Raw genomic sequence first — 143,437 nt, 5'->3', positions numbered from 1 at the left:
CCTGTGTCCCAGAATACTCCCAGTCTCTTTGCTCCACCCCATGTCCTGTCTGGCTTTCCCGCCTATACTGCCTGCCTGACCAATCAGCGTTTTATTAAAATGTGATTGACAGAATACAGACAATTCTCCCGCACCAAGTCCCCACAGATATTCTAAGCTGCAGGAACCAATATCAGTCTCCCTGGGACACCATCCAAACACAGCCCAGAAAAGAAGTAAAACCTAGCTTGTGCTGAGTGTTCGGGGGTGTGGGTGGCCATGGACATCTTCCTCTGGCTGCTGACTCCAGTATATGCTGCTTTTGAAAGCTCAGGAAACTGCGTGTGTGCCTAAGGCAGCTTATTTTTCAGTAGGAAAAAAAAATGCGAGCCAGGAGACAATGGGATGGCAGCTTTTAAGTACAGGAAGAAAAATATCTGCCACCTATAATGCTATATAAGCACTAAAAATATCCCCAGAAAAGAATGAGGCAAAATTTGATTTTAGGACAATCAGAGCGGAAGCATAAAATCGTGTCCCTTAAACAATAGGAAAGCAAACCTAGAAAGTACATGGAACTGTCTGGATGAAAGCACAGAGAAAAGGTGGGTAGACGTGAATGCTGACTGCATAAAATGATTATTAAAATGCTCTATGGAATGTGAGCTCTACCTGGAAGCAAAATACAAAAGGTAGAAGCCAAGTTGGCAAAACCAGTGCTAGTGGGACTGGGCATGGAGTCCTGTTGTGGAGTACGTGTCCAGCATATGTCAGGTCTTGGATTTTATCCCCCCACATTGTAAAAATTTTGGGTCACAGAGACACCTCCCCTTCCTTCACATGTTGACAGACAGCAGAGTCTTCTGCTGTTTCCTATTTCTGTGGGGCCTGCTGTCCAAAGCAGTAGGCCCAACAAGCTTTCCAGATTCAGGCTTGCTGGGCAGCAGGCTGCGTCAATATACTGCTCGGACACTTGAGCAGACAGCAAGTCACAGACAGGGAGGTTCTTCTCCAAGATGACACAGCGATTTCTGCGGTCACTTCATCAAAAAGATGTAATTAGGATGTGAGGTGGATGCCAGACTGATATGCTTGGGGTGGTAGATGCATGTTACACTTACCTGTGACTCTGTGATATGTCTTTGCATGTAGGAATGGGGTTGTCAGACATAAGATGTGCCCCTGCACTTTACCTGGGCAGTGCTTTTGTTCATTTACTGGAAAGGGAAACCAAGGTCCACGGATGTTCAGCAAGTTCCCTCAGATCACAAAGGCAGGATGGAGCAGATTGGAATCTGGACCAAGCAGGCTAGCTCACATCTCAGTACAAAGTCTCCCAAGGGCCAGATGCTAACCCTGCTCATAGCAATGTTCTGGAACATTCTTTCCCACGTCTCATTTCTCATCCGAAGAATGATGTGGCTGAAATAGATGCCTTCTAATTCTTGCCTAGCAATGAATCGAGGTAGGGTTCTATTTTCTGCCTGCTTTAAAAGGTGGCACTTTGTGTCAAGGTATTCTATGCCCCCACACCACAGGGAGACGGTAAAGCACAGCTGAAGGAAGAGAGATGGTAGGGAAAGACAACTGTCTGTTGGTATAAGAGTGAAAAATAGAGACAGTATGTCGCGCCCGCCTCGCCAACAAGGAAGAACGCAATGCCGGACCTCTTCTCACAAGCAGTTTTATTCAGGACATTTTTTACAGTTCTCTCTCTTCCTTCTCTTCCCCCGGCCAAGCCTCTCCCAGCCCTGATATAGCCAAGGGCTGCCAATCCAGGTTCACCACGTGGGCACTGCCCATAGGCCCACGCTAATACAAGCAGCTTACGATCATCGTACCATCGTAACATGAACAGGGTCGAAGCCAAAAAAAAGGAGTTGTTTGTCTCTGAGAACATCCGCTTTCGGGATCGCGGAAGCCGGATGCCAGAGCCATTTTCTAGGTGCGGCTCCTGTATACTCCCTATGGCTCTCCACAATAGTACCTTATGAATTCCTGAACGGAGACAGGAAAAGACTGCTCAGTGGTTAAGAGCAGTGGTTGCTCTTTCAAAGGACCTGGGTTTGGTTCCTAACACCCAAAAGGCAGCTAACAACTGTCTGTCACTCCAGTTTCAGGGAGTGAAATGCTTTCTTCTGGCCTTCACAGGCCCTACACACATGTGGTGCTGAGACACAATACCCATACATATAAGCCCAAGACCCAGTTGTGAACCTGGGTGTAGGCCAGTCAGATCAGATTGAGTCACTGAGGCCAGCAGCCTTGGGTGCGGTGGCAGAGTCAGCTCCCCTACATGCATGACCTCAGAGTAGGTTCATCCTCACCTGCGGTGAGGAGTGAGGGCCCTCTCTCCAAGTGCAGGGGTGAGTTCTCTTGTTGAAGTGGGCAACGAGAGGTAAGGGCAGCTTTCCCAGGGCAGTGAAGCGTGGGACTGGCTCAGGACAGTCCTCTGATTTCATCTCATATGATTCCTAAGTCCTCCTGAGGTGCCACTGGCCACAGACATCAACAGAGACCCCAGCTGCGGCTGGACCATGGACTGAGACACAGCCCTTGGCAGCGACTTAGACCCAGACAACATCCTGGCTCTGGGGGGAGGGAATGGCCACTCCAACCTACCCCATCTAGGTCCTGCTGGAGTTCTGGTACTGCAGAATGATACCCACAAGTTCTCCAAGACATAGGATACCCCAGAAGAGCTCACGCAAAGATACAGTGAGGATGGTGCGCCAAAAACCAGAGGCCTTGAACGAGACAAATGACTCATTGCAATGGGCAGTTGCCAGTCAAACTGTTTGACAAAGGGGTATGCTATATAACACACTGAAGCCTCCCATGCCATCAGTATGAGTATTGGGTTGTGCCTAGTGAGATCCAGGTGGTATTTGCACATCAATGCACGCTCGGGTAAGATGTGTTTCCCTGAACACACCTTGAATACCATAGCACATGCTGTATCAAAACAAGAACATCTGCCTCCAGGTGTCTTCCTACTTCAGGTCCTGTCCAGTCACCATCTGATTCTGATTTCCTAAGGTCTCATTGGACTTGCTTTAATGACACTGCTTGATAGAATGGCTCACAGGTTTACTGCCAAGAGAGGGTAGCCCGGCCACATTCCTGTACAAGCTCTGCCCACCAGTCAGAGACTTGTCTGCCTTAAGATTACACATGGAAGACTGTGCATCAGCCTTTGCTCACATGGAGCTGAGGGCACATCAGACCCTGCTGTCTTCTTCCTCTCCTTGGTTCATCTGCCCACCACACCGAGTGCCATCAGAGTAGGTAGATGTTCCTGTGCCCATGTTCATGGGCATGCTGTTAGAACAGCAGGTGACCTTCATCCAGAGGGTTGCACACCCTCTTCCCTGTCCTCTGTGGTGTGTGTCGGGGGAGGAGTTGGAGACGACAAACACCCCGTATCCCTTTTGAATTGGAGCCCACCTATTTGCCTTTTCTGCTGAGTTTTCAGTCTGAAAAAGGATGAGGACAAGGGTGTATTCATTAAAAATGTTCCTCAAGTGGCTAATTTGTTCGCTTGGGGCTTTGTAAGAGCTGTCATGATGAGGCCAGAAATTAGGGCAGGGCCATTCTCTATTCAACAGATCAGCCCCTGCCCTGACCACTTTAGACTCCACAGAGAGGCTAATGAAATTCCTGCTAGACTGACAAAAAACAGCCCTCACCCCTTATCCTCCTGGAGAGCAGTTCTGGCATACACTGGGCTTCCCGAGTCAAATCCAAATCCTGAGTAATTACCGAGTGCCTACATAGAGGTGCTCCTGTCTTCAACCCGCTGGCATTTATCTGTAAGATTAGCACATGTCAAGAGGTGGGCTCTGCTCTGGGGCTCTTCTGAGAGGTGCATTCATAGCCCAGCTCTCCAGAAACTTCAGAACAGAACAGACAAAAGCCATCGAAGAAAATGCAGAGATCCCCACCAGGGAAAGTGCACGGTGCTGGGTAGAGTCAGAGCTGAGGCATCTGGAAGGGGGTACAGCGTTTTCAGAGCAATCTCAGAGGAAATTCAGAAGCTCAGCAGGGGCAGGGGAGGAAAGGGAGCGTGCACAGATTGGCTACAATTCCTAGGGTTTGAGTTGGGGGTTATCTCCAAGCTGCGTGGTTGCCCTCCTGGCCTTGTACTCAGGAAGACTGTACTCCTTTTGCTGATAAAACACAAAGGCTCCTGACGTAAACTTGGTTACTCAAGAGTGACTGGCTCAAGGTCATTGATCCAGCCTGCAGCTGAATCTAGTTTTAAAGTGTGGACTTCCTGGCACAGGCAGAGTCATAGGGTAATGCAATCCAGAGCCAGGCCCAGTAGCCTCCTGCAAAAGGTTTGCACTTTGTATTGGGTTAAATTACAAACCAGCAGCCCATACGGGTCAGAAAACTAGAAACATGACCCCCCACTAGAAGGAGTCTGGTCTGCAGTCACCATGCCAATGCATGGCATCTGTGTGACACAAGGAAAGACCCCAGACCTCTCTGAGCCTCATTTTCTTTGTCTACAAAATAGAGATATTCATGAGGAGGAATCTTTCTGTCCCACGACTACAGGACGATTCAGGGCGTCACGTCCGTTGTCCCACATTGAACTGTGCCTGGAACCTAAGACATGCACAAAGCTAGGAGAGACACTTGGTACCTCCAGCAGCCTCTACTGGCCTTGAGGCTCATAGAAACTGCATAGTTTATCAACCATTTCCAAATCTCTTGAGTATGCAGTTAACCTATTTTACAGAAAGGCAAAAGAGGGACATCACTGTCATTTAATGTGCCACTTTGAAGAAGGAGGCATCCACTGAGAAGCTGAGTCTAAAGCCTTTTCTGATGGCTCCTACGTCAGATGTGCAGAGATGGGAAGCGCCGAAGCCCAAGGCTCATGAACTGGGACCCTCCGACTTTTCTTCCTCAGCAGTGCTGTCTGGACAGCATCCAGCTGCCCCTCGCAGAGCTCAGCTTGTCTTCAGCTCACCACCCCCTCACTGCTTCGCCTTTCCTGGCCGTTTCTTTGATCTCATTTAATAAACGGAAGAGAGACAGAAATTAATAGATGTGACTCCAAGTGGCAGGCAAAGGAGCTTCTGAACCCTGGGAACTCCGACTCACACCTGGAGGCGAAGAAGCCCCTACGGCCTGAAGAGGCGGGTATATGGAGGTACCTGCTCCTGGATATTTCTCTGCTCAATGAGACACACTGGAACCCTGTCTGTGACCACGTAGAGTGGCCTGGACTGACATCCTAAGGACAACTTTGAGTCCTTGGGGATTGATTTCCAGGAGGAACTCCCTGCCACCACCACCCTGCGGAATGCTGGGAGAGAACACCAAGAGATGGAATGACCAATGGTCAGTCCAGGGACAAGAACCCCTGCTTGCCCTCACTCCTCCTTTCCTGCACCCCTCCGGTCTCGCCCCACCCCCACTCCGTGCGCAATCAAATCCTCCATTTTCATCCTCCATGGGAAAGTAGAGCTTTGTAAAGGAAATTTGGAAAGATACAGCAGATCCCTATAAAAAGTCACCCCCACTCCGTTTTCCTTGTGATAGCTCAAGGGGAGCGGGGAAAGGAGGAGAGAGAAGGAGCCGTGGTGGAGAAGTGTTGTGTGAATTAAGTTACTGTAGTCAATTGTAAGGGGCTGCTTGACCTAATGGGCGTGGTCTTCTCTGGAGCTCTGGAGACACTTGAGCTGGGAGGGGGAGGGGATTGGCGCGCGCGCGTTCTTTCTCTTAAACTGTAGAGGGCTTGCTGAAGCCACGGTTTGGAGCTGGTGACCTTCTCCGACCTTCTTCGGACCTTCCTTGTCTCCTTTGGGAACGAAGACGAAGACGCGGTGACAGCTGGATCAACAAGCAGCACGGTCTCTGATTCGTTTCTGTGTCTTGAGTGCACTGGATTGAACAAACCTGACGTTACCCCAGACCTCTTTTCCCACATTAGAAAAGAGAAACAGAGAGGGTTCACATTGGACTTCCAGTTGCTGTCAAGGGAAAGTGAGGGGTGTCACAGAACGGAGACTGGGGTGGTAGCTTAGGCAGAGTCTAGAGTCATACAATCATGTCTGCCTCGTTTCGTTTCTATAGCTACACAGTCAGAATTGTTCAGGTTAGTTAACATTCTGCTTCTGTGAAAGTGTGGCTAGTGACATATTCATATCCCAGAGTTTCTGCATATGCTAATGTTGCTGAACCTGGTGGCACGGGCTTGCATCCAAACTACTGGGGCAGCTGAGACAGAAATGTCACGTGACTGAGTTGAAAGGCAGCCTAAGCAATTTAGTGAACCTCTAACTCAAAGTAAAATAAAGGGGTCAAGGTGGGAAGGTAGTTCAGTGGGAGGATGCTTGTCTAACACGTCTGAAGTCACTAGGTACAATTTCTAGTAACACACACAAGAAAATGGTAATATTTGTAAATATCATGAACCAGTACTGACAAGCGTTATCTAAGTATTAAGAAAATAAGTCAACAGAGGACTCTGTGAGACTGGATTTCCACTCGGGACTCTAAGAGGTAGGAAGTTTCCTGGGCCTTGGTCTCTTCTGCACTGAAATGAAAGGTTTATATGCGATGCCCAGCAGTGTGACTTCCAGTGCCATAGGTCCAATGTCAGCTTTTTGATACTGTGCCATGATATTGTCATTTACAAAGTTCACACTCCCAATCAAGTTACAGAAAATTGGAAAAAAAATTTCGTGTCCTGAGTCCATTTATGATTTTGTGTTGGGTCACATCTGTAGCTGTACCTGGCCCCATGCAGCCCACAGGTCACGAGTTAGATATGGAGGCATGCAGGCGAACCAGGTACAGACACAAACCCACACAGGCTCAGGAGTATAAAGAGAGTTACACAAACCATGTAGGGTGACTCTCCTCCATAGAAGAGAATTCCTTGGATGGTACTGATGATGAAAAAAAGGATGGAGAAGTCAGGATTACCTTTCTGTGGCCACAGAGTGAACGGAAGGGCAAATGCCTGACCTAGTGTCCCCTGGACCCTGCCTGAGTCTAGGGCCCAGGCGAAGTGAACCAGCACAGAGCCCAGTTTTGGTGCTGAAAACAGCTAGCAGGCTGTCTATATTGATAGTCCATTACTGTGATAAAATACCAAGACCAAGACAACTTAGAGGGGAAAGGGGTTATTTGTGCTTTATAGTTTCAGAGGGTTAGAGTCCATGACTCTCATGGCTAGGGGGATGACAGCAGGCAGGCAGGCATAGTGCCAGAGCAGTTGCTGAGAACTGACCTCTTGAGACACAACCACAAGGCACGAAGAAAGATACTGGTAATCCTTCCGGGCTTGTGAAGTTGCAAAGGCCACCCCAGTGACACACCTCCTCTAACAAGGCCACACCTCCTACCCCTTCCCACGCAGTTCCACAAACTGGGGATCGAGCCATTAAGCAGAGGAGCTTATGGAGGTCATACTGGTTCAACCCACTAGACAGGCTGGTCGACCTTTTTCAAGTTTTAGGTAATCAAAGGAGTACTTGATGGATCCTACCCAAAAGGTAACAGCTGCCCAAGGATCTGGAGAAAATGGAGACAAGACGGAGAAGTTCATGCTTCTGTACAGGGTAGGAGTGAGAACCCAACCAAGACTCTGTCAGGAATGCCAGGCAGAGTGAAAGGCACCGTGGTGTCTGCTTCTCTGCCTGCCACAGACAGTGCCAAGTCTGTCAAATGGCAGGTGGCCAGCACATGTGGCCACTGCAGATTTCCCGATGATTCTAGATGGATGAGTGCCTCGCAAGGTTTTTGTTCTTTTTGCAAGAAGCTGTCATGATTGTGGAACACTTCATATTTTATTAAAGAAATGAGCACACAAGACAAACATGTTTTTTGTCACCTTCAGAGATGAGCACTAATGGAGAGCATGGCACCTACACACTGCTTTGTCGATTAAGAGGGGACGAGGACCAGAGGTCACGGGTAACAGGACTTGAAGAACCTGGCACCTGCCACACTCTTTTCCGGCCACACATCACGTTTCGGCTAATGTCCTAGCATTTCCCTCAGTCCAAGCTAACGAAATTTGCTATGCTTTGTTTTGACACCAATGGTGCTGATGCTATCTCAATTCTCTGTTATAGGGCTGGACACTCCTGGAGGATGCTTACCCCAAATCATTTCATCTTGACCCTGAGTGCTGGCATTTTCCAAAAGCTGTGATTCCGCAGTTCAGTGGCACAGGCACCCCCTGAAAGACAAATGTGACAGTCTAGCTGACTACTTGGAATTAATCATGTTTGTATTGAAGCTCCCAGCAGGATTATAATCAGGGATCTATAAGTGCGTGTATGCAAGAATTGCTATTGTATCTAAATAGCGTTTAACTTAGGGTCTTCTTAATTTACTCATGTTGGCACTGGGGACTCATCACTAGAAAAGGAAGTAGTGTCCCCTCACTGATCAGAGATGCACACACTAAACCAGTACCCTACCCAGAAGCCAGCCTATCGGGGAAGGTTCGACAACCAGACACACTTGAAGAAAATCTTCCTTAGAGAGAGAGCATGGCTGGCAAAGGAAGTTAAAGAACTATTGAGAGGCACGGATTCTGGGTCAGGGGCCAGACTGACAGTGAGCACAAAATGATATGAAAAAATGGGTCTTGTAGTCAAAAAGAGGAAGCTGGGATCCACCTGAGGCCCAATTAACAACAAACAATATGGTTTCATTTATGTGCTGGAAAGTCGGGGACTTTATCCAGGGAAGAATGCAATTGAGCTGAGGCTGCAGAAGTTGGACATTGGGATGGGATGGAGAGGGAAGAAAGGACACAAAGGTTTACCAGTGTATGGAGCGTGGAGCGGTAGTGGGCACTGAGATGGTCTCTGGGGGATATGGGGTGAGACAGTGTATTAGTTACTCTTTCTGATGCTGTGATAAAGCATCCCGGCTAAAGGCAACTTCAGGAAGTTTGTTTTGACCTCTGGTTCCAAAGGGAGAAGAGTCCATGGTGGTAGGCTAGAGGCGTGGCAACAGGCAGCCGGCATGGCGACTGGAGCAGGAAGCTGAGGACTCACATCTTCAAATGCAAGCACAAAACTGGGAGAATAAACTGGAAGTAGGTCGGGCTTTTTATACTCCGATCCTGCCTCCAGCAAGGCTGCACCGCCTAAACCCCACCAAGCAGGGACCACGTGTTCAAACTCCCAAGATTATGGGGGGCATTTCTTATTTGAACTACCTTGAGGAGGAAGGATGAGTGACTGTCTGAGGGAGGGGACAAGTGCAGAACACAAGAGTCTGCAGACATCCCGCCCAGGAGCAGTTCCCAGACTCCACAGATGAGAGAACTTCCGTGAATGGCTACAGGACATAGGTGTCTTTGTTCTCCTCCTTCTCCTCACCTTCCTTCTCTTCTTCCTTTTTCCTCTCCCCCCCCCCCCCCGCTTCTCCACAGCTTCCTCTTTATCCTTTACATTTTTTTATTTTATATCGAGACTTGCTAACCATCCTTCAAATTCAAGAATCTTACGGGCATCCACTTCTGATATTTCCAGTCTGAAGTCCCTGTTGTTCATATGGTCCTGCGACCCAGAAAGACAGACATTCTCAGGCAAAGCAATCAGAGCCATAAGGGTGCATTAAGCCAGGATCTCTAATGTTAGCTTCAGTGTTTTGCCTGGAAGCCCTGAACCCTGTCCTGACTCAGAATAGGACAATAAGGCAGAGGGTGGGGTCAGAATTAGCATGTGAGAAAAACCAGTGGCAGACAGAAAGATAGGAATGCTTCTCACACAGACTGAACTATGTTACAGTTCAGCATGCTTAAGTGTGGGCTGTGGGAATGATTCCAGTGACCTGGATCATTGGAATGTTGAAGACCCAGTCCCTTCTTACAACTATTGCCTTTGAACCACTGACATTTCCCCCAGCTCTGGTACACTTCATTCTTGGGAAGGAATCTCTTTTTTCAGCCCCCACCTACAACGTCCCTGGTTGTGTGTATGTATGGAGGCCAGAGGTCAATCTTGGGTGTCATGCCTCAGGTACTATCTACCTTATTTTTAGATTATGATCTAACTCTTGCTGATTAGACTAGCCTAGGTAGCCAGTGATCCCCAGGAATCTTTCTCAGTCTCCCTGGTGCTGGGATTACAAATGAATATGGCCACCAAGCCCAGATGTTTTATTTTTGATATAGAAAAGATAATTACATCACTTACTTCTTCCCTTTACTCCCTCCAAGACCTCCTATATATCAAATTTGTGGCCTCTGTTTTCATTATTTTTTGTTATATATACATATAGATAGATAGATAGATAGATAGACAAACAGATAGATAGATAGGAAATACGACTGTTCCTGGGTATGGTAAAGGAGAAAGTTTATAAGAAATATGTGGGAGAGCATAGTCAGAAGCAGGGACTTCTGGGAGAGTCCAAACTGGACATGACCAGACTGAGTTGTGCCATGTGAGGAGAGAGAGAGGGGAAGGGAGAGGGGAGAGAGGGGAACCAGGTGTAGCATCCAGGAGGCCCAAAGGTACAAAGAGGGTGAGCAACCAGAATGGTTGGATTATATAGGGAAGAGCAGGTGGGGAAAGGCCATCCCAGTCCCAGCGCTGGAGTTTAGGGTATGTCAGCCAGGAGGGCCCTGTAACAAGAAGTGACTAAGGGATACAGAGAGAACCTGGCAGCTGGCATCTGCTTTGATATGTTAAATGGGAACCTCGGCCATTTATCCCAGGTTTGAAATCTAACATGTGTGTGTGTGTGTGTGTGTGTGTGTGTGTGTGTGTGTGTGTGTGTATTCCTAAATATACACACTGTCTATATGTTACAGGTGTGTATATGTTCTCAGGGCTGGCCATGTGATATTGGATAACTGGTTAGTGGGCTCTTCCCTGAAGAAGATTATTTCTCCCATTACCAGCATGCTGAAGTTGCCTGTCAATCTTTGTACAGGGCTGAGGTCTCATGAGTTTCCCCTGTCCACTCTGGCATGTCTATTATTGTTGTCCTTGTTCCGTTCATGGTTAGGCAGCCAACCAGAGCTAGGGAAGTCATGGATCTTGGAGGAGAGCCTACAACTACCACTTTCCTAATCCAGCAGAATCCCTAAGTACACTCTAAATATTTTTCCTTACGCCCACAGATAAGTATAGTCCACGCCTTTCATCCAGGAAACGTGTCTTTGCAACAGATGAAGACCATTACAGAAAATCACAATCAAAATGCACAGTCATGGAACCCAGTTCCAACTGATACATCTACAACATTGTGGAACATTGTGGAAGAGGGGGCAGAAAGATTGTAAGATCCAGAGGATTATGAAATTTTCTCTAAGAAGGTTTCTCCTAGTAATGTCAAAGCTTGCTACACATATAAGGTCTCACCAGCATTCCAAGCATTTTTACATGGGCTCTAGTCATTGCACTCAGGTCTTTGCACCTACAAGGCAGGAAATTGGCCTGCTGATCTATCTCCCCAGTCCACAGAAGAGCCCTCCTTTTTAATGAGCAGTCTCTCCTTCTACCACTATTCAGACTTTCCTGTCTAAATATTGTCCTATAATGCATGGTGCTGGGAATTCTAGTGGATGCTCATCAGACCCAGATCCTTGCTCATGACACTGGAGGGATCATCAGTTGTTACAGAAAGCAGACAGAGTCTAGCGACTGGGCATGGGCCCTGCTCTTGCTGTGGATACCAACTTGTACACTGCCTGCATCTTTAGAGCAAGAGATTCAGCAGAGAGAAAACTTCCACTCAATGAGGCCTTCTTCTTCAAAGAAAGGTGATGTTGAAAAATAAATTCTAGCAATTCACTTATGTACAGCAGGTGGGGCTGGGTCCATAACTGTCCTACAAACATCCCATGTATTTACTTGTTGACTTCTTACAAATGACTATAGAAGGATGCATTCACTTTCTTGTTTTCACAGATGGGGAAAGAGAGACTCAGAGAAGTAATAAACCCAGTGTCACGTAACTAGGAAGCATGGGTGATGGATCTAACCACACAGAGTTTGGCTTCTGGGTCAGACACTTAGACCCAGTGAAGGTCTATGCTAAAGGCACGAGACAGGAAGGCCTGGGATCTACAAAGAAAGAGGGAAAGTGCTTGCTCCCACTGAATACCAGGTGTGATGGGCCTCACTAGGACCAGTGCAAAAATGAAGGGGAAGTCTCCTGGCTACAAGCTCTCCAGCCAACTTGCAACAGAAAGTGTCATATCCCAAAACAGAATCAATACAACACTCCGCATTGAACTACCCTACTTATGAAAGAAAAAAAAATCCCAGAGCCTTCTTGCTTTGTACATTAATACATTAAGATAAAGGTGATTATATCAGTGCACATTTAAAACATACACTTTTGGCTGGGGAGATGACTTAGTTGATAATGTGGTTGTAAGCTTGAAGACCTGAGCTTGATTCCCAGAATTCACATAAAAGGTCATGCATGATGGTGCATGTGTGCAATTTCAATCTCAAGAGGTAGAGACAGGTCTCTTGCTGGTCAGCCAGTTTTGCCTACACGGTAAGCGCCAAGCCAGTGAAAGACCCTGTCTAAAACAATGAGAACAGTACTTAAGGAATGTCACCCATTGTTGACTTCTCAACTCTGACTACTGCATGTACACTCAAGCGTACACACACACACACACACACACACCAAATTATACATGCATTCACATAAATATATATACAAATATATTATCTATCTATGCAGCATCCATATATGAAAATATTTAACTTGATGGTTACAGGTGTATTAATGTGAAATTATTTGTTTTATTTTATGAATATGAACATTTTTTTCTTGCATTTATATAGGTATGCCATGTTCATGCTATGCACAAAGAGGCCAGAAAATGGTGTCAGAAGTGGTTGTGAGCCACTGTGTGTGCGCTGGAAGCTAAACCCTAGTCCTCCATAAGAGCAGAAAGTGATCTTAATTCCCAAGTTTTCCATCTTTCCAGTCCCTGAATTTTCAAAATTCAACTTTCTTTCGGTCTTTGAGTCCAACTCACAATTCCATGTCAACATAGATTAAATCTTAAGCATTCCTCTTAAGGCTTCCTCTTAAATGCTCACTTTCAGAGATAAGAAACTCATTAAATGTCCCCCCTGTGTTTAAACTGACAGGCCAAGCCAAAAGATTCCAGCCTAAAGCAAGAAAATAAGAAAACATACGAAGGGCTTCCAGTTTCTCTGAATTAATGAAATGTGCCAAGGTTGGTAACGTCTTATTTAAGTTCCCTTGGTGAAATGCTAGGTCCAAATTAAAGGACAACTTAGTCACATTTGAAATGGTTATTGACACGAATCTACCTTGAGCCCATCGAAAACTCCTTCAAGTGCCCCTCTCCCCACTCCAAAAGGGCTGGTTCTCGCCCACAGCCCTCCCTGTCATTTCCAAATCTCTCTACAGTTCTGAACTCTTCCAGTGTGGACAGAGCTTGAAGTTGGAATAAACAAATTGAGTTTCGTATCACAGACAAGTTCCATCCCGAACTTGGGGCTTAACAGCCAGAGGGTTCTGGCTGGAGTGCAAGGGCAGTTTCCTTCCTCTCTGCAGTTTGATTCAGACTATTTTCTAGTTACCATGGTAGCGAGAAACTACAAGCCCGCATTTTATAGATGGGTCTGGTTTTTGCACCCTTGGCCTTGATCTAAGTTTAGCGATTTAGCCTCTTGTGCCTTGCAGCGCAGACTCTCAACCGTTACCTGATGCCCACTGCCTTCAGCACCTGAATACCTGGCACGAAAACGTTTATTCAGCGCCCCTCAACACTACAGACTTGAAACGAGCCCAAGATAAACTTGTGGATGACTGGCATTTTATTAACTGCTGTGGACCAAGGTAGATGAAGCCGGAGGCTCCAAACAGTAAAATATATTTGAATATTTAGTCTCCAAATGGCGTCGCTGCTTTAGAAGGTTCGTTGAGACGTCCTAGCTTTATAAGATGAAGTCTTGAAGTGGGGTGCTGGATGACAGTTCTTGTGGTTTATCGTCCAGCCCTGCTTTCAGCTGCAATCTGTCTGCTTCCTGAGCCACTAGGATGTGAGCGAGCAGTCTCCGAGTTCTGCTGCCACAGCCCCGCTCTGGTGCTTTTCTACCATGACGGACTGGGCTCTTCAACTGTGAGCCAAGAGGAACCCTTTCTCCCTTATGTTGCTCCCTGCCAGGTATGCAGTCCCAACAGTGAGAAAACAAAGATGTGCACTAATATATCATGATGCTGACCCTTTCTGGCAGTCCTGGGTTCGAGGTCAGTAAGCTGGGTTCCAGACACCTAACCTATATGTATAAACCAGTTCCACTTGACAGGGCACAAAGTGACAGAGATGTCCCCACTTCTGTCTTCTGGGTACTGTTTCAACTACCAAGTTTGGTGGACTTGTCTCAAGGATAGTCAACCTATCCTACTAAGGTTCAAAAAACAAAATAAAACACCGAAGAATTTGCTCAAGAAGTTTTTATTTATTTTTCCAGGAACAGATATGGATACCATGAACAACCTTTTGGAGCATAGGAATCTTTTATTACGGATTTAAATATTTACACTTGGTTTTGATTGGAGGGAAAAATGCCACTTTTCTTGTCGGATAAAACAAACAAAGAACACAAAAGAAAAGGAGGAAAAGGGGGAACAGCAGTTTGGAAGCCACTACATAGACAGATGCTATATATATATATATATATGTATATATATATATATCTCCACACATACATATATATGATTGGAAAATTCTCTTCCCCAAAGAGAGGCAGCCAGCCTGGCAGAGACCTAGCATGTCTTGGCAACTCACAAACTGTGTACTTTTCCACTCTCACCTGCAAAACATTCACAGATATGTTGACAAGCATAATACAGACCAGAAAGGTACTTACATTAGTAATGGCCATTGATTATGGAGGGTCTCTGAGTATGTGGCACTGGGCTAGGCAATTCTATATGCCATCTTTCCCCTTAAAGCAGCTGAGATGCCAGTTCTGAGGAGGGACCCCGAAGACTCCAGTGTAAGAAGCACTGAAGATGCTTGCCTTCAGGCTTCCAGCTACTGTCCATGCACACTAATAACAGCAGGGATGGGCTCTCCCCAGCTGCAGCCTCAGACTCAGTTCCCCAGGTTCAGGTGCTGCCGCAATTGTCATCGGTACTGTGACACAGAGCATTCTCCAACCCTGAGGAGCCTTACCACTTCTTCTTAAGAACAGAGACATCAACCTCACTGTTTGGGGCAGCTTTCAAATCCAGTCATTTCCTCTGGCCTGTTTTGATTTCAGTCATGGAAAATACCATAGAACAAGAGGTTTTTATTGCAAAGACTTACACCTCATCTCAGCCAGTGTTTCTACCATGAGAACAGTTCACCCAAATGGTAGCACAAGGGGACATGCACACAAAACTGACTCGCTACCTCACCACCACCATCTTTTTGTCTCAGTCCACTGCTGTTGGGCTGGAGTGCCTCACAGCCTTCAAGGGCAAGTGCAGTGTCTGATCTGTGTTTCTCCAAATGCAGCTGAAGCCCTGGATACCACAAACTCTCCGTGACTGTGTGCTATCATAGGTTGACACCAATCCTGTATAGGACCGGACCCTTCAGTTTCACACAACATGGTTTGGAATTCTTGCCATCGTTTAACCTCCTCTCTCTGTTTAAACAAGAATTTAAAGTCTCCTGCTCAGTCCAGCCCCCACAGCCATTACAGCTGAAACCCATCTTTAAAAATGCCATGGATGAGTAGGGCCCAAAGGGTCAGAGCCTGACCCCAGGGAGGAGCCAGAGGCTTCATTCATTGAGTCCTTGCCTGCCTGGGCTAGCTAATAGAAACACTGTCTTGGGTGGTTACAGCACTTCCATGGTCCAGTGAATAACCTGCACTGGACATGGCCATTTCCCAAGGTGCCACCTGGGCCCTGTCCCACTCCTAATCTATCTCACTCTCACCTGGCTTTCTCTATCTCTCCCTGGCTGGACCATTCTGACACCCACATCCTCAGCATGCAACTGTCTGTGGACTTGCAAATCACAGCCACAAATTCTTTGCCACTTTGCCTGTCCCGGGGAACAGGGAGCAGAGCTAAAAGCTGTATTTGGAAATAATTTTAAAAATGTAAATCAGTATTAAACCTGCTTCTGTCGGTCCTCTAAATCATACAGTATAGGGACTTGTAACATCTACAAATGACTCATTAGAGTAGAACAAACATGGGCTGGAGAGATGACTCAAAGGTTAAGAGCACTGGCTGCTCTGGCCGAGGTCCTGAGTTCAATTCCCAACAACCACATGGTGGCTCAGAGCCATCTCATGAGATCCAATGCCCTCTTCTGGCCTGCAGGCATACATGAAGACAGAATGTTGTATACATGATAAATAAATAAATCTTAAAAAATAAACCCCAGCAAAAGACAGAACCACAACAGTGTGAGTCTGCTGGTGAGACAAGAGTAAGAGATGTAAGCTGAGGTGGTGTGACCACCAATGTCTTTCTGCTTGGTGGTGTAACAAGGATCCGCTCTCCCCTCCTCTCCTCTGCTCCTTCCATCCAGGGATGTGACAGTCATTACTGTTTCATCTCTCTGATCCAACACATGGCAGGAAGCAACCCAAGGAAGGGGTCACTTTGGGTCAGTGTCAAAGCAGAGTTCATCAAGGTGAGGAAACCATGATGATAGGCAAGATTCTCCACCCGTGGTGACAGAAATTCGAGGCAACTGGTCCTGTCCCATGTGCATTAAGGCAGCTCACTTTCTCCTTTTCATTGGTCCCGGAACCCCAGGCCTTGGGATGGTGCGACCCACATTCAGGATGGGTCTTTCCTCCTCAGCTAAATCTCTATGGAAACACCCTCACTCAGACACACCCAGAGGGGCGTTTCCTAAGTGATTCCAAATCCCAGCAAGTGGAAAATGAAGGCGAGACACCTCAGCTCCTTCACTACTTCTTTGGCTCGGTTACCTCTTTCTGGACCCTCGGATGAGCTCATTTTACCCTCAACACCGGGTCAGAGTCCTGCTCAGAGTGATGAACGGGCCAATTCTCAACCAGTGGTGAGCTGTCTAAAGAATGTCTGCTTTCAAATCCCCAGCACTTAGGACAACAGATGGCACACAGTACATATTTACTACACTTTTTTTTTTTTTTAATGAAGCACTGGACCTCTTCAGGTCTGTCCACTTATTAAGAATTAAACACATGGGCCAAGTAGCTACAAAGGTCCAAGGCAAAATCAGAGTCCCAAAAGTTAAGCTGAAGGGATAAGTGCATAGGGGACAAGAGTAAAAGGTAGGAATCACGGGCGGCCATCTTACCTTGCTTCCGGTGCACATCGGATGGGAAGGACTTAAGAGGTGGGAGCCTCCAGGGATCCATTGGTTCACATATACATCTTAGTGGTAGGTTTTCTAGGACTCAAGAGTGCTCTAAGGACACGTGTATATGGGTGTGGAGGACATTTTGTTTAAATGTTAATCAGGGGTATCTCCCAAATACTGACGTCTTAAATCTGATGTCAAGCCCTTCATACTCTTGACCTCAGGACTGCTGCCCAATAGGCACGAGGAAGTGGTTGAGGGTCTGGCTTCCTTGGAAACAAAAAGGAACCGAAAGAAAATAGAAAAAGAAAAAAAAGAGAGACTATGTCCAAGTTTGGGCATCAGCTACTGCTTTGACGAGAGGCTGATGGGAGATGAAGTATACTGGACAGAGTGGGTTGAATGTTGTCTCTCCCCAAATTCATGACCCACAGGAACCTTGGAATCTCACTTTATTTGAAAATAGGTTTTTGCAAATTCAATTATCTAAGTTTAAGTTTAATCCATTGTGGATTAGGGTTGATCCTAAATTAAAAGACTGGTAGGTTTAACACACACACACACACACACACACACACACACACACACACACACACACACAGCCTTCGGATGCTAGAAGTAGGGATTGATCCACCAGCCAAGAAATATCAAGGATGACCACTAGCTAAAGAGGCATGGGGCAGTTTCTGTCTCAATACCCTAAAATGGCCCTGTTCTGCCTATGTGTTAGATAAAACCCTAAGCTTCTTGAATTTCTTTTTTCAGCCATCCATGTCAACACAAATAAGTTCCCTCAACTGCAAGGGCTCAAGAATAAGGATGCTTCTAAACCACTGTCCCTGGGCATCTTACAGCCGTTGGGAAGGAAGGTTGCAAAGGCAGCAAGGCCTACCAAGAAGTCAGCCCTTGCACAAGCCCTCTAGACATTTGGGGGCTGGGGAACTCATGCCAGCAGACATTGAAGGGTTCAGCAGCCCAGCAAACCGTGTTGCTGTCAAGAACATAACGTTTAGTTTAACCAACACATGTGCTAACCTGGGATCTGAGAGTCAGGAGACAGCTGGGAGCACGTGGGACCACACTAGGAAGGTCTGTGACTTGACAGCTTTGGAAATTTAGACTTGATTTCTCCAGGTAATGGAGATCCATTACATTTTAAGAGTCTGGGGTTTGGGAGTGACCTGGGAGAAGGTGGGGAAGTGGTTCTGAAGAATAAACCTGGCTACAGTAACTCAATGCTCTGCTGACTACAAGTCACAGAATGTGACCTGCAGTAGCTTAAGCAAAATACCTTTATTCATTCATGCAAAAGAAAGTTTGGAGATAGGTTTTGATAGTGTGACAAGACCCAAATCTATTGATGTAGTATGTAACTGCCACACAATACCTGCCTGACATTGTTGGCTTAAAAAGCCACAATAGATTTGTTTGGCTCTAAGATCAGGTGGTACTACTGATTAGGCTGTCTGCTGAGAACAACTGACAGCAACACTTTGTATTGGAATCCCAGGAGGGAGCAGGCTTAGGTAGGTCTAAACAGAGCAGAGCGAATTAAGAGCATCCCACAGTCCTTTCAAGAACATCTTCCAATGACCTAAAGACCTCCTACAAGCCCCCCCCCCCCGCCCCAAGGTTCTTAAAGGTACAGAGCACTTCTATTTCCATACTGTGATCAAATCTTAACTTATGCTTCTAGGGGGTATAACTGAATGATGAATGGCACCCAGACAACAGTTGGTCTTCCATTGGCTTCTTCTTCCATGAGCACAAGAGAGCTAACAGAGAAAATGAATTAAAATGTTCCTGTTTGGGCTGGTGAGATGGCTCAGCTGGCAAAGGTACCTGCCACCAAGTCTTAGAGTTTTATCCTGGGGGCTGTTGTGGTAAAGATAATCAACTTCTGCAGGCTGTTCTCTTACCTCTACACGAGTAACCCCCAAATAAATTCGTTTTTTTGTTTGTTTGTTTGTTTTGTAAGTGGACAAGAACTTTCTGAGTCTACTCCAAAGTTTGCCCTTCCTTCCTTCCTCCCATTTCTTTTACATAGTATTATAAATTGAACCCAGACTTTCCACATGCTAGACAAGTGCTCTACCATGGAGTCAAATATCCCCCCAGAGTTTACTCTTCAGAAGTCAGGCACATTTCTCTCCCCTTCCTAGTGGCTCTAACTCGTATTAAAGCTCATCTTTAACACTCATCACACACACAAAGACTCAACAGCAAGCAGCCTCTCCTTCCAGCTTCTCACGATGCAGCACTTTGGACATTACTACACAAACCTCTTTTCCTAAGGTGACTTCAGAAATTCCTCATTGGATAGTCATGAATGACTGACACCGATCAGCATGCTTGGTGGGTCTGGGACTCTGAAACCAACTGGACACTGGGTCTGAGAATGAGGCTGATCACACAGGTCCCGCTGGCTCAGAAGCGTTTCAAAATTCCCAGGATCGGAAGGGGTTAACATGCCCTGTTCACTACATTCCCTCAAGTGCCAAATCTAAAGGGATTTTCTTCCCCGTGGTCCAATCGGTGATGGACACATGATGCTTGGCTGTCTATGCAGGCTGGGTTGGTGACCTCATTAACTCCTAAATGGACTTTTCAACTGGATTCCTCTCCCAAACAAAGTTAAATGTTGATGGGGTCATTATCGATGGAGGGACTAAAATAACTGTCCCAACTGTTACAGTGTATCAAAGGCTGGGGCAAACAAAACAAAGCAAAACAAAACAACAACATCAAACAAAACTCACAGAAAGCAGAGTATTAAGGGATATTTCAGAAGAGAGAAAACGTCTCTCTCACACACACACACAAAAGAGAGAGAGAGAAAGAGAGAGAGAGAGAGAGAGAGAGAGAGAGAGAGAGAGAGAGACAACGGAACAAGCAGTCTCTCCTTCCAGCTATCCCATCACTTTGGACATTTCTACATAAACCACTAAGAAGACTTCAGGAATTCCTTATAGACAAGAAACTACCACCCTCAAAACACAAAATATCATGTGCCGGAGCCCCTGCAAGCCTCCAGCAATCCCTATCACCCTGCTCTTTTCTGCACAACCGCCCAGTGGGATTGGAATCCATTAGTACTTTTCCACTCTGGTGTGCCAACCAAGGGGGAAGGGAAAAGAGAAAATCAATTTCCTCGGTCATCAGTACATAGCTTTGCTGTGCTCTGAACTCATGGGCAGGTGGCAGTGTGCACTAAATCCATGTCAGGGCTCCCCGGGAGACCTGCTGTGCAGACACTCCCAGTAATGACCACTTCCAGTGGTTCCTCAGCAGGGCCTGTTGGGAGATATGATCAGGGTGACAGACAAGAAGAAATGAAAACATCCACCCCTGGTATGCAGCCTGTTTCCCTTGCTTCCGGAAATGGTCCAGGGTGTCTGAAGTGCTGCTTGCATGGAATATCACAACCCCCCCCCCATCCAAAATAAAAGAGGAGAAGAGAAGGAAAGGAAGGAGATGGGAGGCCTATCCTGTTAGCTAGAAAGAAGTATGTTGTAACTGACAGGGAGCAGATGGATTTAAAAAAAGGGCCCACCTGCATTTCCTTCCCAGAAGTAGACGCATTTTATGTAGATAAGGCAATAGTTTATGCACATTCACCAGAGTTCACCAGAGTCATTTCTGAAATCATCTAGGGACCCCACTAAGAATCTGGAGTGGAAACAGGGCTGCTGTGGGCTTGCAACAGCAGAGTACAACAGCTGGATGGCCCGGGGCTATTAATTTGCCTAATCTAAACCTCCCTCCACAGAATCCATTAGAATTAATAGCGGCCTTCTATCCGCATAGTATGGTTCCATTCTCCTAAGTGATTCCCTGTGCACTCATGGTTCCTTGCAGGAACACTACAATCAATTCATCCAGCACTTCCTCACTGCCTTCTGAACCACAGGAAGAAGACTGCAGTCAGCAGGAAACAGTGTTCCTCAGCCACAGAAAGCCTCAAGTCACAGAGGCACAGGGCCAGCCGATACAGTCTTGTGAACCATGGGACTCTGCTCTTGGCCGTGAAGCCCAGCTAGGTGACCACTTCAGCTGCATTCTATTGAGGGTCGCCAGAATGTGTGTGCCTGCTCCAAACTGTGTCTCTGGGTACCAAGAATCTAAGTGGCCCACATTAGATGCAGCTGGGAGATGGTTTGCTAGGACAGACAGTAGCTGGCACGGCTGGAACTCTGCCCTGCTCGCCCATACACACAGAAGAGTGCCAGGTGCTGCAGTGTGACCAAAGTCTTGGAAATAACAAAGCTCGCAGAGATTCTTCCAAGGGACAAGAATCTCACTCCGTCAGGCATGGCAACCTAAAACAACCTAGGACAGCAGGGAAGAGGACTTAGCACAGGTCACAGAACACCTCGGAGACCCCTCCTCTCAAATTCCCAGAGAGAAGGGGCAATCAAGTAGCAAATAAGGCCCCAGGAAGGCTCAACTGAAGGAAGGAGTCCTTGTTCATAACGCCCCCACCCCCCGCGAAGTGGGACTTGTGGGTCTCTATTCCTTCCTATCTTCCCTTTTCTGGCAGTTTATTTTGTCTTTCTCCCTTCTAATCAATTCTACTGCCCCGGGTTTTACATAACGCCTCCACCCTCTGTAGGCAGGTCAGGAGCACTTTGAAAACCCACTCCTTCCTCCTTCAAGCTGCCGACTTGGACTGAGCTCTTAGAAGATGCCAAGGACAGTTTCGTGAGCTCTGCGTGCCTGTAGCCACTTGCTCAGCACAACAAACCCTAGCAAACAGACGCCGCCTTAACTAGGGCTATTTACTTGCAAGTGAGGACGTCAAGGCACCAGACCTAAGAAACAGGACATCCCCCAATGAACCCAAGATCACACAGTTGGGAAGAAGCGCCGCAAATTCTCCCCCACATTACAATCTCCTTTCGATGAATGAACAGTTAGGCAGCCCTAGCCTTCTCCACTGCAAAGGTTTGTCCCCAGAAGCAGGCTCAGATGAAAAACGGAAAGACCCCTGCGCGCCCTGCCTCTCCTCTTAACATTTCACGGAAAAGTTTCCAGAAGAGATAGTCCCAGTGAGAGGACACGAACTAATAACCTACATTTTAGAAATATTTTTTTAAACCTACTGTTTAGGATCTACGACCCGCACTCGGTAAATTCCGTCTCCACTAGCCTCACCTCTCTATTAAAACAAGGAGGGCCAGAAAAACCGCAAGGCTAATCACCAAACCAAATCCCCAGCCCCAAACTGCTTTGGGGACCGCTCTAACTCAGGTTCCCACTAAGCCCAGCTTGGGACCGCGCGGCTGCCTGTCCATCCACGCCGCGAGCAGGCAGGAAGGGCGGGGATGTGGATGCTACAGCGCCAGGCTCTGCGGCTCTGAGTCCTGGCCGCGCGGACCAAGGCTCCAGTGTCCGCGATCCCTATTCCGCCGTGCCCCTCCCCCCAGCCTCCCTAAATCCCACCTCAAGTCCCACGCCCTTAGAGGAAACGGAGGCTCAGCCCGATCACCCGCAGAGGGATCACCACCTCTCTCCACCGCGCACCGGACTGGGGCTCTTCTGGGCACCTCCACCCAAGTCCTCTCGGTGCACGCCCATCGCCTAGTCCCTGGAGTTGACCCCACGGGCTTTAGGCCTTCCAGGAGTTCGTCCCTAGCCTCGCCCGCTGTTCCTGCAGAGACCCTCTCTTGGGGCGGTGATTCAGTGCCCGCGTCGCCTCCTCCGGCGTCCCTCAGGCCGGTCCGGCCTCCACCCAGTCCGCTGCGGTCCACGTGGCTCGACAGTGCTATATTGGGCTCGCAGGAAGCCCCAAGCAAGGGGAAAGCCGAGCCGAGGCCGGCGGGAGGGGCGAAGGGGCGCCGGGGCTCGGAGGGGCGGGCGCTGGGCGGAGGAAGGGGAGGGCTGCGCGCCGCGGAGGCGGCCGCGGGGCTGGGCGCGCCCAAGTCGCCGCTTAGTCCCAACGGCGGGAGAAGGTGGCCCCTCCCCGGACGCCCCGCCTCCGACTCCCGTTACACCCGGGGGAAGGTGTTCCAGAGGCCGCTCCCATCCTCACCCCGCCTCCCGCTTCCCCGGCGCTAGCCTCCGCCGGCGGAGCCCACTATGCCAGACACTTTCGACACTTTGCAAAGACAAAGAGCCCTAGACCGGAGGGAGGAGAGAGGAGGAGGCAGAAGAGGAGGTAGAGGAGGACCCGGAGGTGTGAGCTGGCCGGGGTGAGTATCCCGGACACATCTCCTTAGATACCCCTCCGAACCTCCTAAGTGCCCCAAGCCGGGTAACTCCGGCGTGTCTCCGGCGTTGGGTGAGTGCGCACCCAGCTGGTCGCTGTCCGGGTGCCTCAGGGACGGCTCCCCCTCGCGAGTTGGGGCTCGGGAAATTTCGCATGTGTTCTCTAAGTGTAGAGGTGATCGTCCGGACCTCGGAATAGAAGGGGTGGGGAAGGGGCTAGGAAGGTATGACAGTGGGATTAAGACCTAAGACCCTAGGCGCCAAGAGGAGACACGAGGAGAGAGATCTCTGTCTCAGTCATGGCCACCACAGTGGTCTCAGGAAGAGTGTCAGGGAAGAGACTCCAGCTCTGGCGTTCCAGGCTCTTTGGCGCTTACTGAAGAAGCCTCCCGGAGCTCAGTGGGGGAGCCTACGGTGATTGAGACAGCGATTCCCGGAGCGGCCGCGGTGACATTGCACCCAGTACCGCAGTAGATCCCCAACCGGGCCGCGGGTAGGAGACTCCATCAGGCGCTGATTGCCCACACTCTCTAGAGAAACCGAGGTCTTGGGCTGGGACACTGTGGGGGACGCTTGGAGGCCCTTGGTTATTTAGACCAGAGGTAGTGGGACAGTATCCGGATGGAGTATCCCAATCCGCTGTGAGCAGGCGCAGAGCCGGGAGGAGGCTTTTGGCCCCCAGGACACCTCTAATCCCCCGTTGCCCCGGATCTCTGGGAGAAGTTGGCGCTTAGGACAGGACAACTGGATAAGGTGTATTGGAAAGTGGGTGGCTTAACGTGGGCAAAGGGAGCACGGAGAAGGCAACTTGAAACTTGGGAGTCTGCTCCAACCCCGTTGAACACCGCAACTGCCAAGAAATAATGTGACAAAAGTTAGCAACTTGTCTGCATCTCCATAGCGTGACCAGCGCAGGGCACGGTCCGCCCCTCTGATAAGTGCACCAGGGTGGGGAAACGACAAGGCGAGTACTGTTAGCTCCGAATGGGACCGTTGCGCAAGCAACTTTCAACCCTCGGAGTTTTTGTTTGTTTGTTTGTGGAGGTTTGAGCATGACCTTGCGGGAGGCAGCGCGTCCGAACTCGAAATGGGCATTGAGTAGACCGGTGCCCCCGTCGTGGTATAGGTAAGGCGTTTTCTCCTTGCCTCACGGCGAGGTTTTAGGAAAGGGTGCCCGGACCCATTCCCCCACCACCCCGTCTGTTGAAACCTGGAGTTTCTCCAGCCTCTTGAAGAAGGGTCCTAGCCAGCTCCTACCGCCAGTAGGAATTAGTGGCACTCCGAGAGGACGTGCGCACTCTGGAGTGCGCGAATGGGTGGGGGCTGGGCTGGCCACGGCATCTCGGAGGTTGATTCCCAGGAGACATCAGTGACCCCGAGGACAGGAACAAGCTCGCTCAGTTGCCACATCAGGCATTTTCCAGACTTTCACTGTGTTTATGGGGCACCCTCTCCTCTCCTAGTTTACCACTGTCGCGCGTCCCCACGCCCACATGGACTTGTAGTGAGCCGAAGCGCCCACCCTCTTTGCGGCAGGTGAGGGGCTCTCCGGAGCGGAAAAACTGCTAGTAGGGATGAGGCTATGCAATCTCTGTCGTCGCTCCTGGCACATAATAGGTGCTAATACTGTACTCAGTGATAAGGCCCCTAGGACAGAAGGCTCTGACCGGAGTCAGAACACCCCTCGTCCCTTACCATTACTACTAAATTTAAATTCATCCACTGGCTTCTAGGAGCGCGCTGAGCACCTACTACCTCCCTCGCTAAACCTGTGTGCGTGTTTCTGGAAACTGCGGGTGGTGTCCCCTGGTTTTCTTTCTTGGATAATGGCCCAGAGCGCCCCCACGTTTGAAAAAGAGAGATGCACTGCCCCCTGCCGGCTTCTTTGGAAACAACGGCTAGGCTAAGCTATGAAAAAGGGAGACCAAAGCCTCAGGGCTGGGCCCCTGAGCCTCGGTGTACTTCCCCTTCCTGCCCCAAACACCAAAGTCTTGTCATTTTCTGAACTTCCGTGATTGGCTGAAAAACAATAACTAAAATTCACCGTTCTGTGTTTCCTGCGTGTGCCTAAAATTGGATGTAGTAGGATGGAGCCTTTCGCTGTAAACGTGTGGTTTCGCCTCTCAGAGTCTCAGTTTCCTTTTCTGTAAAGTGGAGCCGTTACTACAGGCTCCATAATGAGTCCTGCAGAGTAGATATTACGCATGACTGTGTGTGGATGTGTACCGTGCTAACATAGGCTTACAGTATGCTTCTGCGTGTGCGTGGATGTGGGCAGGAGCTGACTAAAGAAATGAAAGAATTAACAGTGGACTTCTTCCCTGTCCTTTCTTTCATTTCCGTCTCCAGCCTTATTTGTTGAGATCATACTGACCATCACAGCCAGGGCCTGGGCTTAGCAGGAGCTTCCCTCCCCACACTGACTTTGCTTCAGGCGGCAACATTCGACCAGATCTGGAGCTAGAAAACAGGAAGTGTCGCAGGAAGTGACCAGGGAGGTTTCTTTAAGGGTGTGAGCGCCCCTCAGCTCGGTTCTGCAGCACCAAGCAGAAGCTGACTTTTTTCTGAGCTATTTGTGGGTGGTGCCGGTGCCGGTCAGATCTGCAGGCGCTGGCTGCCGCCACTCCCATACTCCTCAGGCTGGGACCTCTGAGCAGTTGACTCTCACCAATGTCAGGAGTCCTTGATCCCCCCAGGGAATCAAGTTATCCACGTGTGGGCCTGGAAGAAAAGGATGCCAAGGTGGGGGGGCTCCTAGATCCTCATTATGACCTTGTGACAAGTGAATCTCTATCTCTTCTTTCTCCAAGCGGCCTATCATGTCAGGACTCTGACCTAGAAACAAGTGTCAGGCAGGCCTCACCAGGAAGGACCCCACCCCCAGATGTGTGCCTTTGATACCCACCCAGCCCCTCACCCCCATCAATTTACCTGACTGGAGCTGATGGCTCAAGGGTTTATGTTTGGACAGGGCTTTTGCTTTGTGGAAGCTGAACCTTAGCTTTCATCCCAAGCCCTTCCCAGTCTCCAAAAAGCAAATAGAAAAGAAAAGAGTAAAGTCCATCAGTCAACTTGTCCTTGTACCATGGTCTCTTATCCAGGTATTGTCCAAGATCCCCATAGATATCCAAGACCTTGGCTCCCATGGGGCGCTATGACAAAGTCCAAAATTTAAACTAAGCACAGTAAAAGATTAACCGTAGCTAACAATGAGATAGAACAATTAGAGTGATATCCAGCGATATGCGTTGCTTCAAACCTATTGTTTTAAAACTTCTAGAATTCTCTATGTGATATTTCTTGAACTTCGGCTGATTGTAAATTACTGAAAATTGGAAAGTGAGACCAGTGACAAGAGAGACTTCTAGGGGACTTGGCGGTGACTGCTTTGTGCACGGAGAGCTGGCCTGGTCGGAATAAATCCAGAAACAGACTTTCAGGTCCGTTTGACCCACATGGAAACTGCATTCCCCGTCACTAGCTTGAGAACCTGAGAGCTCGTGTGTTCTAATTTGGTCAGAAGAACCCCAACGTGACCCCGGTGAGAGCCTGCCTTTGAGGCTCATTGCCAAGGCTCAGTTGCTTTGCAATGTGGCACCCAAACTGTCCTGGGTCCTGGGTCTCAGTTTCACTCGGCAGAACAAGAAGCAGCTGCAGTGCTCTGTTGACTGTCACTGGGGGCCTCTTTGTGAAGACAGTCTCCAACTTCCGTAGGTTTGTTCAGATTCTTCCTCAGAACTAGGTTGCTTGGGGAGACTGGAACATGTTACCCCCAGGTCACAAGCGCCTCCCTTCTCATTGACAGGGAGGCTTCCTGTCTTTCTGAACCCTCTCTCACTTGGTCAGGTATTTGCTACCAGTTTTCAGTACTGGGTTTTGAGAGATGGTTTCTGACACCCGACTGTGCCTTTATTGCGACGTCTTGGGGCTTCTGTGCGCAGATTGCAAGGAGACCAGGGTGACCTCCTTGTCCACGAACTGAAAGTGGCCTCGGACATTATTCTGTTCAATCCATTTGCTTTAATGCAAACCTGTGACCTCCGGGGAACAGCAGTAGAGTGGTATGTTAACCCTTTATGCTCCCTGATCTCCAAACCCACTCATTGCCATCGGCTCACTTCTTGATGTTCTTTTTGGAGACCCATCGTCACCTATCATTGAAAAGTCTGGAATTTGCTGCTTCTCAGCTTACGTTGGTGGGGACGGCTAGGTTGCTACGATAGCCAGTGTGTATGGAGACTTTGTTTTGTACCAGATACCTCAGAGGGTGCCGGAGATACCACGAGTGGAAAAACACATGGCCATTGACCTCTTGCTGTCCCGGAGATCTCAGTACTCTGTGGGGAGAGACATGGGATGACAAGGAATTATGGGGGTGTGGTATTTAACACAATAAAAGCCACTTGTGCTGGAAGGGCCACCAGACAGTGATTCCCCTCTTCTTGAGGGGTCCATAGAAGAAATCCTAGGGGTTACCAAGCCTCAGGAATTCAGGATTTCTGCTATTGGTCTGCAACAGCAGAGCCGATGCCTTTTCTTCAGTGGTGTCCTACAGATATCAAAAGTGTCACATCCTGTGTATGCAAGAAAATAGAGTCACTAAGATGACAGACTGCCTCTAGCTTCTGCAGGAAGAGGTGAGGCGACTGGAGGTGATAGGAACTAGGTGCTTTGGCCTCAGAGTCCTTCACTGTGTCCCTTTCTCTGGCTGGTTTTTATGCTAGGATGGTTAGAGCCTGCCGGGCCCTCGCTGAAATCCTCAAACGGTATGGCTACAGGCCTCACCATGGTTGTGCGTGAAGCTGAGGGGCTGTGCTGGATTTGCTTTGAAAATGTATCTTAATGCTCTATTTTGAATATTTGACATACACCTGTACACATACCTCCCATGTAGATTTGAACAACAGATTTGGGAGGCTGGAGTTTAAAGGACACCGCAGTCAGCGGTGGGAGAAAGTGCTAGCTTTCAGGGGGACACAGCCACAGGCTAGCTGGATGAACAGGGCAGGCCTTGGACCTCTGTGCGACGTGTTGAGTGAGTGCGTGGGACTCTCCACTTGGTTGTGGGGACAGAGAGGAGATGAATGTACAGGTTCACTCATGGAAGCTCCAGAGCCTTCAAGTTCCAGTCAAATGAAGTCTACTTATCAGAGGAAGTGATGGTGTCGGGGTATGAGTCTGTTCTAGATGGTGCGATGGAGTTCGAAAGTTCCCGAAAACTCACAGGGAAACCCTGCAAAATAGGCAGCTGATTTTAAGGTAAAACAGCTTATTAACCTCTCTGAACGTTCCCCATGCTGCCCTGGACGAGCCTGCATTTCTCGTTCCTTTGAGTTATATAAAACCTTTTAAAAAGCCCTTCTTCCCTGCGATAGAACAAAAGTGATAAATTACTAAGTGGTCAGACCAGGGACTGAGAAGTGTTCCCAAAGCACTGTTACCAGTACTAGCTAGTTACCAGGGACAGTAGCCTGTTCCAGAGCACTCTAGGCTGACTGGGAAGAGAAGGATAACTTAGATCGAGTTTAAGGTGACCAGAGTGAACTGAGTCTTAACCACCATGATCCTGGTGGCAAGGCATGGGATGAAGGTGAATTTTAAATGTCTCCGTGCCACAATCTAGAATTAACTGCAAAGAGAGCCTCAAATGAGGCACTGCCTAGATAAGACTGGCCTATGGCCATTCCTTTGGAGGCTTGCCTGTCTTTATTGCTAACTGGAATAAGAAGACCCAACCCATTGTGCGTGAAATCATCCCCTAGCCACGGAGATCCTGAGCTGTATGAGACAAGAGAAAGTTAGAGGGAAATTAGCTAGCAAGCAGCATCTGCGCATTCCGGTATATCCCCGGTTTTGTTTCTTGCCTCAGTGGCTGACTGAAGCCTGGAACTGTGGATGAAAAGCAACCCTTGAGTCTTCTCTGTTGCTTTTGGTCAAGGTATCTCTTATAGCAACAGGAATGAAAATACAACAGGAAGGCTCTGGTGTAGGGATGCCTCCCAAGTCAGGGGGCCTATCCAAGAAGGGAAAACTGGGTGACTGGGACTTAGAACTCTTGTCCTGGCTCATATGCTCGACCCTCCACGTCCTAAGTAGGAGACAGCAAAGTAAAAGGTCCTCCTGGCCTCTATCCCAGGAGTTAGGAAGAGCCTGGGAGCAGAAGTTTATGAAAGCATGTCTTATTTGCCCCTCTAAGAAGGATTTCAGTAGCATCTACTTTTTCTTAAGTGTTTAGTGTATGTTCCGAAGTATGAAGTGTTTTAAACATCTTGACATTTAGGGTTAGACAGGAAATTCACGTGCAGGGTTGTATAAAGGATTTTTTTCTCCCAGAGGCTGGGCAGCAACTGGGGGAAATTCATCAGGAAATGACGCAGTACCCTCTCTGCCTCTGGAAAGGATGCAGAGGAAGGGGCTGGGATCCCAGAGAGCCTGGCAGTACAAATTCCCAGAGGCCCTGGGGAGAGGCAACGGGGACTGGAGAAGAAATCAAGCCCTTTGCCCTAATCCAACCTCCCCTGTGATCACCTTCAAGCTTCTGGAAATACAGCCTCCCAGAAGCCAGGGATGCAAGCAAGGCATGGGGCATTGAAGGGGGTGAGTGTCTTTACTGTAGCTTCCTGAGAAGGGAACATGGTGGGGTCAAGTATAGAGGGCCAGCTGGATCAGCTGAGGAGATCCAGGCCTTACCTGTTGTCTCAGTTAACTCTGGTAGGTCAGTTCAAGGATTCTCCAACTGTCAGTGAGAAGCTAGAGGGTAAATCCCTTAGGTGGAGACCCTAGAATTCTTAAAAGTCCTGGTTTAACCCATTGTATCAGATTGCCCCCAAGTGTGTCAAAGATAAGATGGTAGCAAGGCCCTTTATTCCTCTTCTGTCGATAAAGCAAAATGCCTGGGGTTGAGAAATTGTAGAGGAAAGAGGTTTATTAGGTTTATGGGATTGGGAGTTGAGAATTCAAGCAGCTTGGCATATGCTCTGGTGAGGTTTCCTGGCTAAGGTCCCGGTTAATGGCATTAAGGATGATGGACACTAGGGAGAGCTAACAGGAATCAAAAAGCGGGATAGTGTGGGGCTGGGGATAGTGTCCCCACCCCTTAAAGGTCCTACCTTCCCTTAACACTGTTTACTGAGGGCCGGGTTTCCAGCACGGATCCCGAGAGGATCCATTGAAACCACATCCAAACCCTGCAGACCCTGCACAACCTCAGCTTGTCTCGCCTCCACTCACTCTCAATGGGAAGTGTTAAGGCTTGCCTGGGTTTCAGGACACCTCAACTAGAGACCTCCATTCAGCGACCAGGTCATTCACCTGCACCCTGGCCTCAGTTTCATCTTTTGTCATACAGATGGACATTGTATAACTGATGTAAAAAGCAAGTTTATTTATTAATAGTTTCACTGTACGTCTTGGGTTATAAGGATCGCCCAACAAGTGCTGGAGGTTTTGCGTATGTGTGTTTGTGTTTGTGTTTGTGGATGGTGCGTGCATCTGTGTGGGTGTCTACCTGTGAGAACACAAGCAGTGGTACATTCAGAAGTGAGAGTCAGACATGGGGTGTTTCCCCCCAACCTTCTCTACCCTAGTGCCCTGAGATGGGGTTCCTCACTGATCCAGAAACTAATTGTTTTGTCAAGGCTGTCTGGGCAGCAAACTCTTGGGGTCCACCTATCTCTGACCCCCAATGCTGAGGTTACAGGTATGTACAGTCTTGTTTAGCTTTTACTAGTGGTAATGGTGGTGGTAGAGGTGTTAGTGGTGGTGGTGGTTGTGGTAGGATAGTGGTGATGGTGGTGATAATGGTGGTGGCAGTGGTAGTGGTGGTGAGCTTGGCTTCTGGGAATTCAAACTCAAGTCCTCTGAAGCAAGCACATCTACACATTGAGCCACCTGGCTCACCTAATGTCAGTTTTTCACTCCTAAGGTTTAATTTCTGGACAAGTTGGTATGGGGACAAGCTGTGTCCCACAATGGCATTTGAAAAACCCATCCAAAGATCACATAATAAAACCAGAATATCTGCATCTTAAAAGTGCCTTTCAATTTGTCTGGGGTTATTTGGAACATTTTTTCTGATTCTTTCTAGGCATGTTTTTGTTTTGTTTTGTTTTTCTCTAAAATACTGAAGTTACTCAACTGTATAAGTCTGAAAGGATTTTTTAAAATTTATGTTTGTTATTTTTAACTATGTATATGTATGTCTCTCTGTGGGGATATGTGCACATGAGCACAGGTGACCACAAAGGTCAGAGGCATCAGATCCCCCTGGAGCCATATTTCCAAGTGACTGTGAGCCTTCTGATGCCGGTGCTGGGAATTGAACTCAGGTCCTCTGAAAGAGCATATGTGCTCTTAATTGCTGAGACACCCTCCCATCTATAGCTTGAAATTTTAAAAGAGAATGTAAAATAAGGGTTAAAAAAAATCAAAATCAGGGCTGGAGAGATGGCTCAGGGGTTAAAAAACATAAGCTGTTCTTCCAGACGACCCAGATTCAATTCCTAGCACCCATGTGGCAGCTTACAACTGCCTGGAACTCCAGTTCCAGGAGGTCCGACAACCTCACACAGACATACATGCAGGCAAAGCACCAGTCGATCAATGCTCATTAAAAAAAAAAATTCAATTTGATCCAATTTTGCATGCTTTTAATCCCAGTAGCTGGTAGGCAAAGGCAGGTAAATCTCTGGGTTCAAGGCCAACCATGACTATATAGTAAGACATTTTCTCCAAAATAAATAAATAATAGATAGATAGATAGACCATCAGAACAATTGAATATAACATTAGTTTCAAATGATGTGGTAGAATTAAAAAGTGACATGAGGAAGGGACAGCTGGCATATGCAGAGAACATACTTCCTTGGATTTCACTAGGCATAGTTAAGAAAACTCTAATCCAAATAGATTATATTGTGATAGATTTGGCTTCATTAAAACAAAACAACCAAACTCCTTTTGAATGCACAAGGCGCTAATGTGGCCAATTGGCTAAAAGTTCTCTCTGTGCATATGCACTTCGTAGAAAACTCTTCAGAAAAAACTATCAATAAAGTCAATAATTAAATTAAAAATAAATAAATAAAAATTAAAAAATAAAAACAAAGCAAACCTGTGGCCTTCCTAACTGAAGTAGAATGACTCCAACATACTGCTTCATGCTCAAGAGGCTCCCGTGAAAGATGGCAACTCGTCTAATTGGCCATTTACTTTTTCAGAAATAAAAGAGTCAGTGGGAAGAAAATAAAACCACAACTCTTTCTTTAGATCCTAAAAAGACTAGCTGGGAGCTTCAAGTAAATCTTCTGATTTCACTGGCCATGTAATGAAGGCCTTGGTCCTCTGCCCGGCTGTGGTGGACTGTGGCTATAGCAGGGCCTGAAGGAGCCTTCATCTTGGGAACAGCCAACCTCGGCTCCCATAGACTTAAATATCTGTGACTGGGTAACTTTCTGAGTTACCCAGAACAAACCTTTTGACAAAGGTTCTTCTCACTCTGCAATTACACATGTAGACCATGGGACTCTGAGATGTCAGCGTATAAAGGCATGTTTGTGATGGTCAAGGGACAACACTTGGATTTCTCTTCTCTCCCTCCACTGGGAGAGTCCTGGGGATTCAACTCAGGTAGCCAGACTTGGTAGCAAGGCCCTTACCTGCTGAGCCATTTGGTTTGTCTTAGAGCTGTGTCTTTTTCTACAAAGTAGGGAAGTAAGGTGTCTGGGCTCTCACCTGACCACAGAGAGCCATGATCATCACCCAGTTTGGCCTAGCCTGCAAGCAAGCTCCCTGGTAGGAGTTTCTGACCCTTCTGACACCGTACCCCTGAGCTTCACAGCAGCCTGAGTGGTCTCGGTACTTTTATTCTGACTTCATTCTCACTGATTCAGAAACTTGGGAGCTGAGAGTCAGAGAGGTTAAGACACTGATGTAGATAGAGTTCCGCAGCCAAAAGTGGTAGCATTGGAATTTTCTGGCACATTCAGAGCCCAGTGCATTTCAGAGCCCAAACCCAGACCACATGCCGTGTACTTAGAGCGTGGTCCTGTACCCTGCTGCTCTGCACTGAGGAGGTTTGGGGGCTGTGGGTGAGCAGAACCGAATCTGACATTACATCAGCTCCCAGCGCAGTCCCTAGATTTGCCCCATCTGAGCCATGCGCGTTAGTGACCATAGACTCAGGGCTTGGACTACCTAGTCAGATGGAGGTCCTGAGTCTCCCTCTTTATTTTCTCCTGAGTCTAAGACCACAGCCTCACCCTCTGGTAGACTGATACTTGCTGTCAGTGTACCCCAAGAGTCACATTCTAATCAGGCTTCGTGGGTTGGCTTGGTTGGTTCTGGCCTCGCTTGTATTTGCTCTCTTCACTTCCATCTCAAGTCTCTGATGGTAAGTGCTTTTTAAAAATTATTATTATTATTATTATTATTATTATTATTATTATTATTATTATTTGCTAGAATGTACTGAATCCAGATAACCTATGGCCCCTGGGGACCAAGTGATGCCCAAAGCCATGTCGAATCTCCAAGAACTGGAGCAAAGCTAAGCATCTAGTTTGAGAGCCAGACAGAGAATGCCTCCCAGCTTCCTAGATGGCTCCTTGGGAGGTCGACCTCTTCCATTTCAAGTGAACTGAAGAGCGAAAGCCTGCGACTTCGCAAACCCTCCTTTTTAATAACATCTTCACAAAAGACAGGAAGATGCGTCGTGCCTTTAGTGGAAGATCTTCTAATCCTACCACCTGGTGGAGGGTCAGAGGGGGAAAGCCGGTTGCTTGGGAAATATATTAGCTGCCACAGCCAAGAACTACACTGTGGGGGAGCAGACCTGGAAGTTTCAAAGGCTCATCTTCAATGTAAAGATGTGATCTTTTGGTCAAAAAGGAAATTAAAATGAAGTGAGAAGAGAGGATTGGCTGTTAGCTGTTCTTGCCACCCACTCAATAGGCACTTCGGATAGAAAATACTTTCCCCGAGCTGGCAAAGTAGACCAGCGGGTGAAAGTCTTTGCCAGGCAAGCCCAAAGACCTGTCTGTCTCCAGAACCCCAGGAGAAACAGAACCCAGGAGAAATGACTCCCAAAGAAAAGTTGCCCTCAGACTTCCACATATATGCCATGTCGTGTGAACGCTTGCGTCCATGCCCACCCCCCACATGCACGCACACTAAATAAAAAAGAAAGAAAAAGAACTGCCTTCTGTAGTGGAAGCATTGGCTCCCACATAACCCCACCACCACCACCACCACCACCACCACCACGCTGTTTTCTTGTCTGTACCTGTGACCTGGAGCTGACTGATAGAAGCAGCTGTGAGCCCAGAACTACGTACAGGATTTTACAGAGGAAACTGATCCCTATGCTGTGCCAAACCCACAAAGCGGAGGAAGCCCTGGAGGCTGTGGAGCGAGTTTGGAATATGGACAAGCAGCCTGGCTGGAAACCATCCTTGGGGTGCAGTCAGGGAGGTTTGGTCTTTGGCCCTGAACTACGGGATCGTAACTGTTGCTTGGATTGAGGATGCCATGAATTGATCCAGAGATAGCAAGTCGCAGAGGTTGCACGCCGAGATAGCGTGAAACGAGAGTTATGAAATCCTAGCGGGTGCCCTTGTTCAACCTTCTCCTCCCCAATAGTTCAATTATTCATCTGCTGAGTCACTCACTGATTCATCGGCTCATGTGTTAAAGTACTAGCTCTGCCTCTTCATAGCTGTGTGACCTGGAGCGAGGTGTTCAGCCGCGCTGTGCTTCCGTTTCCTCATGTGTGAAACAGAGGTCCTCATGGTGCCCATCTTCCAGGAGGTACTGAGTGAATGCAGGATGGAGCTCTCCTGGGTTTAAGACATCAGAGCGTGTTTGCTGGACGTGGGAAGCAGGCCAGAGTGCGAAATAGCCTCAGGGCCTGTACTTTATTCAGCTCAGGCCAGGCCCTCAGGTGCGCTTGCTCTGCCCCTTTTGTGGTAGTGTCCGTGTTCACATCTTGCTCTCCTCGCATATCAGAGTGGGCAAAGAAGCAGGCCTCCATGTGGCTGCCAGGCTGCCGCCCACTGACCTTTCTCAGGGGACAATCCCATAGCCCATGCTTGCCCTTGTGTATCCAGCCTGCCTTGTTCTGCCCCTCATCTATGCAAGTACCTTCCAGGAAATGCACGGGTTGTCTGTTCTGGTTCATTCATTTCTCGTTGTGGGTCGGGCTGGGGGGCACAATCGTTATAGGTGTTTTCACAGTGAGAGGCAGAGGCCTGGAAATCAGTCAAGATTCAAGTCTCCAGGGCAGGACAGGTAGCTGGGGCAATATATTATGTACTTTGTCTACCAGCTTGTCTCCTTCTAACACACTAGTCCGAATGGGGGAGGCGGGGGCATGACTTCATCTCTGCTGTATTGAGTCCCCTGCTCATCTCCCTGTACCCCTCTACTTCTTTGCACCTCGTTCTTTCAATCAGATGAGGGCCAGAGACAAATAGTCCTCCCCCTCCATACACTGAACCGTACTTTTGAGAATCAAAAATAGCGTGGTTGGTGGTGTCCCAGAGGCTAAGTCCAAGGTTTTCATGGCCATAGGCAAGGGTGTCTTCCCTTGGTCCCTCTGTCCCCCCTTCCTCCATCTGCCCCTCCCTCCCATTTTTCCACTTTCCTTATTCCATCTTCCTCCATTCACAAGACTGCCTTCACAAGCCTCCTCCTTTAAAGAAGGGGTTGGCTAGGAAACATTGCCCAATGTCTCACAGCTCCCCAGCGTCCTCAGGCGATGATGAGAACATACACTGAGATGCACCCGATGCCCAGAGAGGAACCACTCAGGCTGCCGCCACTTCCTCTGAAAGCCAACTCAGTTCACCTCCTAGGAACGGCCAGGAACATCCTACCTGGAGTCTGGGACGTCCTTCATCCCCATCCAAATCCCCAAAGGAGGAGTAGGCTGAGGCACCGAGTAACTAGACCATCTGCCTGCAGCCCCGTGTCAGCAGGGAAAAGCACACATCCTTCTTTCTCTGTGACCACTGTTCTCACCAGTGCTACCTTGCAGATAAGGAAAAAGCAGGCCTAAGAGACAGGAACAGTCAGAGGATGCTCAAAACAGGATTTAGAGACTCGGGTGCTGGAGCTGGGATCCTGCCCCACTGCTGGAGAAATAAAGTGTTCTCTTAGATGGGCTGCCTGGCCAAGCCGTCTCTACTCACTTTCCTGGTATGCCAAAGCCAATATTGGCAGAGTGATGGGTAAGGGAAGGCACCTAACTCAAGGTGGATGGAGGTCGTGAGCTGGGGGATGAGGCAAGTTCACTCCATAGCCATGTTTCTGTAGGTCTGTCTTTGCAGTTCGCATCAGGGTGATGCTCAGCTCAGAATACGCATGTTGGAGGATCCTATCCAGGGAAGCCCTGGCTTTGAATTTCACCTTCACCCATTTCTGTATGGCCCCGAGTAAATGATGGAACTCCGTCACATCCTTGGTTTCCCACATCTGTGAAATAGGGGTGGACTAAAAGTTTCAGAGTTGCATGGTGAAGGTGGAGAGAAATTATGCACATGAAGTACTTCACATGGCACCAGGCTCAACCGTAGCCGCTGTGGTTGGTGATAATATTTCTCTCTCAAAGTAGCCAGACCTCAGCATTTGACTTTCAGATTCAAAAATGCACTTCACTGTGAGGAGTCCAATGGGCGGAGCCTTTTTCAGATACGGAAGCTGGAAGCTTCAAGTTAGAAAGGAACACTCCCATGTTAACAAGTCCATGGCTCCCCACCTGACTTTTGTCCAGATTCATGTGAGTGTCACTCACACCCAGAGGAGAACCGTCACCCTGCTCTCCGAGCACCTTGCCTATACCCTTCGCATCAGCCTGTGGCACCTACACTGGCTTTTCTAGGTCTCCCCTCCAGCTCTTTCTAGTTTCTCTGTCTGTTCTTACTCCTCAGAAAGTTATCCCTTCTGTACTTAGATGCAGTCAGGCCCTTATGTTGATCCCATTGTTCAGGAACATCATGTTTGGGACAGGGCTCTAGTTAGGAAACGACAGACTTGCACGTTCATAATCTCCCACAGTGTAGAGAGTGACGTGGCTCTATGTGTCTGAGTCTATGTCCCCTCCCTCCACAGTGCACTCCTGGAAGGCAGTGCTCAAATTTCTGCTGTTGGCCTCACTTGGGCAATATAGCACATGACACAGCCCAGTTGAGCCTTTTAAGTGTTCACATGAAGTAAGTTGTGCTGGTTCTGGCCTTTACAAATGAGTTTAGCTATGCCTTGGTTTCTATTTCAGACTCCTGACTGTGCTAGTCAGATGACAAAGTTGCTTAATCCCAGTCCTCCATATATAGTCATTCACAAAATGACAAAAATGGACAGAGTGCCAGCACACGCGCGCGCGCGCGCGCGCGTGCGCGCACACACACACACACACACACACACACACACACAAAATGAAGGACAGTTTAGCAAAGTGCCAGTCAACACTCAATGATACCACTTGTTTTTCCAACTTCCGTTTTACTTAGTTTTATCAAAGTGATTTCTTGTTCTTTGTATAATTTTAACCCTTTAAATTTTTTTTTTTGTTTGTGCATTCATGTGCATGCGCCTATGTGCGGAGGCCAGAAGTTGATGGTGGTTGTCTTTCTGGAATCATCTGCACCTTAGTCTTTGAGATGCAGTCGCACACTGAACTTGTAACTCACTGTCTCAGTTAAGCTGACTGGCCAGCAAGTCCTGCAGACCTGGCTGTCTCTGGTTAGCACTGGGGTTACAGGTGCACACTACAGGGTTCTGAGGATCCAAACTTGGGTCTTCATGCCTGTGCAGAAAGCGCTTTAGTCTCTGAGCCATCTCTCCAGCTCCCAAGTTCTTGCTGTTTCATTTACTTCCCAACACGGCCCTGCAAGACCATTGAAACAGGCATACTTTGCATCTTATCCACAAGTAAATCTGAGAAAAAACTATTTTTCTAAAATCACACAATTGACTGGACTGCCCCTCCCTGTGGTACACCTTAAGGCATCCATATTTGGTGTGGGAGACTTGTCTGTATTCTGTCAATCATGTTGTAAATAAACACTGATTGGCCAGGCAGGAGGTGTAGGCGGGGAAACCAGACAGGAAGTAGAAATGATGCAAGGAGAGCAGGAGAATTCTGGGGAGGAGGAAGTTGATTCTTTGCACGCACTCCTGCCCAGACCACCGAAGCTTCAGGATGTGAGCAGCTCCACAGAAAAAGGTACTGAGCCACATGGCTAAAATAGATCAGAAAAGAGGGTTAATCGAGATGTGAGAGTTAGCCAGTAAGAAGCCTGACCTAACGGGCCAATCAGCTTTATAACTTACGGAGTCCTTTGTGTGATTTTTCTCTGGGACTAAACAGCTGGGGGGCCAGACAGATACACAAAAAAAAGAAGGCCCCCTCATGTTACAGAATGGCGCCCACGTGGATAACTGCATCCACAGAAAGCCTGAGAAAGCCTAAACTAAAGGATTTCAGTTTTCAGCCGTAGCAGGAAAAAAGCTGCCCTGTTTTAATATGCCGGCTTTCTGGGCCGTCCGGCCAGGGAAAACTGACTCTTTCAAGCAGTCAGTCCTGACTATGGAAACACTGTTGCAGCTTGCTTCCTGGCAAGGACCTTGAAACGCCTTAAGAGCTTTTGACTGTTGTTTTCTCCATATTCCTTAGCAAATTAAAAACCCATGTGGTCAGAAAAAGAGAGATCTACAGTAAAGAGAGATTCAAAGAGTGAAAAAGCCTCTAAATGGTTTACATTATGCTAAAAATATATGCAGGCTTTAAAAAAAAAGGTTAAAGCCTTAAAATAAAAAAGAAAGAAAGAGAATAGTTGGGTGTGGTGGTACACACCTTTAATCCCAGTACTGGGAAGGCAGAGACAGACAGATCTCTTGGAGTTCAAGGATAGCCTGGTCTACAGAGGGAATTCCAGGACAAAGATATACAGAGAACCTGTCTCAAAAAGCCAAAAGTTAAAAGTAAAAATAAAAGAAATAAGAGGTTAAAATAAAGCCACGTAAAGATGAAAAATACACAGAGAATCTTAATACTGTATGCTATTATGCTCTCTTTGAATTGTTTAAATGCTGAGGAAGGAGCAACAGCTGCTAAAAGATATTTGCTTATAAATGCTGCAGAATTAATCCAAGATAGGTATTTTGAAAATACCTTGGCTTCAAAATTGAAGTCAAAAGGTATGTTACTTTGGAGAAGAGATTTTGCTTTTGTTTCCACAGAAAATGAGAGGCTCTGGATTTATTCAGAGTTAAGAAAAATCATCTTTGACCAAGGGAGACCACCTGAGCAATCTCCGGTAGGAACAGATGGCCCAGATATCTGAGTTCTTCATCCAGAACAGGTTCAAGACTGCTGCCTGAAATGATCAAGACTCACAGGATACTTCAGTCAGGACTTGATCATAACTCTAAATTTTCTTTAGGTTCCCATAAAATTATCAGCACCCCCAACCAGCTAGAAGTAGCCTGGAATACTACGCCCACATTCCCAAAAAATGGACTATGGATCTTTTCCTTTGTTTTTTTAAAAAAGAGGGGGAAGTGGTGTGGGAGACTTGTCTGTATTCTGTCAATCATGTTTTAAATAAACGCTGATTGGCCAGGCAGGAGGTGTAGATGGGGAAAACAGACAGGAAGTGGAAATGATGCAAGGAGAGCAGGAGAATTCTGGGGAGGAGGAAGTTGATTCCTCCCCAGAATTCTCCTGCTCTCCTTGTGTAGACAGATACACAAAAAAAGCAGGCCCCCTCATGTTACACATATTGTGTCAGAACATGACATGTCCGCGGGCCCCTGAGTAAAGAGTCCTGTAATTCATAAATGCAGGGAGAGTGTCAGGCCAGACAACATTAAAAGTTACTCAGACAATCATTCTCTGCTTGGAGGGAAACCGCTGTGATTTATTAAGTGAACCGTCTCTCCAGGAATGATGCTTTGAGTTTTATTTCCAGTTCCCTGTCCTACTCTGAGAAGGAACAAAATTGGAGAACAGTCCCTTGTGAGATTTGCTATGCAATGCTGTGCAGTCGCAAGGCATGCCTGGTGACACGTGGGGACTGTGGACGGTGGATGCACTAATAGGGTCAAAGAAACAACGACTTATGGGCTCAGAGCGGGGAATAAGAACACAGAGGAACATAACCATGATTTGTTTAGCTGCAAGTTCTCCTCTGTGCTCCAGTTAGTTGGTAAATGTTTTTCTTGTCTCTGAGTGTCCTGGTTGGGCTCCAGCAACTCGGGTTGGCACTCACACTGCAGGACAAAGAGGTGAGTTGCTTGGAACAAGCTGGAATCAACACCCTTCACTCCACAGACTAAGTGGACCAGCTGAGTGACAGAGAGGCCGCTCTTAATCCTTGAGGAAGCCATTCCCTCAGAACTTGGATTTCTTTTCTTTAGTCTTGGGCGCTTGTTTCTGGCCCCATAGAATATTAAGTATTGTATCTGACTTTCTTGTGTAGGAAGCTCCTGTTGGTGTTTCATCAGTGAGGGTTTAGTTGTCCTCTTAGTTGGAAGCCCCAAGGAGGCTTCAGCCTGGACAAATAGAGGCATGCTATCAGGGCCTGGGAGAGACAGAGATGCAAGGTGATCTTTCCGTAAAGAGTTTTGGGGACTTGTATTAAGAACTACAAGGAAAGTCACAGTAATGAACTGGCTGTTCCTGGTGTCGGCCTCTGGCTTTCTCTGTGTTTGTGACCTCAGTGCTATGACAGCGAAGTGGACCAACTGAGGCTGCGGGAGGTGAACTGAGCTTCGATGCCCAGAGATGCCTCTTATTTCCGCTGCTTTGAGGCTGTGTCTGCTGAGAGAGTCAAGGTTTCCTCCAGCAGTTACTATGACGCAAGACTCCCTCTGGTTGTTGCTAAAAAGCGAGGTCCTTCTAGCTTTTGATGGTAGTCAAGGCCCCCTCCAGCTGTTGATGAGAGGCCAGACTGCTCAGTGCAGGTAGTGGTATCCAGATGGTAAGGGGGTTGGGACTGGGGCTGGGGGCCCCTTCCCTGCGGCTCATTTAAGATAGGGCAGGAAGGAGAAGTTGGTTTTTTTTCCCCCATACTGATAGTCCTGCTTATGTCTCTTCTGCCTGTCTTCCCTGTAAACATCCTGTCCCATCAGCAGCTCCTGACAGACTGTTTATAGTCAACACCGTGTGTGGTTTCCAGAGCCAGACCTAAGCCTTTAGACAAAGCTGGCTTCTGTTGATCACTTATCTGCCAATTCTTTACCTGAAACAGCTCTTGAATCTCCCTCCTCCTCTTGTCCCAGCCCTGTCTCCTGCACCATCTCCTGTAGGCTAGCTTCCTTCCTAATTTGCCTTGAACTGCTAAGGGGAGGTAGCAGAGTGGGTATGTGGTTAGCAGTGTTTCTCTGCAAGATGCATAGTCCAAACCCGAGGACCTGATACAGCCCACTACTCTCATCTTCCTGACTCTGGATAGATGCATACTTCCAACTTACTTAGTTTTGCCGGAACTCACTGTATCTGACATCCTCATGAGCAAATCTGGTGCTTACCTGGGCTAGCAGGGGAGACCAAATCCTCTCCATGAAGTCTGGTATCCTCCATAAGGCTGTCCCAGGCCAATGAATATGGTGGCAGAATGAGTCCCTGTAGTGGGGAAGTGGATTTGTTGCATGAATACTGTTTTAGCTGATTGTGTCCAGGGAGTGGAACCTGGGGCCTCCCGAATACTAAGTATGTGCTCTACTACTAAGCAATGCCCCATCTCTGCCGTATTCTGTGTTTGTGCCTTGGTGCTCCGTCTGCTATTGACTCCTGTGAAGTCAATCTCGGGATCAAAAGGTGGAGAAATGGGCTCTGCTTGTGAGGGAAGGCGGAACCGCTGTGAATCCAGATAGTCTGAGAAAACAGGGACCCTCTCTGCAATGATGGTCATAGTGGGACAGGGTAGTTGTTTCCTGTTCTCTACTGCCCTCGTGCTAGGCTAATTTGCGTGCCCTCCAAATTTATAATATGGGAATCTTTGGGATGATGGCCTTGGTGATGTCAGCAATGCATTGCAGAGCGGTGACCAGCCAAAGCCCAGTGAGTCCCTGCTGTTACCCACTGTCCAATGATCCTCTTCACTTTCATGCTTGCATTCTGTTTTTCCCGGTCCTTGCAGACCCTTCCCTGAAGACTTTTGTTTTTATAAAAGTGACATCTCAGGTGTGGTAGTGGCTAACATCTCATGCCCCTTTCCTTTCACATCCTTCTTGCAGTCCAACTTGGTCAATTCTGCCTCCATTCTCCGTAGTGTCCCTTGGAACCTGTGTCCCATTGCCAGGCATTTCCTGTGCAGTTCTCCGCCCCCCACCCCCACCCCTTGCAAGCAGGAGATCTGAGTTGGTTGTTTTGCTCTCCCTCCTCCAGTCCTGGGACGATAACGCTGTTGGAGCCCTCTGTGTAGTGTGAATGTTTGGGTGGGCAGGTCAGTGAGTGGAGTCCTTGTCATTGTCTTGAGTTATCTCAGAAAGGCCTCGGGTGGGATTAATGCCAAAACTAACTCGTACTTCCTCTCTGCTTTGCATTTTCAGCCTTGACTTTGATGAACTGAAAATGCCATCCAGAAGCCACTGGCACCTGTTGGGGCAGTGCTGAGCAAGGGTCAGTGCTGCGGAGCCGGACAGTTGTGTCTATGAGCCAGAGGTAGGCAGTGGCTCAGCCTCCTGAGGTGAGTGACTGATTTCCCTCACACGAGGGAGATGTGTTGTCTTTTCCAGACTCTCCCCCCAGGGCTGTGCTGTGGATTGAACTGGCGACAAGAATCATATGCTGTCTTTTCCACCTTTGGAATTATGTTGAGGGATTGGAGAGGGGATGAGACATGTGCTGTGTTTTCCAGACTCTCCTGTGGGTTATGAAGCAGAACACAGGGTGTTGCCCTGTTTCCTTAGACTCTTTGTAGTGCTTCTTGCCAGCCATGCGGAGCAGTGCTCACAGAGAGAGGGTACCTGTTCTCCCTGTGACGTACAGAGCAGGCTTTTAACGGAGAGCTTTGCAGTTCTCATGGAAACTCCTAAGAGACCCCTGGACTATGAACATTCTTCCATGACAAGTGACCATCATTACAAATAAGGCCTGGCCCGATGCTATTGCATTCTACATCAAGTCTTATGCGATGGCTCTAAGGCCAGACCTGGTGTGACTTGGTTGCTTTGTATCCTGGACATCTAGATCTGAAGATGGCCTGGCAGTTGTGTGGAATCAGTGTTCTGTCAGTGCCTTGATGCCTCTCAGGGAAGAACGGTGTGGCAGCCACAGTGAGGACCTGTGTGTGTGCGTTCCTGCTGTACATTCTGAGCATAGTGCTAGCAAGGATGTGTGTATCTGTGTAAGACAGACACATGTGTTTATATGTATATAAGTGCGCGTCCACATCTATACATATCATTCAGATTATTACTAAACAAACTAAATTGCTAACTTTTCTTCCTGACAGAAGCAACTTAAGAAAGGATTTATTCTAGTTTATGGTTTAAGGTATAGTCAGTCCACTGTGGCAGAGAAGTTATGGTATCGGGAACACGAGGCAGCTGGTCATGTAGCATCCATGATCGGGAAGCGGAGAGAGATGAACGCTGGTGCTCAGCTTGCTCTCTCCTTGTGATTTTGTTCAAGACCCCAGCCCATGCTTGGGTAGCACCATGATTAGGGTAGACATTGCCACTTCCGCCAATTCAGCCTAGAAGCTCCCGCCCCCAAGACTTGCCCAGAGGTTTATTTCCATGGCAGTTCGAAACCTCATCAAGTTGACAAGCTGACCATTGCATTGACTTATCTGCAGTCACCGGGTCGGGAGTTTCTGCTGTTGACGCTAGAACATCCATGAAACTCCAGTCTACATTGCTATTAAACGGCTCAGTACTTCTCCAAATACCACTTTATTGAACTGCCAGTCATGCCACGTGGCATCGCCACGGAAAGCAGCCACTACCAGTGAGCACCTGTCTTGGCTGTTGTGCTTAGGTGGAAAGGCTCGGGAAGGCTTCATAAATGAGAAGAGAAACCCAGAGCAGAGAGTGAGTATCACCGATACATCCCTCCTTGCTGTCACCAAATAACCTGGCAGAAGCTCCCAAAAGGAAGGTGGATTTATTTTTGCTTACAGTTTAAAGGGACACCATCCAGCCTGCTGGTAAAGTCAAGGTAACAGGAATGGCATCAGTTAGAGCAGCTGAAGCTTGCTCACATCTATCTGGACAGACCTAGAAGCTGGAGAGAGAGTTAGGGCAGGAACTAGAACTGAGCTATAACTTAAACCCCAGCCACACACACACCGCATCCTTCCCCCACATATAAACACACATACCATCACCTCTACATACACATATACACACACATCCCACTCCCATGCATACACACACACACATTCCACCTACACACACTATCCCACCCATACACATACATACGCGTACCGTCAGCCCCACCTACATACACATACATACCCCTACCCCTACCCACCTACATACACACACACACACACACACACACACACACACACACACAGAGTGGCCCCACTTCCTCCTATGAAACTATGTCTTCAGAAGATTCCACAGCCACATCTTTTTTTTAATTATTTCTATTTAGCTATATATTTTTCTTTGCTCCCCTCCCTTTCTCTCCCCTCCCCTTCTACCCTCTCCTATGATCCCCATGTTCCCAATTTACTCAGGAGATCTTGTCTTTTTCTGCTTTCCATGTAGATTAGATCCATGTTCGTGTCTCTTACGGTCCTCTTTGTTGTCTAGGTTCTCTGGGATTGTGAATTGTACTATGGCCACATCTTAAAGGTTCCATAATTCCCCAAACAGAGCCACCAACTGCTGATCAATTATTCAAACATGTACGACTATAAACGCCATTTCAGCTCCAAACTTTAACGATGGTGTCATAGTTAGGGTTTATGTTGCTGTGAAGAGATACCATGACCATGGCAACCCTTACAAAGAAAAACATTTAACTGGGGGGGGGGGAACTTGCTTATAGTTCAGAGACTCAGTCCATTAGCATCATGGTGGGAAGCATGGCAGCATGCAGACAGACATGGTGCTGGCTACATCATGACCGGAAGGCAACAGAAAACGGTCCCAGACACTGGTTGGTATCTTGAGCATAGGAAGCCTCAAAGCCTGCCTCCACAGTGACACACTTCCTCTTATAAGGCTATGCCTACTCCAGCAAAGCCGCGCCTCCTAATAACACCATTCCCCCTGAGCTTATGGGGGCCAATTGCTTTCAAACTGACACAAAGGGGAACGTGTTCGTTCCCATGCTCACAGGTCTCAGGCCTTGGCAGTGGCCAGCTGGACTTTCTTGATGGACACCTCTCCCATATATGACCCATGTACATGGTCCAGAGCACCCAGACCCAGTCTTTTAAAGGAAGGTACACAGACAGCACCTAGCAGTGTGTGATCCCAGTGAGAATGCAGCGCCTGGCTTCTTGTCCTGAGCTCAGAGTGGGAGGGAGACTTGAACTCTCTTCTCTTGTCCTGGGTTTGCCTGGCTGAGCTGCATTAGCGAGGAAGCCTCAGCATCGGCCCAGCTGTGTTTCTGGCGTCACTTGACAGACCTACTTTCCCTCACATGTCCACAAGTGTTCCTGAGCTCCTGGGTGTGTCAGGTGCTCTTCTAGACTAAGACCCAGCAAGTGCACATCCTAGCTGGGACTGGCAAAGGAGAAGAAGGAAGTATGCATAGAAGTGACAGGATAGTGGACACGGGCCCGGGGGTAGGGAGCATCGCCTTTGTGTGGGCACCAGAAGTCTGTGCAGGTATCTGTGGTGAGCTTGACCCCACTGCCGATGGGCGAGAAACATTGGCAGGAAAACAAGGGTTGTTTGTCTCTAATTGTGACAGGCATGTTTCCTCCTTTGTAGGGGCTATGGCCTTGTAGAGAGCCAGGCTGGTTCCTGCCTGAGTCACGTAAATGAAAGCTCACAGGGCTAAGTTATTTCCTCTAAAAACAACAGGCTGTGTTATCAGCCAGAGCAGAGACAGCCTGCACGCCAGGCTCTCAGTAGCTGAGATAAGAGGGCATTGGTATTGTCCCCAGATACTGACCTGGGTGGGAAGGACCTTGGAGAATTTCCTTTGCTGATAATCTTTGAGAAGAAGGCAGCAGTGTTCAGAGCATGTGCCTCTTCCCTGGAAGAGGGGAGCCACAAACAAGGGAGAATCTTTGCATGTCCGAAGAGCTGTCAGATGGCAAAAAAGTAAGCTTGTACAGGGAACTTAGTGAGTGAGCCCAATGATGAGGGTGTAGAAAAAGGAGATAACTTTTGTTTCTGTCTGTGTTTTCCCTCCTCAGTTGCTTGGCAGTCATTCATGGGCACCTCCAGACCTGGGACTTTGCTGGGCACTGGAGGTGAAAGGAGTCAGTGAGCGCCATACCTCTGGAACGCTGATAGCCCAGGCAGGGAGAAATAGATCTACCAGTTAGTGGCAGGCACAGGACATAGTTCTGACTTTGTGCAACCTGAGGCATATGCAATTTGGAGTGCTCTGTAAAGAAATAACATACTAAGTCATAGATTTGAAATAAAACATAAGCCTTGATAAGTGGGGTTCTCTGGGGATGGAGTACCGCTCTCCTGGTGTGGGCCAGTCTCAGTCTCCAGTGGATTTGCAGCTGAGGGACTATCAGGCTTTCTCTCCTGGGTTTCTGGAGGTTGTTTGTATGGGGAACAGGTTTGTATGTATGGGGAACAGGTCATCTACTCAAGCCTAGACATAACCCGAGAAGGAAAGCCATTAGGAGGACAGGAACATCCACACTAGTGTTCCGTGACGTGGGTGTTCCTGTCTTTATTTTCTGACTGGTGAGATGAAATGAAGTCTTTTGTTCCCTTTGTGCTGGTAAACTGTTCGACAGAGTAGTCCATCTTCAGGCTAGCCATCGTGGTTTGAGAATGGCCTGCCTCCTGCATGTATTTGAATGCTTAGTCACCAGAGAGTGAAACTGTTTGAGGAGGATTAGAAGAATTAGGAGGTGTGGCCTTACTGGAGAAAGTATGCTGCTGGGGGTAAGCTTTGAGGTTTCTCCAGCCCACACCAAGCCCAGTCTCTCTCTCTCTGTGTCTGTTGCCTTCAGGTCAGGATGTAAGGCTCTCAGCTACGGCACCAGCACCATGCCTATCTGCTTCTTGTCGTGATGATCATGGACTAAGCCTGGAAAACTCTAACTCCAATTAGATGTGTTCCTTCATAGGAGTTGCTTTCATTGTGGTGTCTGTTCATAGCATCAGAAAAGTAACTAAGATGCTAACCCAGTGATCCCACTTCCAGGCTGCATCCTAGGGATCCGCCGAACTGTGGAAGTACTGAGCTACGTGTGAGAAGAGCATGTGGGAGTACCTCCAGAGACTTGACTGGAGGTCATTTCTAAGAGCACCTGGTCAGCCACCGTGGGAACTAGCTATTGATAAGCCAGGTGTACACCACTCATCAAGAACTTTTACTTTGTATATGTGACTTTGTATAGTGTTTCCTTAGAAACTACATAAGCCTTTTATGGAACAGAGGGCTGGTTTAGTAATATATTCCCAAGCACATGGCTCCTAGCTGGGCTTTGAAGTTGGGGTGTATTTCCAGATCCGTGCCCATCAGCTCTGTTGCCTCTCCAGGATCCTTGTTTCTAATTCTTTTATAGCTTCTAATACATCCGGGAAATAGCCTGAGTGGGCAAGTTTAGGAAAAGGGTTCAATAAAATACAACTTAGAATGGAGTCATTCATAGTGAGCCCATGTGGAGTTTTTCCTAGGACGCCGGGATGTTCCGGGTGTTGAATGCTAAGGGGAAAGCCCCACATATGTACGGAAAACAATGAAGAGTGGGGGCTGGCGATGTTGAGTTCTCCCTCTGACTTGTATACGCTCAGTTGAGCTTGTTACAGCAGGGTCATTTACCCACGCGTCCGAGCACCTGTTCCATTGTCCTGATCCGGAGGACACAGCAGCTTTTAAAGGTCAAGACAGGGAGCGTTCCTGCGCTTGCTGTGGCCTCTCTGCTATCGATTGCTCCTTCTCTCCCTCCGGTACCAGGTGTAAGTCACATGGCCTCCCTTAGACCCACCACTTTCCCTCAAGGGGAGCAGATGCTTTCCAGGTGCTTTTAGAATCCAACCCCGCACACTGAGTCCTTCACTCTTCACGAATGACCAGCTTTGGGTCTGCTCACGTCCGGATGGTCAGTATCCAGGCATTTGTAGGTTCTGCAGGTGATCTTAGTTGCAGACATGTTTCCGTCTGTGGCCTTCTCCCTTCCAACGCTGCTGTCCACAATATCCCTGGGATAGAGTCCGAGTTCTGTGGGAGGAAGGACAAGACTCAGAATCTCCCCCAAGTCCCCCGTGTCATCCTAGCTCTCCCAACCTGACTCCTCCTGCTAGTCACAGAGCAACCTTCAGAGCAGTGGTAGTGTGGTCTGGGTGCAAATCCTATTTCTGCTTCTCACCAAGTCATGCTGACCTCAGTGTCCTTACCTGTGAAATGGGCAGGATGGCTAAGGATAACCTGAATTAGTTAATATACAGAAAAGTGCCGAGTCCTTCCAGAGAGAACATGCTCTGGTGGCCAGTGTGAGGCAGAAGAGTCATCAGTAGGTGTTGCTGGAAGTACAACTCTTGCTCCAGAGGGAAGGAAAGTTTATTCTGAGCCACATGTAAGTGATCATGGATCAGGAACACAGATTCAGGTTGTCCCAAATTATGTGGTTCCCCGTTAAGTGGTAACGTGGACTCTGTAGCCACAGAACAAAAGAAAGTCGTAAAACAATGCGTTTACCCGAGACTTCAGTGGAAATATCAGGTGGGCAGGTTACAGCAGAGAGGTGGATATCTCTGCTATAGCTCTGAAAGGTGATCTGATGACAGGCTTAACATTTGATGTGCTGGGCGCTGTGGCATGTTGAGACATCCTGAAGTTTCCAGTTGATGTTAAAAGAATATCGGATAAGAGGTAGTTGATAATTGGATATTAAGAAGACTTAACCATACCCCATAATATTGGTTTATTAGATGGGGGTCTCATGTAGTCAAGCTGGCCTTAAACTTGCTAGGTCATTGAGGATGACCTTGAACTCCTGCTATTCATGCCTCTGCTTCCCCAGTGCTGAGATTCCAGGTATGCAACACCATGCCCGCTTCTGCAGTGTTAGGGATTGAACCCAGGACACGCTGAGTAAACACTCTACCACCTGAGTTACAACCTCCAGCCCAGGCCAGGATATTTTTTTTCCTCTAACTACAACAGTTCAGCTGCCCACAATTACTGAGCACTAATCAGACTGCAAAACCTTCAGCATAAGTGTGACTTTTTTTTTTTTCTGTGAACTTGAGTTCACAACAAATGAGTGGTCACGAGAGATATCCGTGTGGTGTCCTAGTCTTGTGACCTTCCAGAAGGCAACCTGCTGTGCCTCAGGAACTTCAAGCACCTGTGGTTTGCATAGTTCTTCCTTGCCGGAGGGCAGTCTTCCTCTACCTCCTAATGAGTCACTTGTCCTCTCTTCTTCAACACTCAGTGTGTGCACACGTCCTGTCTTCTGGGAATCGTCCCTCCCATTTCCATTTTCCCTTCAACCAGGCCTCCTCCCTTGACATCTGCCCATCCCCCGGTTGCATCTCATTGTCACCCTGGCCCGTCCTGAATAGCCCTGTCGCAGGAGGAGCAGGAGGAGCAGGGCTGGTGTCTCTTCCTTCCCTTGTGAGCTTTTACCTGTACCAAGTGCAGCCTTTCCTTGCCAGGACTGAGGAAGGTGATGGACCAGGCACATCCAGGTATTCCCAGTGCACTAGAAAATGTAATCCAAAGCCGGGATATTTCATACTGCTCTCGCACCATAGGCTTGGCCCACCTGCTAGATCATAAACACCACATTCAGGGTGTATCAAGCTGAGTGGGTGAGGGCTAGGCAGGCCTCCTGGGGATCTGTCTTTCCTCTTCGGTCTCCTCAGGTCCCAGCTACCCTGGGACAACACCCCAGACCTGGTTTTAGGGCTGTGGAAACTGAAGACCCTGTATCTGTGGGCTTGGGGGTCTTGACTTAGGAAACCATTGCTCTTCCTGGATACTGGTCCAAGTAGCTGCCACTTACATGTCTGCATGCTTCCCGCTTTCTTACGCAAACACACCCAAGTAGCCTTCAGTCCTTTCTGAAATCAATGACTGGGTAAGGAGGAGAAGGAAGGAGAAGGGAGGGTAACAGAGCCAGTCTGCCCGAGATCCATTTGGCAAGCCTTTGTGTTACATCCCACTGCATGTCCAAGAGGCTCTTCGGGGAAGACACGTCACTGTGTTGCTCAACGGTTTTTGTGTAAACACTTTTTCTAAGCACTAAAGTTACCCCTGTGCCGAGAGGAAAGGCCATCAGAACAAAAACAGAAAAGGGACCTTTAAGGCTGGAGACACAGACTTGCTTCTCTCTTTGTCAGTTGGGATAGAACCGGCTCCCTGTGCGTAGCAGCCTCTGCATATGGGCAGTGCGCTCAAATCTAGGGATCAGGGACCATCTCTCCCTGCCTTGAATCCTGTACTTGGTTCAAGGAGAGTCACTCTGAAGATATTTCAGGAATCACCCTGGGCAGTCATTGTGCTGCCTGGTTGTTCTGTAATATTCCAGCAAGCAACTGTAGAAGCTGGAAGTTTCCATCCTTCTCCATTGCTGTGTATTCGCATGTCATGCACATCAATGTGCATGATCGTCGTGGTTACTGTCAATAGCCCTGTGGTGTTGTGAGCATTCCCCTTCCTTTGGACTGTGCCACTGGGACGAGTTCCCGGGAGGAGTTGGACACTGGAAGTGCCTGGAGAATTTCTGCCACCTGTTTGCAATGGTGACCTTGTGGGAAAAAAGCCAGGAAGATGGGGAACGGGAGCTGGAAGATGATCCCAAGAGGCTGCGAGAGGGACAGAGCAAAAGCCAAGGAGATTCCATAGCTAGTGGGATCGTGTGACAGGCAAAAGGATCCTTTTTCTGCGGGGCTCAGTGTCCAGATCTTGGAGGAACGGGAACAGGGAGGGGTCAGGCAAAAGGGAGGCAGGAAATGGGGTGACAGGAACTTGTTTCTGATATAAAGAGAAGCTTTTTGCCAATCTTGCACTCTTTAGGAGCTACAGCGTGGATGGGACAGGATACATGGTAGCAATTAATGAGCTACACTGGACCGTGACCCATCTCGGGTCAGCTTAGGTTGTTGATACTCTTCCGGGCAAAAATAGCTCAAGCATGGCTCTTGGTTTTCTAAGTGTCTGCCAGGCCTTTTGTACCTTGTGACAGTACTTCAGGGCTTCATGATATTGTGAGTGCCTTTGGACCATAATGGGGGAGTGCACACATTCTGTGGAAATTCAGAAATCCCAAGAGTCCAGCATCCAGTGGAACCCAGGTAACCCTGGCTCTGCGAAGTGCCCTGAAGTCCAGAAAGACTTCATAGTGTACGTCACACTTCATCAGCTGTCTGTGGCTTGGATGTCAGAATGGTAAGGAAGGGAGGGACAACAAGGGTCCTTCACATACACCCAGCAAGGCCTGGAAACTGTCCCTTGTTCTGGCTTCAGGGAAAGTCTTGCGCTTTGTAGGCACACCATAATGCCATAGGGACAGGCTTGCATGTGGCAGGAAGGGCAGCTTGGGACTCTAGCCAAGAGGTCCTCTAGAGAAATGGCATGCCTGGCGTGTGGCCTGGCTACATAAGGCAACTCTCCACTCTGTCGCAGTAGGATGCCCCTCTACATTACATCTGGACAGTCCCAACCGTACCACTCACGTAATACAGATGTGTTAATATACACTGTACTGGATAAAAATATTGAGGAATTCTTGAAATGTTTACTTCATTGTATTACTACTATTACTCAATTATTAATCAATTATTAATTAATCAATTATTACTATTCAAAAATAGTAGTAATTGATTATAAGTTGGCAACCACAGCATTTTGATGAAAACTGCCTAGAAATCCAGTTGGTGAGGAGAGTGGTGTTAAGTTGGGCAGATCTCACCAGTGTTTGGCTTAGAGGACACCTGGAGTGCCAGTGTCTGTCTGCCTTTGCTTCAGTCTGCCATGAAATCAAATGTCATCTGCCCTCAAGGGCAGGCGTGAAAGACCAGGAAACCCGGTGTTAATGTGGAATGGTTCTGACTAGGAACTCCACAGAGGGACTGTGATCCTTGAAGATTTCTACTTGGAGCATAATCTGAGCTTCCTCCCCTCCCCACATCTCCTCCCCTTTGCCCTTTACAGTCCTGAGGATGGATATAGGAACAATGGGTCCATGGGCTATCTTGGGCTTGGTGGGGAGGGGTCATATTCCTCAGCCAGCTGCAGGGAGTCCAGAGAACACACCCAGCTGTTGAAGTTTCCCATACCTCCCTCACTCCGTTTCTCTATAAACTGAGGTAACAACACCTACTCAGAGGATAACCTACTCAGAGGATAATTATGCGAGTCAGTAAGTTAATAGCTTAAAACTCCAAGAGGCAAGTAGATCGAACATGCTGCAGAACTTGTATGTATATATCTGTACATGTATCTCTACATATACACTCACATTGTATGCACGTATATATGTGTATGTATGTACTTACTGTATCCGTGTACCATATGTGTGTTCATATACATAAGTACTATATAGTATACACTACTTTATGTCATTCTGTTGTGTATATCATATGCACTTATAAGTATATTACATTACTATGCATATACTAAAGTCAATTTAAACAAATCTCATCGGTCACTCTAGCAAAAGTCACCCCCCTCATATCTTTTCTGAGATTTAGAGTATATAATAACCACTTCATCCTGTCTCTGCATCCAGAATGAGGGACACAGGACGGTCACTGGTGTGTTCAGCGGTGCTGTACAGAATGTCCTTACAGAGATGGGATACAAATGAGTGACCAGTTGATCAGAGCCTGCTCCCTTTTGCCTTCCTGGAACTCCTCTATAGGTTGGTAACAGCTCCTGGTTGGCTGTCTCCTGCTTTCTGCTGTTGTTTCTTCAGCGCCTGAATACCATAGGAGGACTACCCCAGAACTAGCCCAGGACCCACAGAGCCTGTGCTAGGAACAATTCCTTGGGGCTCTCTGCCTGGATGTCCACAGTGTGAGCTGTGCCAAAGCATGTGCAGACTCTTTAAGACTGGAAACAAGGCTGCCTTCCTGTTCTGATGCAGTTGCACCTTGGGAGGCGGGAGAAATGTCCCCAGAGGCCTTTGGAGAGGTCCTAAGGTGACACTTGCCTGAAGACATCCTAGGAAGGCCTGTGCTGGAGTGCCTGGCCTCCTGTTGTGTTCTTTCCTAAATTCAGCTAACAGTATCCACTGGAGAGCCCGGAGGGAAGACAGGGCTCCCCGAGATACTCCCTCACTGTTACGACCCAAATCCCTGAGGAAGCCAGTGCTTCTGATGAGAGGCGTGTGTTACTGAGAACCCAGAGAGTCCTTGGTATGCAGAAAGGTGTGAGGAACAGAGGAGGAGAGAATTTGGGAGCGTTGACTGAGTGGCAGACGAGGAGTGGGTTAAGAGGACGGCCATCAAGGGAGCAGAGCTGTGTTGCAAAGGGACCATTGTGAGCACTAAGGACCCAGGAAGGCCCCTGGAGAACAGAAGGGAGAGCTCATGGAGCTGCCAGTGGGCAAGAGCAGTGGATGAGACAGAGAACATGACGATGGGTGGGAGGAAAGGGCCTGGGTAGCCTTGGGTGATGCTCTACCTCTACAAGCATGCCATCCTATTCCTGTCTGAACTTCAGCGGCTTTCTGGGGCCTTCTAAGTGCACACTGGATCAGAAGCCTCCCCTCACACCCCACCAACCTGGACCTATAGTGTCCTGTGTGGTTTCTTCCACGTCGGCCTGCCTCCCACATTATCTACATCTTTCTTGGGGTGGGGGCAGCAGACTGGTTCTGAGTTTTATAAACTCTAACTTCATCCAGGAACGTCTCCTCAATCTCAGCCCCTAGGGCCCTTCCTAAGCACAGTCTCCTCAAGGACATTTGTTTCCCTACCACCAAATGTCCCATCTCTTTCCTTCATGCGAACCTGTTACATGGCAGCTGTTAATTGCCTGTCAGATTCCCCCTGTAGATGCCAGATTCCACAAGTTCAGCCTCAGAAACCGCAGCCCATGTTCACGTGACCAACATCCTCCGCTCTGCTGTGGCCAGAGAGATCTACAAAGCCCTTTGTAGGTGGCCTGTTTCTAGCAGCTTCAGGGCTACAGGGACAGGGTTTGTCCCCAAGTCTTAGTCTTCTGTGACCACATATTGTCTCCAGCATCGTCTCCAGCCAAAAGGCATTGCTAGCTTACTCTGCACGGCTCTCTCTTTGCACAGGCTAGCCTCACTGCCCAGAAGCCCTACCCATGTCCCTTCACCTAGCAAATGATCCATTGACCCTAAGTAGATCACTACTGGCTCAGCTGCCCCACTCCCTGACTCCACGGAAGTCCTCATGTCTCACTGGACTCCGCTGTCCTGTCCTTCCAGTTCTACTGGGACCCTGGCTAGGGAGGGCAGATATGGTGTTATCCTCAGCTTTTATGCATGCTTCTGAGTAGGACTGTGGAGAAAGACAGTGCAGTCAATAGATTAGGTTTTGCCGGCCAGACCTTCTCTCCTGGTTACTCGGGTTGCCATGGCTGATTAGAAGTGTCCACAGTACACAGACAACTGGGTGTGGCTGTGTCCCAGTAACAGACTCCCGCTTTACAAAAATAGGTAGCAGGCCATGTTTAGGCTGTCTGACCCAGTGTGCCTCTGCTTACTAATTCTTTATGTCCCCATTGCTAGACAAGGAGTCCTCCAGGCCCTCGACCATGCTGCTGCTAGCATGGCACCCCTAGTGCCTTACACAGGGACTATAGTCTACCCCCCACAATTCAATGTGTGAATGGGTGAGTGAACCAATGGATGTTGTCCTGTGGGTACTGTGCCTAGTAAATATCAGCCTGGCATAAAGGCCGTAGAGGGGATATCTGGAGCCTTCTAGGTTTGGGGTTAAACTAAAGCCCCTCCTCATCTGTCCTGTTAAACCCTGGAAAGGTTTAAGGATCTGTGGCAGGGCCTGGCTGGTTAGGGGGACTTCAACCTCAGCTCTCAAGCCTCCTATGTATGGGAATGCCATACTCCTTCTTGGCAATGACTTTGGGTTTCTAAGTTCTCAACCTTGCTCAGGGCTGTTAGGATTGACTTCTCTGAAAAGTCAATGGGACTGGGGCTCACAGATACAGAAGCTCCCCAGGGCAAGCTGTCCCTGCCTGAGAATAGTCCAACTCTGCATTGGCATGGGGGATGGTATTCTAGTCTTCACTCTGAGGTGCCTGTGTGGGCCACATGCTATATATACTAAGGGCTCTTTTCTTAGTTGTCATGTTCTTTTATTTAGTTGTCATGGCAACTTATGAGACAAATACTATTGTTTTTAACCCTCTTTTTCCACAGAGTAAACTGAGTTGTAGGAAATTTACTTGCTTGAGGTCACATAGAAGCTGAGGGCAAGCTGGGATTTGCACCTGGCAATCTGGTGCAAAGATCCTTGCTCATAGCAACAAGCTGATACATCCCAGAAAGTACTCAGAGCCCCAAGGAACCAGGGTGATCTTTCTAACTCTCCTACCTCCGTGCCCTTTCTCCAGAGGAGAACAGTGCTGCACCCTAGAGACGGAAGTGTCTTAAACCACACAGCAGGCACAGAGTGACAAACTCCACCCCTTCTTCAAGGCTTTGTCCCCCAAACAGAAGGTCATTTTTGACCATGGACAAGCAGGCAAGATCTCGCCTTTTTTTCTCTCTCTGCTGAGAGTGATACAATCCTATTAACCCGTCCTTTGCTAAAATTCAGGTGACAGACAGCACATACTCACCTGAGTGAGCCTGGGTGGGACCCTAAGCCTTGAATTAATCAACCCCAGGATCAAGATGGTGCTGGTGTGGTATTCGATGAGTCTTCTCACCTCTCTGACCTTCAGTTTTCCTGTATGGTCCATGGGGAGTCAGAGCCTGATTACCTGGGTTGTTCCTGAGAACTGAACTCAGAATCTGTCAGCAGGACCACCATGGCTGAGCCCTGGCACTCCACACACACAGCTTCCTGCACCTCTCTCCATCCTTTCCCTGTGTGGGTCCCTCGGCTCTCTGTGAGCCAGGACCCCACCTTCCATGCCAAGCTGGAGTGTACATGTAAAGGCCCACTGAACTCTTAACCCTCTGAATTCTTATTCCAGGAACCACAGTGGTCTGTTTTGTCCAGAGTCCTGGCTGGGCCCTTGTGTTTGCCTGTGATCTCAGGCCTTCATGGTAGTCTCTGCTGCCTGAAGCCCAGAATTCTCTCTATACCACTCTGATCTTTAATTGTGTTTCAAAGAACTCACAGCCATTAGTCCCCAGGTCCTCGGAGATGGTTTGTGAAAAGACAGAAGTCTGGGTTGAGAGGAAGCCATGGGCGCCTTGAAGGAAACCATACAATTGGACTAACTTAATGTGGAGGCTTCCCGTGGGAATTTGATGGCTCCAGATGGCTTGGGAACCCTAACGGTCTTCATCGTCTCTTTCCATCTTCCCATCTCTTACTCTAGAACAGCCTGCAGGCTCTGGGTGGTAATGGAAAGTAACTGGGGGTGAGGATCCAGGCTGGCTAGAGATGGGGCTGGGCAGGTGTATTGTGTTTGCAGATGGGAGCTACAGAGAAATCAGTGCCTTCAGCTGGGCCCAGCCTTCCAATTCCAGACTTCTTTTCCATGCCCAAGCACACGGTGAGGACCTCATACCTTTCTAGCCTGTCATTCAAGGCTGTGCCAACTCCAGGCGAGCCCCGCCCTTCATCTTCCCATCAAGTCCTCTAACTCTGTTGGACTTCCAAAGCCATTGTTGTATCTATGCACTTGCTGGGAGCCATTTGCCTTACGTGTTGGTGCAAGACTGTGTTCAAAATCCCACACATCAGATCCCAGGCTCCAAGGAGCAGGACCCTAGCCTCTCTGGGACCCTAATTATTGTACACTGTTAGCTGGCTTATGGTTGCTCCTGTTGGCCATCTTTGCTTGCCTTCAGTATGACAAAGACCTAAGGAAACCGATTTTAAAGTGGGAAAGGTTTATCTGGCTTCAGGGAGCTCAGCCCACGGCGGTGGGTAAACAGATAGAGCAGGGCAGTTCATAGGTGGCCAGGAAGTGGAGAGAGGACCATACCCTCCTCAGTAGTATGAGGGAAACCTGCGCTTCCTAAGGGTAAATACCACGATACCATGGCTAAGATTTTGAGCCCAGGTTTCAAGCACTCCTTCCTTCATTGTGTGAAGTACCACGTGAGATACTTCAGAAGGTAGCTGGGCCATCTTGTGTGCTGCCCTGGCTGAGGTAGCTGCCTCCGCGGAACCTCCGCAGAACCTGAGATTTTCAACTCTGACATTCAGTCACAGCACACCCCTACGAGAACAGACAGACAGCAGACTAATGTCAGACTGCACCTTGCTGGTGACCCTGCTTTACAATAGAGAAGAGACCTCTGTGTTCTGGAGCACACCCTATCTCTGGAGGGCTTGGGTTGGAATTTAAAGACAACAGTTGAGCTGGGCGCCTTATGAGTCGTAGGAGGTAGAGTCACATCTTCTAGCCTCTGTCACAAGGCACCTTAAGTACTTTGGTTTTGACTTTTAAGTGTTGCTGGGGCAGCATTATGCTCATCTTCCTTGGGTGTCCTCTCCCGCTCCATCGACTTCAAGCTGAGCCTCTGGAAGTGTTCACTGCCTGTTCGCTGATACTCTGAAGGTCTTGCTCCAGTCAAGGACCATAGTGTGGGGGCTCCCTGCCCAGCATTGGGCACCACCAGTTTTCAGTGTTTTAGAGGAATGAAGACAGGTTATATTTTCCAGTCAGAAAATTGTTCTGTGATCACTGAAAGAAACCTTGAAACGCTAAGGGAGCTAGGAAAGCCCCAAAACAAAACAACAAAACAGAGGGACACCCAGATTGCCATGGGCTGCCTTTCTCAGCTACTACCCAGCTGTCTCTGTATTTTAAGCTCTTTAATTCCCTGGAGTTCTGGCTCAGCAGTGCTTTCTTCCTGCTCCCCTGACTGCGCACACTGCGCAATACAGCAGATACTTCCAGTGCTGCTGGAGATTCTGAGGTTGTTTTGAGGATGCTGACGCTGCATAGCCCGTCTGATAATCTATGACTTACCTACCTGGTAACTATTTTTTTTTTTTGACAGAATCTTTTCATATCCCCAGCTAGTCCCAGATTTTCTATGTAGGTGGGGCTAGCCTCGAAATGTTGCTCTTCCCGCCTTCCATTCCTCAGCGCTGGGATCGCAGCCTGCACCATGCACCGCCTTGCCCCCATCCTCACGATTTCCTTGCCTGTACAGGAGCACTCTGGCATGGTGCGCGCTGAAGTGACACAATGATCAACATCTCCGCACACAGAAATGATGGCCCGCTAAGCTGTTTCCTGGAATAGGCTCCCAGGAGATGTTCAGGATGGAAGGGGACAGCCTGTTTCTAGGCTTTTCGTGTCCGAGTGACTGTTCTGTTGTGCCAGACAGAAGGCTGCGGCGGAGCAGACCTGGCAAGGACCAGGCCTCCTGGCAGGGGCTTTTCGACTCTTTTCCACTGAGCAGGGACCAAACTCTAGGTGCTCCTGGCTCAGCAAAGGCAGAGATGGGCTCTGGCTCAGCCTCCTACCTTGAAGACTTGGCAGCTGGATGAGGCCCCATGATCATATCAAGTTTGTCTTCGGGCTGGGATGACTCAGAGCTCTTAGAAGGCTGGCCTGGAGTATCTGGGCACAGAAGCTTCCAGGCCAGGAAATGGGTAACCTCCAGCAAGATAAAATTCCCTGAAAAATAACCACAAAATACCACCAGCAGGAACCTACCCCCTAGAAGCCCTATTTCCAGTCTTGTTCTGCATTCTTCTTCAAGGACCTTAGGGATATTCAACCTGACACGCGTTCCTGCCTTTGTTTACTCTCTGCCTTTCCTAGACACCTCGTGGTCGGGTTTGTTCTTGGTGTGGCCCTCCAACGCCTCGGACATCACCTGGCCCAATGTAAGGGTTCAGTCATCATGGATATTATGAATACAGAATGAGTAGGTGAAGTTGTGGAGACCCACACCGGGTCCCCAAGTTTCATAGCAGTAACAGTCCCTCACCTACTTCAGTTTTTCAGTTCTAGAAATGTTCTCTATGCCATCCATCTTAGACACTATGAATGACAAAGGATGGTGGCCATCTCCTTATTTCATGACTCCTACCACTTTGTCACCATCGCAGATGATGCTATAGCCATACAGTCCCATTCTATTGTAAATCATGCCATAGCATAGAGTCTCGTGTCATTGCAAAGGGTGTCATAGTAAGACAATACTCTGCTATTGTAAATTCTTTATAGACAACCATTTTTCTTCTTCGAACATGCATGATAATAACCTCCTGGAGACTGTTTGATAATTTGTGCAGCTCTGGGATTCTCCCAAGTGGGGAACTGCTGGGATATTGCACAAGCCTGTATGAAACATGCCTTCGTACTTCCAGAAGGTTCTTCAGCCTGGCTAATATCCCCCCTTCCCCTAAGCAGGGATGAAATCACAGCAACACGTCCCAGCCTGCCCATAGCATCCGGTGCCTTCTCATGTCCACCACGCCGATCCACGATGTCACAGGCTGTCATGTTCTGTCTTCATTTGCCTTTTCCCAATCGCTGAGGAGGGTCCTTGCCTTCCCTGCCTCCGCCTGGCCTTGGCTTCCCTCCCTCCACTCCCACTTCTTCTTGCCCCTCACGAGTCAGCTGGGCAGAGTAAAGGCAACTGCTCTTCTGGTGTCACAGGCTCGCCTCTGAAGTCTCACATTCCTGAGATGAAAGCCTGTTCCAGCCCGTACAGGCTGCACAGTCTCCGCCAGAGGCCTCCACCTCTCTGAACTTCAGGTCTCTACCTGCAAGCGGAGGGTTAACGCAGCACCTGCAGGGAGAGTTCTCTTGGGAACAAGGAGGTATCCCAGACACATAAGACAGTGAGCAGGAGAGGATAGTTCTGATCTGAATGGCTTTACCATCCCTGCCGGGCTTCTGGGGTGGTGTGCCTCACCACAAACATGTATCTCTAGGTGCAGCTTCTGCCAAGCATGCCTCCAAGGGGTCGCCAGCATTCTGGAGGAGAGGGTAGCATGGCATGCTAGGTTAATTTGGTTGCTTTTATTCAAATCCCTCCCAAACCTGGAATGCTACAAGCAGGGAATTACTAGGACTGAGCTCCCAGCAGGAGCGTTCCCAAACCTCTCAGCTGGACCCTGATTCCATGCAGAAGGCAGTTAGAGGAGGCCTTGCTGGTGGCAGAGCTCTGGGTGTGCCCTGAGGTACTTACTGTCTTTCCACTGGCCACTGAGTGGGTCCCAGCAGAAGGAGCGTGTTTGTGCCAGCACGGGGTGGGAGGGACAGCTTCAAGCTGAGTGTTGTGTCTGTCCTAAGGATGATGGAGAGGGGAGAGAGAGGCAGGGAGATCAGGAAGATGAGGGGCAACAGGGCTGTCCAGGCTCCTGTGTAAAATGTCTGCAACTCTGGCATTTCCCCAGTTACTGTGTAACGGGGATGAGATAGGAACTTTCTGCAGCTGAGCTCAGTAATGATGTGTGAGGGGACTGAAGCCCAGAAGGTCAGCGGATTCCCAGAGTTCTGGGGAACAACAACCCAGGCCTCTTTGTGGAAAGCTCTGGAAACTCTGTGCTTGAGTCCACCCGAAGGTCCTACTCTTGTCCCCATTCCTGAAGAGGCTGCCTGGAAAAGCTCAAGACTGAGAGGGCTGTGTGTCCTTCCACGTGGGCAGCCCGCTGGCTGAGCACAGAAAGCTAGACTTGGGATTATGGGAGCTGTGGACAGCTCTCATTCACGACACAGTATGGCATGACTGTGTGGCTTTGTCAGGATCATTATATTCTCTCTCTCTCTCTCTCTCTCTTTCTCTCTCTCTCTCTCTCGTGTGTGTGTGTGTGTAGGCCAACAGAGAAACATGGATCCTAGGAACTGGACTCGAGTCCTCTGCGAGAGCAGCAAACATTCCTAGTCACTGAGCCATCTCTCCAGTCCCCGTGCTGGCCATCTTGGTCATGACTGCCTGGTTAGCATCACAGTTATCATGGGGTCTTGTAGAGTGGCTGTAAGTTGTCCGGGAAAGACACAGAGAAGTGTAAGTTGTGTTTTAGCCTGTGTTCTTCTTCCCGAAGGATGACATTTGGGTTGAGGAAGGGATGGTAGGAAAGAGCTGGAAGTCTCAGTCAGTGCAAAGGTCCTGGGGCAGGAGTGTGCTCGGGGGGGGGGTGAAGAGCAGATGTGAACCTGATATGACTGCAGGTGGAAGACCAAGGGAACATGTGAGCACAGAGCAGAGAGGAGAACTACAGAGGACCAGGAAGGGGGTGCCAGAGAGCAGGACACAGTCTTCAGGAGGTGGACAGTCTGTTTTCTCAGTGATGGTGGCACGAAACTTACTCTCTGAGACACACACTCAGACAGGACAGGACAAGGACAGTAGAGGAGTCCAGAAAACAGAGACAACAGAGGAAGTCACCTCACTCTGAAAGCTATCTGAGAGGGCCAGGGTGGATTGCCTGTGCTGTGACATGAATAGGGATTTCTTACGGGAATGATGTAGCTTCTGAGTGACACTCATCAAGGAAGGAAATGTGTGCATATGTCAGTCCATCTTTGGAGGCTGAAGATGCCCTGCCAAGATGGTACCATAAGCCTAGAACCTGGGCTAGAGAATCTAGGAGCCCAGATTTTGAGGCACTATGGCACTGGGTTGCACTAGCAGGTGGGGCTCCTCATGTGGTTCCTCACCCTGTACTTCTGACCCCAGCTCTCACCTTGCTTTGATAAGTGTGACCTCAGGAGACATCCGACTTACTGAGCTTAAAACTCTTAAGACGCAGTCAAACTCTTGGTCCTTAACAGCCCCAGTGAGACCCAAAGAGGATCCCATCGCCAGCCCCTCCCCATCCCCTTCTTTCCTGAATAGCTGAGGGTACTGTTGAAAGACAAACTTTTCCATGTCTACACACCCCAAATAGGGAACCGTAAATAGATCAAAGTATGGAAATCGTCAAAGTCCAGCTTAGTGACCCAATGAGTTCTATTAGAGTTACTGCAAGAATCTGGGTGAGGGGTTACTTACAGGAACAGAAATAAAGATAGCTGTGTCCCCAAAGCAGAAGAGATGACAGCCATAAAGCCCTTTTCTGGTGGCTCAGTTGCTCTGAGCCTCTTCCAGGCAGCTCTGCAGAGGGCTGTTTCATTGGCTCTGCCACACTTAGTGACCTGGTAACATACCAGAGAAGTAAGCAGGCTTAGGAGTTGGGTACAGCCTGCATAGATGCAGTCTGGGGGATCCCTGTCTCTTTTCTGGTCTCCATGGCCTCCTATTACAATGGAGGAGACTGGGAGTGGCCCCCAAAGATCTGAAGTCTTTAGTGTTTATATACTTCTGGGGAGAGGGGGGCTTAGGGATTCTGGTCAGATTCAGGGAATTCTTGAAGCTGTTTTGAGTCCTATACTTCCTGTCATACTAAGCTTCTGTGGGGTAGGGATGGAATGTTCCTATCTGAGAGGAAACTGCTATACAATACTGTCTGATCTGATTGATTTGAACAACATAGGAAAATTTTCTACCTTGCCAAGCACTTCCTCTGCCTTCTGACCCAGCTCCAGAGATGCTCCTACAGCCAGGACTGTCTCATCAATTTTCATTGTCAACTGGAAAACCCAATTTGGTTTTGCAGAGGCCTGTCTGGGTGGCTTTTTTCCCGTTGACTTTGCCATGCTTCGTGACCTGGTGACATATCACAGAACCAGGCTTGAGGAGCTAGGTGGAGCTTTCATGAACCCCATTTGGAGAGCCCTGTCTCTTTCCTCGCCTCCTTGGCCTCTTGCTACAATGGAAGGGATTGTGAGTAGCACCAAGAGTCTGCGTCAGAGGTGAAGTGAGGCGACTTACACACATACGTGTCTGTAGGCATCAGATCCAAAGCCTGAAGACCTGCATTCAGGCGCTGGCACTGCCCTCTCGAAGCTGTGTGATCCAAATCAAGGGGCTTCCCCTCTCTATGCTTGTCCAAACTTGAGATGACAGGAAGTCACCTAGCCATGACTCACCTGCAAGGGTCGATGGATTAATCTGCATGACATATTGGGAACCCTGTATAGCTAAGTAGTTAGTGTTTACCAGCATAGAAAGTACCAGGCGTACAGTAGGTGATCAGTAAGTGTGTAGCTGCCCACCTGTCGGTAGGTGAACCAGAAAAGTCCCATTCTACTCTCAGTTTTTGTTTTTGCAAGAATTTAAGATGCCAGACACCCCAGTACCCACCAATTTCATTCACCTGAACCATCCCCCCTCCCCCTCCCCACCCTCACTCCCTGCTTTGCTTTCCTACCCTCAACAGATGCTGGCTAGACAAGAATTCTCAAAAAGTGTTTGTGGCTCTTTGCAAGCTCTTGAAATGAGTGCACACTGCCAGGACGTCCATGTTTAATCCAGAAGCTTGAGAGAATGCTGGAGATTAAAGAAGGAAACGGAAAGGCTTACCCTTCCTCATCCCTTCTCTGCCATGGTAGTGGGCACTTAGGTTTATCCCTTCAAATCCCAATAGGAAAGCTCACTGACAGGACTTCGAGTTAAAGACCCAGGAGCTGACCACCTCCCACTCTGCCCTCTCAGTGTTTCAGCTTGTGACGCCTGCCGGATGCCCAGATGCCCAGGAGCATCTGCGTACTCAGCACGGGATGCTGTCTGTGCTGATGAAAAGCTAGGCACATTTGCAGGCCACCCTTCCTGCGCCCTTAGTATAGTTGCTTTCTGCATCCCAGAGAGGCCCAAAACTGCATCCCTAGAAGCTCCAACTGTCTCGGCTCAGCCCCATCCCAACGCACCTATGAAGGGCCGAGAAAGGCAGAAAAGCAGAGAGATTTCATCAGTGCATCTTGGGAAGATAAAGATAGAGGGAGCTTGGTGACCCCCAAGTTGGCTTTCTTCAGGGGTCCTGATATGAACTTTACCCTTGTTTAAGACATAATCCCACTTATCATTGTCTCAGCTTCAGTCATGCAAGGTGATCGATAGGTTATTAATCTCTGTCTTCACAGCCTTCCCCATCCTTGCCCAAGGGGACCAATCTGTTTTTTCCAGATGAGCTGCTCCTGGGTACAACCTCTCCTTCATAGATAATTGTTCTCATCTTGAGGATGGGCTGTCCGCCTTCAGGGCCTTGCTATTCCTGGTACTCAAGGTGACTGCAGGTTTAGGACCCTGACTTTTCTTTTTGCCTCCATTTGTTTTGTTTTGTTTGAGAATAGATCTCAGTTAACCCAGGCTGTCATTGACCTTGTCTTTGTAGTCTAGGGTGACCTTGAACTTCTGGTGCTCCTATCTCCAGTTATTCAGAGGTTATATGTGAACCACCGTGCTCCATTGGAGGATGCTGAAGATTAAACCCGAGGTTTCAAGCAATCTAGACAAGTACTCCACCAACTGAGCTACAACCCTGACCCAAGTACCTGTGTTCTTAAAGGGGAATGAGAAAGAGAGTTTAGAGGTCGTTGGTTTCTAGATGGATACTCCTTGAATAATTAACATCCTGAGCATCAGCAGTCATAGGCTGACTCAAAGCAAAAGAGGTCATTGGAAAATATAGGCAGGTGCGCTTGGCTTTCCCCTGATGTGAGCCCAGATGCAGAGTCAGAGCGTTTTAGCAGAAGAAGCCTCTAAGTGCCTGCTAAAAGAGGCCACCACTGGGGCTCTACACACTTTACCCATGCCGTGTACTCGGCAAGTTCAAGTAGTCTTGTCTGCTGAGAACAGTGGGTCTCTTCACAGCTCAGCTCCGTCTCCCAGGCTCTGTCTCGGGTCCTGTAGATGCACCTCTGTGGCCAACCTTTTGCTGATACAAGATTAAGGCATATAATGAGCTGCTTCCTGGTTCAGGTCCAGCATGGATTCTCACCTGGAGCCCAGAGAAGCCCTTGGATAGAGCTGGTCTCCAAGAGGCCACTGATAAGTTCTTCCTAGGATTTCCTTCATCTTGGAGCAATAGCTAACATAGAAGAAGGGCTTGGCCTGGCTACTCCAGAGTGTCCAGGTTCCCAAGGACAAAGAAAACCAAAGAAGAGGTATGAAAATGAGTGTACGAAGAGACTTCGTCCTTGGGTAGTTTAATGGGCGAATGTCCCTGGACCTGGCAAGGGACCCCTTCCTTTGCCAATCTACAGGGATGTTGCTTCTTCTCAGCTTGATGCCAACCCCACAATGCACTGCAAGTTCCTTCCCCTTGGAGGTTTTCTGACCCTCGGTCTTCCTGGTCTCCGCTCTCTGTGCTTTCTGAATGTCTCACTCTGGAACTCAGCAGGATGTTCTTCTGGGGCCCGGACCTAGTCCCCTCCCTCAGAACCCCCACACTGACTCAGAAAGTCTTCATCAGAGCTCAAGGTGTCAGTTCTGTTCCATTCTTAAAGGTGAAGAGACAACTCAGAGTTCATCATCCAAAAAAGGCCACACAGCCAGGGAACTATAGGACCGAGATTTCACCCAATGCATTCACCCCGAAATCTACGAGGACCTCCCAGGTTTGCCTGTGATAGTGAGTTGTGTAGCAGCATGGGCTGTGGCAGTAGTCACTAGCCACCAGGCTAATAAGCACCCGAAATTGACTGCCACCGAGGGACTCTTTATATTTAATTTTGATCAAATTACTTTATTGAATTAGTAGTGCTAATTGGTTCATTGATTAGTGCAACCAAGGAGCTGTTTTAATTCTAAGGTTGAATTTTAATTAGCTGCATGAAGCTTTGTAGCACTGGAAGAGACTGTCTCGCCGGCTAACGGATCAGTGGATCAGCACGCTGGCAGATGCTGCAAAGATCCTAGCATCTGGACCAGAGACAAGGACTTAGTACCATGCATCACAGCAGGGTGCCCGCATTTCCCGTTTCCCATTCTTCTTGCCATAGAGACTCGGGGCTTTTTTACACACCTGTTCACTGTTTAGACTCACAAGCATTGAGAGAAGAAGAGACTTCATCTTGTTCATGGAACCATTACCAGGATCAGAAAGGGGGCCTGGCATGTACTGGGGACCTGGTCATTCTTTGCCAAGTGACCACTGGATGCTCGTGCAGCTTATGAAGCTAGAGGACTGGACCAGATTTGGGCTGAGAATCTTGCTCTAGGAAAATCTCTCTGAACTCGGAAGGGTCTTTCTGATGCTCACAGCTCAGATCAGCCTCACACTGTGTTTCATGGTTCCTCCCAGTGGAGCCTGAGGCAAGGGGTCAGTGCATGTGGGTTAACTAGGAACAGGGCCAGGCAGAAGGAGCTGCAGAGCAGGTGTGTGTTCCCAGCCGGGGCTGGTCTGTACTCTGATCAGCACAGCACAGGGATGGCTCAATATTGAAGCAAGGGGGCCAATTTCCTGGGTTGGTGGGTTGGAAAGGAAGATTTCTCAGGTGAAGCAACTCCTATTTGACAAGAAATTTGAGCAGTAAGTAGCAGCAGGCAGGGCTTGTTGATCAAGAGCCGGTCCAGGGCTTTCCTCAGGTTGCAAATGAATCCAGTGACCCATGGGGTTACTTTACCAAACAGGCAGGTTTCAGGTGTTCATTTCTTTGGTTGGGATCCAGCTACTCAAGGTCCCTTGGGTCCTGTGGATTGTTGTAGAGATGCCAAGTGTGACCACTCTTTTCCAGGCATAGGAGTTTGGAAGTAACTCAGAACTGGGTGCATGCACAGTGTGAAGTTCTGGCAGCCCACTCATGAGGGTGGGGGCTCTTGACATTGGCCTGAAGGCAGCATGGGGCTGAGAGCCCTTGCCTCCCCTGTGTGAGCAGAAGGCAGCAGGATGGCGCTTGGCTCGTTCTAATCCACATTCTTAGGCTAGCCCACTGTATAACCTTGGGGAGAACATTCCCCAGTCTCAATTTCTCCTTTAAGAAACAGATGGGGGAGGGGCAAGGGAATCACTTGTATTCAGCACGTGCCTTCCTAGGCTCTGTCCCTTCTGTGCCTGTGTGTGCCTAAGGATGTCAACCTTCCCTTCCCAGCTGCCCTCACTATCTGAGTACAATGTGAACCTCTCATCCCATGGGCCCGCGAGTAGCTGCTGTAAGCACATGTGAAAACAGCAGCGATTTAGAGCCAGTTCCTCGGTGCCTGTTTTCAACCCTCGTGCATCAGGTGTCATCCTGGTCTGTCCATCCCTAGCTCTCCTTTGTCAGGCACAGTGTTGAGAACTCCGCACTGTTCTTGCAATAGCCTAAGAGCATGCGTGTACCTATCCATGACATCACAGACCCTCCACTGCCTCTCTCCCACCCTCTCCTAGAAATCAGGCCACACCCTGCAGCAGCTCTCTTAATTTACAGAGTATACACCCTGCTTTGTTCTTGGGCATTCAAGGCTCTTTCCTCCAGCACCTCCATCATGTTATACATGGCTGCGCTCTCTCTTTCTCTCGCACTTCAAGGCCCAGTCACGGTGGCCCATGGTCACAAGGTTCTCTCTCTTCTAGTAAAGTTCTGAAGGGTAATTCCGTGTCCACTCTTTTCTGTGAACCTGAAGTAATGACTGACACCACCCTTCTTTTGCACATGAACACCAAGAATCAGAGACGTGAAGTGGCATTATTCATGGCCATTGAGGTGCTTAATGTCACAGTGGGTGGATAGAAGCAGGTTTCCTGACCCCCTCCTCCATCCTTATAAATCAAATGCTTGGTGGTAGAAAGTAGTCATTGCAGAAGGGACTCTGGATCTGTAAGCTTAGCTGAGTAAAGAACAATACCCTCTACTTAGCAATACCCTCTACTAGTAGGGAATTGTGCTCATGTAAGAGGTGAATGAGCTGTTAGCTGCATTTTCTCAGCCTTGCTTTGGCTGAGGGCAGTCTCTAAATGCTGACTAGCTTCTGTGATACCTGAAGGGACCACACAGGCACATTGGAGCCGTCTACCAGAGATGGCATGCGTCGTTGCCAGAGCAAGTGACATGACCACCTGATGTTGGTGAGTTGGGAGCATGTTGTCCCCCTTATCATAAAGGGGTGGGGTAGGAAGCCGGGAATATAAATATTTGCACAGTAACTTTGTCTGCCTGCCAATTGACTGTGTAGCTGGATGCCTAAGTCTCACCTGTGTCTCTTGGCTGTTGTGTGACTACCAGCATCATAATCTACTTACTAACCTTGTACCTCAGCCTCCTCATCTGTAAGGTGGGATCATGGCTAGAGCTCTGCATTCCTTTGTCCGGGGCAGCCATGGCAAAATACCATCAGCAGAGGGAGGGCTCATAGGACAAAAACGTAATACTTCATGTTCTGAAGACTGGAAATCCAAGATCAAAGTTTTAGCGTTGGTTCTGGTGAGGGCTCCTCTGGACTTGCAGGTGGCCCCCTTTCTCCACTTCCTCACAACCCTTCCTTTCTGCCGAGGGTCTAACAGAGTCACTGAACCTAGATTTTTGGCTCTAGTTTTCCTGCTAAAGGGGGTCTGGATTTATCCAGGTCTTTCAATAGTTTCTGATGCTTCACATGCATTGTCTTGTACTTGAGGCTCTTTAACACAAGCGGCTCAGCAGTGTTGGGAAAGCACCATGTTCTTGACCTCCTCGCCCTCCCTGAGCTCACTGTTTTTAACTATTGTAATGATAACTGATTCTGATTGAGGAAGTCTCAGCCTCAACTTCCTTATCTGGGAAGCAGGTCCAAGGAAATGTGAACATCTGGCCTCAGGCGGGTGATCATGGTGGTGGTGGTGACAGTGGTTAGGGTGATGATGGTGATGACAGTGGTGGTGATGAGGGTTAGTTTCATCAACTTGGTATCGTCTAGAATCACCTGATAAGGAAGTGTAGATTAGGTTGCTCTGAGGGCATGTCTGTAGGGGATTATCTTGATTATATTAATCAAAGTAGAAATCGGCTCCCTGTGAGTGGCAGCATTCCCTAGGAAGGAAATTGTACAAAGTGGGTGTTCCCGCACTGTTAGGTTTCAAAGAAACCAGGGACAAATGACTAGCTGAGGTGCCTATTAACTTATTAAAGCAAACTCTGACTGCAGTCTCTGCCAGCCTCAAAGTACCTGCTATAGAGTCCTGGCTGTTCTCAGAACTTCTCACCCTACCCCTTACCCTAAACTTCTTCAGCCCCTGTGTTTCACCTCCCTTTCTCCAGTTTCTCTTTCCCTACTAGCTCAGACATTTTGGCTGTGCACTCTCTTTGTTCTCTGTGCCCTCTTAGTCTCTCTCTCTCTCTCTCTCTCTCTCCTCTCTCAAGGTCAAGTCTATTCTGCTGGCCATACTCACTCAGTCTGGAGTCTTTCAGATACCTCTGGTCTTACCCTCCCTTATAGCTACAATGAAAACCTTCTCCTCAACCATACCTAGAATCTGTCATGCCCTCCTTTTCCTTTGGGCACCAGATGTATAAAATGAGGTCATGACCACTCTAAGATATGGTTGGGGAGAAGGTTTTTGTTGTAGATCTGAGGGGGTAAAGAGCCAGAGGCATCTGGAGGAGTCCAGAATAGATAGGGAGAGAAAATAGTAGACTGAATAGGAGAATGGACCATGAAGGGTGGGGGAAGAGGAGGGGAAGAGATGACCAAGAAAGAGGGGCAAGAGTGAGGAAGACAAAAAAAAAGAGAGAAAGCTGAGAAGCTGAGAGAGAGAGAGGGGGGGGGGGAGGGAGGGAGGGAGAGAGGGAGGGAGGGAGGGAAGGAGGGAGGGAGGGAGGGAAGGAGAGAGGAGAGAGTGCGAGAGTGCGCGCAAGCACCTAGCCAAAATGACAAAGCATGTAGGAATGAGAAGCTGGGGGAAGGAGTGTCTTTTGGACTTGACAGGAATCCTGAACTTTTTAAGACTGGAGGAGGCATGCTGACTGCAGGCATACACCCATTAACCTCTTGTTTTCCGTTCTCGGCTGGTTGCAATGTGACCAGCCCCTTCAGTTTTCTGCTGCCTTGGCTTCCTCTCGGTTATGGACTGTGATCAGGAATCGTGATCCCAATAAATGTTTTATTCCTTAAGTTTCTTTAGTCAGGGTATTTTATCGTAGCATCAGAAAAGAAACCGAGATAGATGCTGATCATGATATTCTGGTGTTCTGTGTGATCATGATCGCGGTGGTGGTGTGTCTGATGATAGTGATGAGGTGATGGCCATGTTTGTAATGGTGATGATTATAATGATAGTGGTGATATTTTTGATGGTGATGGTGATATTTTGATGATGTAATAGTGATGGTAGTTAGGAGGAGGAGGCAGGGAATAACTATTTGTACATTACAGTAGTAATGTTTGTGATGATAGCAGTAGTGGTACTGGTCATGGTCATGACAACGATGGGGGTAAGGGTGGTGTCCCAGCCGTTAGCGAGCACTTACAATACACATCTGAAGTACTGTCTTTATTTTGGCCTCTGAATCTTTCCAGCAACCATAGGAAAGAATTATTATTGTCATTCTTTATAAATGGGGAAAGTGAGGGGCAGCCACATTCCGTGACAGGGGGGTGTGAAGCCACTGAGTGACAGCCCTGGGCATCTACTCCCATAGTCCGTGCCTGTAAGTACACATGTGGCATGAACATCGCACGCTCTGGATCATCCACTGTTGGTAGCAGCCCTCAGCTAACCCAGGTTCAGAGCCATGGAGGGAGCATTCTGGCACAAGAGAAGGGTCGGGCCTGGCAGGAGAGCTTTCAGTCCTAGGCAGGAGCAATTGTTCAGCTCAGCACACTTGATGTTTGGTGCTGTCCTGCCCATCTCAGAACTTAGGACACAAGCTCAACCAACCATCAGCCCCCCTCCTTCTCAGATTCAACTTCTCTCTACAAACTACCTGATTGTCTGCTTCCTTCCTGCAAAAGAATGTTCTGGAGTCAGAATTTCTTTCTGCCTCCTGCCCCCGTGTGACCTGTGACTGTTAAGTTTAGGTCAGGTGCCTTTCAAGCCATGTTCCCCTGCAGCAGCTTCCACACTCAACTGTTCTGCAATTCCCATTGCTATGGGGGAAATAACAGGCACCCGGACAGTCTGTCTGAGAGTCTGAGTCTGTCCTCCTTACAGGAAGACTCCTGAGACCCTAAGCAGAGGGCCTGCATGTCACATCTCCCACATGATGGACACACATTAACTCTAGGGCAGAACTTCTGCCTCCCTGTGTTCCCTGGGAATCAGAGATAACCTGCAAGCAGGCACGGATAAGGGGTTACTTATCAACTACCAGGCAGGGGACTCCCTCCCCCACCTCTGAAACCTGTAAAAACCCCTCCCCCATCCTGTGCTGTGTTTCTGTCGTGCTAAGAACTTGCCCAATCAATCTCTTACCCCAAAGAACAGCCTAACTCTGGACCCCATTTCTGAGACCCTTACAGCAACACTCAGCAGGATCCTGAGTCAGAAAAGTCATGGCCTCTGACCTGGGATCTGAGCTCAGACTCTGTCCTCATGGTCCCCAGTCCCCCAAAGTGCAGCTGACATCTTGCCTGCTGCCCCCTCCCTATGAGGCGGCCACTGCCCTGAGGTTGGGGTGTGTGTTGGGCTCAGCCCCTATTTGTGGTCCCACAGGAAAGGGCCAGTCCTGCTTCCATGTCTGCTTCCAGTCCTATCCATCCCCCAGGAGTGGGAGGAGCTGGACCTGCCAGCACCCCCTGTAGTTCAGACTCTGGGCCAGGTGATCCACATTTAACATTTGGGAACTGAAAGTGAGCTGAGAGGTCTAGTCTCCAGAGCCTTGCTCTTTCCCTTCTGAACAGGAAGTAGAGACACATGGCTCTGTCGCTCTGCCCTGTGCTGTTTTAGATACTTGCGTATTCTTCCCTGGCACTGAACAGTTAACGAGGCCATCACTCCACTTTCAGAGTTCGCATTTGCTGTGTAAGGCTGAGCTGGACAAGCTGCAGGAACCCTCTCCTTGGTCCTACAGGCACTGGCCCTCCTGCTGGTGAAGCTGAGCCATTGTTTCTGTTTTTCAGATGAAGACACTGAGACTCAGAGAGGTCAAGGGACTCCACTGACGTGGCACAGCAGGTAAGAACAACTCTGTTTTCCTTGACTCTAGAAACTGCTCCGCGGTCTCTGGGATGGTGTCAGACTGATTGTCTCCACCAAAGGCTGAGCTGTGGCTTTCGTGATTTGGTGACCTCACGCAGAACTATGGCTTACTGGGAAGAGCTATGGGGCCTCGAACTAAGAAGTGGGCTGGCCCGTGGTTGTTCTGAGGAACAACCCAAGTCCCGGGTGACTGGCAGAAGTGTACCCACCTCCCTCAGGAGATCTCTAGGAAGCCGAAGGCTGAGCAGCAGAGGGGCCGGCCAGGCGCCTCCTCATGACTGTCTTACATCCTGCCTCAGCCACAGAGGTGCCCACAGACACATCTCACCCTCGAGTGACACAGCCTTGGGTGGTTGGACAGTTACACCACCTGGTTATTTTTGGTGAATTGGTTTTGCAAAACCACAGGAAGTCCCTCCCTCCCTGGAACCGATAATTTGCTTAGCGGGGGTCAACCAGAAAAGAAAAGCTTCAGACTTAAGGCCTCAGGGTCCTAAGCTGCTTGCTCCAGGTGGCTGCTGATCTTCCTCTCCCCCCACCCCCGTTTCCCCCCCATGAGGTCTCAGCATCTCCCACCCCTTGTGAGGCCCAGGCAGAAAGAACCTGGCTCTAGGCCCTGAGTGTTCCCGGTGCCCTAAGTCACTGTTCTCAACTGGGGGCCCCTGGGCAAGGCAGACTAGTGAGCTCCAATCTCCCAGGTCAGCAGGGGACACACAGAAAAACAAGTAACTTGAGCCCCAGTGCAGAGTCATCTCCTGGTTAAGGCAGGGGAAATGCTACAGAGCCAGGGGGAGTGGCAGCAAGGTGACTTTAAGGTGAGCAGGAGAGCCTTTGGGCAGTCCTGGAGGCAGTGATGAGTCAGTTTAATAAAGTCCTGCCTCGCGGGTGTGAAGGTCTGGGTACAGTAACACTTGCTACCTTAGCACCAGGGACACGAAGATGGGCAGATTCCTGGAGTTCGCTGGCCAGTCAGCATAGCCCAATTGGTGAGCCCAGATCCCTCTCTCAAAACCCAAGGTGGATGGCTCCTAACAAAAGGGACATCACACGCACACCTATGCACACTCATGCATCTGCACACACATGTGCACCTGCACAGACACAAAATAGCAAGCAAAGTAGATGCAATGAAAGGACAAGACTCTGGGGTCCAAAAGACTGCTCGGTAGACAGCAGTGTGTGCAACGACCCCGAGTCGGGGATTCTACTTGGTACCCCGTTACCCATTGCCCAGTTCCACCTTGATTCTCTGTGTGTTCGGTACCCCCCACCTTCTCACCCACACAGCCGCCACTCCTCTCTATTTTCCTCTGTGTCTTCTCCACGTGTCTGTAGGACTGGGAGGGAACAAGAAAAGCCAGACAATGGAATGGGACAAAGGTGTCTCTGACAGGAAGCCGTTTGCTCATCCTTAGTCCACTGTCCTCAGTGAAAGTGTTTCATTTTGTTGCTTTGCATTTCTGCTCAGAATGCATTTCAGAGATAGGACCGTGAACCCTCTGAGCCTCCCTGTGTCAAGGCCGTAATGTCACGTGGCGCAGGAGGCTCCATTCAGAAAGCAAGAATGGGCTGCTGTGTGGTGCTGGCCTCAGGGAGGGAGGCCCAGCAGGCAGAGACTGGAGCTAGAGGGGTACAGAGGCGTGGCCTCTATCCAGTCTGCTTCTCCGACATGCAGGGCATTGTCACCTGCCGGGCTCCCGCTGTCCAGTTCCCACAGCTGCTCATACTGTAAGGATTGTACTCAGAAAGTTGAGGACCCCAAGTCCTGGGCTCAGTATCTCCACAGACTGTTGGACATCCCTATGCCGGTTGTGTCCTCTCTGCGAACCTCAGATGCTGAAGCCGGGAAGGGGTGGCATGGGGAGTGTTTCTCTAACCCAGAAATGGACAGAGCTTGTCTCCCAGGTGGGCAGCAGTGAGCAGGGGGACAAGGCCCCTGGTAACAATCACTTTTTGTGTCAGGCTTCTGGCTCTCAGCACAGAATACCTGGGAACAGCAAACCCTAGCACTGCCTAGGGCTTCCAGGCTGGAGCTTTGGACCCTAGACCCTCCAGGGCCTGGGGATGCAGAGGTTGAAACTCATCCGTGGGAGCAGTTGAGCAGTTCTTTCTCAGGGGCCCAGAAGGACTTATTAAACCTTCCACGAACTGAATTTCATTCAGGTGGAAAAAGAACAATCAGAAAGCCATTCTGCCTGGATCTAGGCTTGGGGTGCCTGTAAATATCTCATAATGGATGCGACCAAAACTCCAGCCTTGTGGGATGCAGCGCAGCCCTGCTGCACCCTCTAAGGAGCAGGCTGTGGCTCTGCCAGGGAGCCTGCTCCATTGAGCATCATCAGAGTAGCCCGACCCACACGCCTGCTATGAAACAGATCCTCATGAAGGTCAAGGACCCTGTACAGGACTCCAGCACAGGCTCAGACATGAGTATGCTCTCCTGACAGACCCGGGAGTAAGAAAACTGCAGTGTAGACAGCAGTAGGTGCTAAGTCCCAGAAGCAGGGAGTGCATTTGGTGCCCCATTGACCCCTCCCACCTTGACCTCTGGGTGTTTCCTCCCCCGCCTGCCACCATCACAGCCACTGCTCCACTTTGCTTTCCTTTGCCTGTCATTCCCAAGTGCCTGTTGTCTTGGACTGTGTCAGGGGACGAGAAAAGTTTATCAGTTGAATGGGGCCAGGACAAAGGTGTCTCTAACAGGAAGCTCTTTGTGGGGAACCTTCATCCTAACAGACTTTACCCACTGGGTCGGCTAATTCATTCTTGTAGTCTCCAAAATGTAAATGGTTAGAAATTTCCCCCCTCACTGTCATGTGCTGTAACATGACGGCCGGCTTGTTGGAGTTTCTGTCCCGCCCAGTACCCCACAACCGGCAAGTCCCAAAGAAAATCACAGAGTCTACATTAAGTTATAAAACTGTTTGGCCCTTAGCTCTGGCTACTTATTAGCTCTTATAGCTTATACTAACCCATTATTCTCATCTGTGTTAGCCATATGGCTTGGTACCTTTTCCAGCTGTCAGCTCACATGTTGCTTCTTCAGTGGTCTGGGCAGGAATGGAGAGGGAGCTTCCTGCTTCCCAGAATATTCCTGTTCTCATCGCCCCACCTCTACTTCCTGTCTGGTTGACCTACCTATACTTCCTGCCTGGCCAATCAGCGTTTTATTAAAATACATGATTGACAGAATACAGACAATTCTCCCGCACCAATGTGTTTCCTTCCCCAGTATGTGCCCGAAATCCATTAGTTTACCATGGTCCTGCTGATACTGGTAATTTTGTCTTTTTCAGTCAGGTCGATTTTGTGTCTGGTTCCTTCTATCCAGTAACTGAAGCATCCCAAAGACCCTGTAGAGGCAGAGACCCCAAACCTCCAGGGAAGGCGATGCTGAAACCTGGGGTGCTCCAGCTGGGAGGGGCCAGGGATAGAGATCTGCTCTGTCACCAAGATGTCACCCGGAGTGATTTTATTAATAAAAATATTTGGACATGTGGGTAGAAGAATAATAGTGGTTCATCATCTAGGACTTAATTTTTATATCACTCATGAGCAAATGTGCTACCTGATCTCTGCTTCCTTGAGGCTTCAGAGGGCATAGGGCTCCAGTCTCACTTTCCTAAGTTCTAAGAGGCAAATAAAGGCCCGGACCAAGGCTTACACATGCAGTGGGTTGCAGTGTGAAGCAGGAACTGCAAGTGGAGGGTAGCACCATTTTGCAACAGAGGTGCAGCGCCTTCCATCCTGGCCTTGTAGGAGTGTCCGGACAACTCCTGAGAACCCAAGAGATGGGAAGGAACTCTTTCAACTATGGCAGCCTTGGAAAACCCAATTACTAGGTAGAGGTTGAGTAATTAAACATCAATAAAAGTATCACAGCCTCAGTTTCCTCACTTGTAAAATGCAGGTGGTGCCAGCTGTCCAGGTGGTTGTTAAAGGCATTCCTCGTCACTCTTCTGGGGAAACACAGTGGGAACAAAGAAAGTCAGAGCTGGGGAAGCCAGCAGCAGAAATGAGGAAGTTGGAAGAGGCTTCACTTCAGGCCCACCCTTTCTGCTTTGCATAGCAAACCATGATGTTTGCTAGTTGCTATGTGATCTAGAACGCAAAGGTGATAGACAGTTTGTCCAAGAATCAACATCTTGATTTGAATGGAGGAGCAACCTGTTAGGGAAGAGCCCCTGGGCAGGGCAGAGAGACTGTGCAAGTCCCTAGGCTTGTTAGCTCGGAGGAGTTGCTATGACTCTGGAGAGCTGGAAAGGCCCAGAAAGGGGAAGAGCTAGACAGAAAGAGAGCCGGCTTGGGTGGGATTTATTTTTTTATGTTTCTTAGTCACTGCTTGTCTTCTTCCTGATGGCTAAAAAACAAAGCCTTTTCCCAGGGAGAGCCTTTCTTTTATACTCCCGTAATCGCAACACATAGCACTGCAGAGACATGGTAGGGGCTACAGCAAATACTTGCTAATGATGGCATTAATGTCTTCGTGGGAATTCATGGTATGTTAAAATAACCTTTAAATTTTTAAACATTTTATTCTCTGAGAATTCAGTGTGTGTGTATACTATATTTTGATCCTATCTACCCCACTCCCCTCTAACTCTTCCCAGACCCCCCCCACCATGTCCCTCCTCAATTCCATGTCTGCGTTTTGCATTTTTAAAATTTTAGCAATGTTCCTCAGTGTTGCCCTTATGTGGATGGGTATAAGGCCATTCACTAAAGCGTGGTCGCCTCCCTGAAGAAAATTGGCTCTCCCTCCCCCAGCAGCCATAGGTGGAGCTTCATGGGTGCACCCTCTCATATCTCTCTCTCTCTCTCTCTCTCTCTCTCTCTCTCTCTCTCTCTCTCTCTCTCTCTCTCTCGCACATGCGCGCCTTCTGCTTGGTTCTGTTCAGGCAACCACAGCTGGTATGAATTCAAGCATTCTGGGGCCTTGTCATGCCCAGAAAATACTGTGTTTCCCGTGACCGCTATCTCTCATAGTTTTCCCATCCTCTCTTTTGCAACCCTCAGCCTTCGAAGGGAAGAGTATTGGCACAGATGTTGCATATAAATGTGTGATGTAGATGATCACTCCACCATGGCTTATTCTCCACGCTTGACCAGTTGTGAGTGTCTCTGTACTAATCACCATCCAGTGCAAAAAGAAGCTTCTCTAATGGAGGCTAAGTGATATGCCAACCTCTGAATAGAAAACAAGTATTTAGAAAGTCGTTTTGATATTATGTCTGTTCGGCAATATAATAGTAATAAATTCTCTCCTAGAGCCTATGGCTTCACCAGCCATGGAGTCTTGACTAGGTCTGAGTTCTGATCTGTGGAATGGGCCCTAAATTCATTCAGAAATGATTGGTTACTCCTGTAGACATGATGCCACATTTATGCTGATGTGTCTTGCCAGGATAGTCATTATTGTAGCTCAGATTGATCAGGTAGGATCTTGTAGACCTGATGTGTGTTGGGATTGAATTACAGGTACTGAGGGGTCATGAGCTTTGGGGGCAGAGAACAGCTCAGGAAACAAAGAAAACAGGAGCCTGGGGCTAGATTCTGTCTTATGTTTGGGAATTCACAAGTCAGGCTGTAGATGATTCCAGATCCTGGCAGAGGACATGAGACTTCCGGATTAGGAAGAAGGTCCTGCTGCCCAGTGGGAGAGCTATGCAAGAACAGACCATGGACCTTGTGAACCGTCACTCTCTACACTCACAAGGGAAGCCAGTTCACTGGCACAGTTCACCCTTTCAGGGCTTGATTATTCATCCTCTTCGCTGAGAATCCGAACTCCAGAGTATACATGTAGACACGCTCACACACCCTTCCTTCCTTGTCTCCGCTTGAAATTTTCCAAGTCCTATTTTTCCACCCGCCCGTTTATCCCCTGACAAAGGGAAGGATGGATTGAGAGAGGCAAGGTGACAAGGGTCAATGCAATGGAGCAAAGGGAAATGTTTAGGGCTTTTAGCTTAGTTTAGATCTGTGCCTCGTTTTTACACAGGCACACGGCGCACCTCTCTCACGTAACTGTGCTCCTGTGCCCATGGTACTGTTCTCAGGGGAAAGGTTTGTACCTCAAATTGTCTAGATGAGCCATGTGTGGAAGAGGCCTTGCAGAGGGCACTGACTGGCCAAATCTGAGGGCAGGGTTCAGGCTGAGGTTTCCAGCCCCAAGCTATGTGTGTTTCCCCACACCTGGAACATCCATGCCCTCCTACCCTCCAACTCTGGCATTTCTCTGAGAGCCACAGGGAGCTGCCAGACTTTTCCAGAGCGGCCTCTCTCTCTCTCTCTCTCTCTCTCTCTCTCTCTCACACACACACACACACACACACACACACACACACACACACACACACACACACACCGTGCTGGGAGGAGATAAAAGGACACCTGTATATTTTAAAGGCAAACGGACCAGAATGCGATGCTTGTAAAACTGTGCTCCCGACACAGAGGTCCTTTGATAGGCAGCAGGAGATGGGCAGTCCAGTCCTCTCACCCCTCCCCCATACTCAGAACAGGTCACAGGGTGGGGTGGGTGACAATGTCTGTACTGAATACCCACCTGCAGCTGGCTTGGCCAGCTCCCACTGTGCCACCAGCCAGCACTGGTACTGGCTCAGGGCACCTCTCCCTCATACATGCTTCCTCAATTAGACGGAGGGTGTAGCATCTGTGGTTGCCTTGGGAGGTGCAGGACTGGGTGGGATGACCCTCACTTTCCCATGTGGAATCTCCGGGGCAGGAGGCTGCTGTGCCCCTAAAAGGAACCTGGCACAAGATCTGAGAGGCAAAACCCAGCAGGAAGAACTTGGACTTTGCAGTCACGCTGCTTAGGCGGCCTTTTAGCTTAACTCTTAGAAAACATTCCACACTGGAGCAAGGGACTTCACCTTTCTGGGCTTCATTTTCCTATGTAAAGTGGGCACATTGACAGGCTGATTGGACGATGCAGAATAAAGCTGCTGGTGTTCTGTTCCAGGCACAGAAGTGCTCAGGTCTGGAGAAGGGGCGGGCAAGGTCTGCATTTTCCTCGGTGTTACATTGTCTCAGGCATGGGGAAAGGCGGCAGGCTGTGGTCTTGCAGCCGACCTAGGGCCTGATCTCTTAATGAGTTCTCCCCATGAAACCCGAAGCACTGTGATCATGTAATGATTGATGAGGAGGCGCCTCTGTGGCCGCACACTGCACCCGGGAATCCATCAGGTAGCATGGTGCTATCAGCGTGTCTCTGGCCCTCAGCACGTGGTATCCATCACAGGCATGGGCAGCATGGTCCAGGAGTCATGTCTGGTTTTGACTGGGGGGCTTGTCACTTATAGTGTGACAATGACTTATAGTCTCTGCTCTTCCCATCTCCATGTCGCCAGTATACCAAGAAAAATTAGCGCTGAGCTGCAAGGCTGCAGTTTGCAGAGCCACCCAAGAGATCAGACTACATACTGGAAACAGGTCCCTGGGCGGTCATCTCCGGCACAGGGCTGCATGGCTGTGTTCAGGCTTCTCTAACACAGGTACACATGGGGAAACACTACCAGTAGCTCTTCCCTTGTGGCTGTGGTGCCCCTGTCTCCAGGGCTACCCTAGGGTTAGGAAGCACATTCCGTGATCCACGAGTCATCCCTGTTCCCTGCCTGCTAGAACTGCCTGCTCACACTGCCTGGCAGGCCACCCTCTATTTCCTGGCTCCACCCCAGAGCTCAGGAGGGCTATCCACTGGTCCCTAGCTGGTCTACTCCAGCCTGGTACCCCAGTACTCCAAGAGGATTGCTTAGCAATCCCTGCCTAGGGCATTGCCCCTCATTCTCTGAGTTTGGGGGGGATGCCAACAGGCAGCTTGAGTGTGGTAAGCTGTCACATGAAAGGGTAGCTCTTTCTGATGAACTTTTGTTCACCTCAGAGGCTTAGGCAGCTTCTTCGAAGACCCCCTGCACTTGGGGGAGTGCCTGAACCCTCCATGTCTAGGTGACTCTCACAGGGAGCTGCTGGTGAGTGCTGGGCTCTACACCATCCCAGGCCAACTAGAGGGAGTCCCAGCCTCTCCCAGAATCTTCCAATGCCAAGAGGTACAGTTTTCCTGTGGAAACGAAGGGAGTGTGCCCAAAGGACCCTCTTCGAGTCACATGGCAGCTTTCTGAAGCTAAGCTCCCAGCATTCTGGCTGCCGCTTCTCACTCACATGATTAGAAGCAGCCGACAGCTCCGGAGCCACTGGGAGGAGGTGGGGATTCCTAAGCAGCCTTTCCTGTGCTCTGGTTGCCGCTCCGTCCAAATCAGGGATGCCCTAGAAGGACCTGTGTGTCTGGGTACCCAGACAGCAGGATCCCTCAAGTTCCCACTCGTGCTCTTTGCACATGGTCAGACTCCGGGTGGAGCGCCCTTGCCCCCGCATAAGAAGATTTGTGGACTTAAGTTCCTTTTGTGCCGCTGAGAGTGTAAAAACATCACCTGACCGCTCCCCATGTGACTCTAATCCTGGTTAATCAGTCTAAAAACTGTGTCCTGAAGTGTTATCCGTGTTTGAATGGCGTCTTTGCTGCCCACCCTCCCAGCCAGGAAACCAGCAAGGGAGAGTCAGGAAAGACTTGCAGGTGTAGCCAAGGGTTCTCCCATCTGCCAGCACCTCTTGGTTATGGAGAGATGAATGAGAGAGTGTGCAGGAAGGAACAGGGAACCTGAGGCCCCAAAGGAGACAAGCTTCCTTGGTCTCTGAGATGAGATTAAACTGCTCTCTAGCCTCCGTTGGAGTGTCTAGACTCCAGTCATATATAGTGTATGTCATAGTGAAAGACCCCCCCCCCAAGAGTGGGGAGACTCTCACTCAAGTCTCAGGATACCCAGGAACTCACAAGAGATCATCATTGCTGCAATCATATGAGGTTTATTGACAGGAACCAGTGCACTGGGGCCGAAACTCATTTCCCATGCAGGGGTAGAGGAGTTCAACCCCAAGTAGCTGGGAGAGAGGGGGTATTTAGGGGAAGAAACCACAACCCAAAGAGGGTAAGGAGGACATCATTGGAAAATTCCGAAAATACCAGTGATCATCACAAGGGGGTAACTCCCCGTCTCTCAAGATTATTCTTAAGATTATATTCTAACTTTATGGTCAGCTAGTTCCTGTAACAGAGTCACTGAACTGGCTAACCTAGATTTTTGGTTCTTCTCTCCCTGCTAGATTCTTGGCTCTATTTTTCCTGCTAGATTTTTGACTCTATTCTTTCTGCTAGAGGAGTCTGGATTTATCCAGGTCTTTCATCAGCCCTGACCATTCTCTCACACTGGCTGTGGCTTCCCTTTGCCTTCATTTCAAATCTGTATTTCCCAATATTCCACGACTAGGCCATATCCCTGTAAAAGGAACGGTGGGCTGCATTCCCACCTGGATCCTGGCTAGCTTACCCCCGAAATAATTACACAGAAACTGTATTCTTTTAAGCACTGCCTGGCCCATTGTCTCCAGCCCCTTATTGGCTAACTTTCACATATTGATTCAACCCATTTCTAATAATCTGTATATCACCATGAGGCTGTGGCTTACTGGGAGGATCCTAACCTGCATCTGTCTGAGAGAGGAGAATCATGGTGACTGACTCATTGCCTTCTTCTCAGCCTTCTGTTCTGTCTACTCCACCCACCTAATGGCTGGCCTATCAAAAAGGCCAAGGCAGTCTCTTTATTAACCAGTGAAAGTAACATATAGACAGAAGGCCCACCTACATCATATCCCCTGGCTCAGACACTCAAAGGGTACTCATTTCTCCATCATCCTGACTGGTCCCATTGCCAGTACCACATGCTGAGTTGACCCTCAGTCTTGCCCTTCATCCCTCATCCATACCAAGCGTCAGATGTCAGCAGAGCCATTTGCTCCAAAGAACCTTTCTTGAGCTATCACTGGTCAGCCATTTCAGAGTCATTAAGTCTTTAGCGAGGCCTTCTGGGAGGCACTGGCCCCTCTGAGCAGTTTTAACCCAGAAACTGTCATGTTATTTCCTGGCACTGGCCCCAGTCTTTGACTCCCTTATCTGGTGGTAAAGATGACACACATAGGTAGATTCATTACTTTCCTGCTGCTAAGATAAAACACCGTGACCTAGACAATTTATAGAAGGAGCGTGTATTTGGGATTACTGATTTAGATGATTTAGTTCATGGTGGTGGAGCAGAGGCAGCAGGTGACAGGCATGGCAACTGGACCAGAAACTGGGGGCACATGTCTTGAACCACAAACACAAAGCAAAGACTAGGATTAGGGCAAAGCCTTACGCTCTCAGAGCCCGCCTCCATGGCATACTTCCTCCGGCAAGCAACTGTCTCCTAAGCCTCTCTAGACAGTGTCACCCATTGGGGACCAAATGTTCAAATGTCAGAGCCTATAGAGGATGCTCTCATGTCAGCTACCACATCAGCTGTGTTCAGAAGAATACTAGAGGCTCTCAGGGGACAGGGACAGCAGGGTGACAGTGAAGGGCTGACTTAGGAACCAATCACCCCTCCTAGCCTTGACCTTGAGCAAACTCCCTTGGGTCAAGGGAGTGTATAGTGTGAAATACAGTGTTAAGTAGGGCTGAATGTTCCTATCAGTTCCAGCTTCCTCTTCAACAAAGCCGGAAGCTGCTATGGCATTCTCTGGCTGCTCACACACCAGTCGCTTTTCTCATGGGTGTAGCAAAGTGTCTGACAAAAGCAAGTTGAGGCGGGAAGGCAGGGGTGCTGCATACTTTCTGTTGTTATCATAAAGGACCATGACTCAAAGCAACTTATTCGAGGGTCTGTTGATTTGTCGTTCCAAAGGGAACGCCCATGATGGCCGCAGAGACATGGAACAGGAAGTTGAGAAATTACATCTTTATCCAGTGCAAGAAGTGGAAGGAGAACTAGAAGTAGAGCCAGGCTATACACTCTCGGAGCCACCCTCTGTGGTGTCCTTCCTCCACCTTCAGAAGGTTCCATAACCTTCCCAAGCAATGCCGCCAACCAGAGAACCCTCTGTGGTGTCCTTACTCCACCTTCGGAAGGTTCCATAACCTTCCCAAGCGATGCCATCAACCAGGGACCAGGTGTTGAAATATGTAAGCCTGTGAGGGACATTTTTCATTCAAACCATCACATTCCACCCCCTGACTCTCACAGTCTCGTGACCATATCATAATGCAAAATGCATTTAGTATAACTTTAAAAGCACCCCTCCCCCCGTCTTTAAACTGTTTTGACCCTGTTTGTGGTTCAAAGTGTCTTCTAAGCCTCAAGACAATCTCTTAACTGTCACTCCCCGAAAATGGAAAAGCAAATAATAAACAATGGCCTCCCAGGGCTTCCCTGCCTCTTGGGGCTGCCTTCTAATGGTAGAACCCCACTCCTGTTACAAATTTCTGTATGAGTTACTTTGTGTTGACGTGTTAAAGCATCACAACCAAAAGTGACTTACAGAAAAAAAGAGTTTATTTGATTTATGGTTCTGGTGAGTGTCAGGAGAGTCCATAATGGCATGGCAGCAGATGACCAGGTCAGAATTCTGAGGGCTCACAGCTTTATCTGCATGCAGAGAGCAGAGAGTGACCAGGAGAGAGAGAGAGAGAGAAAGAATAAACTCTCTCAGTCTTCCGGCTGACGCCCTTCCTCCAGCAAGCTTCCGCCTGCTGAAGAGTTCATAATCTCTCCCAACAGTGGCACTGACAGCAAACCAAGTATTCAAATACACGAACTATTTTTATTCAAGCCATCCGTAAAGGGTTTGTTTTGGCTCGGAACTGGAGGGTGCAGATCATCTTGGCAGGGTTGGTACCACGGATGGATAGTGAGTGGGTGAGCGCATTGTTCCCCAGTCAGGAAACAGAAGAATGGATGCTAGCGCTCGCTCACCTAGCTTTCTTCTCAGTCGGTCCAATATGTTGTCGCCTATATTCAGTGTAGGTCTTCCCAGCTCAGGTAAGCCATTCTAGAGAAAGTCTTTCATAGTAATCCTTTTTTTGTTGTTTGTTTGTTTGAGGCAAGGTTTCTCTGTGTAACAGTCCTGGAACTTGCTTTGCAGACCAGGCTGGCCTTGAACTCACACCACCTGCATATGCTTCCCAAGTGCTGGGATTAAAAGCATGCATCACAACCAACTGGCTAGTAATCCCCCAAAAAGATTTATTTTCATCTTTGATTTATTTATTTAGTGGTGTGTGTGTGTGCGCGCGCGCGCGTGCACGCAGGTTCCTATAGAGGTCAGAAATCTACATCAGATCCCTCAGAACTGGGGTTACATACAGGAAGGTTTGTGCTGCCCAATATGGATTCCAGGATCCAACCCTGATCTTCTGCAAGAGCAGCAAGTGCTCTTAACCTCTGAACCATCTCTCCAGCCACCTCCTTCTGCCTTTGTAAGATTTATTTTACTTCCATATCAATTCTAAATCTGGTCTACTTGATAGTGGAAATTATTCATCACCCCAGGCATAATATACACAAAGGCTGTTTGCCAGTAGATCTTCTGGGATAGACAGACCAAGGAGAGGTAAAATGTGCAGTCAGATGGGCTGCTGGAATAGGAATAAATCGGCAACCAGGTTTGATTGGAGATGTCCTAGGGGTCTGACTGCAAGGCAAACACTGAGGATCCGATCTGAGAGCATATAAGGAAAATGAGTGTTCCTCACAGACCAGTCCTTTGCAAAGTTGAGGGAACCGGAGACCTCAGGTATTTGGCTGTGACCAGGAAGCTTCAGGAGACCACTAGAGAACACAAATCTACCTTCAGACTTGAGGTAAGGAGGGTCCTGCAGTCCAGTGCAAAGCCACCTGCAGCCTACACCACTAAGGTGGGACAGAAAAAGGGCCTTTCTCTCTCTTCTGTATGCCCAGACATCATTGGCTGACTGCCTACAGAGCTCTCTGGGCAAGAAGAGCTCAAAATGAGAGTTGTTCAGGCCCAGGCCCTCCATCACTGGAAATAGGAGTGAATATGGAGAAGGCCAGGTAGTCTTCACCATGGTAGAGAGTAACCCAAACCGGGGTCCAGGTCAGCAAAAAGCATCTCTAAGCAGGATTGGTGCATAGTCGTGACAAGTTTGAGGAGGACACAGCCATTTGGAAGCAGATACCTCCCTAGGCCCTGGCCATCCCATACTTTGACTTTCACTACAGAATCCTAGAATTGTCCTGAAAGATTTCTGAACATCTCCGGTCTGCCAAGTTCCCCAGGAAGTAGTAGCTGGGCATCTCTTCGGGGCGGGGGGAGCTAGTCACCTAGCGTCAGCAGCAAGCAGCCTTGAGTGGTCCTCAGCTGCAGGCTCTGGGTGTCACAGGAGCTGGGGCAGGCCGCATTTCTCTCCAGCTGTGACTCACTGGGCCGTGGGTTCTCCAAATGAGGGATTAAAGCAGAAGTGAGACACACCCCTGCATGAGAACACAGCAACACCAGAACTTGATCAGGAGACAGTCTTTCCAGGGCCAGCATCTTCTTCCTGGAACTTCTTGCTTGGCACAGAGCAGATGTGTCAGACACAGGAAAGGGAGGGGGAGCAGTGTCTAGACTTTTCATTCCCTGATCTGAGAAACTGATAATGAGGACCCAGGTTCAAGTTTGTGTGAGCTCCGTCAGAGGCTTTCCCACTGAGTCTCAATGCCATTGTCGGTGCATTGGTGGAGATAACTTGTTTTAGTGCACATTAGGTGCCAGGAAGCTCTGCTCTTAATTTCTATAGGTCCTTAAAACACACACACACACACACACACACGCTTTTAAAAAATGTGATCACTGTGTCTTAAGGAACAGACCTGGGTTCAGAGAGGTAGACTGACTTACCCAGGTTCTCTCAGCAAGGAAAGATAGACTCAACATTCCCACCAGGCCTAGCTGACCACAAAGACTATGCTCCAGTTAGAGTCCAGTGCACAGGGCTGCTCAGAGCTCTAACAGGTGACAGCTGGAACCCTGAATTGCAAAGCAGAAAGAACAGTGTTGGCCCCATCCAACACTGCTGCCCGGAGCTCTCAGGGTGATGGCATCTCCAGGGAGCTGTCAGCCTCACATGCTCTAAAGGGCTGTGTATCTGTACTCCCAAACGTGAAGGGAGAGACTCTAAAGGGGAAGGCGGGTGGAAAGTGGGAGCAAAGCCACTGTGAGGGAGCCCACAGGGCAGTAGTTCTCAACCTTCCTAACACTGTGACCCCTTAATACAGTTCCTCGTGTTGTGGTGACCCCCCCAACCATAAATTTATTTTTGTTACTACTTAAAAACTACAGTTTTGCTCTGTGATGAATCATAATGTAAGTAGTTTTGGAGATAGAGGTTTGTCAAGGGATCGTAACCCACCCGTGAGAGCCACTGCCCTGGGGTCTCAAAACTAGCTATAAGATCCCTGGATCAGCCTCAAAGCCCACATGACCACTCTCGAAGGTTGAGTGTTTGCTGTGTCTCACACACCATATGTTCGGACCCGTTTCTCCTGGGTTCCCAGAATGCACTGAAGAGCCAGCTGCCACCACCTGGAGGAACAGAGGTACCAGAGGCAGGGGTTACCCTGGCTTGTATTCTTTGATGCCTGGTGTCATTTGGTCCTTTAAGTACCCTTGCCCTTGAGACAGTCCAAGCATCTTGTTGGGTTACATTTTACACAGAAAGCATCTGGGATTCAAGGAAGAGAAGCAGCCATGACTTACGTAGTGCATGCACCGGGTGCCCTGAGCTGGTCCTCCTTGCGCCCGTCAGTCTTTCCACACAGGCCTGGAGGAACACTTCTATTTTCTGGATCCAGGAAGCAAGGATTAGAGAGGTGAAGGGCCCAGCCCACAGTACACAGGAACTGTGGTGTGGTCTCTACGACTGTTTTTACTCTGTTGCTGTTGGCAGGCTTCACTCAAAACCTTCCATGATAAGAATAGGTGGTGCCAAGTATCCACCGACCAGGATGGAGCTGCAAGCAGTTTAGGGAGGGCTCTTGCTTCTCTCTAGCATGTTGGAGGCCTTCCACTGGCCCCGGTCTTACTCTCTGCTTTCTGGGTCTGTCCACATGAATCCAGCGAGTCAGAACGCAAAGGCCTGAAGAAGGTCTGCTTTTCAGTGACAAAAGACAAGATTTTGCCAACAGTCACTGGCCACGAGTCAAGGTGATTGAAAAAAGAATTTCTGACACAAAGATAATAAAAGAGATACTCCTGGGTCCTTCTGGGCAGCCCAGGAGCTGTTGAGGTCCCAGTTGTTACTTTACCCCTTTTGACCCAGACTCCTGTTCAGGTCTACAAAAAGGGGAGATACGTCGGAGTTCATTGGGGCACCTCTGTCTGACCCTTTCTCCTGGCAAGAAGCAGAGTGGCTGCCAAGCAGAGAACTCCAGGTAGAAATAGCCAAAGCTTAAAGGGTGTGGATTCCAGAGAGATGAGAGATCAAGTAGCGTGATAATGGGAGATAAAGCGATGAAGCTGCCCACCTCCTGCATGCAGTGGGTGCTGACTCCCAGGTGGTGGAGTCAAGGCCAGCAAGGGACCAAACAGAGCCATAATGGAAGGGATGGAGAGATGGATTTAAGTTCCTCGGTCTAAATCAAGTACTGAGAGGATATGCCCATTGCAAAGCAAATCTCCAGGGAAGGAACTTGGGTTCTGAACCATGGTCCCCCGTTGGAGGCACTTGCTCATATATAAGTTGCTTGGGTTCAGAGTTTAAGAAGCAGAAGACTGTCATTGAGAGACCTAAAAACTGAGCTGCCATTGTATTCGGTGTTTTTGTGTTTGTTGTTGTTTTCTTGTTCTTTCTGGCTGACAGAACACCTGCCAGAAACAACTTGAGGGGGGTTGGATTTTCTGTGGCTCATGATTTCATGCTCCATTGGTTCATCGTAGCGGGCAAAGCCAGAGCGACTCCATCTTTGGCGGCGGGAGTGCTGGCACACTCTGGTGGATGGGAAGGCAGAGTTCAGGCTTGAGGCAGGAAAAACTGGTGCTGTCCAAGCCTACAGGAAGCCCCTGAGGCTTGTGGGAAAGTGTGAAGAGAGAAACAGTCCCCAAATCAAGGTTACCGAGTTTCGTCTTCTTTCCTTCCTCCTTTTCCACACAGATACTCACCAACCTCGGTACCTTCTTGGAGATGTCCTTTAAGTTCCCATCCCTGATGACAGCCTGGGAAACACAGCGCTCTAATTAACGATTGTCTCAAGCCACACTTTCTGGAGGAGGGCGGCCAAGCAGCCGGCCCCACATCCTGTACCAAGACTTTCTTACAGGTTCTTCAGGGGTTCACTCGGGCTGAGGCTTACACCTTGATCCCTTTTGCGTGGAGGAGAGCATTGCTCTTTCCAGCCTTCATCAACATCATCAAGCCACATTGTCAACTTTGCTGGGGCTGCAAAAGAGGCCGACCACGCTGTTTACCCAAAGGAAGACAACACAGTCACCGACTGCATCTCCTGGTCTGCCATCACGTGCCACACCGAGATATCCCAAGCCTAGACCTAGACATGTCTCCAGCAGACCAAAGTTCACCCTAGCTGCCTCAGAGGTCTCCCCTTCCTACTACCTGCTCCTGCGTCTCTGGAATCTGCCCGTCTCCACACAGGGCCTCTCTCCTTTCTGTCACCACCACTCCCATCAACACCGAGGACCCAGTAAAGTGTGGAGATGGTGAGCATGAGAAAGAGGAGCCTCAAGTGGCTCACCTTCCTCCTGCTTCTCCTCTTCCTCACGTCCTTCGTCTTGAACTACTCGAGCACGGGAATGACCGCTGCCTGGTTCTCCAAGTACATGGTCCTGGGCTTCTCTGACAACTTACGCAAGCTCATCAAGTCCCAGCCGTGCACCTGCACACACTGCATCAGCGAAGGCAAGGTCTCGCCCTGGTTCGACCAGCGCTTCAACAAGACCATGCAGCCGCTGCTGACAATTCACAATGCTGTGATGGAAGAGGACACGTACCAGTGGTGGTTGGTGAGCAGAGTCGGGCCTGGGAGCAGAGGGAGGGGAGGCAAAGGCTAGGTCTGGGAGACCTGAGGACCCACCAAGCATCTGACAGCATTTAGAATGTCATTTGCAGTCATCCCTTCACTCCGCAATTGTTTATTGAGCATCTATCATGTGTAAGTCAGAGAAAAACCCCACTGCTTCCCCCGCCTGTGGTTCCCATAACCAGTCCTCATGGATCTGGTGGGCTAAGGCATCAGAAGTGAGTGACCATGGGTCACAGTCCTGGGGGCCAAGGTTCTTTACCCCCATGCCTTTCTCCTGCTGCTGCTACTGACTGTTCGTGGCCCACATCTGCAGCTCCTGGTCTCTGCTCCCCTATTCCATGGTTTTCGTGTGTCTCTGGTATCCTCTCCTGGGAAGGACTTGTGGCCTTGGCTCTAGGGTGCACCCTGAATCCAGGCTGGTCTTTTCTGCCACCAGTAGCAAAACTAGATCTTAGCAGGTGATAGGAATGAGAAATGCAGTAAATATTGTGGTCCTCGGTGTCTGGGGATTGGTCCTTACCCCTTCCCTTGTACCCAAAGGTCAGCTAAAATCCTAGTCTCACACACAGCAGGTATCCAGAGAGTCCCTGTAGTGTGGATGCATGAGCTTTCTTCCTGTCTCCTGTCTTGGAATGTGTGTGACTGTCACTAACCACCTGTGCCTTCACAGTTAGTATCTGGGTTCAGTGGACAGGAAGCCAGCCTGCCCAGCCAGAGGCAATGAAGCCAAACTAACCATCCTCTCTGTTCTCCGCCCCAGAGGCTCCAGAGGGAGAGGAAACCTAACAACCTAAGTGACACGGTCAAGGAACTGTTCCGCGTGGTACCCGGGAATGTGGACCCTGTGCTGGGCAAGAGGCTGGTGGGTTGCCGGCGCTGTGCAGTCGTGGGAAACTCTGGGAACCTGAAGGGCTCCTCCTATGGGCCTGAGATTGACAGTCACGACTTCGTGGTGAGGTGAGTACTGGATGGACCCTTAATCCAAGCCCTGGGAACCTCAGAGGACAAGACTCCAGGCCTGGGCCCCAGTATTGATGACCTCTGGGTCTCAGTTCCCCCCATCTTTCCCTAGCAAGGTGACATGCAATAAGGAAACCTTGACTAGAGATGTTAAAGGGGATGGTGACTTAGTACCTAAGGCCTATTGAGTGTGCAAAACTGATCTGAAGCCTGTGCTTCTGTGGCCCAAATTCATCCCTAACTTTCAATCTAGACCGTGACCCGGAAGCTTTTAATGTCAGCTTTGCTTCCTCTGTATCCCATTGGAAGTGGCATCTCAGGAAAAATCACCATGTCTCCTTTGGGTTTTTCATTATCCCTATTCAGAAGTGTTCTGGGACACAGAGCATAATTAAAGGTGGGACTCAGTATCCCCCAGATATATGTGTAGATAGATAGATAGCGAGATAGATAGATAGATAGATAGATAGATAGATAGATAGATAGATAGATAGATAGATAGATAGATAGATAGATACACACACACACAAACATACGTAGATGGTGGGTGGGTGGGTGGATGGATGGATGGATGGATGGATGGATGGATGATTGGTTGGTGGATCTAGAATCTAGGACGACCTTATTTCTGCATCCTTGACTTCATGTCGATAGGCCCGTTTCCTGGCTTTCAGTGTACCTAGTATCATAGTGGGAATGCCTACCATGAGAGGCAAAGTCAGGTTCAGAGTCAGGCAAACCTGAGTTCAAAGCTGTAGCTTGGTAGACAGCTTGTCTGGGCTCTGAATCATTGAATACGTGCTTTTAGTAGGTGTGACACAGGGCAAGATCCACCCTACTTGCTTTTTATAAAAAACAAAACAAAACAAAAAAAGCCCTCGGCCTCTGTCTTGATGAACAAGGTCTGGAACTTGGCCTCACGCATGCTAGGCAAGCTATCTTCCCCTAACTGAGGTACTTGCCCCTTACCTCCAAACTGAGTTGTTCACACTGACTTTGAACTTGCCATACTTCTGGCTCTGCCTCCCAAGTAACTGGGATTTCCGACCTGCTCTACCAAGCTTCTCTGGCCTATGTCTACCATGTTCCCATTGCTCACATGGGGAAACTGAGGCCTAGGGAACAAAGAAGCTCACCTGTGGGTACCACACAGGTGACTCCACCTCCAGAATCCTTACCTCATGCATCGCTTTCCTCTCCTCCCAGGATGAACAAGGCACCCACGGCGGGCTTTGAGGCAGATGTTGGGAGCAGGACCACCCACCATCTTGTGTATCCTGAGAGCTTCCGGGAGCTGGGAGAGAATGTCAGCATGGTCCTGGTCCCCTTCAAGATCACCGACCTGCAGTGGGTGATCAGCGCCACCACCACGGGCACCATTACTCAGTGAGTTTCTCTAGTGACTGCCCTATGCCCATCTGTCTCCTACCATGGCTCATTCTGGCTGGATGTCCCTTAGGATTCGTCTCCCCCATGCCTCCTAGTACATACGTGGCTGCTGCTATCTCCTTGGTTGATCCTACCTGACTTGTTCACCCTCCGTTCCAAGAGCCTATTATGGTCCATCCTCAGTGCTGAAAGCCCCTCGTGGTGATAGCTCCATGTCCACCCTCAGTTCTGAGAACCCCTCGTTGTGATAGCTTCATATTCACCCTCAGTTCTGAGAGCCCTTTGCTATTAGACTGCAGCACAGAGTGCTCAGGGCTGCTGAACACACAGGCTGTGGCTAAGTCAACATTGGCTCTCCGAGAGTAAGTGCTGCCATCTGCTCCCCAGGCGAGGTGCCTATCATTTGAAACTTGGCGTCTCGTTTGGTCCTCCCAGCAATGCTTCTCATTAGCTCTGGCCTCCAGGGAGCAACCGTGACTGGGCCAAACCACTTGCCCAACACTGAACTTGACCCAGAGCCCATGCAACCATCTGGGTCTAATTCCTGAGTCCCTGCCTTTTCTCGAAGGGGCGTGGCTTTCATTTTCCAGATGTCCGCATAACTCCTGGTCCTAGCCCAGGTCTCTTAGGAGCAGAGCTAGAGCCAAGAACTGCGGGTTCCAGGAACTCCATGCCTCCAAGGGACGGAGTGTGAGGGAAGGGCTCAGCAAGAGGTTGGGCCAAGCTGCTGGCTCAAGATGCTCCCCTGGTACCCAGGCACATGGAGAGCCTGCAGTGCGTCAGTTATGTTCCACGTGGTAGCGGATTTTACACCTTGACGCTGTAGCTCATGTCTTCTCGCGTGAGCTGGAGACAGCCATAGGTCACCCCTGCCAGTTCCCCAGCATCAGCCTGGGCTCCCATAATAGACACAGATCTTCTGACTCTGGAAGATGAAAAAAAAAAAAAAATATCTCTAGGTCCCTGAAAGGCTGTTTGGAGCCAGGCCCCCTTTCTGGCCCAAATTAGCCAAGGTTGCCCCCTGGTGTCACTGTGGAGCTACTGCAGGAGCGATGCTCAATCAGGCAGGTGGTTTCTGAGAACCTAAGCCTCCCTCCCCTCCCCATGGCTATATCACTCCCCAGAGCTTCTGACGCACAGGTGGTCCCTCTCCACTTTAAATCCCTTCTCTTTCCCGATTCACAGCACCTACGTCCCCGTGCCCCCGAAGATCAAAGTGAAACAAGAGAAGGTAAGCGGAAGCTTAGGACCCTTTAGCTTTGCCGACTCCTTTTCCACGATTTGGCGCTGTGATGGTGGCACTGAGCTACACAGAGTGCCCTGGCCCTGACCTGGTGCAGTTCCCGGCACCTGTGGAGCTTCTGCTAAGGGCAGGTCCTCACACATTGGCTCTCCAGACCAGCAACACCACCTGGGAACTTGGCACAGGGTGTGATTCTTCAGGAATACCCAAACTTAACTACAGCCAGCCCGGGTCACACCCACTATCCAGCTCTCGCAAGCCCCTGGAGGGTGGGCAAGTGTCGGCTGCAGGGTTTTTTTTTTACCCATTCCTGTGAGGAGCCTCCCAAAGCCAGGCTCACCTCTTTGTCTCCACACCTCCATCCTCCCCAGTGGGCCCCTATACTACATTGTCCCAGACATGGACAAAAGCAGGAACATGTGTGAAAAGCCCCATCACACTGGTTCTTTACATGCACCGTCATACTTCAGGAGGCTCAGAGAGGCCAGCACTATGCCCAGGGACACAGCCTAGGTCATGCTGCAACTAGATGAAGTCCTCCATATGCCTTGCAACAAGCTGCCCTTGGCCTTGGGCAGCACAATCCCGGACAGAAGCCATGGACATCTCTGTAGGGTGGGTTTCTCTCTCAGACCCCAAAGCCCTGAAGCAAAGCTGAGAAGTGAAGAGCCTTCCGGAGACCTGTGAGCCCATTCCTTCAACCCTTCCCTAAGGAATGGTTTAAGGCTTTGCTGCTCCCAGAGTCCCCTTCAGTGTCTCCAAGGCAATCACAGGGGATGAGACCAAGGCTGAGCCTGGCACAGGGAAACCTTCATGGCTGTGTAACACTGAACATGTTGCTTGGCCTCTCTGAACCTTGATGTTATCATAACAGGAGAGGAAACCCCTGCATGTAGTTTACCTTAGGTCGGCGATCCCATCCAATGCCAGGCAGAACAGGTGGCTCATGGGTATGTTTTTGATGCGGTGTGTCACTGTCATGATCCTTCACACTGCTTCATGGGGCGCTTCTGGAGCCTTGGGTCACACTCCCTGCCCCCAGGGGATTTTTATTTCGGCACCATTCTCCCCTTGAAGGCTTCTCCCCAGTGCTATAAAACTGTTCTGTGCTTATTCTTGCCTGTAGCCTACATTACTCTCCGGCCCTACCCTGTAAAAATGCAGGTTCCAAGTCCATAAATACAAGGGTGTTTGTCAGAGATCTGCATGACCACGTTCTGGTCACAACAGTATAGCATTTAGTAGATGCTCTGTGTCTTTTGCTGGCTGTACTCACCCGGTCCCTTCTCCCTGCAGATCCTGATCTACCACCCAGCCTTCATCAAGTATGTCTTTGACACATGGCTTCAGAGGCATGGGCGGTACCCATCCACTGGCATCCTCTCTGTCATCTTCTCCATTCATGTCTGTGATGAGGTATGCTACCTATGTTTCTGCAGGCTACAGGGCCAAAAGCCACCCCGTCCATGTTTCCATGGGAAACCAGGGTAGGAGAGAGAGCAGAAGACAATTCCCAATCACATCTTTCCAAGGGTCTCTGGTACCTGTGTCATCAGGTTTGTGGAAGAGTGGCAGAAATATGATACCGTTCTCAAGAGCAAGAATTCTGGAACATTCCAGCGGGGGAGGCTAGATTCTGACTCAGATCAAAATGAAGAAGCAGGTTCTAGCCAGCTTAGACAGGGAGAGCTGCAAAGGCCACAGTTACCACCCTCAGGTTGCTTGTTGGAGCCACCAGGGAACTCCATTCAGTACTTGGGCCATTCCTTGACTCACGTCACCAGAATTTCTAGGAAGCTAACCAGGCATAAGGGGCTTCTGCTCCCCACCAACTGTGAGCACCAGAATGGGAACCTCAGAGGCACCTCACCCATCTCTTATCTCCCATTCTGCCCACAGCTCCCTGCTCTGCTGTGCACACCCCTCTCTAGCTCCAGTCTGTCCTCCACCCCATAGCTAGATGGTATCCTCTCCCTTAAGGCCCCTCTGAGTGTCTCCTTACTGGTCACCATCTTCTCACTAGCTAAAACCAAACCTGGATGTCACCTCCTTTAAAAAGTCTCTTATTATCTTGGGTTTATGGCCTTCCCCCAATATCCTAGGAGCCCTGACTTTGACCCTTCTCTCTCTAAGTGACATCCTGCCTATGACTGCTCTAGGTTGTAAGGGTTGTGGTTGAATGGGTTTGTCCCTGAGGTCCCCAGGACCTGCCAGGTGACATCTGAGGAAAGTCCACCAGCCTGCATTTGATTTGTCACATTGTGCAGAATAAGTTGTCACTTGCGTTTGTCGTGTGTGTGTAGGCCCCAACCTCAGATGTCGCTCTCAGAAGGAAGGGTTTGAACCCTGTCACCTACCTTCTGTGTTCATGCCTCCTGGCCTCCTTTCCAGATGAGAAAAAAAGACTCTAAAATGATGTAATGTGTTAAGCGTCAGCTCAGATGAGGGACAACAGTTTGACTGCCTTCCGAGCCCCTCTCTCCACATTCCCTCCAGGAGCCCTGGGAGCTCCAGTGAAGGCCTGGTGCCCCTCAGAACCACCTACCTGAGGTCACCCCAAGGTTCCCTTGGCAAGAGTTGGACTTGAGCCTTTCTTGGCTTGCCTTGGCTTTCTGAAGAAGGTTCCTCCAAACCATTAACATTCACCTTAACATTCCAGGGCCATCCGCAGGCCGCCTTTCCTGAATCCCTTACCCTGACTCATGCCTTCTGGGTCTCACCTAGCCTTTGTCCCACAGGTGGACTTGTACGGCTTCGGGGCAGACAGCAGAGGGAACTGGCACCATTACTGGGAAAACAACCCATCTGCGGGTGCATTCCGAAAGACGGGGGTGCATGATGCTGACTTTGAGCACAATGTCACCACCATTCTGGAAGCCAACAACAAAATTCGCATCTTCAAGGGGAGATGACGCCATGACCCGTTAAGGATGGACATACCACATCTCACCTCTCGACTTGCAGCCCCAGCGTCTCACTGGAGCTATTCTGTTCCAGAAGTTTCCACTTGGGGTGTTCCCAGGCTTGCTGGGAGCCTCTTGCACCCTCATTTTGGTAGCATCTACTTGACATAGCTGTCCAACTCTCCCAGGGTACAGAGGAAGTCTCAGGCCTCTCTAAGGTGGGAACGCTTCCCCACTGCGGTTCCCTAACTGGGAGAAAGTGGGATACTGGGAATGGGCTAACCTCTGAATGATGACCATTATTTTGACTTCTGGGGTGGAGGGGGATAAATCCCAAAGATTGCTATGTTCAAAAAAGTGGGCATTTCCTGGAAGTCATTTGGAGGCTGCCACTGAACTGTGGGCTTCAGGCTCAACTCAGACTCTGACTGGGGTGTTTGTGACAGTTAGCTCTGGAGCAGAGCCACAGTGGGCTACACCAGCACTGGGGCAAGATTCTATTCTCCTTTGCATGAAGCCTGGCCTGTCACTTGATGTGGCATCCCCGTTGTCCCTTTCTTCCCAAAGCTCACTGATGATGGCTGGGAAGAGCTTCTGATTGCAGGGGTCTTCCACAGAAAGCTGGCCATGTAACTGACAGGAGGGAAACCCTCTTCGCCATCCTGTGTGATCGTCCTCCACAATGATACATTTGTATGGACAGAGCAGGTTTGACTCCTTCCATGTGCCTTTGAACTTGAGGAAGAAACGCATGCGTTGGCTGACACGAAGCAAAATCCCCAACGGGAAAAAGGGGACCTCCACCAGCACCCTGCTTTGCTGCCTAGCTCAGAATCTCTTCTCTGAGGATACTCTGTACCACTCAGAGTGTGCCAGGCATGGGATGGGTGCTCACTTCCCTTTCCTCAGACTGTTGGGTTCAGGACCACTGATAACCAGCATCCTCCCCTGGGTCCTGAACACTGGATCAAGTCTCTAGCAGCCACCCTCCTGGAGTCCTTGGGGTCACTATGACGACCCCCTAGGAACACAACCGAAATGCATGTACCTCTTCTCCTCACTCCCGTCTGTTCTCCCCTTCTCCCTACAGACTTCCTGTTATTTATTGATTTGTTCATTCAGCCAACCCTGTGCGCTCTCTTCCCCAGTGCTCACTGTGTTTCTGTTGCGTTGCCTGGCAAGCGGAAGTAGGACTAGAAAGGAAAGCCTCTGAGCATCCTGGACCTATGTGTTGAGACATCAGGACTGGGGGCCAGCTGGTGGGTAGATCTATGGCACTGATGATCCTTTGTACAACCCGTGCCACCGCCCTTTCTAGTACAGCTGACTTGCCTTCTTCCTCGTTGCAGAAGGGAACTCCCTCAGACTGAGACCTCCGGCCTCACTGACGTGACAGCTCCTTGGTGAGGGAATTGAGACAAGCACTGGTGGTAACTGTCACCCCCTTACAGATGTTCAATAAGAGAAGCCTCTGCTTCTGTTGACAGTATTCCCTAAGGACCACTGCAGCTTCATCAAAGCAGAATATGAGAGCGGTGTCTTGAGGGTTGGGAGACCTTCACTTGCGTAGGCTTCCCTCTGCAGTGAGAGCTCAGGGGTCTCCATCAGGGACCACACACAGCCTTGGGCCATTCATAGGCATCACCAAAGAGCAGACACCAACATTGTCATTTTCCAGGAGTCTGTCCCGTGAGTGGCTTTGCTGTAGCATTTCTTTCAATTCTCCAAGACACAGAGCACAGGCTTTTGATAGCGGAACATGATGTTTCACTTTGAAAATCTCTCTGACATTAGACCCTTAACGGAAAAGGCTGAACTCTTATGACATCCTCGCTCTGGAGAGGCAGTCTCAATTATCTGAGTGTGAGGAACTCAGCAGGTGTTTGCATGTCAGTGGATCCATCCCTAGGACAAGTCAGAAGTAGTGGACATTGGTGTAGGGGTGGCCACTGGGTGTACTGGGTTCCACTGCCTGAGAGAGCAAGTATCTGTAGTGAGAGTGTAGCCACGTCTAGCTGAACACAACTCAGGAAGCTCTTCTAGTTCTCATTGGTCCCTCCCACTCCCTTCCCTGCTTCTCTCCCCCTTTCCTGTTCCTCCTCCAGCCAAGGAGCCAGCCTTTCTCTTTCCCATAACCCTTAGCCTCCCCCTGCGATTTCCTGGCTTAGCGGTGGGCTCTTAACTGAATCAAATACAGCCCGCTGAGGCCAGAATTAACTCCACCAATTCATTTAAGGTAATTGGAGCTTTCCTTGGGGGTGTGAGTGGCTGAGAACAGGAAGGGCCTTTCCCAAAGAGACTGGTCTGGCTGCTGACCAGAAGCGCTGGTCCTGGGCTGCAGTGCTCAGAGCTGATCAGGAAGCTGCTAAGTCCAGGGGAAACCAGGGGAGTCTCAGCAGCACCCTAGACTATGAGCCTGCAGTGAACCAGGAGACTGGTGTTTCCTGTGCTGCTCTTAAAGGAGAGAGAAGCAAATCTGTAGTCTCTAATTCCCAGAAGAGACAAGCCAGTGAGAAAAATCCTTACATTGATACCTTCTTAGGTTGGCTTTGGGTCCTCAGACAACAGCCATTAAACCATGTGGATTGGGCTAGTGGAACAGACCCAAGAAAGTACAGAAAGAGTAAAGGAGACCAGCAGCTAGGTAGGGCCTGAAGGTCTGGGGTTGCTGTAGGGTGCAGATGGTGCTGCAGTCTCCGCTGCGGCCACATGGGGCTGCTATAGGCCCATCACACCTTCTGGGAACAGGCCCTCCCTGTCAAATGTGGGAAGGAGCACAGTGGATAAATGAGAACCCAGAGATTGGTTTTTACCTGTGCCCTTCAAAGTAGCCCCAACATACAGGATGGGAGAAGCCCTGGGTGCCTACTTCCCACCAGGGAATAAGGTGACAAGTTCATGCCCTCAAGGAGCTGACAGCTAAAGCCACGGGTTCCACCATAGTCACCTGGGGTGAGAAAGAGTTGGCCTTGACTGCTCAGCCATCCTAGCCTGGCTAGCCACTTTTGAGATACCATCAGCTTCCCTCTCGTCACTTTCACCTGTGCCCCAGGTACTACCCACAACCTAGAAGAAACAGGGAGGGTGAGGAGAGAAGGCAGAGACCGACAGAGCAGCGGCTCACGCCTTCAGCCTCAGAGCATAGTGACTGCGTCATTACCCAAACAGCCTGTAGCCTCAGCCAGGCCCAGCCTTGAGCCTGCTTCCGCTTGCTGCTCTCCTTCCACTAAGCGAGGACCCCCGTCTTCACACCCCCACCTCTTCTCACTGAGCTTTTACCTTGGCTCCTCCTGCCCAGGGTCTGTGCCATGACACCAGCTTTAATCCTTTCTCCAGAGCCTTGTCTGGATCTTGCTTGCCTGTCTAGGTGGCTGTGGGTCCCTCCTGCACCCCCAGACCCCCTGCACAATCACTTTAGCCCTTTCCCCAGAGCCTGATCTGGACCTCGCTCAGTTCACTCCTGTGGGTGGCTATGGGTCCCTCCTGCACCCCCAGACTCCCTGCACAATCACTTTTCCCAGATCCCCTTCAGAGCCAAAGTCACCCAAGCACTTTTCCTCCCAAGGTCTTCTCCTCCCTTGCTTCTGGCGCGAGTTCCAGCGTCATTCGTTTAAACTTTGCTTTCTTGTGGCCGGCCCCGTCTTGTAACCCTCCTGATTGGTCTGAATGCATTTCCAATGATAGTCGGTTGGCCTTCCTCAGCCCCTGCTTTGTTTTATTTATTGTTGAATATTTCCAATGATCCGAATCAAAGTGAATAAAAAGAGCTATTTTATTGTTTGGGTGTTTTCAGAGTTCTGCTTTGGTGATGTTTCTAGTCGGGGAGTGGGAAAGAGGGGGCGTTCAGTCCTGAAATGACTGCATGAGTCATCTCCTAGGGTCCTCTGGGATGTTGTCCTCACCGTTCAGGAGACAGAGTGGAGCCGTTCCCTGCTATGTGATTGTGCTGAGTTACTTAACCTCCCTGAACCGCTACTGTCGTGCATCAGACGGACATGACCTTGCCAATCTTCAGAGGGAGATCGGATAGGAAACAAAATGTCCCAGGAGGCTGAGGTGGACACAGGCCAGTGGCTCTGATGTTTGCTTGGCTGGGGCCCAGTGTGCATAGCGGAGACAGCCACACCCTGGGAGGAGCACCAGTCAGGTCTGAAACAGATACAATCACTCTCACTTGGCTTTTTAAAGAAATATTTTCAGAAGCCTTGAATTGGAACTTCGCCACATGGGATTGGTGTGCGCCTGTGATCTCCCTCCCTCATGATAGGCATGGCACTTTCTGGTCTATATGCCTCCTCACTGGCCCTGGCTGCTCTTCCAGCACAGCTCACCACAGGAGAAGGCAGAGGTGAGCCTGGCTTCCTGGGCAGAGGTGAGAAGGCAGAAGCCTGGCTTCCTGGTCCATCCTGCAGCCCCTGAATTCACTGGGCACTTTCTGAAGTCAGTTCCAAGACAACACATATGAATGTCTCCATGTGGTTCCTAGAGCCAGGCAGTCTGGGGACTACTGCACTGAACAGAGGAACTTGAGCCACATTAGGAAGGGTGGTCAGACTCCAGCCCTGTCTGAATTTACCCCTGCTCCCTGTGGATCCATCCCTCCTTCTGTCTTCCCAGGATTCACCATGCATCTTCTCCATCTGTAGCATTCCTTTTCTTCTATCCCTTCTATTTCTTCCCCAGGGGTCATACTCATTTATTATCAACACAGAGACAACATACACAATATTATACATACAAACTATTGTTTGTATGTATATATTGTATATATATACTATATATATAATACATGAATACACACACCACAGAGATAATACATACAACATACTATGTATACGCAGTGCACAGAGACACAACACAAACCATAACACATCACACACCTCACACATACCATAAATAGACACATCATAACACAACACACACTACACATATATAGTACACCCAACACACAATGCACCACACACATCATGACACAACACACATACAAGCAAAACATCATACACGCTATTTCACACACACCACACTATATACATACACCACATCACACATACTTATACTACACCACAGACACTAGAACACATACACACACACACACACACACACACACACACACACACACACTCCATCAGTGATCCAGTTCCCTTAGACAAGCTTATGGTTTCAGATGCACAATGGACAAGCAGCCACAGGGTGGCAGTATGCTGCCATTGGTCCCTAAGGAACTATGCCTAGCCCCCTGACTTTGTCCCCTGTATACCACCTATGTCAGATCTCAGGCCCAAGTCACTGTAACGTACATTATCCAAAAGCACTAAGAATCCGCAGACATTTCTCCAGGACTTTCCTGGTACCTCCTGCACACAGTGGCTGCTCCTGTGTTTGCTAGACTAAGACCTCAGGGACTAAAAGATTTCTGAGTATGTATTTGCTTATTTGTTCTGGAGAAACAAGAAAGAATTACCCAGCCATCCCTCTGTCCCTGAGGGCTGCAACCCTGTGTCCAACTAACCACATATAGTAAAGAAAAAAACATCTATCTACATAAGTCTTCATATATCAAAATAGCTATTTAATGCGTCTACAGTGAGTATGCACAGACCTTTTTCTCTGTGTGGTGTGAGTGTATATGTATATGCTGTCTATGATGTGGTAGTAGTGGAAGAAGAATGTATGTGATGTATGTGGCGTGTATGTGTGTGATGTATAGTTTGTATATTATGATGTATGTGTGTGTATGTGTGTAGTGTGTCTTATGTGTTGTCTTAGTCAGGGTTGTTATTGTTGTGATGACCAAGTCATGACCAAAGCAAGTTGAGAAGGGAAGGGTTCCTTTGGCTTACATTTCTGTATCACAGTTCGCCATCAAAGGAATTCAGGATAGAAACACAAACAGGGCAAGAACTTGGAGGCAGGAGCTGATGCAGATGCCATGGAGGGGTGCTGCTTATTGACTTGCTCCCCATGGCTTACTCAGCCTGCTTTCTTGTAGACCCCAGGACCACCAGCCCAGGAGTAGCCCTATCTGGGCAGTCCCCTCCATATCAACTTCTAAGCAATACTGCAGCCAGTATTATGGAGGCCTATTTTTAATTGAGGTTCTCTCCTCTCAAATAACTCTAGTTTGGGTCAAATTGACATAAAACTATCCAGCACACGTGTGGTGTCTGTGTGTACAGGTTGCTCGCAGAAGTCATGGGAGGATCTCCAGTGTCTTCCTGTGCCAATCTCGGCCTTATTTGTGCCAATCTCGGCCTTATTTGTGTTGACATGGGGTCTCTCCTGAGCTAGTTTGGTGGCCAGCAAGCCCCAGCCAGCCTCCCGTCCCTAATCCCTGCTGTTCTGGTGTTGGGAACACGAGATTTTCATACAAATGCCAAAGTGCAAACTCAGGTCTTTATGTTTGCCCAGCAGTGCTCTTACCCACTCCCCACCTCCCCAGTGCCCTGCAGCCCTCTCCTTGTTATTGTCCCCTCAACAGTGAAGTTTAACAACTCTCCCCAGAGCTTCTCCACTCCTTCAGGGTTATAAGGAATCTAGAGATGGCTTAAAGTGTAAGATGTATGTGGTGGGGGGGGGGGGGCAAATTGTAAATTGTATAAGGTATTTCAACATCTCTGGATTTTGAAACCATCTGAGTGCTGGAACAAGATCCCTGCTCATACACAGGGATAACTGTGTCCTCAGACACACGTTGCTTGCTAAGTGGCAGCTCTCCTTTGCTGGGAGAGCTGAGTCAGGGCTGTTGGGGAAGGGGTGGGCCTCTGCTTCCTCCTCATTTCCTCACCATATGCACCTCTGAGGGTCGGGATCAGGCACTCTTACTGCCTTATGGATTTCTTTCCCTCTCTTCCCTACCCCTCAGTTCTCCTGCGGGGATTTCCCAAGGCCTGAACCAGAGAGTGAAATGAATCCTCTTCCATGCGTCATGCTAACCCCAGTTCTCCTAATTCTCAGTCACCTCACAGAGGCTGGGCATTACTGGTTCTCACAACTATCATTTGGTAAACTTGGAACAATACTGCAGGCTAAGGTACACACACCACCACCACCACCACCACCACCCCACCCCACACAGCCTTTAATGAAACTCTAATTTAACGCAGTTCCCTGTGGCATTTGGCTATCAGGTCTTTGGGAACAATTGAAGTGAGAGGAGGTTTGGGAACATATCTCATGGGGTTGTGTTCTTATATCGAGAAACAAAGAGACATTGAATATCAATGCCTTCTCTCTCATTCTCTCTCCTTCCCTCTTTTCCCCTCTCTGTCTCCAACTCTTTCTTCTTCTCTCTGTCTCTATCATGTAAAATCACAGTCACCAATAAACCAGTACAGACTTACCTACAACCCACCCTGATCTCTGAGTTCTCGCCTTCAAACCCTGAGCTATTAAATCTCTGCTGTTGAGGCACACGGTGGGTGCGACAAGGTCCTCAAGGAAGGTTCACCCTACTTATTCCCACTATCAGTTAGCGTATCCTATTCTTCATACCCCCTTGTTGGCCACTCTCCAGCTGACCTGGCCACTGTGGGCAAGGTACTGCCATGAAGCTAGATCAACACTTCAACTAGTCAAGAGAAGCAAAAGGACCTTCCATAGCTCCTTGCAATGCTGAGACGAATGCTCTCGTCTATTGCAGCAGAGACTCTGTTTAGCCACTGACTCCTGAATGAGCTTTTCCATCACTCTCAACTGTGGCCCAGAAGTGGGATGGAGGATTTGGGCCCCAGCTATTTGATTATAGACATGGGGTCTAGCCAGGCTGTGGGTCCTGGAGCTCAGAGTCTAGACCACAGCTGCCTACGGGCAAGAGAATGATCTGAAGAAGGACAGCTATGCAAGAAGCGGAAGGAAGCCAGAGAGGCCACCAGTCCCCGAGGATGTGTGTAAGTGTAGTGGGACACGGGAGGACAACAGTAGAAAGCATCAAGCTGAGTCAAACCACACCGACCCACCTGAAGTTCACCAGGAACCCGGGAACACAGGGGCAGCCAGTGGGTGGGGTCAGGCTGCTGAGGCAAAGTGCTTCAGTTGCATGCAGCACAGAGAAAAGGCCAGAAGCTCTCAAGTGGGAAAGGGGTGGTGGAGTCCTTTTCTGGATGGTGCCGTTAGATCTAGGATGGAAGAGGGGCAAAGGACAGAGCTGTGGCTCTCCAGGATGCTGCCAGCATGTTCTACAATCAGGGAGTCAAGCTGTTTCCACTCGGGACCTCATGAGCTCAGCACAGACCTATCCCTGGCCCATGGCAGACCTAAAGCAAAAGATCTTAGTGTCAACTCTGAGCTCTCGGGTCAGCGTTTCATGAATGCTATTGAAATGAAAGGCTCCATGGCCTGCAGGCTTCTCAGCCTCAAGCTCTTAGGCCCAGCCTCCTCTGGTGGTCTCCTTGGCTGCCTCTGGACTCTGAGACACTCTTGCCTCCACGTTCTCCAATGTTTGTACTGGCTTTGTGGAAGCATTGTCCCAAGTGAGGAGCTCAAGTTAGTCTCAATCTGTCCATGAACAGGCAGTTTCTTCCACCTAGGAGAACTGTGGTCAGAACGAGGGCACCCAAAGGTCCTGGGAGTCAAAGACCTGCATCCAGAAATAGGACCTCTATAGAGTAGGAGAGATGCCACTGTGAGCAAATTGGCCTTGGTATCTGCTCCATCTAATACAAGAGCAAGGGCAATGGGTACTAGAGATAGCTCTGAGCAAGACAGGGTCTCTGCAGAAGGCCAGAAGGTGTGGTAACAGGCAGATAGCCAGATGCAGTCACACCCACAAAAATAAGAAAGTCTCATTGCTTAAGGCCTCTTCTGTGCCTCAATTTGGTGGGGCGCAACACCTTGAGAAAGAAAAGCAGGTTTAGGAAGACTGGTAGGAAGTTGAGTCAGAGGGTGGAGCCAGCAAATCCATCAGAGTGGACACTGAGAGTGACACTTGTGACATGGGGGACAAGGACTCTGGGTGGTGTTCCCAGAAGAAGAACTCTGTACAGGAGCCCTACACAATGGTTTGGAGCACAAAAGCAGACCCAACCCAAGGCTGCCTTCTGGCCTTGGCTTAGAGGGCCACCCAGACTGCTCTGTGGTGGTGGCCACGAGAGGGTGCCACGGAGCCACCCTTGCCAGGATTGCATCAGACAGAAACTTTTGAAAGCCACAGGAGGTCAAGCACACAGCTGTGAATAAAGTCACAAATTCACAGGACTCTGTCTTAGAAGTGAGCAAGCCCAATACCTATCAGATAAGGTCACTATCGCTGTCACTTACCTAAGTAAACTAGTCAAGAAAACAGATCCTGGGCCCAATAGGAGAAAGCTGTAGTTCCTAGCCAATGGGTACAGTGTTCTCTGGTGTCGTCTTCTCTTGGATCACACGAAACCTAGGTCCACCACCACCCCCAGACCTGGAATTTGTTCTTGGCTTCCCACTCCCCTCTCTTCTTGACTCTCCATGATTTCTGAACCATGTGTCAATGATGGAGCCTTGCCTCTCTGACTTGGTTTATTAATCTGTAAAGGAGTACTAAATGGTGCACAAGAGACTGAAAATTAAATGGCAGTGATGTCTGCATAGAGTACCCAAGATGCTAATGCCGTTTGCCTGTGGACACACTGTTCATAAGTACTCAGCCAAGAATAAAGATCAGAGCTGATCGTATATCCATCAGGCTGGGACAGGCTAATGCTGCAAAAACAAAGAAGCTCCAAGTCCCACTAACTTAGAACAACAAGGCTAGTTTCTTCTTGGGGCAGTTTCAGGGGTTTCATGCTTTGCCCCCCACCATGGTGATCTAACCTGCCCTGTATATTTCTTCTCATGAAAGACATTGCCAAGTTCACTGTCAGCACATAGTCCTCAAGTTCACTGCAAAATAAAGTGGTAATGACTCATAAGTTCTCAAATGTCTCCACTTAGATCTGATACCCATCACATCCATGCTAGGTCCGTTGACCAGCAGGACCCTCATTGCCCAAACAGAACCACAAAGGGAAAATGAGTGGTGGGGTAGACCTTCTAGAAATCTTCAGGGCACCTGGCCTCTACTGCCAAAATCTTTTCTTGATGTCAGAGACACTGCTCTAGACCTAGAGCCTCTTAGTGACAACTCAGCAGTCTGCCTAAGTCAGCCCTGTCTAAATCTGAGCAGTAGGTTCAGATTCAAAGTCTTAGAGGATGCAGGCAGCAAGACAGGCCTTAGAGAGGCATACCAGGGTGCAGGAGGCCCAGCATCAAAGGATGGAGATGGAGGCTGCTCACCCTAGTTGCCATTGTATGTAAGCAAAGGCAGAGAGAACTTGGTGGAGATGCTGAACATCAGGGAGAATATGATGGAAAGACAGTGGATTGATTGATTGTCCAGGAATCCAAGATGTTCCCATTCTCAGGAACTTCAGGTTGACTCTTCCCAAGTACTGACTTTAGTACTTTAGTTCCCAAACTACACACTGAAAGGCTTGAGCGAGGTCTTTCTATCTCCAGGTTCTCTCTGACCCTGTCGTTCCACTCCCAGAGGTCCTTGGAAGTCAAAGACACTAGAGGTGTCTTTCCTTATGAATGCCCAGTATCTAGTGAAGTGCCCGGTACCCAATAAGCAAATGAATCAGAATCATGTTGCTTGCCACATAATATTTTGCTTAGATAGGATGAACGCCAGCCTGTATTGAGAGCTTAAACATTTCAACCAGATGTTAAGCCCACCATAACCTGCTCCTCATATGACCCAAGTCAGGCAGCTTCACTGACATACACATTTTACAGAAATCTAGTCTTCTAAGAGGTGAACCACTTGGCCCAGGGACACACAGCCCCGCAGTGGTGAGCCTCAGTGGGAACCAGGCACTCGGGCTCTGAGCCTACAGTCTTTCCCTATCTGGCCACCTTATCCCAGAATAGCTATCAAGTGCACCTACCATCAAGGCACCTGATACTGTGTGGGCATAGTCAAGCCTGAACCCCCAAAGAGAAGTTGGGCTGAGTGTGCTGTGATATCATGCAAATGGTGAGAGCTCCCCACCCTCAAGGCCAAGGGGAATGATCTCCACGCCTTGTTCCACACAGAGTCGCCTTGGAGAGGAGCCACTGGACTGGTGCATCACCTGAGAGCTGGCCAGTCACAGGAGGCTGGGACTTCCAAGAGGTTCATTTTGTAGGAACAACAGAAGGGCAGGTCCACCAAGTTGGATGCTGGGGGGCACCATCAGACTTCACCAGAGTGTGGAAATAGGAAAAAGGACTTCTCTGCTGAGGGTCCAGAAGCCCTCTCTTATTTCCCATGGCTTGCTGTTTACACTCCTCTGCGGCGCTTTGTAAGTTCCCCATCTCCCAACACCACACTCATCTACCTGCCCTGCTCAGGACTCCACCCCTGGTCCTACTTCTCACCACCTTCCAATGCTCCTCCTGACCCCTGGGGACAAACTCTCCTCACTTAGGTCCCCATATTTATTTGCCTTCTAAGATGTTTCCTGGCATGTTTAATGTCCCTTCAACGGCGCACACCTAACCACAGACCTTATCTTTCTTTCCTGCTCTGTTCCTTCTCCTCTATGGGTCACTATGACCGGAGAGGTGTGCCCAGAACTCAAAGCAGAACCGTGAAAAGTCTTACCACACCACCTCCACCGCATGCATAGCCAACATCAGTCCTGCCCTTCTGCTTCTAGAAGGGGCCTTGCTTATATTCACACCTCCAGAGCCCGATTCCTTCAGCATGTGTTCGGGATATTTTGTATCAGTCAGTGAGATAATATCAGAATCAACTCACTACCAATTCCTCTGTCTGCTGCCTGTCTCATCACTCACCCATCCATTCTGCAGGCTACGTACAGACAGTTCTGTCTAAAACCCCAGCCCGAGTGCACCAGTCATCTATTGCACAACTATGCTGCATAACAATCTCATTGAAAAGGCTTTGGCTTGCTTGTACTTGACTTTTGTCTATATTGTCGGAGACCAACTTTGACAAGGAAACCACTTAACCAGGGTAGAGGCATGGGAATTAGAAAAATAAGTTAAGAGAATGAAGACAGTAATAAACAGAAGCATAATAGGATAGCACCAGAGGGAATTCCAGTGAATACTGAAATTCACCTGCGTTTAATTTCCATTTGTTTAAATATTTTGATCCCAAAAGGTAGAGCAGTAAGATAGAAAACTGCATTAACATGATACAAGAAATGAACAGACCAGTTGAAGGATTATGGGCTACATTCTTAGTTAAATTTTCTGTTGTCAAAACAAGACAAGTAATTCACACCCTAGACCAAAATATTCAGGCAAACCACTCCCGAGGTGGAATTCATAGTTGTCTCCCTAACGGAGTAGGAACCCAGTTGGATCCTTAGACTTTCATTTGAGGTAGAAACAGACCTATTTCTTAAGACCTAAAATACCAGGTCTGGATATTAGCCACCCCTGTTATTTCAACTGTTGACAATAACTTTGAAGGAACGAGGTTAAGTTGCATCTTAACCTTGGTTAAGAATTGGTTAGTTCCAACTGTTTAACCTTTAGTCATGGTAGAATGGACCCATACCTATGGGCCCTGTCACTACATGGGGCCTAGGACTTCTCTGCTTGTTCTCGTATTTCTTGACCAGACAGACATATGTGGAAGGTGGAAAGACTTACTTCCATCCCAATGGACATTTAAAATCTGGTTCCTATCATGTCCTCCAACACCTGTGGAAAAGATAAAAAAAATAAACAGCCTCAGATTCTTTAAAATTCCTCCTATTAGGTTACCCCTTACCATGAATCAGGACAAGCTGGTGACTTCCACAGCCCTTATAAGCATGACAGAAATCATTGTGCTATTTAAATCAGGTCTTCAAAGTGTGGAAGCTTCACATTCTTGGTTCCATAACCTTCAGACAAACCACACTAAAGGAAGCCCCAAAGCCTGTGGAGACTGTGGCGTGAACAGGAACCCTGGATAAAAGCAACTCGGCAAACCATGTAAGCACAGTTGGGAAGGGATTCTGTTCCCCTACACAGCTGCCCCCAGTTTGTATCATGGGGAGCAGAGCAGAGTCCTCTCCACTCAGACCTGCCTCAAGCATAGGTTTGTGCATTGGGGAAGTCAGAGTTGCTGTTTTGCGCCCTATGTTTTGGGACAATTTTTTATATAGCAGTATGTAACCAAAAGAGACAGCTAAGCGCAAAGTCAAGTGTGAGGAAGGACCCTCCTACCACCATGAAGTGCGGCAGGGTACACAGAAAATGGGACTCTGTCACCACACCCTCAATGCATTGTGATGACCAGTCTGGCCCCATGCTCACACTTTCCCTGGTTTTCACGGCAAGCGAAGAATAAGTCACAGCAAGTACACCGTTGGAGAGAATGTAAATCAGTCTAGTTACTGTGGAAAACAGTGTGTAGAGTCTTCAAAAAACAACTAAAAATAGAGTTTCCGTGTGATCCAGCTCTTCCTCTTCTGAGCAAGGAGAAATAAGGTCTGTCTGCAGCCTGTGTTCATATCAACACTGCTCACAGTCACGAGATGGAATCAACACTAGTAGCCCTACCCACATATGAGTGGGTGAGGAAGCAGGAATACAGCACCCAAGAGTTCTGTCAGCCTCAAAAATGAAGGAAATCCTGTCAATTTGGCATGATTAACCTGAAGGGCACTGTAGCCAATGAAATGAGTCATGAGGACAGATCATGCATGATCTCACCTTGGTATGGAATCTAAAGAAATCAAAACAAGCAGAGGGTACAATGGTGGTTTTTAGAAGTTAGAGAGGCATTGGGAAGATGGGTCCAAGAATGTGAAGTTTTATTTGAATGGGAGTCATAAGTCCAAGAGACCTGGTTTGTCACCTATTATAAGCACCAATGTAATGCATTCTGAAAATTGCCAAGTTGGCTTTAAGTGTTGAAGGGAGCCAGGTTAAGTCAGAGAAGAGAGTCCCAGGTAGATAGAAAATGTATGCATTACAGCACTGATGGGAAAGATATCCTGGCAATCGGGAGTCCAGGAATAAATATCGCAAAGTCACACCATACAGCAAATCACACATGAGATTTATTGGGAAAGACAAAAGAAGGTGGCTACCTTTGCTCGGGAGATAAGCAACCAAGAAATGAGCTGGAGACAGGCTTTATATAGGGATTCTTATGGGGAGTGTGTGAGACTTTCCAGGGAGGCCTGGAATTGGTGGGATTCTGTGGCCTGATCTTAGGGAGAACACAAGGACTGGGAGGGGATTTTGAACTCAGGGATTGGTGGGATTCTGTGGCCTGAGCTTGGGGTTTTGTTTTGTAGGGAAGAGTTTGGTCGCCTACATCGCCACGGACTGGAACCTGCTATAACAGTCATTAGGACAGTCTGAGCTAAAGGCTTTCTACCACTCCGTTTCTGCCTCTTTAAGGGAGGCCTAGTTAAATCTCCCAAATAAATAGAAAAATGTGTGTAGAATTCTTCAGGGAGCTACTAGCATATGTCAAGTGTCTTAAGTAATGGCCTGGGATGAAGCAACACAAGCTACCAACAATTCTCTTTATCTCGTCTGAATAACTTCTTTTTTTAAAATTTATTTCTATTTTATGTAAATTGGTGTCTTGACTGCATGTGTGTCTGTATGAGGGTATCAGACGCTCTGGAACTGGAGTTACAGACAGTTGCGAGCTGCCATGTGGGTGCTGGAAACTGAACCTGGGTCCTCTGAAAGAGAAGCCACTACTGTTAACCACTGAGCCATCTCTCCAGCCCCTGAATTACTTCTTATTAGCATTAAAAATAAATTGTGTGTGTGCGTGTGTGTGTGTGTGTGTGTTCATGAGCATACTCACACACTAATGTGTACTTCCATGAGGAGGATCAGGGAACACACAAGTGCCACAGCACATATGTGGAGGTTGAGGAACAACTTTGAGGGGTCAGTTCTCTTCTTCCACCATGGGACACATAAATTTAGCTCAGGTTGACAGACTTGTAAGCACTTCTTTCCACTAGGTCATCTTGCCAAATTAAATCCTTTAAAAGACCTACAGGATGGGAAAAAATAATATCCCCCTTCAAAGGTCCGGTCCGAAGAATATATAAGGAGCCATGACAACTTGACAGCAAAAATAAAGCAATCTATTTAAAGGGTGGAGAAACTGGGCTGGGGAAATGGCTCAGTGGGTTAAACAACTCTCTGCCCAAGAGAATCCTGAGCTCAGATTCACAGAATGTGCCCGACAAAGTAACGTGTATCTCTAATCCTGGCCTCCTACAGTGGAGTGGGAGGTGGAGATAGAACAATCCTGGGAAGCTGGCATGCCAAGAAGCCTGGCACACAGTGTGGTAGTGAACAGCAAGAGGCCTGTTTCAAAGAGAGTGGAAGGTAAGAATCAACTGTGGAAGTTATTCCTCTGGCATGCTACATCCACTATGAACCAGGAGCCTGCACTCAAAACAAAAATGCACCACAACACACATGCACATTATCTTAAAAATACATAAATAAAACGTGGAGGTGTTATTTGAGTGCACAATTCTTCAAAGAAGGCCTACAAAGACAAGAAAAGATCCTCGAGAACATTCATCACTAGGAAAAGGCAAATTCACAAACACCTTGAGGAGATATACCACACTCACCAGCCAGCACTGCTGGAGTCCGCACAGACAATGGAAAATAACCAGAGTTGACGAGGAAGGCGGTAAAACTGGCACACTTGGGCCTTGCTGTTGGGATGGCAATGGCACTGCTCCTGCAGGAAATAGTTTGGCAGATCCTCAAAAAGTTAACCGGAGTTAGCCCGTGACCTAGCAATTCTCCTCCTAGATAGGCATTGCAGATAGTTGCAGGCAGGTTCACAAATATGCACACCCACGGCAGCCATACTCCTGAGAGGTGAAATGAGGGAGCAACCTCCACATCCATCAGCAGGAGAATAAAGGGAGGAATGGCTGCTTCACCCACTCAAGGGCAGGTCGTTCAATCTTTGAAAGAATGACAGTCTCACACTTCGGTGTGGACAGTCACCAAAAGCATGGGGCTGAGTGACAGAAGCCAGATCCAATTACCTGCTGTATGTTTGACTCCTTAGTGTCCATAATCTGCGAATTCACACAAACCAAAGGCAGAAAAAAGGGCTGGGGATATGGCTCCATTGGTAGAGTGCTTGCCTAGTGCACACAAAGCTGTAGGTTGAATCTCCAGTATGGTATAAGCCAGGCATGGTAAAACCCATCTGTAACCATCAGGTGCTTGGGAGATGGAGACAGGAGAATCAGAAGTTCATGGTTATCCCTGGTTATAAAGCAAGTTCAAAGCCAGTCTGTACTACATGAGACCCTGCCTCCCCAAATAAAAAGACAGAACAGTGGTTTCCAGGGCCTGAAGTTCAGGTGGGAGTAAGTAAGTTGCGGGGTATGGCAAAAAGCTGCTTAATGGGTACAGGGCTTTATTCTATGTGGAAGATAGTTTTGTTTCTTTGCTTACAACTAGGTAGAGGTGACAATGACATATCATGAATGTACTAGCACTGATCAGAATTATATTTCCAAGTGGTTGGTCGTGTGCTATGAGAATGTCAGCTCAATTTTCAAGCCCATAGCAAAGGATGGCATCTCCAAGATTTCTTCTCATTTGATAGAATGTTCTTCTTCAGAGGCAGCATGCTAAACTTTTTTCAAGAGTGTGGAAACCAAAGAAGGCCCTGGGAGGCCAACAGGTTTGTTAAACCTCGTGGGGTAGGGGTGGGGAAACGGACCTCTGGAGGGGTAGAAGAACTAGACTCCTGCTCCTTAGTTTCCCCTCTCTAGAGGAGAACCTGGGGCCAACCGTTATTTTCTGGTATGATGGGAGACCAGAGAGTACCTGAACCTCAAGACAAGGACCGTGTTCTGTGAGCCCCAGGGTTGGAGTCCAGGCTACGCGTTCAGCAAGCCTTAGGGATGCAAGAAGATGGAAAGTCTGATCTAGGAACACTACACCACCTCCGGGAAGTTGAACCCTCTCATCTCCTGTTGACCTGAAGAGGTTTCGTGTGAGCTTCTGAGTAAATCAAAGTCCATAGAAGTCTTCCAAAAATAGAGCTGACAATTGCATTGCATGTCCTGGAAATGGGCTTCCTGGTACGGTACATAAGTCGGTTTCCCTTTGTCAGCCGAACTCTCTGAAGAAAGGTGGAAAATATGCCATGTGGAGCCATGGTGTGGACGGCAGACACCTGGATGTCCTAACGCACGTAGGCAAAGCTAAAGGCAGGTGTCCCAGAACGCTAGCACTGAGCAGAATCCTCCTTCTGCCCTTGTGTTTAAGATTATTCCAAACTGTGGTGAAAAAGCCACCTATCCCGCAGCGCCCATCCTTCAGTCCAGTGGGGCTACTTGTTTTATCTCTTGGGGACAGAAGCAGCCTTCTGGTTCTCTAGAATACCACTCTCACCTCTCCATCCTCAACAGGAGGATCAACCACGCTGTCCCGTCCCTTCCAGGACTCCAGAGCCCACAGTACAACCACTAGCCCTCGGGGTGTGTGTGTGGGGGGGGGAAGCCCCTCCCCCAAATTCTCAGAGCTATGTTTTTATTCCTTGTGCTGGGAGCTCTCTCTGTATCCTCAGGGCCTGGAACAGTGCCTGGCATCTAGCAGGTGTTCAGCAAGAGCTGGTCAAATGGAAAAGGCATCGATTTTTAGAAGTTGGATGGGTATGTATGCAGATGAGAGGAAGTGCTGGGGCCAAATACAAAAACCCAAGCCCCTAGAAAGCTATAAGATCACTCCAGGATCTCATCTGGGGCTTAAGGGGTATATTAGTTTGCTTTATGTTGCTGTTACAAAACACCTGAGATAAACAATTTCAATCAGAAGAAAGTTTTATTTCAGCTCTTAATTTTTCAGAGGTTTCAAGTCATTGTTTTGGAACTGGGGCAAGGCAGAACATTGTACTGAAGACCTTGTGGCGGGGGGGGGGGATTATCATTCACCTTATGTTGCCTAGAACCAAGAAGAGGGGGAAACAGGAGGGAATCCTCAACATTTGCTTCGACAGCGTGTCTCCAATGACTTAACTTCCTTATGTGAGGCTCCTCCCTTTAAACACGATTTATTGTTATTTTATTATATTATGTGTACGGGTGTTTTGCCTGCATGTATGTCTGCTCACCATCTATGTGCCTGGTGACCATAGAGGCCAGAAAAGGGCATTAGATACTCTGGAACTAAAATTACAAATAGTAATGGGCTGCTGTGTGAGAACCGAACCTGGGTCTCTAGAAGGCAACTGAGTCATCTCCCTGTTCCCATGCTTGCTCTTACTGGTTCCACAAGCCCCCCAATAGAACCACAAGCAATTGAACTTATGATGACATGGCTGTGGGCATGCCTGGTTCTAACACAGCCGGGGCTCCAAGGTCTTTCCGGCTCTGATTCTAGTGTTCCTGGAGCCCTTAAGTGTAATGGAGGGGAAGGGCCACAGTTAGAGGCTTAGGTCAGAGGGGAGTTTTAGAGAGCCACCTCCTACAGAATGTGTTCTTGATGTTGTTGTCTAGAACAAAAGAGTCCTTTGTGCTAGGCCAAAGTGTGCTCAGGAATTTTGCAAAGTATTCCAAGTTCTGACTTTTCCTGTGTACTTTGGGGGTCCATAATCCAAGTTATTTCCTATAACCCTGCTGAGAGCCAAGGAACAGAGGCCACAAGTTCCTCACTGGGAATGTGTCGACAGTGGTTGTGTCCAAGGGTTCACAACAAACGACCCTGATAGCTTTCGTGAGGTCATGAAGGTCTCTGTTCAACGCAAAGCAGACCTAGAAGGAATTCAGCAAGCTGCGGTGCCAGAGACCTCTGTGTGCACGGCCTAGCTAACCACAGGGCAGAGCAGGGTGGGTCCTGAGGGTGGGAGACAGAGGTCAGATTTATTTGGAAGGAGGTAGACAGGGCTGGGAGCGCTGGAATGCAGCACTCGGCAAGACTGGATGCTACTAAAGGGCGTCGGGTCAGAGGAACGGCAAAGTGCAGGCTGAAGAGGGCTGCAGTGGAGTGGGGGAGTAGAGAGGGACTGGCACCCCAGGGCAAAAAGGAGTCCTTCCTTCTAGATTGCTCCCTCCTGTTTCCCCATCTGCCCAGTAAAAAATCAGCTCTAAGCTAAGCACCCTCTCCTTCTGAAGACAAGCCATCGTTCCTAATGGGCTCACAGTATGTGCCTCTTGCTAACCTCCCTGGTATCTGAGCCTCACGCCATCTGCTCTTTCATCTTGCCCCCACTCTACCCCACAGCTCAGCATTCCCACGCTCTACGCCTGCTCTCTGCCGAGTCCTTGACCTCTCCGCTCTCTGTCCCTAATGTTGTTCCCATATCTTCTACAAGACTGCCTCCTCCTTGGTCCGATGGGAATGCCAATCCTCCTGCCAGTAAGAACTGGTCCCTTCTGTCCTTTGTCTGCCCAGAGGCTCATGGTGGTAGCTGAATAGGCATTCAGTACAACATGCTTTCCTCATGACGTGGCATGGGAACTTGAGCTTTGTAGCCCGGAGACCCAGGGCATAGCTCTGCATGTAGATGATTCTATAATATATATTTAATAGGAATCAATATTTTAAAGGTACGGACTATGTCTAGCACCGTGCCTGGATTCCTGTGAATGTATCCAACCATTATCCCTTCACATCCGTGGGCAAGGCAACGGCAGCACATCACACAGACAGCCCTGAACCTTGTGTGTGAATATGGCTGCATTTAGTGGGCCCGACTGTGGTGTGGTCCCCATCATCATCACCATGAGCATCATCTTTATCATACCAGCTTCATTGTGTCCATGAGGAATAGAGGACACAGACAACCTCAGTAGCTTGTCCAGTGTTCAGAGCTAATAACCGACAGACAGAAATCAACCTGGACAAATGGCTCCAATTCTGGTTTTACTGGATTCCCTGCTGTTTTCTGAAACACACATATAGCTGCTGACACAATGCGTCTTGAGAATCGAGGAGGAAGAACCCATAAGTTTAAGGCTTTTTTAAGAGTGGGGAGGAGAGGCCATTTCTTGTGTGCCGGTAGACAAAGTATGTAGCCTGGGATCACAACAGCATCATCCTTTCTAGACCCTCCCCGTGTAGTGAATGGTGCAGCCAGTGGGTTCCTGTGGTCTGCTCTTCCTCCTTTCTACTGCCATGCTGAGGGTGAGAAATGTAAGAGTGACTGCACCTACTTCTGTGGACGCTCAGGGCAGATTGCTTAATCTCTCTGAGCCTCAGAGTCCCGATGAATGCGAAGAGGAATTTGAAAGAATGTGTTAAGATTGCTTAACGCAGTGTTGCCAACCCCGCAAGGGCTGAATAAGTGGTTTAGACATCTAATGCAATCATTTTTATTAATATAATAGAATTTAGAGTGCAGAGATTAATGCTTTTGTTGTGCCCTGCTGGGTCCCACAGGAGTCGCTTCTGCAAATTGCATTTCCAAGGATTCGCTGCCAGAGGCTCTAGCTGGGTTCGGCCACCAGTGAGCAGCAAGGGGGCCAGGCAGCTGGACTGGGCTCAGAGTCACACTCCTGTTGCTCGCCCAGCCAACATCTCCAAAGCAGAGATGAGTGGCGCTTCCTTCATCCTAGATTTTGCCAGGCAGTGCCTGCCTGGGTCACCTGACAGGACAGCCTTGGTCCCTGAACACAGACACCACCCATCCTGCAGTCCAGGGAAGGAAGTTTCCTGCAGCTCTAACCTCTGGTTTCCCAGTAGGTCCCCAGGGCAGTTACCCAAATTAGCAAATGAAAATACAGGAAACCCTGTTATGATTACATTTGCACTGAGAAAAATAGCAAATCCCGAATCATATTTTAGTATAATCATTCTCAAAGTTTCATGGGACAGATCCCCTTCTCTCTCTCTCTCTCTCTCTCTCTCTCTCTCTCTCTCTCTCTCTCTCTCTGTGTGTGTGTGTGTGTGTGTGTGTGTGTGTGTGTGTGTGTGTGCAAGTGGGGTAAGGGGAGGGGAACATCTTTGTCTGAAATACAAACTTGACTAGCTGTCTGGTGTTTTATCTGCCAACCTTGCACCTAAGTCTTCTCAGAGCCTCCAGCGCTTTGCATGGTCTGCACTTCCTGCTAAGCTGCCTGCTGGGAGATCTTCTATGGCTGAACCCTGCCAGACAGACACACAGTCCTACATGAGCCAGTGGTGTATTTCTGCAGTCCCCTCACCCTACACTCTCCTATTTACCCTTCTGCTCCTCAGGTTCAAAGAAAAGCAGGACTTAAAAAAAAAAAAAAAACCAACAATAATTGAGTGTCCCTTTGTCTGTGCCAAGGACTCAAAACTTTGGCAGAGAAAAAAAGTCTTTGCTATTTTAATTGCTGGCATCAGAGGCACCCCTGGGAGGGTTTTGTTTAGGAAAACATCTTGCTAAGTCACCCTAGGGCAGTGTGTGAGACTGGTAGGCAAGGGCCCAGAGAACAAATGACCACACAGCACTCCTTTAGAAAAGGAGCAGTCGCTCTGCCTGTGGACAACAGGGAAGGAACCTCCGGTTTCTGTTTTACTGTAAAGCAAAACGCTCCAAAGAGCCTAGTGACGTCAAATGACAATTTCATTATGCTCACAAATTCTGTGGCTCAGGAAGTAGGACAGGGCCCAGCAGGGACGCCTCATGATGTCTGGGGTCTCAGCTTGTCGGATGAGCCAAATCATTCATCAAACTGTGTCTTCACTAACCCCTTTTCACAGATAGAGGTTTGGCTGGCACTGGAGACCAGGACATCTATCAGAGAGCATCATGTGGTTGGGAACTTCCTCCCAGTGTCACAGCTAGAGCTGGGCTCTGGCATGTCAGCTCAGGTTTCCAAAACACAGTGTCGTGACCTGTTTTATGTCACCATAACAGAATACCTGAGGCTAGAATATTTATTAAAGATAGATTTGAGCCGGCAAGATGGCTCAGCAGGTAAGGGGCCCTGAGCTCAATCCCCAGAACTCATATGATAGATGGAGGAGAGGACTGACTTCTGTAAATTCTCTGTCTGTCTTTTTACACACACACACACACACACACACACACACACTCACGCATGCGCGCACGAAATAAATAAATAAATGAAGGTTTGTTACCACCCTGGGGAGAGACTGGGAAACCAAAGATCAAGAGCTCAAATTTGGTTAAATTTGATGAGAGTCTTCCTAATATTTCATCCCATGGCAGAAGGTAGACAAGCAAGAGTACAGGAAAGAGAGGGGGGGAGGAGACTATGGAAAGGAAGGTGAAGAGGAAGGAGTGGGGGAGGGAAAGGAAAGAGCCAAACTCATCCTGAGATCAGGACGAGATAAGTAACCCAAACTTTCAGCCATGGCACCCACCACTCACAAGGGCAGTCCCTGTCCTCTCAGGACTGTCCACTGCAGTCCTAAGTTTCCAGCGCAGATTTCTTGGAGGACACACTGGAGCCATAGCAGCAAGATTTTGGTAGGCAAGGAAGAAGCTGCCATGTCCCAAAGGCCATAGGTAGCAATCCCGTCCCTTATTCTGTCTATGTGCAGCAGTCCCAGGCTTGATCAGAGTCACGGGGAGGAGACCAAGAAGAGGGTCAGTGATGCGAGAGTGTGGGAGGCAGGGCTGCATTCATGATGAAAGAAAGCATATTTGGAATAAGGGGGTGGAAGAGAGGCCAGAGAGGAAGAGGAAGAACAGAAAAATAGCCTGCAGGAAGAACAATACTGGAAGGAAATGGCTGCAAAACTGCCTAGACCAGTGGGGGAGTGGAGTCGAACAGGCCTGGGAGCCAGAAGCTGGTTGTTGATTTCATTTGGCAGCACTAGGCATTGCTGCGGTGTGAACACCGTTTCCTAAACTTGAGTTGAATATCCTGTACACAAAGGCCTCAGGAAGGGGTGTGTGTGTGTGTGTGTGTGTGTGTGTGTGTGTGTGTGTGTGTGCCTGTTACAGAATGTGTATGTCAGAAAGGGATGAAGATGCACATGTGATTTATTGTAATGTGAAGAAAGACGACATGAAAGTCCTTGAACCTAATGAATTCAACAGAAAGGGAATGAGACTGGTAGGCACAAATCCCTGGGGATTTGTAGAGATGGGGGTCTGGGATGGGGTAGACATTCACAGAGCTTAGAAAGGGGACTTGGGTCTTCAGACTTGCTTTTTTGACTCAGCACGCTTTAGATATACACCCACAACAGGCCAGAGACCATGCTTGGTGCCGACCAATAAGACCATGATGGACAAGCCCTCCCCTCCTGAATTTGTAAATCAGTAGAAAAGACAGGCAATGAACAAACCAAGAAGAGTAAAAACACCAAACAACCAATGACTCCAGAGTCTCCATGTTGGAATCACAGTAGAAATGTGTGTCTGGGTTATGGGGAATATGTTCAGGCTCTACTATCCCATGACTTTTCCTTTGGTTGGAAGCCCATAGTCTTCCCTGATGCTTGGCACCTTGTTTGACTAGGACGGGCTGGGAAGATCACAGAGTTATGAACTAGGTCTAGGGATAGGCCACATCATACAGCAGAGTCCCAAGAAGTCCCAGGTCACAGCCCACTGCACACGTATCTTGGATATGAAGTCAGTCGGGTTCAGAAAAAGAAGGGACATGACAAGTATAGAAAGGACAATGAGAATGAATGGAGGCAGAGAACCAGTGGGAAAGGTAACTCCTACTGAGGCAAAGGAGGAGGAGAGGATCTTGGGCTGGGAGGAAAGGACAATTAGAAGCCATCTGCCCAGTGGCTGGAGGAGAGTGCTGTGGGGAAGACCTGGTGAGCTTGAGGAACAGATGCTAGGCCAGTACAGCTGCTGCCTCCCAAGCAAGAAAGGACGTGCTGGGGTGGGATTGGAAAGGGCCTGGCATCATACAGCACACATCCCTCAGGAGAGACTCTGGGTCTCTCTTAAGTAGGAGCCTCTTGAAAGACCTCCAGTGACAGGGAGCATGGAGACCAGAACCCAAGCTCTTTCAAATCTTTCAGCTTGATTCCAAGGGACAAGGAGACTGTTCCCAGAGTTAAGTCAACCAAGCTGCATTCCGGGCTGTTCCCATAGAAGTCTTGGAGATGGGATGTCGTTAGGCCCTATTGTGTCCATGAAGAAACAGGGAGTCCAAGGGTGGTAGCAATTTGCCTAAGGTCCCCCATGGTCTTATCTTTGACAAGTCCAAGTTCCAGTTTCAGACTCAAACCGAGAGGGTAGCCAAGGTTTGCCAGGATCCGAATATGGAAGGTATCCACAGGGCTCTGTCAAGGAACCAAAGCCTTATAGCATAAAGTTTTCCTACCTTGTCACCCCAAGAGTCCCAGGGTGTGTTCTCGAGCCCTAGAGAAAGATCTAAGAAAAATGTTTGAAATGCTATGTATTTAAGCTAAGGGGAAACTAGTGGATCATTAGAACACAGGATCTGTCAGCTGATCATTGCAGAAAGAACTTAGTCCCAAAGATGGCCATTTCCTCATCCCCAGAATCAGGGAGGACCTCACCCAGCACAGTCAAGGGGACTTGGCATATGTGACTGAGTTGAACATCTTGAGTTGAAGAGGTTATTCCATAATTTTGAGGCCCAATATCTACCAATTGTGTGACAGTATCATCTTCAGGCTAGGAAGGGTGTACTTTCAGCCACAGGTACAGCCACTCTCAGTGGGAAGGCTTGGTGGAGTTTGGGGCAGTAGAAGCCTGTCGTGAAGGCTCTTCCCCCCCTGGCGTACTAAGAAGCTGAGGGTCAAACTGATACCAGGGTTGGACTCCATCCCTCAAGAGCAGCCTTCTAATGCCCTACATCTGTCAGCCCAGTTCTACATTTGAAAGGTTCAGTATTCCCCCGTAATACTGTCGCCATCTGGGAAACGAGTGTTCAGAGAGATATTTCACATTTAAACTATCACCATATCCAACCATCAACCAAGGCAGTCAGTGTCTCTGAAACTTTGGATCCCTGGTGGTCCACGACCCTCAGAGGTCAGGTCTCAGAGGCCATTTTTCCTCCTCTTTTTCTGTTTCTGGCACAAAAACTGTTCTTCAACACTTGGAGCAGGGAAGAGGTTTTGGATCTGTCTTCGGGGTGCCCTAGAATGCTTGCTGGTGCTCTCAACTTCAATTCAGTGTAAGGAGCACAGCAGAAGTTCAAGGTGAGGCCCTAAGCTCAGTGAAAGAGGAGAGGACAGAGTCACCATATGTCTTCAGTAGGACATGAGTAACATCCATACCCCACAGTGGACTCCATGGAACCCAGAAAGGTAGGGCTCCAGAGACGGCATTTCTGGGCCTTTAAGAGTATAAGAGAGTCCAGGAGTTTCCAAAATCCAAGGGCGATGTCTAGTTTCCTGACAAGCAGGCCCTATAGACCAAAGGTAGCCTCTGACCCTTGACCACCTCAGCAAGGCATGGGCCCTAGTCCCCCACATGCTGTTAGGCAGCTGGCAGGTTGCTGCAAAGCTGGTTAATCAGTAAGGCTGTCGTTTGTCTGGTTTGGCCTTTGGGTGACTCACCACTCCTTAGCTTATTTATGAGTATTTGAGATATCAGCATTTCATAAAGTGTAATGAATAACCAGGGGCCTGAGGCTTCCACCTGCCTTTTATAAACACAGCTGAGAGGTCCCAACTCCCTGGGGAGTTTGGGCTGGGAGTTTATCTGACTTGCCAGAGAATCCATGATCTCCCTAGTCCGGGGTCAGCTGGTCATGGGTTTATTTCACCGCAAAAGAAGCACTTTGAGCCAGCAAGATGACGCAGCAGGTAAAGGTACTGGATGGCAAAACTGGCAACCTAAGTTCAGTCCCCAGAATCTACATGGTAGGAGAGAGCTAACTCCCACAAACTGCTCTCTGATTTCCAGAATGCACCACCCCCATGATAGCCTGGGCATATGAATATGCACACACACCATGCATGTACGCATGCACACGTGCACACACACACACACACACACACACACACACACACACACACACACCACACACTCACCAAATAAATAAATGTGTTTTTTTTTAAAAAATACTTCAGTCATGAGTAGTCGCACACTTCTATAATCCCAGCACTCAGGATGTTGAGAAGGAAGGATTACTGTGAGTTCATAGCTAGCCCAGGCTACAGAGCTAAACCTTGTCTCACAAGAAAAAAAGTTCTTTTTTTTAAAAAAAATATTTATTTATTTATTATGTATACAATATTCTGTCTGTGTGTATGTCTGCAGGCCAGAAGAGGGCACCAGACCTCATTACAGATGGTTGTGAGCCACCATGTGGTTACTGGGAATTGAACTCAGGACCTCTGGAAGAGCAGGCAATGCTCTTAACCACTGAGCCATCTCTCCAGCCCCCGAAAAAAAGTTCTTTAAAAAAATGCAGCATATAGACAGGTGATGGTACATGCCTTTAATCCCAAGAAGCTGAGTCAGGCAGATCCCTGAGTTCGAGGCCAGTCTGGCCTACAGAGTGAGTTCCAGAACAGCCAGGGATACACAGAGAAACCTTGTCTCTCTAGGGAGTAGGGAGGAGACCATAACCTAACGTGTTATTTTAGACAACACAGATAATTATAAGTCAGAAAATTACAAACTATGTCTCAGCCACAAAGCAACCATACTGAGTGTTCTGGAACATTCTTTGGGAAGCGTGTGTGTCCACTTGCACGCACATCCTTGCTGAATCACAGTCTCACAGGTTTGCCTCCTGCTTCCTCTCATCCTGTTTTAAATGCCATGAAACCTTCAGTCTATAGCCAGTTTAGCCTACCAGCATCCAGAATTTCCAAAAAGTCATTTCTCCTATATCCTGCCCTTTGATTTATATCGTTTCCTAAATTTAGTCATGGAAACAATCCTATAATAATTATTATTTTCAACATAAAGCATGATCCATGCTTTGGTTTTGTTTTCTTCTGGGTGGTATTGTCTCTTTTCTTTCCTGGAGTGTAGCAAGTGGAGGAGAAGGAAGACATTTTTAGAGAAAACTATAAGGCTAAACTGGCATTTAGAAAATGTGCCTCAGGACCATCGAGAACAGTGCCCATCAGTAAGTTCTATAGCTGCAAGGATTCGGTAGACATCTAAGGTGTGTTGCTAGACCTCTTCAATCAGGAACCTGTTGGGTTCTCCTGGGGCCCTTTGTGCCTGCTAGAATCAAGGGTACAGACCTCCAGTGAGTGCTGACTCTGGAGTTGCCTTGGCAGTCACGCCTGGACGCCTGCCCCTAGCTCCAGCACAGCCTCTCCCCACACCCCACCCCACCTTATTGGCTCCCCTGAAGGAGATCAGAGCACACAACAGGAATCCGCCTGGCAGCATGGGCTGGCGGTTTCCAGGAGAATCTGGCACAGAACAAAGACTTCTGGGAAAGTCACAGCCCACCTGGCTGGTGCTGGAGGCTGACTTGGCACCCTAGTGATGACCCGTGATCGGCTTCTTCTTCTCAGTGGGAGGTCAGGACTGTGGGAGCAAAAGATGGAGGCAGGCAAGCAGCCTGCTGGCTCCTGGAGCTTCTGCTAAACCTGAACATCTGCAAGGCTGCTTTCTTTGTTTGAGTCAGGGTCTCATGTATCCCAGGCTGGCCCCAGACTCACTAGGTAGCCAACACTGGCCATGATTTCCTGATCCTCCTGACTCCACCCTGAACTCCCAACCCCATCTCTAGGATTACAGGCGAGGTCACTGTGCCCCACCAGGCTGTATTCTTAGCTGACCACAGAAATGAAAAGGGAAACAGAGATTTCCTGCCTCTGGGATCCGGACTGAAGAAAGAAGTGAGGCATTCTTCATTCTTTGCTACCAAGCTCTGAAGGTCTAGACCCCAGAGGCAGGCTGATAGCAGTCTTGCATTCAGAGGCCCTGAAAGTAAAGCACCGGGGAATCCCACAGCTTCCAGACATGAAGGACGCTTTGCTTCTGTCTGACCTGGAAGTTGAAGCGAAACCAGTGCGGTGAGGAGGTGGACATAGGAGATTCATTAAGGTCTAGCTGCTGTCATGTGCCTTGCTACCCTAGGGTTTCTAGAACAAACACAGATTTTGTGTCTTAAAACAGGGCTGGGATATGACTTAGGTGCTAAAGTGCTTCCTTTACAAGCATGAGGAGCTGCGTTCAATTCCCAGAGTCAGTACAAAAGAGCCTGGCATGGTGGTATATACTTGTAATTCAATGTTCGGGAAGCAAAGAGAGGTGAATCTCTAGGACTTCCAAACAAAGTATGGAAAATTTCTGAGTAATGACACAAGAGATTGAACTCTGGGACACACACATACAAACACACCATGCATGCATACACACACATATACTTATGCATGAATGCACACATGTACAGATATAAACATACACACATATGCACACATCCATGCACACAATTACACAAGCACATCATGCATGCACAGACATATACACACATAGAAACACACAGACACAAATTCAAATGAAACCAAGCCCCATGTATAGTCTGACAATCCTGTTACAGTAGATTCGAAAGTGGACGTAGTGGGCTGAAATCATGTGTCAGCTGGCTGTGTTCTTTCTAGGTCTCAAAGAGATGTGTATTTCCTTGCTTCTTCAGACTTTGAGAACCTGCCTGCATCTTGAACTGCGGCCTTTCATCCACACTCAGCATCAGCAGTCATCTCTCTCATCCCAGCTCCCAATGCCCCATTTCCATCTGAGTCTCTTGTTGTCTGCTTTTGCACTGTAAGGACCTTCGTGACCACCTCAGTCCTATATGCAAAGACCATCTCCCTCTCTCAGAATCCTTCCCTTTGTTATGCTTGCAAGGTCCCCATTTCATATCTGCAAGCTCTGGGAAAGAAAACACACGGATCCTTAAAGGTCCTTATTCTGCACTGCATTCATATTGGAGCATAAATTTCTAGCTGACAAGAACAGATTAACAAATGAATACACAGTTCTTAAAGAACTCCCTCCCTCTCTTTTACTGAACTCTGGGAGCTCGGCCCTGTAATGGCTGTGGGTCTCTGCATTTGCTTCCATCAGTTGCTGGATGAAGTTTCTATGGTGACAATTAAGGTAACCATCAATCTGATTACAGAGGAAGACCAGTTCAGGTACCCTCTCCAGTTTTGCTTAAGGTCTTAGCTGGAATCATGTTGTGAATTCCTTGGAATTTCCCTAGTGCCAGGTTTCTTGCTAGTTCCATGATGGTTTCCTCAATCAAGATATCTCTTTCCTTGCTCTCCCTTTCTGTCTGTCCCCCATCTCAGTCATCCTATTCCCTCATGTTCTTTCCCCCCTCCACCCAGGGACTGATGGGGAGAACCTATATAGTCCCTCTGGATGTGGGTGACAGTTATGTGGCTGGGGCAGCCTGTGGGGCCACTGGCAGTGGGACCAGTATTTATCCCTAGAGCTTGAACTGGCTCTTTGGAGTCCATTCTCATTGGAGGGATACCACACTTAGCCTAAATATACAGGGGAGGGCCTTGATCCTGCCTCAGAGTGATGTGCCAGACTTCATTCACTCCCCATGGGAAGCCTTACGCTCTCTGAGGAGTGGATGGAGGATGAGGTGAGTGGAAGGTGGGGGAGCAGGAGGAGGGGAGGGAGCGAGAACTCGGACTGGTATGTAAAATGAGAAAACATAGTTTTAAAAACTAAATAAAAAAGGAAAAGAAAACACATATCAACGAATGCTGAAAAGGATGCGACCTTTATGGTATGAAGGCTCCTCAAAACACTAAAGTAAAGCGCTTCCAAGGAGCCCAGCTGTGTCACTCCTGAGACTTATCCAAAGGACTCTGCCTCAGCATGTCACAGAGACTCTTGCACATCAAAGTTTATTACAGCATTAAGCACAGTGACTAAATTATGGAACTGACTAGGGACTGATAAAGAAAACAGCATCACACTCATCATCGAAACATTCCAACAACCATCTAGATGTTCTTTTACTTAGGCATGCCTACCTGCACCCCCCACATTCGCTCAGTTCATCTCCCCCCTTTCTTCAATGTAGCATCCAGCTATCTACCCAAGTGCACATTCATCCATCCATCCATTTGACTCTTCATATATCCACTCTTTACTGTATCATTCACCTGCCTCCTGTCCCTCCACTTGTACATCTATGTCATCCATCCTTGCTCTTAACCATTCCCATCTTCATAGTTGCAAGCAGAAGCAAAAGTACCATGCTGTTTGTCTCATAAAAGCACAGCACACGCAGTTATGTACAGGCTATAGCTGTTGATAGTTATAATTATTAAGGTGTTATTAATTCTTGTTATAATTCTTGTTATCAACTTCTTGTTGCTTTGACAAAATACCTAGAGAAAATCAACTAAAAGGAGGAAAGATATATTTACGCTTATTAGCATGACCTGTGCAGCCAAGAAATGGACTGAATCCATTTGAAATGGACAGTGCCAGGAACATACTCTATACCTTTACATACATACATCATATTCATGCTCCAGGATAGAAAGCTGAGGGTCCCATGCCACGTCATGAGGAAAGCATGTTGTACTGAATACCTATTCAGCTACCATCATGAGCCTCTGGAAAGACAAAGGACAGAAGGGACCAGTTCATACTGGCAGGATGATTGGCATTCCCATCAGACCAAGGAGGAAACAGTCTTGTAGAAGATACGGGAACAACATTAGGAACAGAAAACAGAGAGGACAAGGACTCGGCAGAGAGCAGGCATAGAGCATGAGAATGCTTTACTGTGCCGTACAGTGAGGGCTGCCAATAAAGTTTACTTTGGATCAGAGGGTGGAGCTATCTAGTAGCTGATCAAAATTAGCCATAGAGATTTTGGAGGACCAAGGACATATAGAGAGACACAGGAAGTAGTAGGGTGGAGCTTTAAAAAATTCTGGTCCCCTTTGGATCAAGGAGGAGAGAGAGAGGAGGTCACTGATCACTTCTCTGACACTTTTCTGATCATTCAGATTGTTACCCTGATATCTGACTCCCGAGTTCTATTGATAAAAACTAATTAGATAAATGTTTCAGAGGGTAAGACGAGAAAGCAGATAACATGGGGCACAGAAAGGTTAACCAGAAAGGTTAGTGAGAGACATATGCTGTGGGCCTACGGGGGGTCGTTGACATGGCTGTGCTTCTGTCAACAGTACGTATTTGCTCAGGTCAGGACCTCATCTACTCCCCAGAGCTCATGATTTCAGAGGTTTGGGTCCATTATTGGCTCACTACATTGCTTGCTTGTTTGTTGTTTGTTTAAGACTTGTGGCAAGGCAGACTCATTATGATGGGGGAGGTGTGTTGCAGCTGAGCTGTTCACCGTGTGGCAGCCAGGAAGCAGGAAATGCAGCAGTGACCCAGTGCCTGTGGGTGTCTTCCTCTTTTCAATTTTGTTCCATCTAGTCCCTAGCCGGTAGGCTGGTACTGTCTGTATTCCCGGGCTCCCTCTCTCTTGCTGTCCTGCACGCCAGTCCTCTCAAGAAATGCCCTTTCTGATACATCTTGAAGCATGCCTTATCGGTCTTTGGGACATTTCTCAATCCAGTCAAGTTGCCATCACCCTGGTTTATATATTCACTATAGCGCAGTTTTCATCACTGTGTGAGAACACCTGCTTTTGGGTTGTTTGTAAAGTGTACTGCACATCTCAGGTTCACAGAATCTCTTTGCATCACGTGGTCATACTGAGTGGTTGATCTCCACCATGTGGGTTTACGTAAGGACACACTAGGTTAGTCACACAACGAGGAAGTCTCCTCACCCCACATCTTTCGGAGCATTGCCCTTAGTATTCAGCGTGCATGACTGTGTACCATAAAACAAAGACGTTGGGATTTGTCTGGGCTCTTACCTGGTCTAAGGTCAACCAGTGTCTATTAATTTCCCACTGTGTAAGGTGAAGAACTCTGTGCCCTTTGTCTACTTCTAGGGTCCTTTTCCACCTCCTGGTTCCTGCATCTTTCACCACTGATTTTTCTCAACACGACGTTAGATAGAACCTGCTCTCTGTTTCATGTCTTTGAATTGCTTCAATATCTCAATGGGCTCGAAGATACCATCAGCCTATCTCCAGTAGCTTCTCCATCTCCATGCTCAGAGTGCTGACCACTGCTTTGATGTGCCTTGGAGTAAGATGCAGGAGGAGTAAAGAATATTCCAGATGCTGGAGCAGAGACATGGAGAGTCACCATGCCTTAGGCTGGCTTTCCCTAGAATCGGACATTAAAAGGAGACTGAGAAGGTTATTCTATTCTGGAAATGACCTAGAGAACTGTAGGACAGGGGAAGGAAAGTAGGCAGAGACATATCCATGTTGGAGATGGAGAGATTACCACTGAGGCTCCACAGCCATGCTGGTGGGGGTGATGCAGAGTACACAGTGTGTGCAAGGGAGCTGGGCCTAAACTTACCATCTCCTGCTTTTCCATTCTGGCCTACGTGTGAGCCTTGTGATGGTCAGGCTGGACTGTCAGCTTGATAGAAATGCTGTGGAAACAAACCTCAAAGCACTTCAGTGAGGAGGTTTCTGGGTTAAAAATGCGGAAATGTAGGGAATTGTGGAAGATCAACCTTAATTGTGTGCAATATCATGGATTAGAGTCTTGATCTGAATAGAAAAGAGAACTGAGCACAGCCTTTCTCCCTTTCTGCTTCCTGACTGTAGATACAGTGTGCCCAGTTTTCTCATGCTTCCTGACTGTAGATACAGTGTGCCCAGCTGTCTTATGCTTCCTGACTATAGATACAACGTGCCCAGCTGCCTCATGCTTCCTGACTGTAGATACAGTGTGCCCAGTTTTCTCATGCTTCCTGACTGTAGATACAGTGTGCCCAGCTGCCTCATGCTTCCTGGCTGTAGACATAGTGTGCCCAGCTGCCTCCTGCTTGATTCCTGACTAGATACAGTGTGCCCAGCTGCCTCATGCTTCCTGATTGTAGATAGAGCATGCCCAGCTGCCTCATGCTCCTGTCTGTAGATAGAACATGCCCAGCTGCCTCATGCTCCTGCCGCAGTGCCTTTGCTGCCGTGACAGACTGTAGTGTGAAATTTTGAACCAAACAGACCCACCCTTCCTTCCTTCTTTTCTTCCTCCTATTTCTTTGTCAGGTGTTTTGTAGCAGCAAAGAGAGCGATTATTTATACAGGCCCCGCCAGCTCCTGCTCAGGCTGACACATGGGCTCCAAGCAGAAAACATTTGGTGACATAGGGAATAGTAATAGGACAATGGCCATGATGTCTGCGGGCAGGATGTGAAGGTTTTCCTCAGGATGCTGTTGTCATCCTGAAACTCTGTGGACCCAAAGGTGCCATTCTTCCCTTCCCTGGACCCCATCCGACACTGACAATCCTGGACGTCAGGCTGGAGAGGTTTAGGGTAGGGGGCAAGGAAAAAGTGCAGGGAGGAGCCACAAGTGCTGAGTGAGCCTTGCTTGGTGTTTATTTGGGGCCCGACACTGGAGATTGCGGCAAAAGAAGTGCCACAGGGCAAGACTCGGGGATCCTCTTGCTTCACCAGGCCATCATTTCCCAAGATTAATGCTCACATTCTGTGAGACCGAGGACAGTCATAGAGCTAGCTGCCACTTCCTCTGGGCAAACTTCAGAGACCTGGGATGTGCGTCTTCTTTAACTAGAGCTGTAGTAGCTATCTTGACGACAAGGCTTTAGAGATGTGTTCTTCTCCACGGGGTGAGCCCAGAGGACGGAACCCTCGGATCCTGGTGAGCCTGCTCCATGATTTTGCCAATCTCTGCCACCTGTCTCAGGCTTCTTCCGAATGAGAGATACCCAGCTTCCTTTTGGTCTAGGTGGTTAGTCCTTTGGCGTTTTCTGTCCTGTGGAACAAAGGAGGCGATAATGAGGAGGTCACCAGAACTGGATGCCTGGGTTGGGATAGTGGTCTGCTTTGCCCAGCTGAGAGAGATTGAGATTTCCTTTTTTCTCCAGTACTCAAGCAATCATTAATCATTGCCTTTATTTCACCAACCTGTGGGGAGAATGAAAAGATGATGGAAGCTGTGGTTGACTTGAAAGAAAATGATACCCACAGGTTCATATGTTTGAATGCCTGGTTCCCAGATGATGGACTTTTTAGGAGGGATTAGGAGGTGTGGCCTTACTGAAAGATATATGGTCTTGTTGAGGAGATGGGTCAGTGGGGGTGAGTTCTGAGGTTTCAAAAACCCATACCAGGTCCAATCTTGTGTTCTCTCTCTCTCTCTCTCTCTCTCTCTCTCTCTCTCTCTCTCTATCTCTCTCTCTCTCTTTCTCTCTCTCTCTATCTCTCTGCCACTGCTCCAGCACTGTGTCTGCCAGAATGCTCCCCACCAGATGGACTAACCCTATGAAGCTGTAAGCAAGCCTCCAGTTAAATGTTTTCTTTCATAAGTGTCTTTGATCAAGGTGTCTCACTTAACTATGACAGAAGCAAAGTGTGTTCACACAGCACTTGATCCGGTACAAAGAGTTTGATAAAAGTTAATATGCTCATCGACAGTGTTCATTCAGGAGAAGGAGCAGAGTTCCTGCTCCACGCTTGACACCGTGTTTGCAAAATATCAGGGGAAGGGCAAAGTCTCTACTTTTACATGGAGTATTGAGCTATAAAAGTCGACTTATAACAGTCTAGTAGACTCAGTGCCAGACAGTAGCTGTGAAGGTTCCAAAGACACCAAGAGAATGCCACCAACCCTGGAAGGAAAGAGCACGGGTGTCTCCACTCCGCTCTCCTCTATGTTATAATCCAAGGTCAAAAGCTGTAATGTAGTTGATTGGGAAAACAAGCCTAGGATCCACCAAGGGGCTGCCTACAAGAAACTCACTTTAGTTACAGGGAACCCAGACTGGAAACAAAAGGACTGAACATAGTCTTTGCAGATGGTAATCCAGAGAAAGCAGGAATAGCTATGCTAATCCTACACAAAGTGAATTTGTGTCAAAAACTGTCACATGATTGGCTGAGCATGATAGTGCTGTCCTGTGATCCCAGCACTCGTGACTTTGACATTGAGGGTCACAGCTGGATGAACCCCTTCTTGTTCAATGGAGAAAGTTGAGGTCTAAAGACTGTAACATTTGGAAGACAGACAGCTCAGCAGTTAAGATCTCTGGCTATTGGTAGGTCTCAGTGTCCCTCTCAGTTTCTGTGACTCCTCCCAGCACTTCTCTCCCCAATCTAAGCCTCTCCCTCCCTGGGGCTGGGCTTCCATTTCCCTTCCCCTGCCTGATCCCTGTGTAATTCAACCATTTTGGTTACACTGGACTCTTGGCCCTGGCCACCTCTCTTGGTCAGTGGCTCCTCCATTGTTGTCCCTCTTCCTCTCTCCTTCCATGATCAGCCTGGGCTCTTCCCTCTGCCTGCTTTCTCCCTTATATCAACGATAAAAATCTTCCCTATGGAGATGGTTAGAGAGAAGGGAGAAGGGGAGGATTGGGGATAGTGTGGGGGAATGGAATGGGTGGGATGGAGGAAGGATGGATATGGGAGCAGGGAAGTATATATCTCAACTAAGGGAGCCATTTTAGGGTTTGCAAGAGACTTGATTCTAGAGGGGTTCCCAGGTCCAAGGAAAGGTCCCCAGATTGTTCCCTGGGCAGCAGAGGAGAGGGTGCCTGAACTGGCCTTGGCCCATAACCATACTGATGAATATTTTGCATATCACCATAGAACCTTCATCTGGCAATGGATGAAGATAGAGACAGAGACCCACATTGGAACACAGGACTTAACTTCCTAGGTCCAAATGAGAAACAGAAGGAGGGAGAACGTGAGCAAGGAAGTCAGGACCAGAGGGAACCTTCATCTGACGATTGATGAAGATTGAGACAGAGACCCACATTGGAGCACTGGACTGAGCCCCCAAGGTCCAAATGAGGAGCAGAAGGAGGAAGAACATGAACAAGGAAGTCAGGACTGCGAGGGGTGCGTTCACCCTCTGATACAAGGGGACTGATCGAATGAGAGCTCACCAAGGCCAGCTGGATTGGGACTGAACGAGCATGTGATCAAACCGGATTCACTGAATGTGGCTGACATGGGGGCTGTCTGAGAAGCCATTGATAATGGCACTGGGTCTTGTTTCGTCTGCATGTACTGGCTTTTTGGGATCCTAGTCTGTTTGGATGCTCACCTTCCTAGACCTGGAGAAAGGGGGGAGGAACTTGAACTTCCCACAGGGCAGGAAACTCTGACTGCTCTTAGGCCTGGAGAGGGAGGAGGAGAGGGAGTGGGGGGAGTGGGAGGGTATTGGGAGAAGGGGAGGAAGTGGAAATTTTTATAAATTAATAATAATAATAAAAAATCTTCCCTTTAATTTCAGAATAGTCGTGTTCTCTTTTTATTTCATTTTTTCCATTCAGTTACTTTCCATTCAGTTACCTTTCCAGTAGACCTGGATATACATCAATTCCCAGCACCCAGGTGGCAGCACACAATCATCTGTAACTCTAGTCCCAAGGGATCTAACATTCTCTTCTGGCTTCTTGTGCACATATGGTGCACAGATGCACATGCAGGCAAAATACCTGTACACACAAAATAAAAATAAAGGAAAAAAATTAAGAGGGGAATGTTTTGCACAGGCTCATTAATAAGTGCATGTCTGAGCAATATTTAAAGATAAGAAATTTCTGGATGGCCAAGAAACCAGAGTAACAGTTGAAAGGCATCCAAGTTTAGGCAGCTATTTAATAAGCAGGTATGAAGGTCATTGAGGACGGTCCCCCCTCCCTCGTAAGTGCCTTTGTACTAGGTTTGCCACCATCACAGGACAAGGCAGTGATGGATCAATGCCTGGATCTTCCCGCAGGTATTCTCACTGCTTCCAAGAGCTGCTCTGTGGAGGTTTCCCGAGTCAAAAGTACTGGGTAATCGAGGAACAAGCTGTGGCTGTGGCTAAACGTGCCTTGGTGTTTTGGAAAGGGAACAATAAAAAACAAACGTGTGTTACACATGGACTCTTGTTGTGCTCAGCAACTGAGGTTCCCTAGGTCAGAGTTCTTGAGGGTAGGCCTGAGTTGTTGATCCTGGGGAGAAGTTCTTGTTTGGAAGTTCAAACTGCTGCCCACACACTAGGGGAAAGGAGAGGAGTTCTAGGGACAGGTCTGGAGTAGAATAAGCCTTCATTCTTCTAGCCTCTGCTCATCACCCTTGGTCCAAGGCCTCCTCTATTTTGAAAGTCGTTTGGAGGCTTGCTGTAGGGGCTCTGTGGTCTGACAGAAGTCACTTTGCATCCCGGGATCCCCTTTTCCCTGCTGGGGCAGCAGATTCTTTATCACTCTACTCTGAAGCCTCTGCATTTAGAATCCAGAAAGAGCCAGGCAGTTCAGAGAATGAGGATCCAGGAGAGACAGTTGTCTGAACGCATTCCACACTCCAGGCTTCCCCTATCCCGTGGCATGAACAGAAACCCAGAGAGCAGAGCTGGCTGTTTAAAAACTTTTCCAGCAGAGAAGGTGTGTCAGCAGAACATGGTTCTCTGCCCCCAGACCTCTGGGAAGAGCTCCAGACTGGAGAAGTTTATCAAATTCCTTTCTTTACCCACCCAGCTTTGAATTTCATGGAAAACAAAAAAAGACAAGCCAAAACAAAGGAGCCTTCTAGAGTCTGTGAAAAGATTTGAGTGCCTTGGATCTGCATTTCTGTCCCAGTCAACCTACCAACTGGGTGTGCTTGGGTAAGAATTGTCTACAAGCCTCAGTTTCCCCAAGTATGAAAAGCAATAGTATAGGATCTTCTGTCTTGCTTAAGGACAGACACGCCAATCTTGAGGAAAAGCAGCCTGATTCTTGGTGTGGAACTAGTGGTCAGTGTAATAAGGTGGTGGCTGCTGTGGGCTGTGTCAGTCATCCTTCCTCATTCCCACCCACACGGTTGTTATCTGGATTTTCTCTAGCCTCCTTGGGTTTTCAGTCCTTCTAACCTCAGTCCAGTGGATTCAGAACAGACACAGAACTAAGAAGACAGAGTTTATTGCAGAACGGCATGTGATACTCGAAAGGATGAGATTGGGCAGTGGTGGAAAAAAAGAAACACTGTGGAGAAAAACGCTCTCCAGGGGTAATAATCTTAGGGGTATTACTGTCCTGCTTCTTGGATGAAGGCGTCTGATAAGTTTTTGACAGCCTGTAGACTCAAGCCTTGAAGGCAAAAAGGTAATGGGATGTAATAACTTTGTCACTGTCTTGCCTGATGATGCCGAAGTTACAAGCCCTGCACATCTATAAATCCGGCAGCTTAAAGAGCTCATTGGGTCTCTTAGAAAAGTAAGTTCTGTTCCAGGAAAGTGAACACGGTCACATGATAGGAGTCAGTGATAGGGTGAGGACTGCCCCATTCCACGTGATACGATGATGTCTCTTTGCTAGGGCCTACCTCTTGACCTCTCTTTCTTCAGGTCCTTAAAACAGGCAAATCCTCCAGGGAACACATGATCCTCCTGGGACATCCATTAATCCCATCAGTTAAGAATGAGACTACTACCACAATTTTTGAGCCAAATTTGAAGCAAATTGTAATTAAATACTGACCAGGATGTTAGACTCTGGCCAGGACCATTTCAGGGTTCCCGGGAAATGGCTACAAATCACGTTTTACAGAGGCTTAAAAAAGGCAAAACTACAAGGCCACCATATTTCCCATCAGGGGTCCAATCAGGGGTAAGCATGTATCCTGATGTATCTCCTGTGTATCTCCCTCCTACATCCATCCAATCAGCGGCAAGCTTACATCCTGACATACTTTCTACTATGTACCTTCTACCTACATGTGATCAAGCACATCCAGTGTAGTTGAGTCCAACAATCTTGTTTAGGGGACAGAAAACATGTAGCCTGTTGTCTCCCATAAACAATAGCCCCCAGCATTTCAGGAAGTATCTGTTCTTGGGCAAGAGGCTTAGAGGTTAGAGGCATTTTTGTTTTATGGATCTCTTAGGCACAGTAATTAAAATAAAACATACCATTGTTCTCACATATCCTGTCTCCTCTGCTGTCCACGGGAATGTGGGCCGCTGCAACCAAGATCTCCCATTGCAACCAAGATCTCCCATTGTCACTGAGAGGGCACAGTTAGCTGAAGAAGTTGACCAAAGAGAACTCAGCCAACTCTTTGAGCCCTGTGCTAGTTGGTTTTGATCAACTTGACACAAACCCAGGCATGTCTAGGAAGAGAGACTCTTAACTGAGAAAATGCCTCAGTAAAGTTAGTCTATAGGTGAGTCTGTAGGGTGCTGTCTTGATTAATGATTGATGTGGGAGGGTCCTGGGCAGGTGGTCCTGGCTTATATAAGAAGGCAGCCTGAGCCAGCCAGGAAGAACAAGCCAGGAAGCAGTATTCCTCCATAGCTTCTACTTTAGTTCCTGCCTCCAGGTTCCTACCTCAAACTCCTGCCCTGATTGTTCTCAGTGATTGATTGTGACCTGAGAGTTATAAGAAGAATTAAATGTTGAGGGAGGTCACTCATAGTTAGTTCCCGGCCACTTAGCCCAAAAATAATCATACAGAAGCTGTATTAATTAAATCACTGCTTGGCCCATTTGCTCTAGCTTCTGATTGGCTAACGTTTACATATTAATTTAACCCATTTCTAGTAATCTGTGTATTGCCACGTGGCTGTGACTTACTGGGTAAAGTCTCCGGCGTCTGTCTCCAGGGGTTCCATGGCTTCTCCCTGACTCTGTCTTCCTTTCTCCCAGCATTCAGCTTAGTTTTCCCCGCCTACCTATATTCTGTCCTATCCTGGCCCAAAGCAGTCCTTTATTAACAAATGGCATACAGAGGGAAATAAACATTTTCTCTTCCAAGTTGCTTTTGGCCACAGGGTTTTATCACAGCAATAGGAAAATGAAAAGAACTCGGACAACCACAAAGCTCTCAAAGGTAGTAAATAGATCCTATTTCTCCAATGAGTTGGGTGGGACACAGGTGAGTACACAGAGTTAGTCGATGGAACCAGAGTCACTTGGCTCCTCTTCAAAGATCTCTGGAAGCTGAGAAAGGCCTTTGACCTGATATGGTTTGGTGGACTTTCCAGAGCTGTCATTTGGAAATAGCTTCTTTGCCGGTTTAATTAATGGTCATAAGATGAGACCTTCTGGGCTTACTGAACTTTTATTAGAATAAAGAGAAGACACGGATCGAGTGCCTTATACAGATGGAGGCAGCAGTCCAAGGTGTGTGCCTAACTGTCCATGGAAGGCTATCAGCAGTCAGGAACAAGAGAGCAGATGCACCTCAGAACCAGTCTCTGGATATCTTAGGCTCTTACCTACACGGCTGGGAGAGAATGTGCTTCTGACACTGGGGCAGCTATTATGTAATAACCTCTGTTGCTACCACAGGTTCTTTTCAGAACTGTGGTTTTAAACATATACTGCTTTCCTGGTAAAGGAAACTGTCAGAAATCAGTACCACCCCATGCGCTCTGGGAGTCCTTGTCAGAACCTTCCCCAGGCTTTTGTAGAGACCTTGGTCTTTTCCATTGCACCTGCTATACCTGAGATACAGAGAAGTTGTGTGTGTGTGTGTGAGTGTGTGTGTGTGTGAGTGTGTGTGTGTGTGTATGTGTGTGTGTTGTAGTAGTAGTAGTAGTCAATAGTAGTGTGGGTATGATCATTGCTACACATGATACATGTTGGAGATATGTGTGGTATGCATGTCTATGGATTCATGTATGTGGCATGGCATTATATGGTATATATTATGATGTAATCTGTGTGTGTGTGTATGGTGCTTATGCATTCATGGATGCATGGAGTGTATGATATGTGTAAAATATGGCGTAATATGTTTGGTGTACTATATGCCATATGTATACTATGACAAGGTAATGCAGAATGGGATGTATTGTGGAGTGGCACAGTGTTTATGGTATCTGAGTGCGATGCATATTTGCTATGGACTGCATCGATTATAAATCATGGGAGTGTGGGAAACATGGTGTGTGTGTGTGTGTGTGTGTGTGTGTGTGTGTGTGTGTGTATCTTAAGCCCCTCTCACAGCTCCAAGACCGATTGTCTGACCTCCTCTCTCCTTATATCCTCATTCTGGAAGGATCATCTCCCATTTCCTGCCACACTGGCTTCCTCTCACTCCAATGAGCTAAGGCCTTGCATCCTCTATGAACCACTAAGCCAACAGCCTAGACAATCAAAGCAGGCAGTCTGAGCTTCTTGGACTAGGTTCCTTTTACCTGCTAACAGGCTTATCGGAAGGAAGAACTAAGACTTGAGCCAAGACCTGTGAGGGCTAAATTATGTTTTAAGTTTAAATTAGTATGCTGAAGTGAGCTATAAAGCAAAAATGCCTCTAACCTGTAAGCACCACTTACCTAAGGAGAGTTAACTTCCTGGAATGCTGAGGGCTGTTGTTCAAGCAAGATAACAAAGCATGTATTTTCACTCCTGTAAACAAGGTTGTTTGCCCCAACTGCACAGTATTTGCCTGATCACATACATAAAAGATATGTAGGCAGGAAATGATTCATGATATATGCTTGCCCTGGATTGGACAAAGGAAGGGAGTACATAGCCTTATGGGTTGTGCCTTTTATAAGCACCAGACTAATGTAGTTAGTGGCCATTCAGTGGGAATCTCAGGTATTGACCTGGCCAGTGTTCATTGTCCTGGCCAGTATTTAATAAAGCATGCTTCAAATTTGGCTCAAAAATTGTGGTAGTGGTCTCATTTCCTGGAGTCTCACTGGCCTAGCTTTTGTCTGTCCCTGCAGCCAGCTTAGCCTAAATTTCCTGTCCTTCTCTGACCTGACCTGAGTGTCTAAAGGCAAGCATCTCATCGTACATACCTCTTAGTCTCTGAGGGTTTCAGGCCTGACCAGGATTCATTAAGATACCTTCTACCCAGCCCCCAATCTGTCTTCCAGCTTTGGAGAGGAAGAGAGAGGAGTTAGCTACATACATCATGTTGTAAACATTGCGGGGAAGTCACACTTCCCTTTATGAAGTCCCATAATGCCAGAACCAAGTCTTAGAATCTGTGTTTATACCAGGAAGGCAAAATCTTACCTTCCCTGTTCCCTCTGAAGATATAAAGCTTCCTGGGCCCCACCTTGCTAGGCTGTGGAGCCCCACAGATGCCTCATAAGCCCAAATACCTGTCATAGCTCCAAGGTCTGACATCCTCCAGCCCACAGCCTCATCCTCGGAGGCTCTTCCACTTCTTTCTGCCACACTGGCCTACTCTCACTTCCTCTAGTGAGCCAGGCCTTGCCCATTTTAGACCTCTTCTCATGCCAGTCCCTCCCCAGAATGCTGCTCCTGTTCCCACATGGCTGAGACCTTCCTACTACCTTCCCGTCTTGGCTTAAATGTTTCCTCCAGAAACCTGGCCTTGAGCCAGTGACAGAGCTGCACAGTCACCAGGTCCTAGTCTTTTCCTTCACCGTATCGATCACAATTTGAATGCACATTTGTTTGTTCATTGACTTTCTAGGGCATTTGGCCTTCATAAGGATGTGAGCTGAAAGAGACAACGATTTTCCTTTTAACCTCCATGGCCAGTGAGTGTGTGGTGTGTGGCATAGGGCCAGGGTCTGCATCAGTCAGGACACAATAAGTCCTGTGGATGTGACAAGTGCCCTCAGATCTCAGAGACATAAAACAATAAAGGATTCCTTGTCATGTTGTTCCTGGAGATTTGGGGGTATTGCATTTTACTAGGAAATTGGGGTCTCTTCTCAGGGTTCTCAGTCTCTAAGGGTGGACTCAGAAAAGGCTTGAGTACCATTTTATTAGAGGTTAAACAAACAAACAAACAAGCAAAACAACAGAACAGGCCAGCTGGACACCCCAGAAGCCACCCAGAGGAGAAATAAGGGAATGAGAAAGCTAGCAAGTTGTGTCTTTTTAAGTTAGGCATCGAGGCTTGGCAAGTAGCCCAAAGGCAAAAAGGAGGTAGCCTCAGATTAACAGTGGAAAAAAAAAGAATCCCAGAGAAAGCATGCTTAGGCTCTCGCCAGGAAAAGAAAGGAAGAGATAGAAAAAAAGAAAAAAAGAAAGGTTGCCTCTTCCCAAGTTAGGACTCAGATAGGTAAGTAGACCCAGCAGGGCCTCACGGCAGCTCCATAGCAACTGCACCAAAGCAGGGCTTATGGGAAGGAAATGTCTATCATGTCATTAAAATCATAATTATTCTTCACTTCTCATTAGCATGGTGTTAGTTCAATCTGCCTTCCCCAGGCATGGTCTCTTAGACAGATGATTGACAGACAGCCTCTCTGCATAAACTCTTATGTTTGCATCGCTTGGAGTTGTACACATTCACCAAAGATCAAAAACAGATTTCTTTTATTTTTTTTTCTTTTTTAGAAACAGGGTTTCTCTGTAGCTTTGGAGCCTGTCCTGGAACTAGCTTTTGTAGACCAGGCTGGCCTTGAACTCACAGAGATCCACCTGCCTCTGCCTCCCGAGTGCTGGGATTAAAGGTGTGTGCCAACTACCACCCGACTCCAGATTCCATTTTTTTGACCAGAAGAAGACAGCTTTTCATTAATGATTTGCAATGCTACATGTATGACATGTGTAAGTGGGGGACGGGGTGGGAGGGACAGATTTTGAATGTCACAGTCACTTGCGGTCCCAGGCTGGTAGAGACCCCCTTTGTGGCCTTGTTCTCCATAGTCAACAGAAGGAAACATGGAGAATCACACCCGGTGTCTCACCCAAAAGTTGCAGGTGTCACCTTATTGACTAAAGCATTTCTTAACTAAAGCATGCCTAGGAGAACCAGAAAGAAATGGAAACAAAGTCTTTAGAAGCAGCTCCAGGATGAGATGCAGAAATAGAAAATAGCCACTGTTGTCTGTCACCCTACATCCAGGCCCCTTGGCGTGCAGTTTTTGAGTTGCCAACCAGGAGATGGAATGTATTCCCCGTGCCCAGAGTCCTGGTACTTGTGAGGTCAAAAGAATATGCAGAGTGAGGTTGTGAAGCTGGAAGCAGAGGGCTCTGGGACTTTGAACTGTTCACTATCCACTCGTTCCCTCAGAGCCTGTCCAACACGAACCTGGACTAGTCTACTGAAGAAAAACTCATAGGTGAATCAGGGTGAGCCCAGTCACCGTTACACCTCTACCGGATGAGTGTCGTGAGCACATTCAGTCAGAACCAAACAGCATAGTCGTGTCTTTCCACGAGGTCAGAGTTTATTTGAACTATGTTACGCTCATAAGGTCCAGTGATTTTCAGTATTAGTTACTCTTCATTGCGGTGATAAAACACCACGATTAAAAGAAACTTACAGAATGAAGAATTTATTTTAGTTTGTGGTTTCAGAGAGAGGGTCCACCACTGAAGGTGGGAGGCGTGGCAGCAGACAGCCTAATAAGGAAGCTGGGAGATCACATCTCCAATCACAAACAGAAAGCAGAAGAAAAAGAAAAACGGGTACTTAGAATTTTGTGGGGTGGTGGTGGCAGCATGCGCCTTTAATCCCAGCATTCAGGAGGCGGAAGTAAGGTGATCTCTGTGAGTTCGAGGACAGCCTGGGCTACACAATGAGCTCTAAGACAGACAGGGCTACACAGTGAGTTCTAGGACAGCCAGGGCTACACAGAGAAACCTTGTCTCAAGAAGAAAAAAAAAGCAAGGAAGGAAGGAAGGAAGGAAGGAAGGAAGAACGAAAGAAAGAAAGAAAGAAAGAAAGAAAGAAAGAAAGAAAGAAAGAAAGAAAGAGAGAAAGAAAGAAAGGTACAAACAGGAAGCAGAGAAAGAACCGGAAGTGGGACGGAGCTATAAGCTCTCAAAGTCTGTCCACAGTGACATGCTTCCTGAAGTGGCAGCTACATTCCCTAGAAGTTCATAAGCTCCCCACACAGAGTCACTAACTGCGGACCAGGGTTCACATATGTGAGCCTGGAGGGGACATTTTCCATTCAAGCCACCACAGTTGTATCTTTCCGCGGTGTCAGAGTTGATGGACTAACAGTAAATTCACAAAGTGCTAAAGTTTCCGTGGCAGCAATTTGCTAGATCACCACACCTACCTTGGTGATCTGGCCAAGAAGAATGCAAATCCTTTGATTCCAATCTTAATTACTAATACTAACTCTCATATCTTGCAGCACATAAATCTTTCGTAGGTATCGATACATACATATATATATATATATGCATATATGTAGATACATTCATATTCGTGATTTACAAAATAAATACAGGTTTTAAAACCTATAGCAGTAATTCAAAAAGCCTCGGGAGTGCTGATTACCAGACTCTGTAATGGTAAGATTAGCACTGAGAGAGAGCTATACCGAGACCCAGGTCAGTTGGTGGATAGAAAGCAGGCAATCAGGTATGCTGAATCAATAGCGGGGCCCAAGCTGAAGCTCCAGGGACCGACAGACAGGTGTTCTTTGTTTGTCAGTTCTTAATGCACACCAGGTATCAGGTCAGGAGCCCTGTGCTATCACGGGTTTATTAGGTATCTACCACTTAATGGGGCTCAAGCAAGGAAGTTCCACGCTTTCTTTGGTCTGGTGTGTCTGAAAAGTTCCCAGCCCTGGTTTCCCTGTTAGGGTTTTAATGTGCTCAAATGTCCTTACACTCTCAATTTGCCCTGATAAATTTACAGAGTGGCCCCTGTCTACTCTCAGGAGAGAGGCATTTATCAGTCTGGGCTGCAGCTTAGTGTTGGGCAGTTGGTGATGTTTGTGCCACGCCCTCAGGGGCTTCCGTCTTCCTTCTTCTTCACAATGGAGGCAAAAGCCGCTTCTAAGAGTCTCCTAGAGCAAGCCGCATCCTGAAAACCCAGTTTTATGGAGTAACAGAGCAGGGCACAGCCTGCTTCCAACAGATAGGGCTCTTTCATGTCTTCTACTGATGGAAAAGAAAACTCAACCAAGATCACTCAAGCCTGACTCAATGTCCACCACCTCCCACTGACCCATGGACTTATGGACCATGTTCAGGCCACTGGGGTTTGGAGTGGTTCCACAGCAACAACACACACTATGAATCTTACTGAAAATACGGATCTCAGAAATTACTTTGCTTCTGTTCCTTGAGCTGTTTTTCTCCCCTATAGACTTCACTGGTCATTTTGATCTTGGATAACGAGTCAGTTTGAATGTGAAATGTCCCTCACAAGCTTGTCTAATTGACATCTGGTGCCCGGCTGATGGCACTGTGAAGCTGTGGAACCCTTCAGAGGTGACAGCCACAGAGCTGGGAAGCCCTTAAGTTTATACTCCGGCCCCACTCCTTGTCCCAGGTACCATTTCTGCTTCCTGTAGCACTCAGTGTGAGCAAGTGGCCAGTACAAGGTAGCAACAGCTTCTTGCCATCCTTGCTCCATCTAGGTCAGGATGGGTCCCAGAAACTGGCTCTCTCAGTCCAATATGTAACATATTTACTTCAAGGTGAGACGCTTAACCCAAAGACCTAGATTCATTCCAACTCCCACCACACACTCAAACTGGCCCTGTGCTAAGTCCTTTCCCCTTGGTGCCTTGGTTTCCCCAGATGACAAATGGGGTTCAGATTTGAGGGTCTGTGATGGTTCCACCAACCCTGCAGGGGGTGTCTTCCAAATTGTTCCCTGTGGGCTAACATCCCCTAGAGGAGGGTTTTTTGTTAATTAAGGCCCTTTAAAGACCCCACAATCAGTTAGCTTGAACTAGAAACTGTGTCCCCACCCCAGGAATTGGCACTGTGGCCCCTGAAAGTAGGCACAGGAGAAGGAGATTTCCACTGCATGTGCTTTATCTGTGAATTACGACCTCACAGCCTGCCAGACTTCACTAATACTCAAGCAAGCCCGGGAGTAAGGTCTGGGTCTGGATTCTGGGAATGATGCAGAGATGGTCACTCGGTTCTCAGGTTTCCAAGCCTTTGGGACACTGCAGAAAATCCGGGAGAGTAACCCTGAGGTTAAAATTATATCCCTGGGCTGGGAAGATGATTAAGTCAGTAAAGAGCTTTCTCTGCAACCAAAAAGACCTGAGTTTGATCCCCAGCACCCACTTATAAAATCAAGGCATGGCAGTGCACACCTGTGATCCTGGTCCTAGGGAGGTGGAGACAGGAGGATTCTGGGACTTGCTGACCAACCAGTTTAGCTGAATTTGAGCTTCAGATTCAGATTCAGTGAGAGGTTCTTTCCCAAAAAGTAAGGAGGAGAGCTACTGAGGAAGGCACATGATGGCAACCTCTGGCCTCCACAAGACATAGACAAACACCCCCCCACACACAATATATATACACACAACACACACACTACATATGCACATCCATACAAACATACCACACCAGACACACACACACAAACAAATATCAAACACACACACACACACACACTCACACACACACACACACACCCTTACTCTGATCTCGCGTCCACCCACGTGCCATATTTCGATTGTGGTATTTTCAGTTCTAAATTCCTATTTATTCCTTTCCTGTATTTTCTGTCTCATCATGAAGTTGCTGCTTTGAAAGGCTCTCTGTTGTTTTGTTTGCTGCCAATGTGTTTGTAGCTTCTTGTTTAAAACTTTGTCATTGGGGTGTGTGTGTGTGTGTGTGTGTGTGTGTGTGTGTGTGTGTGTGCGTGCTAATGTGTTAG

General features: G+C 48.4%; 1 protein-coding gene and 2 long non-coding RNA genes across 7 annotated transcripts; 2 read left to right on the top strand and 1 right to left on the bottom strand.

Moving 5' to 3' along the window:
- Window positions 1–23,276: 23,276 nt before the first annotated feature.
- Window positions 23,277–99,795, top strand: St3gal1 (ST3 beta-galactoside alpha-2,3-sialyltransferase 1). 4 transcript variants are annotated; one of them, XM_087898832.1, is made up of 9 exons: window positions 23,277–23,463; window positions 43,031–43,167; window positions 72,511–72,565; window positions 88,635–89,500; window positions 90,281–90,477; window positions 91,687–91,866; window positions 93,055–93,100; window positions 94,409–94,528; window positions 95,851–99,795. In XM_087898832.1, exons 4-9 carry the CDS (start codon window positions 89,195–89,197, stop codon window positions 96,022–96,024), a joined length of 1,023 nt encoding a protein of 340 aa, XP_087754958.1. In that variant the 5' UTR covers window positions 23,277–23,463; window positions 43,031–43,167; window positions 72,511–72,565; window positions 88,635–89,194; the 3' UTR covers window positions 96,025–99,795. The 4 variants fall into 4 exon arrangements, with proteins under 4 accessions (XP_087754958.1, XP_087754959.1, XP_048313362.3 ...); XM_087898833.1 differs by having other exon boundaries at window positions 23,277–23,552; XM_048457405.3 differs by lacking the exon at window positions 23,277–23,463 and adding an exon at window positions 24,481–24,605.
- On the top strand, window positions 43,355–48,223 carry LOC148118927 (uncharacterized). The gene is made up of 2 exons (XR_015735564.1): window positions 43,355–46,711; window positions 47,784–48,223. It is a non-coding gene; the product is annotated as an uncharacterized LOC148118927 (long non-coding RNA).
- A 29,478-nt stretch (window positions 99,796–129,273) lies between the features above and the next one.
- LOC146891075 (uncharacterized) lies at window positions 129,274–135,574 on the bottom strand. 2 transcript variants are annotated; one of them, XR_014997987.2, is made up of 3 exons: window positions 135,484–135,574; window positions 132,239–132,384; window positions 129,274–129,847 (listed from the first exon to the last, which is right to left on the bottom strand). It is a non-coding gene; the product is annotated as an uncharacterized LOC146891075 (long non-coding RNA). The 2 variants fall into 2 exon arrangements; XR_014997988.2 differs by having other exon boundaries at window positions 129,274–129,695.
- Between the last annotated feature and the right edge of the window lie 7,863 nt (window positions 135,575–143,437).

The sequence above is a fragment of the Myodes glareolus genome, chromosome 19, assembly GCF_982192425.1.
Source record: "Myodes glareolus chromosome 19, mMyoGla1.1, whole genome shotgun sequence".
NCBI classification, from domain to species: Eukaryota; Metazoa; Chordata; class Mammalia; order Rodentia; family Cricetidae; genus Myodes; species Myodes glareolus.
Note: the sequence above shows the minus strand (reverse complement) of the source record. Positions and strands in the feature narration are given on the sequence as shown.

Coding starts and splice junctions, on each gene's coding strand:
- St3gal1 (XM_087898832.1), top strand. CDS start 89,195: ATGGTGAGCATGAGAAAGAGGAGCCTCAAGTGGCTCACCTTCCTCCTG. Junction 90,478..91,686: donor AGTCACGACTTCGTGGTGAG/GTGAGTACTGGA, acceptor CTCTCCTCCCAG/GATGAACAAGGCACCCACGG. Junction 94,529..95,850: donor CCATTCATGTCTGTGATGAG/GTATGCTACCTA, acceptor TTTGTCCCACAG/GTGGACTTGTACGGCTTCGG.